The sequence below is a fragment of the Canis lupus genome, chromosome 6, assembly GCF_003254725.2.
Source record: "Canis lupus dingo isolate Sandy chromosome 6, ASM325472v2, whole genome shotgun sequence".
Taxonomy (NCBI): Eukaryota; Metazoa; Chordata; class Mammalia; order Carnivora; family Canidae; genus Canis; species Canis lupus.
The window spans coordinates 25,862,465-26,006,018 of NC_064248.1; the positions used below are offsets into that span (position 1 = coordinate 25,862,465).

General features: G+C 47.1%; 2 protein-coding genes across 5 annotated transcripts; both read left to right on the forward strand.

The window, feature by feature from the left end:
* The first annotated feature begins 11,826 nt into the window (after window positions 1-11,826).
* SYT17 (synaptotagmin 17) lies at window positions 11,827-87,349 on the forward strand. Of its 4 annotated transcripts, none has more exons than XM_025416401.3 (8): window positions 11,827-12,205; window positions 15,859-15,876; window positions 16,540-16,688; window positions 23,063-23,211; window positions 26,326-26,945; window positions 56,565-56,685; window positions 58,248-58,403; window positions 86,000-87,349. In XM_025416401.3, exons 1-8 carry the CDS (start codon window positions 12,191-12,193, stop codon window positions 86,194-86,196), a joined length of 1,425 nt encoding a protein of 474 aa, XP_025272186.1. In that variant the 5' UTR covers window positions 11,827-12,190; the 3' UTR covers window positions 86,197-87,349. The 4 variants fall into 4 exon arrangements, with proteins under 4 accessions (XP_025272186.1, XP_048966884.1, XP_048966885.1 ...); XM_049110927.1 differs by lacking the exons at window positions 11,827-12,205; window positions 86,000-87,349 and adding exons at window positions 15,388-15,676; window positions 84,139-85,982 and having other exon boundaries at window positions 15,854-15,876; XM_025416400.3 differs by lacking the exon at window positions 11,827-12,205 and adding an exon at window positions 15,391-15,676 and having other exon boundaries at window positions 15,854-15,876.
* Window positions 87,350-94,133: 6,784 nt separating this feature from the next.
* CLEC19A (C-type lectin domain containing 19A) lies at window positions 94,134-114,530 on the forward strand. The gene is made up of 5 exons (XM_025416402.3): window positions 94,134-94,302; window positions 103,621-103,786; window positions 110,015-110,108; window positions 112,859-112,991; window positions 114,215-114,530. Exons 1-5 carry the CDS (start codon window positions 94,215-94,217, stop codon window positions 114,292-114,294), a joined length of 561 nt encoding a protein of 186 aa, XP_025272187.1. The 5' UTR covers window positions 94,134-94,214; the 3' UTR covers window positions 114,295-114,530.
* Window positions 114,531-143,554: the final 29,024 nt, after the last annotated feature.

A 143,554-nucleotide genomic window follows, 5' to 3' on the forward strand; every position in this document is an offset into this window, starting at 1 on the left:
TATTTTAACACAGCCTCTTCTCCACTGCCCTAAAGCAATCTCCGACCTATCCTATCGCTGTAGGATGCTTTGTACTTATTTCTACTGATGGTGCACTTGATTTTTTTCTGCCAGATTGGCAGCTCAGGTTTCACCGATCTTATCTCTGAACCCAGAAATACCTAGAACAAGGGGTAGTCTAGTAGGGTTGGATATTGGTCCTCCCCCAAAGCACTGTGATTGATGTGGCTTTGATTTCTTTTCTTTTTTTTTCATGATAACCTTCCAAGTTGATCAGGTTTAATGGAATTAGAGCACAGTAAAAGGCATTAGTATCCTAAGATAATGCCCTCATTCGTCCCATGGTCAGTCTCTAGGATTCTGTGGGGTCAGAAATGGAATGATCAGGGGTTATTTGGTATAATAGAAAGAGCAAGAATTCTGCTCACTGGCAGGTCACTCAGATCCCAGCCCTACCACTTAGTAGCTCTCTCGCCTGAGACTATTTGCTAAATATCTCTTGGTTTCAATTTTCTCTTGAAAAGTGAGCACCACCTCTGTGTCTGGCTTACAGAGCTGTTGTGAGGATGGTAAGGAAGACAGGTACTCAAGTGTTTAGGGCAGTGCTTGGTCACAAGGTAAAGGCTCAATAAACAGAGTAGTTATTGAGTAACCCCCCCCTCCCCCCCAGTGGCAAAAGCCCTAGTGATTAGGATTCTGTTCAGAAAGATACCTGACATTTTCGATCCAAGGCCTGTGAAAGATACTGGGGCTATTTCTGGGCAAGGCTGAGAATAAACTTCATGAGACTCACTTTAAGGATAAAACTTTTTTTTTTTTTTTTAAAGAATAAAACTCCTAAAATAAAAATCCCTTTCTCTTCACAGAGCTCTCCAGCCTCAAGAGATATTTGGATTTAAGCTTGCAGGGGAAGGTGGTTTTTAGCTTTCAATACTAGGTAAGAGTAGAGGTGGGGGTGAAGGAGGAAGGGGTGTAGGAGTGACTCAGAGAAGGGGAGGAAGTACTGGAGTCCTCCTGGCGGGACAAGGGAAAAGAGATTTATGTCATGAGGACAGGGCTGGCTTTACTGGCAGTGGTCCAGATCCTGTGCTCAGAAAGATCGCGAGCCCGGCTTGAAGATCTGTTGTCATTATCATCTTGAAATTGTTAATAATTTGGAACAAGGGGCCCCACATTTTCATTTTGCACTGATCCTGAAAACTATGCACTTATGTGGTCCCATATAAGTGGAGGGATGAGGAGCAGAGGGGGCTCAGCAGATGCTGAGCTGCCTGCCCACGTGGACCATCCAGTGACCATCCTCTTTGGGTCATATGCTTTCCCAGAATCATTCGACACTTGTACATCCTCTTGAATGACGAGAGAGGATGCAGATGGGTATGCACTGTCTTTAAGAAGGGAAAATCTTAAAAAAAAAAAAAAAAGGAAGGGAAAATCTTGCTGCCCCCATCGGAGTGGATCTGAATATAACCAGGAAGGCTTTTCCCTATGAGCACCTGTGAGACCTGAGACCATCACCGAAATACTCTGAGGTCCACACTGGCTCATTGGACCATTGGACCATCTTGCCCTGTTAGGATTTTTCTGCACGAGGTGGGTAATCTTCTGGCTGTCTGGTGCTTCTGTCTTTCAACCATTCTCACTGCCTCTGTGAAAACTGCCCTTTACTTTTCCATGTGTTTCCAGTGGGTCTGCCACTGATGGTGTGCTGTCTCCCACCATTGGCCTGGGCACGTGACCCGGGCTAGGCCAGTCAGTGCTCCATCTTCCTCCCCCTCTGCGTTGGACCACTGGTGGCAGTAGAGGGGACACCAAAGCTGAAGCTACCTCTGTCCTCTAATGGTATTGAGATGGAAATGACCGGTCACCCGGAAACACTCATCAGAATATTTCACACGTCTTCCGTCCTCTATAATCACAATGTAAGATTTTACTTGTACTGTTCCTACTTCCTGCGTGAATGTGGGATTTATCCGGTGCTCCGATGGGCACAGATCCCTGGAGCTGGTGCAGTTTACTCAGTGACCAGGTCAGACAACCAAGGGTCTCTGAACACGACCAGAAAACCACTTCAAAATGCCAGAGTGTTATGAACCCTTTTGGGTCTTACTGAGGGCAGAAATGAGAACTATTTATAAACTTCATTTGTATTAACTGGGACACCAATGGGTGCATTCATTGGTCTTTCATAGAAACACATAACTAAAAAGTGAGGAAGCTTAATTCTCAAAGCGAATTTGAGAGGAGAGCCTTTAGACATAGAACAACAATAACAAAAAATAAAAATAACAGGGAAGATAGTAAAACAATAGTAAAAAATAGGAAAGATATAAGCTACGTCATCTTTTGGCAAGAGATTTCATTTTATTTTCTTTTTAAAAATAGCTTTGTTGACATGTAATTTACATACCATAAAGCTCACCCATTTTGAGTGTACAATTCAATGATTTCCAGTAATTCACAGTCATGCCACCATCACCACAAAACAGTTGTAGAACATTCTGCTCCCCTCCCCATATCCCCCCCCACCAAACTCTCTTGTGCCTATCTGTATTCATTCCACATCTCCACTCCCAGCCCCTGGCAACCACTAACCTCCTTTCTCTCTCTAAGGATTTGCCCTTTCTGGACATCTCATATGAATGTAGTCATATCATATGTGGTCTTTCTTATCTGGCTTCTTTGACTTAGAAAATGTTTTTGAGGTTACCCATGTTGTGGCATGTACCGATCGTTCATTTCTTCATTGCAGTAAAGTATTGTATGTCTGTACCACATTTTGTTTATGCATTCACCCATTGATGGGCATTTGGATTGTTTCCACTTTGGGAACAATTATGAATAATGCTCCTGTGAATGATGGCATACAAGTTTCCTTGCAGAGCAATGGCTCTTTCGATAATGTTAAATTCTTCTTCAGTAGAGAGAAACAAGCTCTTTCTTGAAAGAGTACATGGGACTTCGTGAACCTTGTTTTGAATAATGGATAAAGTGTTAAAATTCATCTGCTACCCTGGAGAAGGCAAAATCGTTATAGGGGATGTCAGAAAATCTCAGTCCCTGTACAGGAGATTTCCCCATGTCTCTCTTAATGAGGTGGGGCCCATTAATTCCTCCCTGGATTGATATACATATGGATGTCTGGGAAAAATCCATAGCCACGGGGGTGGCTATGCTGAGAAAATGTAAAGTTGGTGTCCACTAGTGCCACTTGTCCTCTACGTGGAAGGAGACTTAGCAAAATCCACTCATGCATTCAACAATACTATTGAATGCCTTCTATATGCAAGGCACTGTTCTAGGTATTAGGGATACAGGTGTGGGAGAAACAGAAACCAAAAACCCGCCCAAAACCCCTAAGCTCAAAGAGCTAGTTGGGGACACAGACCATAAAAAATAGGGAAGATATAAGCTACGTCAGTCACATGGTGATATGTATTAAATTAAGCAGGAAAGGCAAACAAGAGTTCCTGGGAGAGGGGAAAGGTTGATATTTTGTTTTTGTTTGTTTGTTTGTTTTTGTTTTTTAAAAATATTTTTTTATTTATTAATGAGAGACATACAGAGAGAGGCAGAGACACAAGCAGAGGGAGAAGCAGGTTCCATGCAGGAAGCCCGATGCGGGTCTCGATCCCGGGTCTCAGAGATCACACCCTAAGCCAAAGGCAGGCGCTAAACCACTGAGCCACCCAGGGATCCCCAAGGTTGCTATTTTGAAGAGGAAAGTTGGCGAAGATCAGATTGCAAAGGTGACATTTGAGCAAAACCTAAAGGAGGTTGTATTATCTAAAGCTATCTAATGAATTTCTACATGCTTAGCTACTTAAAATGACACGTATTTATCATCTCACAGTTTCTGTGGGTCAGGAGTCTGGGCATGGCTTATTTGGATCCTCTGCTTCAGGGTCTCTCTCAAGTCTTTAATCAAGGGGTCGGCGGGTTGGGGTCTCACCCGAAGGTTCAACCAAGGAAGGATCCACTTCTGAGCTCACATGGCTGTTGTCAGAATTTTAGCTCCTCTAGGGGTATTGGACTGGGATCTCAATTTCTAGCAGGGTACCCTCATCTCCTTGCCATGTGGATCTCTCCAACATGGGAACTTGGGTCATGGAGAAAGAGGCAGCTACCAAGGCAGAAATTACTGCTTTACATAACCTAACCACCGAAGTGACATCTCATCACTTGTGATAAGTTCTGCCAATACTCAACGGGAGGAGATGACGTGAGGGCGTCAACAGGAGGCAGAATCATTATGGGCCATCTCGTATGCTGCCTGTCATACAGGTGAAGGAGTGAGCCATGGGGGAGCTCAGAGGGAGGAGTGTAAGAGGCAGAAGAAATAAGTGCAGAAGCCCTGGAGTGTTCAGGAAACAGTGAGGAGGTGCGTGTGGAGTGGAATGTGCAAGGGGCAGGGGAGCAGAGATGGGGACAGCGGAGGAGGTAATGAGGGGCCAGGTTATGTGGGACATATTTGACTCTTACCTTAAGTGAGATGAGTCACTGGAGAGTTTCCGGCAAAGGGATGACATGAGCTGGCGTTTGTTCTAGACCCTCGATCCTCCAACTGTGGTCTGTGGATCACCCTTGAAACTTGTTAGAAATGCACAATCTCAGGACACCCCCCCCACCCCGCCCCGACCTAGCGCATCAGAGACTGCATTTAACAAGACCCCTAGGTGAATGGAATGCCCAGTAAAATTGGAACCTCGGTGGTTCTCACCCTGCAGCCAGCATCAGAATTACTCAGTGTTTGTTGACCCAGTTTGCCAGTCGCAATTCCCCAACCCCCAGAATTTTCTGATTCAGTAGGTTCAGGGGGAGGACTGAGATTCGCATTTCTAACAATGTCCCAGAGATGCTGCTGCTGCTGCTGCTGCTCAAGGGACCATGGTTTGAGAGACACTGGTTTACAGCGTGCCTGGTGCCAGGGTGCAGGGATGAGGAAGACAAAATCCTTCCCTTGAAGCTGTTCAGAGCATCAGACCCTGTTCTGGCCTCTGGGGGAACATGACACATCAGACCCAAAGCTCTTTCCTTGTCATAAGTCCTAGGAAGGTAGATTTTCTGTGCTGTCCCTTAAAACCACATCTGTGTGGTCACACTGGTGCCTACCCTGGCTCTCCGTTCTATTTGTGCAGTTAAATCTCATCTGTTTCTCCTAGCTGTGGCAGAGAGAGGGAACAGGTGGTCACCAGTGCCCCGCTAATAGCTCTTCAGATGTGTGCAGCCCATTATTAAATCGCCCTCAGATTTTCCTTCTTGACGACTAAATAATTAGCTACCCTTTTCTGAATCACAGAGTGGAGAAGGTTTGGCTGACTGTAGCTACCAGCCTCAGACAGGGGCAGATGTGGTGGAAATTCTTAAACCAGCAGGGAGGCTAGAGATAAGATTGGGTGGGAGCTTCAAAAGCTAGACCATGGGACTCCTTCATCTCAGCAAGATCCTTAGAAGTGATGCCAGCAGACAGCATGCAAGATGACATGTCTGGTGTCATGCAGAGATCAGCTGGAGGTGACATGTCACAGGTGAGCCAAACATCTTCAGGGATTATGGGCACCATTGGGTTCACTCCTGCCCCAGGGCAATCTCCCACCCTGACTCATTCCAGCCAATGGATCAAGACCAGTGGTGATGATCCTCCTGGGTAGGAAGTGTGTGGACATCACAAAGATGATGTCCTAGTATGCCAAGGTCAAGGTCAAACTTGGACCACCTGCATCAGCCTCTCTTGGGAAGCTTGTAAGGAAATGCAGACCTCCAGACCCCACCTTTATACTTATTGCATCGAAATCTCTGGATGAGGAGTCTGAGAATAGGGATTTTAACGAGATGGCATCCCCTCATTTCTGTGCACACTCCAGTTTGAGAATGACTGTGCTAGTGTGTGATATGGCTCTCTCTCTTCCTAAGGTTGGCCACCCACAAAAAAGAGAAACTGGTCAGGGTAGATAAAGCACTTACTATGGGTATTAGTAATAAAAGCAACTTTGGTCTGTTTCCATTTTGAAAATAAAAAATAATGATAGCATTTCTTGAGCAGCTCCTCAGTGGCAGGCACTGTGCCAAGGGATGAATATGATTGGCCTATGAAATCCTCACCTCCATGAAATAGTGGCTGCTAGCATCCCATTCAACGAAGAGGCAACTGAGGCAGAGAGATGTGTCTGAAGTCACATAGCTGCTAAGTGGCAGGCAGCAGGATTTAGATCCAGGCTTGGCTGATGCCCAAGGCCAGGATTTGAACCTCTACTTTGTCCCTTCCTCCTCCCTAACACATTTCCTTCCACCTATAGAATAGAATAAGAGGAGCCACGGCCCCAGATTCCGTGTCTGTTATGGGAGAAAGAAACAGAGAACCACTAATTGTGAACACCCACTAGAGTTTCACATGCATTGTTCTCACTTACCTAACTTCACCCCAGCCCTCAGAGGGAAGCATTATACCCATTCTGCTGGTGAGGAAACCTGAGGCTCCCGGGGATGAAGCAGCCTGCCTGAGGCCACAAAGCCATTCTGTAGGCAAGGCTGGACTGGAACCCAGATCTCTTGCTATCATCCAGCCACACTGCCCAGAGAAGAAAGGGGTCTGACTCCTATGTGGGTTTACTTATCACATCAGCCCTAGGGATCATACTTAACAGGTGGCTGCCCTTCTTATTGCCACACCAGCTATTTAATTAGCCCAGAGCCTTCTTACTTCCCCAGAGTTCAGAAACACTGCCTGTGGGTTATGGGCACAGCTAAAACAGGATCTGAATGGCATGTTCGGGAAGCTGTATAATTAAAACTGACTTAGGAGACAAGTGCCGTCAGCCTGTTTGGCAGAAATAGAAAGTCACCTAACCAGAATGTGTGTTGCCCATATGGTTGCCAGAGACAGCTTTTTGCTCTTCTGGCACTTTTAAATTATAATAGATATCCTGAGGTCTGTGGTTTGCCACTTCTAACTACCTTCTTAAGGATCCCGAAGAGAAAACCATTATTATGTGTCTGCCACCTGGGGTTGGAGGGGAGAAGGTGAGGGGCCAGGTTCCTTCGAGAAGCTGTGGACTGAGGTGAGCCTAGGAGGTGACTGAAGCCTTATCTCCTGATCAACTCTGTGCCCCATTCTGCATTAGGAGGGTCTGAACTCCCTTACCAACACGTCTGCCCATTGAACACCTCCACCTGATGTTCCACAGCCACATCACTGTGGGCATGTCATTTGGTTTCCAGAATGTCTTTCTTAGAGAACCCCATCCTCCCCCTCTCTACGTGGTCTTCATGGGATGGTGGCTCATGATCTCTGGTCACCTGGTCCAGGTGGACTCCAGCAGAGTGCTGGCTCCTCTGGACATGGTGCTTGGTCCAGAGGTAGGCACTTGAGCCAAGCAGGACCAATTAGAGTTTTTCCTTAAGATTTCATAAAAAGCCTCCCTTACTTTTGGAGCATTAACTATTAAAACATACACTCACGTTCACCACTGGCCGTGTTTCTGCCACGGGAAGCAAACCCCCTCCAGGAGAAAAACTTCACGTGTTCAGAGAAAAGCCGTGAAGAGGTGAGATATGGAGAGAGTGAGTCCTTAGGACTTCTTTTGCATCTCTAAATCCAGCCACGACTCTAGGATTTGCCCTCGGACTTCCCAGTCAGTGAGCCCACAAGTTCTTTTTCGCTCAAGCTGGATGGACATGAGTCTCTTCCAGGAACCTTACATAATATGTGTCTGAGATTCAACATATGCAAATAGAAAACCCCAACTCCTCCCCCAGCAAACCTGCCTTCATCTAGCCTCGGCTGCCTTCTACAGCCTCACTGCTCATTCAGTTACAGCCACTGATTCACCGCCGTGACCATCGTTCACGCTCGAAATCGCCTCATATCTGGATCACTACCATATCCTCCCCGCCTCCAGGCTTGTCTACTCCATGTCCACAGACAGACAGACACACAGACACACACACACCCCTGCCAAAATCCTTCTGGGCCTGACCCTTCCTGCTCTTCTGTGGAGTAACTTCCCAGGCTGCAGGGCATCTGGCCTCTCCTACCTGTTGAACCTCACCTGGCACCGTCCTCCCCTTGCTCTAGCCAGAAAATTATTTGGCAGTTCTCACTCTCACCCCTAGGCTAACGCACAATGCTACTTGCTGGGGCTCCTAATCCTTTCTGAGCCATGGACCCCCCAATAGTCTGCTGAAGCCTGTAGACCCCATCTCAGAATAATGCTTTTAAATCCTAGAGTGGGATACCTAGGATTATAATGAAATGATACTTCCATTGATAGACACTGATCAAACTATTAAAACCAATTTAAATATGGTAATGTATGTGCTTCTTCACTAAAGCATTAGATAGACCTAGTAGTTGTGATTTTCAAGCAGTAAAGAGTGCAAATAAAACTTCAAGTTATTCGCAACAACTGTAATGTGATACGAATGTACTTGATTTCTTTTTTTTTTTTAAAGGATTATTTGGTTTTCTTTTTTTTTTAATCTTTATTTATTTATGATAGTCACAGAGAGAGAGAGAGAGGCAGAGACACAGGCAGAGGGAGAAGCAGGCTCCATGCACCGGGAGCCCGACGTGGGATTTGATCCCGGGTCTCCAGGATCGCGCCCTGGGCCAAAGGCAGGCGCCAAACCGCTGCGCCACCCAGGGATCCCGAATGTACTTGATTTCAATTGACTTCTATTTCTTTTTTTTTTAAGATTTTACTTATTTATTTATTTACTCATTCATTCATTCATGAGAGAGAGAGAGAGAAAGGCAGAGACACAGGCAGAGGGAGAAGCAGGCTCCCTGCAGGACCCCAATGTGGGACTCAATCCCAGGTCTTCAGGATCACGCCCTGAGCCAATGGCAGGCGCCCAACCGCTGAGCCACCCAGGCATCCCCTGACTTCTATTTCTATTCTATTCTCTTTCTGTTTCTATTGGTCACAAACCCAGGTAAATGTTTCAATCTGTTGGGGTTTGTTGTCTGCGTCCCTAATGAAAGGAGGTACTGAATTTCATGTAGAGGCTAGTGACAATGGAGGTGTAACTCTTTTCCTTCCTAATTTCAGGAACCCTGCAGAATTCTGAAGTAGGGGCTTCTCTACGGAGAGCTGGGTGGGTGCCAGCTGCCTCGTCCAGACAGGCACAGCCTTGCTCTGAGTCCATATTACACCTCAAAGCCGGACTACAGGGGCTCCTGGGTGGCTCCGTGGTTGAACGTCTGCCTTTGGCTCAGAACGTGATCCCAGGGTCCTGGGATCAAGTCCCACATCGGGCTCCCTGCAGGGAGCCTGCTTCTCCCTCTGTCTGTGTCTCTGCCCCTCTGTCTCTCATGAATAAATAAAAATCTTAAAAAAAAAAAAAAAGAAAAGAAAGCCAGACTACACATCCCTGTGAAAGGCAGACAGAGGAAGTGGGGACCCTGAAAGCCAGGCTTCGAGTGACATCTGATGAATGACTTAGAACTGACTTCTTGTTCATTCTTTCTTTGGAGGCAGGATGGTGCAGCTCTGAGGAGCTAGGCTTCCAGAGTTAAACACATTTGTATTTTGGTCCTGTCCCTGTCACCCTTCACTTCTTTAACTACAGTGACTCACTTCCTCTCTTCAGAGCTTCAGCTTTTGCACCTGGAAAATGGGATGACGATAGTACCTACCTTGTGAATGCTCCGGTGAATGCATGTGAAATGCTCAGCTCTCGGTCATAATAATGACTCAAAGGTTGGCAGCATCCATATTAGCTATTGTTGCCATCCATTTACTCATTCAACAAGCACTTATTAAGCACCTATCGTGTGCCAGGTGCTTACACACCAGAAAGTATTTGATAACCTCAGAGGTAGGTTCTATTGGGCCATTTAAAATAACCTTCAAAAATAAAATAAAATAAAATAAAATAACCTTCACTGGGAGGGGTGCCCGGTTTTCTCAGTTTTAAGTCCTTAGGGATTAAGGTATTAAACTAACCCTAAGGATTCCCTCCCTTTTCCCCCAATACCCAGCACTGGGAGGCAGTGCAGTGCCCTGACTAGGGGAAGGATTTGGTGCAGGCTGTCTCGGTTTGAATCCCAACTGTTCCCCAATACCATCTACCCCCTGGGCAAGTTACTCCACCGCTTCATGCCTCCTCTTTTGTCATCTAGAGACTGGGATGGCAACAATGCCCACCTTACGTTTATCAGGGAAGTCAAAGCCGAATTTGGGCAAAAGGGTTAAAGCAGAGCCTGGCACACCATCTCCAAAAGGTTAGCTGTTCTTTTCTTTCTTTTCTTTTCTTTCTTTTTTCTTTCTTTCTTTCTTTCTTTCTTTCTTTCTTTCTTTCTTTCTTTCTTTCTTTCTTTCTTTTTTAAAGATTTTTATTTACTTATTTATTCATTCGAGACACAGAGAGGGAGAGAGAGGCAGAGACACAGGCAGAGGGAGAAGCAGGCTCCATGCAGGAGCCAGATGTGGGACTCAATCCTGGGTCCCCAGGATCAGGCCCTGGGCTGAAGGGGGCACTAAGCCACTGAGCCACCTGGGCTGCCCAGGTTAGCTGTTCTTAACACCTGGGAACACCTGGCTAACTCTTCCACCTCTCTCAAGTTCCCCCCAAAAGCGCCCAATCCCAGGGAGGCCCTCTCCCCACCCAGCACCTTTTCCATCAGTGTTGAAGAAACATCGGGGATAAATACCATTAAGTGGTTAGGAGGGTGCACTGTGCGGGTTGCAACGCCAGCTGTCATGCTTCTCTGAGGGGTCTCTACCTCCTGCACCCCAGTCTCATCTGTGAACTGGGGGGGGGGGGGCGCCTGCAGCGCCTCCCTCAAACAGGAGGAGCCCCCCCTGCAAGCACAAAAACATTTCTTGAGTGCCTCCTCGGGTCAGGCACCGTGCTGGCCATATCGTGAGCAGGGCAGGGGGACGAGGGCATGACTCCGTGCTGGTGGACAGTGGAGCACGTTGCCCGGCGGATTATGCGTGCTCGGCCTGTGTTGCACGCCGCGCGCTACGAATGAAATCTTCCGTGCTAACGAATGTGTGCCGGCTGGATTTTCACGCCAAATACCTACCCAGAGGCACGTTACGCCTTTTATTTATGACATCCACGCTCATTTGCTCACGTATCCCCACAAATCAGCCTTGGAGAGAAGGCAGGACGCAAGGACGGAGATTCTATGCCTTTTTTTTTTTTTTTTTTTTTAGTGCAGAAAAGACAGACGGGAGGCGCTGGGCGGCAGAGGCTGCATAACGTGCTCACGAGAGGACCGGCGGAGGGCAATGTTCCGCTTCTAACTCCCCCGCTCCCGAGGCCCGGGGCGCCCCGGCCACGCGCGCCGAGGGGACCCGCGGGACCCGTCCCGGGGCGCACTCGCTCTGGCCCCGGAGCCCGCCCGAGGCGGCGGACGCGCGCACATCGCGGGCGCGACGCTGGGTGGCGCTGCCGGGCCGCCCCGCCGCCGACCTGTTGCGCCCGGGGCGCAACTCGGGCAGGTTCGGGACCCGGGGGCGCTCGGTCTCGGCGCGCGCCCCCGCGGCCCCCCGAGCCCCCCGCCCCGCCTGAGCTTGGGGCTCCCAAGCCCCCGGCCCCTGCGATCCTCGCCGCAGCAGCTCCGGGCGCGTCGTGCACCGTTCGGGTGGGGCGGGAATAAAGTTTTTCCGACTGGGACCGCGACCGGGACCGGGGCCGGGAGAGGGCTGGATGGGGAGGCCCCTCCCGGCCCCGGCCTCCTCGGCGGGCAGGCCTGGGCGCCGCCGGCTGCAGGGCTGTGCCGGGGGCTGCGCTCTCGGGAGGGGCCGGCCCGAGCCGCGCGCCGCCCGCCCCCGCGCCCGCCCCCGCGCCCGCGCGCTCCGGCCCCGGCGCCTCCAGCCCCGCCCGCGGCCGCCCGGGGCTCCGCGCAGCCCGGCCCGCGCCTGGGGGGAGCGGCGGCCGGCGAGCGTGGCCGCGGCGGGGGCCCCGGGCGCCCCGAGCGCCCGCAACCTGGGAGGCGGCCCCGGCCCGGCCCCGGCCCCGGCCCCGGCCCCGGGAGCAGGAACGCGGGGAAGGGCAAGGACGGGGCGGCCGGCGGAGGGGCGGGCGCCGCTCATCAGCCACGCCGGTCACGTCTGGGGCCGCCCGGCTGCCTCCTGCTTCCTTCCCCCCTTGGCTGTGCCCCGCGGCCCCTGCGGGCGAGGGCAGAGCGGCCGTGGCGGCGCCATGCCCGGGCCGGAGTGAGCGCGCGAGGGCGAAGATGGCGTACATCCAGGTAGGGCTGAGGCCGGGGGGCCGGGGCCGCGGCGCCCCCTCGGCTGACGGCGCGCGGCCCGGCTCCCGCCAACTTGGCTCGACCGCAGCGGTGCCCCAGGGCGCGCCACCTGTGCGGCGGCGGCGGGGCGCGCCCCGGGGCAGGGGCTGGGGCTGGGGCTGGGGACCCCGCTGCGGACCCCGCCCCCCGCCCCCCGCCCCCCGGATGGAGGCCCCCCCGGCCACGCGCGCGCCCGGCCTCCCCGCAGCGCAGGGGGTGCGGCCGACTTCCCCGCAGCCCGGCCCCCCGCACCCCACCCCCGGGGAGGGGCCGCGCCGGGGCGCCCCGGGACGCGCCGGCCGCGGGGCCCGCCAGCTGCCGTTGCCGTGGTGACGGTCGGGCTAATTGGCCGGCGGAGCGGGCCCGAGGCAGCTGCTCCGGGCGGGAGGGACAAGGACGTCGCCTCTCCCGGGCACGGGGTGCCGAGGCCTGGGGGGCGGGGGGCGGGGGCCTTCGATCGTTTCCGGCCTTTGCCTTGGGGTCTGCGAGTTGTGAACCCCAACACCTGGAGGAAACTTCGCAAGAATCCTTGCGAAGGAAGGAAATAATTTCCGAGCATCCTTTTTTGGGGGGTGGGGGGCTGCTTGAGACCTTTCCCTTCAATACAAGGCGGGGAAGTGGCGACAGGTCAGCGCCAAGGTCATGCAGTCAGACCCGTTGAGCTGCCTGCTTTCCGGGGCTGGCTCCTCTCTCTGCCTAGCAGAGAAGCCTACAGGTTCCCCCCTTTAGGGTGCATCTGGACTCCCTTCTCTTACCCTCGGCTACAGCCCGCCAGGCGGGGGTGCTGGTCTCTTAGCTCCCCACTGACTCATATCCTGTCCTCGGACTTTTCAGCCTGGCAGGAACTCTGTGCCCTGTCACCGGTGGTGGTCTCTCCATCCCTCACCTGGCTTAGACTGGCTCCCTTGGCCTCTATGGAATGTCTAGGTCCTCAAGTTCAGTGAAGGTCACGTCACTGAGCTGTACCTTACTGCATGCTGAATGTTGTCGTGGGGCTATTGGGTAGTCACTCAACAAACACTTGAGTGACTACCTACTCTGTGTGGGCGCTGGGGATACAGTTGTGAAAACAGCAGTCTCTGCCCCTCAGGATGCACAACCCAGTGAGAAATGCACAACATTAGAACCCGCCTCTGTGGTTTTTTAATAACCACCTTTAGGACAGAGATGAGTGACTTGCCCAAGGTCACACAGCTGCTTAGGGGGTGTGGTGGGATCTAAAAGAGAGAGGATGGTGGGGATCAGTGGGGGATTTGTTTAGCTAAAATGAGACTGGCTCTGTGATACTGACTTTCCTTCTAGCACAAGGTATGAAACTTTTTCTATAAAGGTCCAGATAGTAAATTTATTTTCTTGGAGGGCTACGTGGTCCGTGTCACAAATAGTCAACTCTGACTGTGATGTCAAACAGCCATAGACAATAGTAAATGCATGGGCGTGGCTGTGTTCCAAGAAAACTATTTGTGGATACTGAAATTTGAATATCATCAACTTTGTACTAGTCGGGAAGTATTCATTTTCTTTTTTTTTCCAACCATTTAAAAAGGTACAAACCATCCTTAACTGGAGGACCATACAAAAACAGGTTGTGGGTTGGATTTAGCCTTGCAAGTCATAGCTTGACAACCCCTGTTCTAGAAGATCTGAATTCTCCTTGGTGTTTTTGGCTTAAATCAGTGATCCTCCATCCAAATACCTGAACCCAGTGGACCCAATGTAAGGAAAGACTTAGCATGCTGGAAACATAAAAACATCTTCTCTCCCCTTTTTCTCTTGGTTTCTCTTTGCTCCCTGACATTCGTCTTATACCTGGGGTTTGAGACAGCTGGATGATTGGGCCCTGTGGTAGCCTTGTCTCTGTTCTCATGGTTTTATGAACAGTGTCTTTTGATCACCACACACCCAGGAAATGCTTTCCTCTCCGAAAAGAATGGGCATGGACTGTAGTCTAAGGAAAAAGCCACACTTTATCCTTGCACTTTATTGTGTTTACAAAAAAGTCCTCAAGCACTTTCTCACATGTAAGTGCAGGCAGGCATAGCTTTTTGCTCCTTTTTCACTGCTGTATTGGCCAGGACAGTCTCTGGTGCCTAATAGGTTCCAGCTGGTCTTGACAAACCACCTCGTTCTCATAAAACCACGGAAAGAGTGCAGATATTCTGCAGCTGGGCAGCACAGGCAAGAATTTTCATAGAGTCCTAGCTTAGCCCTTCCACTAAAGAAAAGAGGTAACTGAGGTTCAGAGTAGCCCCCTGACCTACCCAAGTCACAGGACTGGCTGGTGGTGAAGCCAGCATCAACATTTACCCACTCAGCTCTGCGTGACCCCTAAGCATCTTCGGGTCTTGCTCTGCGTGTGGTTCGACTTTTGCATTTGGAAGAGTTTGTGATTAATGCCTGACACTTTCTTTCCTAAGCTGCAACCATTCCCTTATCATCACTTCAAGGATTTTGAATTTTTCATGAGCCGTGTACCACTTGTACTGTATTTACTTAATACTTTTTCCTATAAATGGACCATTTTTTTTCTTTACTTAAAATCATATGAAAAGGAAACTTTATGTCACTACGATAGTAGAAAACCATGGTCACTTGATATAAGCAGAAGGCAGCTGGAAAGATAAAACACAATGATAATAATGTCACATAATTACTTATGTCCAAGGCTCTGAGCTAGGGTCTGTTCTCTGTTTAAAAAGGAAGAAGGGATGGTGGTGGGGTGAGATGTGCAAGTGTTAGAAACACGTTAACATACAGTGGTACCAAACTGAGACCTTCATTTTGAGAGAGAACTGAAAAGGAGGATAACTTTTCATCTTGATTGAGTGTTCTGAGTTTGAGTTCATCTCCGGAATATATCCCAGGCTGAGATGCAGGTGGACTCCTGATCTCCGGGGTTTACATGGCCCATCCATTCCTAAACCACTGTGACTCTTCCCTGGAAGAGGGGGAGGGAGTCTGTGTGCCTTGGGAACCTGTGAGAAGTCCTGGTGGGGGGTGGGGCTACCTCCCTTTTCAGCCCCTCCCTCCCAGGACCAGATTATGGCTTCCTCTTCTGCTCCCTGTGTTTGTGGGTGGTCATATGAAACTCCCCACCATCATCATTGGAGCAGAATTATAAGGTAGGGCCTCTGGGAGGGTGGGGGAAGCCAAGTCACATCCACTCTGTGCCAGTCTGCATGTTTAGCTAATCATGTCCTTTTGGGTTGGCTTCATGGCTATTTCTGTATAGGAAGGTTTGCTCTTCTGAAGTGTGGCTGCATTGGATAGCATGACTATCTATCCACCCGCTCTGATTCATAACAGCATACGGTGCAAATCAAATCGAAATGCTAAAGTTTCCCATTTATTCGGTGTTGGTTAGCCAGGAGGCTACCAGCAGCCCCGCAGATAGCAGTACGTTGTTAGGGAGTCAGCTCCCTTCCCAGGATGGTAAGTGGAAAGATGCAGGGCTTTTTTTTTTTTTTTTTTTCCCTTTCTTTCTTTCTTTCTTTCTTTCTTTGTTTTTTCTTTTCTGAGTTGCTGGAATATTGCTAAACTGGTCTTGTCTCTCTTTTTGTAATCCTCTCACCCCCGACGCCCCTTGGCTTCTTCGTGGATCTCTAAAAGGGCAGTTGGAACCTTTAAACGAGGTGGGTTAATTTGATGATTCGTTTAGTCTTGTTTCTGATCAAGAGGTGCTTGCCTTTCATTTTGGAGTTTGATGTGGGGCTGTGGGGATGTTCAATGTTAAACGATAACTGGATGTTGAGAATGGCACAGTTTTGATGCCTTTCTATGGCAGGGAGGGAGAGCCCGATGGAGAGATGCTTGCAGACAGGATAGATTTCCCTCCCCGGCCCCCTCCTTACTCCGTTTGGTTACCTCTGTTTACTTTCATGTAACTGAGGTGATTTTTTTTTTAAACCTTTTTGCTTTGCTTTCAAGAAGACAGTAATATTCATTGTGTTTCGAGAACATACAGTATAGCCCTCATGATGTTGTATAAACCACCCACCTGTCGAGAAAGACGTTCACATAAGCCACCCAAGAAAATACCTGCAAATGTTTTGCTCACTATTAATGGCTCCAGCGAGTTGGTGTTTGCCATCTTTATGCCTGCAGTTGGTAAATAGAAATGGAAAACATTTTGTTCTAAGTGTTCAGCAGCAGAGACAGACCTCCCGAATGTCCTTATTTCTCAGCAGGGATCGGCTGCTTGTAATTTCGAGTGTTTTTCCTTCTCCTCCTCTCCACCCCTCCCATCCCCCACCCACTCCCCCTCTCCACTGCCCACCTCCCCCCGATGGCCTCAGGGTTTTCTTTCTAGAATCTCCGATCTGCTACTGTGCAGATGGACTTGCAGGCACTGCTGTCAGAAGTGCTATGAGTCCAGCTGTTGCCAGTCGAGTGAGGATGAAGTTGAAATTCTGGGACCTTTCCCTGCCCAGACTCCTCCCTGGCTGTAAGTAAAACTGCTCTGAACTTCCTCGAAGGCAATCTCAGGAGGTTTCTTTTCTCAGTTTGTGAGAGGGGGTGCGGGCAGGAGGGTTTGGGGTATGATCGAGGGAAAGGCTGAGTGGCTGTGGACCTCTTTGCTGCCCATGGGGACCTGCTCTGTGCCTCTCTCATTTTGTTTGGCAAGCTGCTGAAACCAGCTGGTGGCGGGCCTCAAGTTTAGCTAGTTTTACATCGGCTCTTCTGAGATGTGAACTGTACACTGCTAAGCATGTGGGCACTATTAATCACGTTGAGTGTCATTCCAAGTCAGAAAAGAGATCTGTGAGCATCTGTATTCTTCAAGGGATGTCGAAATTCTAAAGCTTTCTGTCCAAGTCAGTATGACGAATTGTCCTAGCATCTGACCCAGTGCATGGCACACAGTTGATGCTCAGTAGAAACTGCTGCAGGAGTGGTAGACCAAACGGACAAACAAGTGCCTTTTTGCTGGTCTGAACAAGAGCTTCGGAAACAGGGAAGCAGAAGAGCACCTCCAAGCTCCATCCTGTCCTCCAACGCTGTTTATGTTCTCTCTGGCATCTTTCATTTTATTTCCAATTCGTGCTCCTCCCGCGCCTGCATACAACATCTCCATCTGCCAGTCGCTCAGATATTTTGGGAATGCAATTTTGAAGCCTCTCAGCCACGTGTCCAGTCCACCTCTCCGTGGCTGAGAGAGGCACATGGCTAGAGAGTCTGGGTTGAGTCTAGAAAGGCCAGCGCTGAGAAGGTCCTGACCATCATCAAGTACAGCTTCTCCTGACACAGAGTGGGAGGCCCAGAGAGGGCAAGAGGCAGTGCAAAGGCCCATAGCCAGAGCCTCAATGCCGGTCCAGCTAAATCTTTGCTCTGAGGTTCTGGAAGTCCACGATGTCCCCTCTTTCCCTCCAAGTTGGAGGTCATGCCTCAATCTTCTCATTTGCCCTTCTTAGAGACAAGCATCAGATATTTCCATAGCAAAATGCCTCTATGTCAATCTCCGTGCATTCAGATCCTGTTTCTCCTACCTTTTTTTCTAGTTCCGTGACCTTGGGCAAGTCGTTAGATCTCTGTGCCTTGACTTCACATCTATAAAATGGGGAGGATCAAAATAATAGTATTTATCTCATATGGTTGTTGTGGTGACCGCACAAATTAGTACACAGAAAAACACTTAAGAATGGTTGACACCTGGTTGGCAGTCATAAATGTAAGTGGCTCATCTCACCCTGTTTGGTTTCAGTTTTTTTTTTTTTTAATTTAAGATTTTATTTATTTATTCATGAGAGACACAGAGCGAGAGAGAGAGAGAGAGAGAGAGAGGCAGAGACACAGGCAGAGGGAGAAGCAGGTTCCATGCAGGGAGCCTGATGTGGGACTCGATCCCGGGTCTCTAGGATCACGCCCTGGGCTGAAGGTGGCGCTAAACCCCTGAGCCACCCGGGCTGCCCTGGTCTCAGTTTCCACATCTGTGAAGTGAGAACAATAATAGAACCTATTTTATAGGGTTGTGATTAAGAGCAATGAGATGTGCACATAACATACTTTATAGAGTAGTATTTATTCATTTCTGAATTTGTACGTATTGATAGAGATGCTTTAAACGGTGTAAAGACAGTGTTAAGAAATGCTTTCGTTACTCATGGGTTGTAGCCTGAATCCTGCAGGTATGTGTAGAGTGAGATGTGTGGTGAAACCAATTCGTTGATCAGGAAATCATTCCCTCACTGCCTGGATAGCTCAGTCCCTTCAGTATCTGCCCTCAGCTCAGGTTGAGATCCTGGGGTCCTGGGATCAGGCTCCCTGCTCTGTGTGAAGCCTGCTTCTCCCTCTCCTTCCTGCTTGTGCTCTCTTGCTATGTCTCTCTCTTGCTCTCTTTCAAATAAATAAAATCTTTAAAAAGAGAGAGAGAGATCGTTCCCATTTTCTAGTGCCCTGTGTGGCAGAGATTGGCTCAGGCCACCTGGTATCTTGAAAGCCATGCTCAGAAGAATGCCAGCTCTGTGAGGGCAGGGTTTTTATCTGTGTCGTTCACTCCAAAAAATTATTTATTGACCAACTGACTGACCTGCAAGCAGAAATTGAATCTTGAAAGTGCCAGTCATCTGGTTGGAAACTTAATCTCAGTTTCTTTGGCAATTATTTCTTGACTGCTCTTTGTGCTAAGCACTGCAGGATGCAGAGGTTAATTAGAGTCCTATTACTGTGCTCAGGAGATTTTAAATATCATATAGCAGATAAGGCAGGTACATAGGTCTAGCTAGAGTTGTGCATTCACATCCTGTACTCCAATACGATAGTTCTGCATAGAGTCTCATTTTGGAAAAAATCCAAGGATAGTGGCTTCAGGCATAGCTGGATCCAGGGGTTCAAATGTTGTCATGGGCATGCATCTATACTCTCTCTCTCTCTCTCTGTTTCTTCAGTATTGGCCTCATTCTTCTTTTGAGGTAGGGAGGGGCAGGGAGAGAGGGAGAAGAATCTTAAGCAGCAATGTGGGGCTCAATCTCACAACCCTGAGATCATGACCTGAGCCAAAATCAAGCATTGGATGCTTAAGTGACTGAGCCATCCAGGCACCCCTATATTGGCCTCATTCTTTTTTTTTTTTTTTTTTTAAGACTCTATATATTTGAGAGAGAGAGAGAATATGAGAGGGGAGGGGGTCAGAGGGAGAAGCAGACTCCCTGCTGAGTGGGGACCACCCCCCTCCCCCGATGTGGGGCTGAGCCAAAGGCAGATGCTTAACTGACTGAGCCACCCAGGTGCCCCATGCCAATCTTTGTAATAGACAATTTGGGTGCTGTAACCAGAGAGGAGGGACTGGACCCAGAATGGGCAAACTCCACAACATTTAGGAAGAGTTGGGGGAATCATGGGAAATGAGCCTGCAAGCTCAGGTCATGTAGGGTCTCGAATGCCAAATTTTAAGGACTTTGAATTAGCTTCTGAACCAGTGGAGAATCCTGATGGACACTGAAAATCACAGTCAGGTACTGTTTGCCCTCAATACCCAAATGTTGAGTGTTACAGATGCATGCCCTAGGTCCTGGCACTGAGCCGGAGGATGGTTGTACTCTGGCTGTGGACCCATTGTGCAAGCGGAGGACTCTTTCTGGGGGCAAGGGGTTGGGAACCTCTGGCAAGACACTTTGGTCTTGCCACAAGCAGAAAAGAGGGCTGGAACCTTCCCAGTAGGGCTAACACACCACACAATTCTGGAAGACTCCATTGACCTCATGGTCATTATGAATGATACCACCTAGAGCTTTGCAGTCTAGAGCCTGAACAACGGTACACGACTCTCCATGCTTCTTGAGATGAATTTCTTGAATCCCAGGTAGCAACTTAGTATATTTTTGGCACTCAACATAATGCAAAACGTTAAGAGAAATCTGTAAAGGGGAGGCGGGTTAAATCATTCAAAAAGTGAATTTACAGCTTGTGCTTTCCCCAGATTTATTTACCAAGTGGGCATTGCATGTTATCAAACAGTCAGGGAGTAGAAATGTCAAGTGTGCAGGCTCTGCAGTGCTGTTCCTACTGTGACATTTGAGCTGAGAACCATAGGACATGCCTCTCTGTGGGGCAGCATGTGGCAAATGAGCTAGTCCTTTATGTGTGGGGTATTTTGGGGGACACCACCATTAATTGTCACATATTATCCTGTCATCTGGGTACCGCAGCTTTTTTTGGCTGGGCTGGGCCGGTGAAGGTCAGGAAAACTATATACAATCCGACTGGCTCCTTTTGGAGCGATGCCAGAAAGACCCTCATTGAAGGTTGAACTAAAGTCAAGTCACTTCTTTGTTTATCAGGCATGTGTTGACCTACTAGATGCATAGCTCTGACGGGTCTCACCAGGGATGCCCAGCTCAGTAGTTTAGAGCATGTAGTTCAAATTTGGTATTGCTGGACTTCATTGGGAGTTTAACAGTGGTGCAAAATAATGACCCATCCCATTCCCCACCCCACCAGCCTTCCATTCCCCAGTCTGGAAGGGGGGTGAGGTTATTAATAACAAGTAAACTCAGGGGTGCCTGGGTGGCTCAGTTAGTTAAGTGTATGCCTTCAGCTCAGGTCGTGATCTCAGGATCCTGGGATCAAGCACTGCATCGGGCTCCCTGAGGAGTGGGAAGTCTACTTCTTTCTTCCCCTCTGTCCCAATTTCCTGCTCTCTCTCTCTCTTTCTCTCTTGCTCATGTGCTCTCTCTCTTTTAAATAAATAAATAAATAAATAAAATCTTTCAAAGAAAAAAAGGATAGTGTCTGGCACATACGTGGTGCTAAGCAGCTGGTACCTTTGATCAAGATAAGAACAGATCGCCCCATTAAGAAGGGGCTGCTGTGGAGGGTGGTAAGATATGTACTCAGATCATCTTGAGATAAGATAAATCAGATAAGAATCACAAGAAGGGTGTATCCATTCATTGATTTACTGAGAAAATAAACGTGGAAGATGCTGTGCTAGGGTGAGGTCAGCCTTGGTGGTGGGTAGGAGACGTTGGCCTGCCCCCATGGAGCAAGGATTTAGTGTCAGATGCAGAAGATAAGCCACCACTAAAGGTAGTAGTTATGTGCATTGTTGAAGAGGTAAAGAAGGGCTGATGGGGGGAAGAGGTGATGGGGACAGGACAGAGCTTCTGAAGAGGTGCTGTTGAAGTTGAAACCTGACTGATGAGGAGGAACCAAACAGGAGATGGAGACTGGAAGAGCGTTCCAGGCAGAGGGAACAGCATGGCTTGGCTCGGTGTGTTGGAGGAAGGGCTGGGAAGCCTGGTGGGTGCAGAGGAGGCAGGAATGGTTCAGACGACTGAGAAGATTCAACTGAAGCTTCAGGGGGGCGACAGCGCTTAAGCTGAGCCTTGAAGACCGGATGGGACTTTACAGGTGGAGGTGGCTGCTGCACTGACGTATGGCAGGTGGGTAACAGGCATGCAGGCGGAGGTGCCTGAGGTGGTTCTACTACCTTGGGAAGATGCTACAGCTTTTGTTTAAGGGAGAGCCAAGGATGAATAATACAGTATGATTGCATTTCTGTGCCTTCCCCTGCCCTCCCCCTCCCCCCATTTCATCTACTACAGACCAAGAGCAGGAGGCAAGCGAGGACTGGGTATTCCCCTGCCCCCTGCCCCCCCATAACATGCCCTGTCTTGTCCTAGCTGTGACCCCTATATTGCTTTGGAAGAATATTAGATCGGTCTCATTTCATGCATAGGCTGCATCTAAAGACCTCCTAGAATTGGAAACTTGCATTTTTCAAGACTAGCTTCTGCACAGGCTTAAATGTCAAGTTGGGGGGAGAGGGGGATGCAATCTCAGAAGGTATCAGTCTATAGCCACGACAGCTTAGGGGCATGTCAATAGCAGCATCCATCTCCTGGCACTACTCTGCCAGCTTTTTTGCCCTCCTCTCTCCACCCGCCAGCATCCTTACCTAGCTTTATGGGGATTGGGGAATCTTAAAGATTGTAATAAATGCCAGCTAAAATGTGTTGAGCACATACCTACTACATATCAAGAACTATTCTAATAAGCATTTCATATGTGTTAACTCATTCAGTGTTGAGAGCAACCATATAAGGTGGGCACTAGTATTATTCCCATTTTACAGATGGGTAGATGGAGGCACAGAGAGAAGGGCCTTGCCCAAGGTCACCCAGCCAGGGTTCAGGCCAAGAGATTGTGCTCTTAATTACTACCCTGTATCTCCCCATCCCTTACCCAGTGCTTTTTCTTCTTTTAGTATCTTTCATCCTCATGGGGAGCACATTGAATCATGGCTGCTGCTCATTTTTAGCTGTTTCTTCACATTGAACTATTGGTCTCTTCATTGATTCTCAGGGCCATTTTGTGGCTATAGCCCTGCCACACAAAGAACTCTTGAGTGACACTGCTATACGATACGTTTAAAACATGTTAAAGTGTAGACACAGTGAGGGTTGAAACAGCAGAGCACTTCTCACCAAAAGCCACTTGCCCAATTTCAGATGGGTATGAACACCTCCTTGGTTCCTTCCCAGACTGAAGATCTGGGTCTGGGCTTGGCGTAGCCAAAGTGGCGCCCCCATGTGGCTATAGCCTGCATAAGCCTTCCCACAGTCTTAGCTTGGAATTATGCACATTCTTGACAGATTGTTCTAAATTGGAAAGTATTTATTCATATCATTTCACATTTTGTGCAAAAAGTCACTCATTATTAAGAGTTTAGGGCTGCCATGCTGATTCAGGTTTGTATTACCCCAAGTTGTCTAAACTGGATCTGAGAGCTATTTCATTGTGGGTCTGCCCTCCAAGGGATGGAGATGCCAGTCCCTGCAGATTTTTTGACAACCATTGATACCTCTTCCCTTCCTATAGGATGGCCAGCCGGAGCAGTGACAAGGACGGGGACTCTGTCCACACAGCCAGTGAAGTCCCTCTGACCCCACGGACCAACTCCCCAGATCGAAGATGCTCATCCTCAGACACATCTAAGTCTACGTACAGCCTGACCCGGAGGATTTCAAGTAAGCGTTTTTGCTGTGACTGTCTAGGGGTCATGGCTCATGCAATCCTGTGTTGTTGCACCTCCATTCAGGCCCATGAATTAAAATCCCATTAGCCGGGGTCCCAGGACAAAAGAAGAGAGCTGGCTTTCCCAGATACTCAGCAGCATCCCCAAGGAAAGATGTGAGGGCAGGGGTTGTCTGGGGAGGGGGCAGGGTGAGGTGACAGTCCAGAAGACAAGAGGATGGAGAAATAATGACAATGTGATAGGAGTGCATTACGCCTGATTTCTGCTGAGTTCAATCAGAAGTGATTATTTTTTTTTATTTTATTTTTTTTTTTAATTTTTTTTTAATTTTTTTTTATTTATTTATGATAGTCACAGAGAGAGAGAGAGAGAGAGGCAGAGACACAGGCAGAGGGAGAAGCAGGCTCCATGCACCGGGAGCCTGACGTGGGATTCCATCCCGGGTCTCCAGGATCGCGCCCTGGGCCAAAGGCAGGCACTAAACCACTGCGCCACCCAGGGATCCCCAGAAGTGATTATTTTGATTGATTTTTCTCTTTACTAATCACGAGTTTCATGGAATTGGCTCAACTGATTGACATGGCCAGCATATATATCATATCAGACCCCAAAAGGTGTGTGTTATTGTGTCATACAGGAGAACTTGCAAATTCAGGTCACTTCAGGGGCTGGGTGCGTTATGTTGGGGGATGAGTTGCAGAGGGTTGGACAGAGCTGAATGTCGTTCTGATGCAGTGACAAATGGCAGCTGACTTGGCCTCAGTTACTAGGGCAGGGTGGGGACTTGGGGAGCTGATGCCCCAGTCACAGGGGGCAGCGGCTACTCAACTCTCGCTGCAGGAGAGAGAGAAAGAGACTGTGGGCTCAGTACTGCCTGCCCTTTCTTTTTAAAAAGAGTTTATTTATTTATTCATGAGAGACACAGAGAGAGAGAGAGGCAGAAACATAGGCAGAGGGAGAAGCAGGCTCCCTTTGGGGAGTCTGACGCAGGACTTGATCCCAGGTCCCTGGGATCACGACCTGAGCCAAAGGCAGACACTCAACCACTGAGCCACCCAGGTGTTCCCTGCCTGTCCTTTCTAAAGAGAAACTGGCAATCTGGTTTTTATATAAAACTTTCTTAGCTTTAAACCCAAACAAAGCAGATTTCTGGGTCAAACTGGGTCCACAGGCCACCCAGTTTGTCCACTCTGATGTACAGCGTCTGTGTTTGACCCAATGGCATGATTTGGCTGGGGAGGAAAAAGGAGGATGAAACCAAAGAGTCCCAGCCTCCTCTTACATCCCGAAAGTATCTCTGCAGTCATTTCAGCTGTCTGCTATTCACTTAACAGAGGAGAAAAGCTTAAAATTCATGATATAGATCCACTCAGGTGGAAATATTGGTGTCTGATCTTTCCTGGGGGCAAATGTGGGGGGAAGGGGAAATAGAGAAAGTTCAAGGGCTTGATAGAGTGAAGCAGCAGACATGTGAGGCTTCTCTAGACCTCAGTCTTTCTGTCTGTAAAATGAGAGGCCTGTTCTTGACCTGCTCTGTCCAGTACAGTGGCCACTAGCCACATGTTGCTGGCGAGCATTTAAATGGGGCTGAGCCCAATCGAGACACGCCTCATGTGCTCTATACTCATGATTTTGAAGCCAGGAACTGAAAGAAAATTTAAACCGTCTATCACTAAAATGTTTTAATTTTGATTATATGTTGAAAATGTTAAAATTAATTTCACCTGTTACTTTGCACCTTTAAAAAAGGGGATCCTGGAAGATTTTATGTTCCCTACGTGGTTTGTATTTCTGAAACCCATGATGTTTCTCTTGAATGGCACCAGTCTAGATGAGTCCCAGGTCGCCCAGCTCTAGACACAGATGATTTTCATTTAGTCCATAGTTATCAGAGTACCAACCATGCACCAGACCAAAGTGTCATGATTTTAGCAGACACGACAGGTGTTCGGGCAATGTCATGAGAGAACAAATAGTATATAACCCTGCTTTAAATGAGGAATCTAATAGTCAAACTCCTAGGAGCAGAGAGTAAAGTGTGGTTGCCAGGGTGGGAGAACTGGGGAGGTGTTGGTTTCCACTATGCAAGATAAATAAGGTGTAGAGATCTACTGTACAGCACAGTGCATATGGTTAACAATATTTTACTACTTAAAATTTTACAGAGACTTGACCTTATATAAAGATTTTTATCACCAGAAAAATTAAATAAATAAGGCAGTAGAAAACTTTTGGAGATAATGGATATGTTGATAGCACAGAGTGTGGTGGTGGTTTCATGGATACATACTTACCTCCAAACTCATGCACAGCCTTTTGTATGCCATTTGTGCCTCAGTTAAATAGTTTTTTTTCTTCAGTTAAATAGTTTAAAAAAAAAAATTCCATGAGCTCACTGCTAGAATAGAGGAATGAGCAAAGATTCAAATGGTGGACTTGGGAGCCATGAACTCTGCTGGTTGATGGAGAAGGGTGAGGTGCCCCACAAGTGGTGAAGTTCAAATATGATCGTTGACAAAGTATAATAGTTACCATTTAGTGACCTCTTACCATGTGCACGTTCTATGCCGAGCCCTTTCCATGCATTGGCTCTGTGAATCACCACAGTCTTTGAAGTAGGGGCTATTACTGACTCCATTTTACAGATAGGGAAACTGAGTCCCAGAAATTCTGGCCTCAGGGTCCACTCTCTGAAAATGGAGGCAGTATAGGGTAATGGTTAGCATCAAGACTTTGGAGCCAGACAGGCTGGGCTTGACTCCTGGTTCTTCCTCTCACTACTTGGGTCACTTTTGGAGAATTATTTAAGGTTTCTGTTTCCTCATCTGTCAAATAGGGATAGTCGTTATCTAAAACCTTGTGAAGATGACTTGATATGTCAATGCATTTAGAACAGTGCCTGGCTGTGACAGAGGTGATAATGCCACCAAGCTACCTCTCATAGAATAAATAAGAGGATCTCAGGGTGTGGAGAGCAGATGGCACAGAGCATCATGAAACAGAGTGAACAATGTGAGAATCTGAGAAATGGTGCTAATTTCACAAAGTGGCCCAGGTTCGGTCCCATACATGGCGGTCTTAATTATTATTTCTGGTGACTGTTTAGGTCTCGAATCCAGACGACCCAGCTCCCCACTTATTGATATTAAACCCATCGAGTTTGGCGTTCTCAGTGCCAAAAAGGAGCCCATCCAGCCCTCGGTGCTCAGACGGACCTATACCCCAGACGACTACTTCAGAAAGTTCGAGCCCCAGCTGTACTCCCTTGACTCCAACAGCGACGATGTGGACTTCCTAACAGACGAGGAGATCTTGTCCAAGTACCAGCTGGGCATGCTGCACTTCAGCACCCAATATGACCTGCTGCACAACCACCTGACGGTACGGGTGATCGAGGCCAGGGACCTGCCACCGCCCATCTCCCATGACGGATCGCGCCAGGACATGGCTCACTCGAACCCCTATGTCAAGATCTGTCTCCTGCCAGACCAGAAGAACTCTAAGCAGACGGGGGTCAAACGCAAGACCCAGAAGCCTGTGTTTGAGGAGCGTTACACCTTCGAGATCCCCTTCCTCGAAGCTCAGAGGAGGACCCTGCTGCTAACTGTGGTGGATTTTGATAAGTTTTCCCGCCATTGTGTCATTGGGAAGGTGTCCGTGCCTTTGTGCGAGGTTGACCTGGTGAAAGGCGGGCATTGGTGGAAGGCGCTGGTCCCCAGCTCTCAGGTAAGGGGTGGTTTGGTGGTGTCTCCTGCTGGGATCTTTGCAAAAAAAAAAGATGATTATTTTTATTTTATTATTGAAATCGTCTTTGTATTTTAACAACTTTTCATTTTGAAATAATTTTCTACTTCCAAGAAGTTGCTGATGTAATATAGAGTGGTTGTGTTCTCTTCATCTAGCAACCCCAGTGAGAAATCTTACACAAGCAGAGTGCCTTAGCAATACCAGCAAATTGGCGTTGGCAATGGAGCTTCGGACCTTATAGAATTTTCACAGATTTTTACATGCACCATTGTGTGTGTGCGTGCGTGTGTGTGTGTGTGTGTGTGTGTGTGTTTGTAGTTCTAGGACATTTTGTCACATGTATAGATTCGTGTAACCACCACCACCCTGGGAGCTTTTTTGTCATTGATGCCGGGTTATTTAATAAGGAGAATGATTGTCCAGGGTATGAAGCTATCAGTTATTTTGACTTTCAGAAATTGATTTGGGAAAAATAAAATGAGGGCTGCAGAACAGGATGATATATGGATGTTTTTCAGGCAAATTGTGAGATTGGCTTCTTTCCCCCTACCAGCCCACAGACTTGCAATTGGCTGCTTGGGAAGCCACCCACGGACCAGGCTCTGTCCCCAGTGGGCTGATAGAGTCCCTCCCTTGGGCATTCTGTGGATGACAATGCACGAACTGTGCAGAGAAGGACGAGGTAGGAGCCCAAGGGAAGGAAAAGACCCAGCCAGCTGGAGGCCAGTCTAGTCCATTCAGGCTGACGGTGACAATCCTGTGTAATGCAGGCGGGATTATTTTATGTCAAACATGCCAAGGTGCTTTTCAAAGCTGAACTCTACTGGTCAGGGATTTGATGATCCAGCATCACACCTGGAGTATTAGGTTTTAAACATGGGGACTGGAGGGGTTGCTTGTGTTGTGTGTGTGTGTGTGTGTTTCCATTCAAAGATAGATTTATCCTTCTCTTCATTTGGATCCCCCTAGGAAGAAGAGAATCCTGAGCCAAGGGAAGTCATTTATTAGGGAGGTGACAGCAGAGGAAACACCAGGATGAGGGTGGGAAATTGACATAAAGTATGCATTATCCAGCTGGCCACCACTTTGGGGAGATCAGGCCCTAAACCTGCTGGGGAAATGGGAAGCCAGGATTAGACACATGTCTAGAGTCTTTTCACCTGAGTGATGGGGGAGTTGGGGTGTGCATATACCAACTCCTATCAGCCACTGAATGAAGGCTGTTGGCAGGGGTATGGAGACGTTCCTTCCCTGGCATTTCTGGCCTGTTAATACTGGTTGATAAAGAGACCTTTGACATCCACAGATGCAAAAAAAAGTGCAAGAGCTGGCAGCTACATGCAGACCTGTGTACACTGAAGTGATCAGGACCAGGAGGTGATGGTCAAAGTGTTAGCTGTGTTTGCTATAATCCCGTATCCTCCTTCCCATCACATGATCAGAATAGATTGGGCGCTTTCCATGTAGCCTCTTCAATATTTGATATCACTGGGTTTTCGACCATCAAGAGGGTTGAAAGAGGGAGACCCACCGGACAAGATCGACTCTGTATCGCCAGCTTGACTGCGCACATCAGAGAATTTGGACATCAACACACCTTGCCTCCTTTAGGTATTGGCTGAAATGTCACAACTTCAGCGAAGATTTTTCTGGCACATCTGCTGTAGTTTGATTCTCCTGAAATCTGAGGCCAAAGGCCAGGACCTGGGTGCAGGTAGATTCTTTAGGAGGCTATCCCGGGGAACAGGAATGAGGGGTAAGGAGGACACAGGGAAGGAGGGAACATCAGTAGTGGTTTTTCAGGTTGCCATTCTGGCCCTAGCATGCTCGTCAGGTGGGCCCCCACACCCTCACGGAAAGACTGGGAAGGAGAAAGAAAGGCCAGGACCAAGCCCGAGCAGAACTTCGGGACCGTCTGTAGCTGGGCCGGAGGTGGTGTCCACTGCATGTCTCTGCTGACACGGTAGCCAGCACCCAGGCACTCCCTGTCCCCTTCTCCTGCTTTTGCTTTTCTCCAGAGACTTTAACCATCATCCTGCAGACCATACATTCTGTGGTCTGTCTCCCCTGCTAGCATGGAAACCCCACGAGAACAGATTTCTGTTTTGTTCACTTCTGTGTGTCCTGCACCGATAACAGTGCCTGGTGTGTAGTAGTGCTCAATCGAGCACTATTTGTGGAATGAATGAAGGATTCCCCGGAATGAATTTCTTTCTCCCACCTGCCACCTTGCCCCCTGCTCTCCTCCTTCCTTTTCACTGGAAGAAAGGCTAGTGGAAAGGCCAGTTGTCTGAGGTTGGGTTCCCTGGCAGCAGAGCTTGAGATAAGGATTTGGGTGTAAATCTATTTGCTTGTAGGGCTGCTGTGACAAAACAAACATTAGAGGCTTAACACCACAGAAATTCATTGTCTCACAGTCTGGACATTAGGAGTCCAAGATCAAGGCCACGCTCCCTCTGAAACCTGTCAGAGAGAACTCTTCCTTGCCGCCTTCTGGCTTCTGGTGGTTGTTGGCAATCCTTGGCATTGCTCGGCTGACAGCTGTACCACTCCCACCTCTGCCTCCATCCATCACAGGACCTGTCTGTCCATGTCTGTGTCTTTTCTCTTCTTCTAAGGAAGAAGAGAACCAGTCCTAAGGTTCTAAGGAACCAGTTCTAAGGAACCAGTCCTGTTGAATGAAAGGGGCCACCCTATTTCATTATGTCCCCATTTTAAATAATTACATCTGCAATAACCGTATTTCCCCATAGGGTCACGTTCTAAGGTAGTGGGAGTGAGGATGATAACATATCTTTTGGTGGGGGGTTGTAGGAGAATGCCCTGCAGGGGAGAGAGAGAAGCAATCTAGGGGAAGAGTGACAGCCCATTGAGAGCATGGTCATAGCCTCAGCCTGATGGGTGGTTGGAGAGGGGACGATGGATCCCCACCCAGATGGTGGATGGTGGATGGAGCTGCAGTGTCCTTCCTCCTTCAGACCCAGAGCCAGCCTTTGACCTGCCACATCTGTCAGCCATTGGCTGGGTGGCCATGGGCCTACATATAGCTTCTGTCCTAAAGATAGGGGTTCTGAGCCAAGGACAGATTTGCTCTTGGGACACTTGGCAGGGCTGGGAAATGTGGGTTCAGCGAATTGAGTTCAAGGATGCTGCTAAGTACCTGCGATGCACGGAACAGCCCCCACCACAAAGGGTGCTCTAGCCAGAAGTGTCTGTGCCAGAGGGGGCGAGCCCACGATGAGAGAAGGGGATAACAGATTCAAGAATGGCAGCACGGTCTGCCACGCAGGCAGGATGAGGGCCAAGCTGGTCCCTGAAGGCTGGGGAGTTTTCTTAAGCAGAAACAGTTGCTGGGAAGCAGGGAAAGCCAGGGATGGAGGGTGTTAGGAGCAGATATCCAGGTAACGGTGTTGTTTTTCATGCCATCTGTGGAAAAGGAGACACTGGTTCTGAACAAAAATCCACATTGTGCAAAGTAGGCCTGTGTTAGAGACAGAAAACAAAATCCTCCTGTGATGCACTGAGGCCATGGGATGTCGATGCTGATTTTCAGAGCAGCCAAGGTCTACCTTCACCAAATCACGTGGAGGTCAGTTGAACAGGAGGGGAAGATGCAGCGGTGTCCGGGGGTGGAGGCAGAGCTCGACAGGTTCTTGTTTGCAGCCCACCTTTGCTAGTGTGGGATCCACATGACTCTTAGAGGTTAGCTCTCGGTTTCTGTGTGTTGGAGAACCCACGGGAATGTGGCTGGCAGGGCCACGCCTCCTCCTCTCCTGGCTCACGGTGGGATGTCCCAGCTATTTTGTGGCTTTGAGCATTGTGTCTTTGACCTTGGCCTTCAGAACACAACAGCTAATGGGGCTACTGTAAATTTTTTGGTCTCGTTGATAAGGTTTGGCTAGGAGATCATGAAAATGAAGACAGAGAAATATGAAGCCTCTGGAGTGATTAAACAGGTGCAAAGTTACTCTTGCCACTAAGAGAAATTCTGCTCATCCAAGTGGACTGCAGTGAATTGGCACTGTAGTCATTGAATGTGAAATCTATGTAGGCGCTACTCTTTTTTTTTTTTTTTTTTTGAAGATTGTATTTATTTATGTGAGAGAGAACAAGAGAGAACACGAGCAGGGAGGAGAGGGAGAAGCTGAACAGGGAGCCCCATGCAGGGCACAATCCTGGGACCCTGGGAACATGACCTGAGCCAAAGGCAGATGCTTAACCAACTGAGCCACCCGGGTGCCCATAGGCTCTACTTTCTTTCTTTTTTTTTTTTTTTAATTTATTTATGATAGTCACACAGAGAGAGAGAGAGAGAGGCAGAGACATAGGCAGAGGGAGAAGCAGGCTCCATGCACCGGGAGCCCGACGTGGGATTCGATCCCGGGTCTCCAGGATCACGCCCTGGGCCAAAGGCAGGCGCCAAACTGCTGCGCCACCCAGGGATCCCTAGGCTCTACTTTCTTAAAAAAAATTATTAGTTGCCTCTCTCTCTCTCTGTGTCTCTCATGAATAAATAAATAAAATCTTAAAAAAAAACTATTAGTAATTATGACAAAACACACCTAACAAAATGTACCAGGTTATCCATTTTTAAAAAATATTTATTTAAATTATAATTAACATACAGTGCAACAGCTTATCCCTTTTTAAGTGCACATTTCAGTGGTATTAAGTACATTCATAGCATTACAACCGTTACCACCATCTGTCTCCAGGACTCTTTTCATCTTGCAGAACTGAAACGTTATACCCATTAAACAATAGCTTCCATCTTTTGTTGCCCCCAGTGCCTGGCAATCACCATTCCTTGGGTCTCTATGAATCTGACTACTCTGGGTACCTCACATAAGTGGAGTCATACAGTATTTGTCTTTTTGTGACCAGCATGTTTCACTCAGCCTCATGCCCTCAACATTGAAAAGGTGCTTGACGTCATTAGCCATCAGAGAAGGGCAGATTGGAACCACAGCGAAATAGCACTATACACCCAGGTACTGGTATGTCTAAACGTTACAAAGACTGACAACACCAGTGTTGGTGAGGATGTGGAGCAACCAGAACTCTCGGGCAGTGGAGGGGTATAATGTGGTATAACCACTTAGGAAGAAGCTCTAGTAGTATTTTGTGAAACTGAACATTTATCTACTCCCATGAACCATAAATACCCATTCCTAGGTATTTGCCTAAGAGAGATGACAATGTTATGTCTGCACAAAAAATTGGACTCAGATATTCACAACAGCTTTACATGTCACAGGCTCCAGACTAGAAGCAGCCAGTTGTCCCATCAGCAGAATAAGGATAACAAGCTGTCGTATATTCATATAATGGAGCATTATTCAGAAGTAAGAGGGAACAAAGTACTGATGCACACAACAGCATGGATGAATGTCACAAACAAGCAGAACATTATGCTTTAACATTATATATATATATAATTTATAATTTGACATTTGTATATATATATGACTGCATTTATATATATAATGCATATACATATAATTATATATATATATATATATATATATATATATATATATATATATATATATATGACTGCATTTATATCATTTGAGAACCACCAAAACTAGTCTATGGTGAAAAACCAGAATAATAGTTGTGGGACGTGAACAGGAGGGAAGGGGATTGAGTGGAAGGGAGCAAGAAGGACATTTCTGAACTAACAGTGATGTTCTACATCTTGATGGGACAGGTGTGTGTGTTGTCAAACTCATCAGGTACGCTTAAGGATTATGCATCTTGTTGGATGTAAATGTTATTTGCGGGGGGGGGGGGCGGTGGGGGGGGAAGAGCCATAAACACACACTGAACTCTGGCTACTGACATGCCTGCTGAAGTGTTTCAGGGGGAAGTGTACTAATGCCTGTAACTTATTTTAAGATGCTTTCAAAAAAAGATCATGGTGGGGGGGTGCTGGGTGGCTTAGTCATTAAGCATTCGACTCTTGGTTTTGGCTCAGGTCACGATCTCAGCGTCATGAGATCAAGCCCCATGTCGGGCTCTGCGCTCAGTGGGAGTCTGCTTGAGATCCTCTCTCCCTCTCCCTCTGCCCCTCCCCCCCAAATAAATAAATAAATCTCAAAAGGAAAGATCAGTAGACATGCAATAAGGCAAGTATAGCATAATTTAAAAATATTAATGTAGAATTATTAATATTAGCTGCATTGCAGAAGCTAGGTGGTGTGTATAAAGGAGGTGACTGTACAGTTCTTCCAGCTTTTCTGTATGTATGCGACAGTTTTTATGATAAAATGTTGGAATGCAAAGAGAGAAGAAGACAGAGACCCTAGTAAGGAGCAATTTGCCATGGTTGTGTAGGCAGGATATGATCTCCTGGACCTGGATGTAAGGTGCAGGAACATGTGGGGCCAGCCGGAGAGACCATTTGAAGGTGCAGTGTTTCATGTCTGGGACCAACCCTTAGACATTCAACTCCAGCTTCAGGGGTGCTATAAACAAGGCTTCCTGACAGAGTAGGGGTTTTGCATCATGCTGGCTATTCTCTTATTTTCACAATCAGCCTCTCTGATTCCAAGGTCCCGCGTCTTAGATGAATCAATCACACTTTAGCAAATGTGCTGGGAGATTCTAATGCAGGTGAGCTGTGGTCCTCCAGCTGAGCAGCACTGGGTGACCATAGAAAGAAAGGGTTAGCTGTCTAGGCTGGACGTATGGGGCTGGAGCATGGCTCTGCCACTCACTGATTGGCTGTTGTGTTGGTTGAATGAGCTGAGTGCCCAACATAGGCTGCCATTAAGATTATGTGTTATGGAGCCATTTGGGAAGGAGTAGACTCAGGTTACCATGCTCTTAAAAGGTCTTGGGGGATAATTCTGAGTCACATGGGGTGTAGCATCTCTTATTACAAAGCCAGATTTTCCACCAAGGAGAAATGTTTGATTTGCACTCAGAAGAAGAAAATGTGTTTCGTCAAAAGTGATATTTGCACACTGCAATGCTGGATATTTATGTTTCTGAAAATTGCTTTAACCTGAGATTTGCTCTGACCAAAGGAACGCCTTTTAAATCTTCGATGCCTAGCATTCTGGGCCCTGTGGCTTAGGAAGCAAAGTCTGTGCATATTGCCTTTGCCAAGTAAGATTCGGGGATTCACATTTAGCAATAAATATGTTCTGGGACTCACACATACTAACTAGACCCTGGGCTGCATGCAATACTTACATTACCCTATCAGATGGATAGTAATGACACTTGCATTTCATAGATGGGGACCCTGAGGCTCAGAGAGGTTGAGGACCTTGCCCATGGTTGCACAGCTGGAATGGAGAATTGAACCTGAGACTAACTCTGAGCCCACACCCATAACCTCTATGAAATAATCAATTTAGGGACTGCCCTGGCCAGTGGCTTTGAAAGTTGATCTACACCATGTAACTCAAGTGTGATAAGACAGTATTTCCCATAAGTATAGCCACATTTTAATATGACTATGTACCTTGCTTCCTTCCCCCTTGGATTTATCCTCCTAGAAGGAGTTCTGTGTTTGTTCTGTGTTGTTTCAGCAAGCTTTCAGAGTCTGAGGGGCATGCTCATGGCTTTCCTCAGGAGCACCAAACTGACTGGATTTTTGAAAATGTCTGTGGGATAGTCTTATTTGATAACGAAGATAGGTGTCTGTGTAGCGATTGTCATTTGTGGGTTTTTTGTTTTTGTGAGGTTTTTTTTAGGAATAGAAAAAAAATGTATGACTCTGAGGTAAAGAGATTTACTTTCTTGGGTGGCCCCCCAAATGTCTTTTTTTTTTTTTCTTAGATTTTATTTATTCATGAGAGACAGAGAGGCAGAGACATAGGCAGAGGGAGAGGGAGAGGCAGGCTCCCTACAGGGAGCTCGATAAGGGACACGATCCCAAGACCTGACCTGAAGGCAGATGCTCAACCAGTGAGCCACCCAGGTGCCCCAAAATGTCTATTTTTATCAGGAATCTTGGTTAAAACTGACAGAACCCATCTTAAACTAGCTTTGGCCAAAGAGGAAGGTTTGTGGTAGTGTGGGCTCCCGGCATCCCTGTGGTAGTGTGGGCTCCTGGCATCCCTGTGGTAGTGTGGGCTCCCGGCATCCCTGGCTCTAGAGTTTCTCAGCTGGAATGTTCTTCAGCTCTGCCTTTCTCCATGGGTTTTCTTTTCAGAAGACGTTTCCCATGTGCAGGAGCAAAAGCAGCTACAAGTTACCCCAGGCCTACCTCCCACCAGCCAAGACATGCACTTGGGGAGACAGGTCCTCTCTTCTAAAAGTTCTAGAAGTCTGGGGCACCTGGGTGGCTCAGTTGATTAAGCATCTGCCTTCGGCTCAGGTCATGATCCTGGGGTCTTGGGATCGAGCCCCAGCGTTGGGCTCCCTGCTCAGTGGGGAGTCTGCTTCTCCTTCTCCCTCTGCCCCTACCTTTCTCTCTCAAAATAAATAAATAAAATCTTTTTAAAAAATCAAATAAAAGTTCCAGAAGTCCCAGGGAGGATTCTCAGGGGCCCATCCTCCTTGGGTCCTAACCTTGTCCATGTGGTGGGAGATTGTTTGTCACCACATCCCCAGCTGGTGGTCACCACTCAGGAGCCTTGCAATGGGAGGGAGCGTGGTTTAGGGGAAGGAAGAGTGAATATCTCCTTACTCAGTTGCCACAGTTGTGGTTGGGATTCTTTGTTGCTGCTTCCCTGACTAGCACTTCCCTGGCTAATGTCCCTGCTGAAGAACCTTGGCAGGCAGGGGTTCAAGAGCTGGCCCTGGTAGCAGGTGGATGCCAACTATTTGGAAGTTTCTGGAAGTAGAGGGGGCTGCCCGGGCCCTGGGACTATACCTCATGGCTTTTTACTGTTGGGCAGCAAAGCTGGGCAGCTTCTCCCTGGAGGAGGAGCTCTCAAGGATGGGTCCTAGTCAGATGGCCTGATCCTACCTTCTCTGGGGCTCAGTGGCCATGAGAAACTCATCTATGTCCTAGGCTGCACTCTCCTAGAAGCAGACCCTGAGACCAAGATTTGAGTGCAAGTATTTTATTTTGGGGTGATGCCAAGAAAAACCAGAAGGGAAGCAGGGGAATGAGACCTCCACTAAAAGACCTGTTATTGGGCAGGTTCCCACCACGGGCAACTGGGTCACGATCCTCCTGGGCACTCAGTGTAGGGGCAGTGGCAGCAACAGAGCATTTATTCACCATCTCCCTCCAGATAGAGGTTGAGGGCTGCTTCCAGAAACCCTTAATTTTTGAGGCTCCTCTATCCTGTTTCTTGGACATGGTGGCCAGAGAGACTCCTCAGATGGAGAGATGTGGGGCTGGCTATAGGAAGCTTGGTGGCCTCTGGCAGTGATGCTGGTCAGGCCTGGGGGCTGGAGCGGCCCCTTCTGCATCCCCACACTTACTCTTGCCACCCCGAGTGCAAGGTCTTCTGGGCTCTCCCTTCCCTCTGCTTGCCACTTCTCTCGATCCCTCCTCTCCTCTGGTCAGAAGGGTGAAAAGCAGGCGAGCAAGACCACTGGTGGAACAGATGCCCGTAGAGAAGAAGGTGCCTCCCCTTCCTAGAGGGGCATGCGATCTCTGAGAGTGTTTCTCTTGGCAGCCATCTCTCTCAGCTTTGGGGTGGATGGACTGGGACAGTCCTCAGCTTTCCCCACTCAGCCAGCATCTCCTCTCTGCCCATCGAGGCAGGGAACGTCAATGGTTTTGAATAATGCGGGATCCCATCTCTGCCTCTTACAAATCCCAGCGGGAGGTGCTGAGCACCTGTTGTTCCTAGCACCTTGGTACCTGTCCCCTGTCCCCAGCTTTGGGCCCAGGCTGCCAGTTCTGGGGCCAGCAGGGAAGGCGCCCCTCTGCATCCTATTGAGGTACAACTAAAGGCTTGGCCAGACTCTCCATAACATCAGCTTCTGCTTCTATTTATTCTTGGTATTTTTGGCACAAAGAAGGAACTCATTAGATGTTTTTTGAATTGAAAAATATTGTTGTGTAAAGAATATTAGCTTTAGAGTTAAACTGACCTGGTAAAGGTCCCAGCTTCACCTTGTACCAGCTGTGTGAATTTGAGTCCAACTCATCATGGGGAGTTGGCAGTGTTGTGAGGATAATATAATGACAAAGAGGACTGACTCTGACATAGTACTTACTGTGTGTGAGGCGTGGTGCTAGGCATATCTATTGTATTTATTATCATCCCACTTTATAGATAGGGAAACTGAGGCATACCTTAAGTAACATGCCCACGGCCACACACCTGGGATTTGCACCCAGGCTGTCCAGCTCCAGAGGCTGTGCTGATAGCCATTCTGCTTCACTTCATTCCATCTTGATAAACCAAGATCAGGGAGGCAAAGCACCTGACATATAGTATATGCTGAGCAAGTACTGACTCGGGGCTCATGCACTGGGAAGAAGGACAGAGGGAACCAGAACCAGAAAGAGGAAGGAGACATTGGGAAGCAAGTGAGATCAAAGCCATGAGGAACTGGCCAGGGGATCTGATTTGGGTTTCAGTACATGCTACTTTGACCTTACCATGTCCCGGGCAGACAGAGATAGAAAGATAGAAAGAATTTCATCTTTTAGATAAAAAATTTTCATTTTTTGGAAGGAAAAATAGGTAATGATTTGAGGCACCCAGAGTTCTGTGTTGATTGGGCCAAGCACCTGGAAACTGCCAGAAGTGATACACGCCCCCAGCCTCTCCTGCCCGCATATTGTGTTTTTGAGATCGCTCCCCATGTGATCCCATAACAGGCAAGGCCCTCGACAAGGCAAGTGTCAGTTTTTTAATGAGCATTCCTCTTTAACTCATCCTGAGCTGCTGTCAGCCTTGCCCCTTTCAGTAGGATGCTGGCCTCTGTGTGTGTTAAAAGGGTTTCCTGCCCAGGTTTTGGTGAGCAGAGTGTTTTGGCAACACTGTGCAGCCAGGGCCCAGCCCAGGCCAGAGCCTTAGAAGGCAACATTAACTAGAAGTCTCTTTTCATGTGGTCCTTCTTGTTTTCCTCCTTCTGATGTAGAAATGGAGTTTACATTTCAGACCTCAACCCAAGCTTTTGGTTCCTGGTTATAGTATGAACTAGAAGGGAAACCAGAGATGATTTGGACCAAGCCTGTTTTCTAGATGAGAAGACTACAGCACAGAGCAGTTGAGTGACTTGTCCAAGGTCACACAGCTTTCAGTGATAGCTTTCAGAGACTGGTTAGGTTGCCTGACTTCCAGGCAGGAGGTCTTGCCACTGTGCCACACTGTTTTACCTCACACAGGAAGGGGTCTGTGGTGGCTGAGAATATACAGACCTGGGTTCAAGTTCTGGCTTTTATACCCTCTAGAGGTGTGGGCCCCGGAGAGTTACCTTATCATCTCTAAGCCTCGGTTTCTTTGTGTATAAAATGAGGATTATATAGCATGCCGGAGCTAGCTTGCATTGGCTCGCAGAGCTCATTTTAAATTTTCAAGCATTTCACCAGCTGATTGACTTCACGTTGGAGCCAGCCATTGTGAATGAAATAGACAAATACTACAAATCAGAGCCCTTTCCTCTCCTGCAGAGTTAAATATCCGCATATCACTGATCATAGTGGTATTTACTTCAGGGTGTTTTTGTGGGCCACCAGTTGGCTTGGTTCTGAAAGCACAGAACCTTGATGTATGTATACAGTGGTGCCATATCAAGAGGACAGGCCTATAGTCCCACGATCCTCAGGCTGGCATTAGCCCCGCTCCTTCCAGCGGTGCGACCTTGGGCAGTTACTCGCTGTTGCTGATGATAATTGCTGGCTCTTCCTGAGTGTGTCCCATAGACCAGCTGTTGTTTCAGGGCTTTCTATATCAATTTGAAAATCAAGCAGGGACTATCATTATCTTCAGTTTTCATTTTAAAAAGCTGAAGCTCAGGGGCATCTGGCTGGCTTAGTCGGTAGAAGGTGCAACTCTTGATCTTGGGGTTGTGAGTTTGAGCCCCACTATGGGGGTAGAGATTACTTTAAAAAATGAAATGAAATGAAATGAAATGAAATGAAATGAAATGAAATGAAATGAAATTAAAAAACGGAGGCATGGAAAGTCTGAGGAACTTGCCCAAGGCTATGTAGTTAATGAATGGGGGAGTCTGCATTCAGAGTCTGGCAACTGCTCCTGGCCTACCCCCTCCCCGCATCTTGTTGAGGCTTGGCTTCCTTCTGTGGAAAATAAGAAAAGCAAATTCAACCTCAAACGTGGCAATGAGGGTGGCATCTGATAATGCCTATGGTGCTCATGGGCTCAGCCCATCGCAAGGCCTCTGTTAATGGGTGCTTCCTGCTGGCAAGCCCTAAGTAAACGTTGCTGTCAGTCATTACCACGATAATTGCCCTAAAAGCTTCTTAGCCAAGGGACTGTGACTCAGTTTGACCAAGGAGATTAAAACATTTGCCAGCAAGTAATTCATCTACCTCAACTGGAGTTGAGAAGATGAGGCTTTAGCTCTTGAGTGGCTGGTGGGTTGGGGGGCTCTGGAGGCATACAGTAAGCTTCAGGCATACATAGCTCCTCTCCAGGGGCTTGTGGTGCAGATTAAATGAGAAAATAAAGGATTTGTGGGGGCTCTGCTCAGAGGAAAGTTTGAAGACTTCAGTGGGCTGTTGCCATTGACTGAGCCTGTACCGATGGCAGGGGCTACAAACCAGAGACCCAGGCCCCTCCTTCAAGACTCTCAGTATAACAAATACTGAGTATTTGTCAATGTTCTGTGTTTCTTGATGCCATGGAAAGCATTTTCTGTGCATAAACCCGTTGAATCCTACAAGCCTTTGAGGTACAGTGATCATCCCCATTTTACACATGAGAAAACAGAGGTGCCAGTCAGTGAATGACTTGCTTTGCATGTTCAAGGAATCAGTGGCAGAGCCAGGGTTTGAACTTAGGTGACTCTGGCCCTCAGTATTTCCTCCTTTCCTGGCATGGCCTCTGAGAAGCAGTCATGGCCATCAAAAATTAGGAGAAATTAGTGGGGCCCTGAAAGAAGGGTCTTCAGTTCAAGCAGCAGCAGAAATGAATCTGGCCAGCTAAGGGAAGTGATAAATAAAATGATAACAGATTCACTTACTAAGTGCTGGACTCTAAGCTCTGCCCATATATTAACCCATTTAATTCTTTCATCAACTCTGCCTCATGGGTGTTCTTGTATCCCATTCCGCAGGTGAGAACACGAAGGTTGGGGAGTTGGGGAAGCTGGTCACACAGTAAATGGTGGACCCGGGATTCAAACCAGGCTTTCTGGGAGCGAAAGAGGGCAGTCCAGAAAGGGTAGTGGAGTAAAGGAAGCAAGGAAAGGAAAGAATACAAGCAAAGGAAGAGTTGAACCACGAGGCATCTGGGCAGCTCTGGGACTTTCTTGAGCAGAGCTCCATGGACTTCTAGGGGGCGGGGGTCAGATGCCCAGGCTTAGCCCCACCCAGACCACAGCCAAAGAGGTTCTAATACCAGAATAAGTGGGGACAGATGCTGAATAGACAGCAACAACATATACTGCCTATAGGACCCCCAAAACCTGAGACTGAGAGAAACTGTGAGTTTTTTTTTTTTTTAAGATTATATTTATTTGAGAGAGAGAGCATGAGCTGGGAGGAGGGGAGAAGGAGAAGCAGACATCCCATGGAGCAGGGAGCCGGATGGGGAGCTACCTCCCAGGAATCCCAGGACGGAGCTACCCAGAAGCCCCAAAAGTGCATTTTTTTGGTAATAGGGCTTCTGCGGGCAGCTGACATAAGAAAGGAAAGTAGCAGGGTTCCTGGGCGACTCAGTCAGTTAAGCATCTGCCTTTGGCTCAGGTCATGATCCTAGGGTCCTGGGATGGAGCTCCACATCAGTCTCCCCACTCCACAGGGAGCTTGCTTCTCCCTCTCCCTCCCCCCCTTCCCTGGAAAAAGGAAAGTAGCTACAAGAGATGTCTGTGTTTTTCTACTTTTTCTAAAATCAATCAGTAGGTATTTTAGACTCTTGCCATGTGCCAGGTCTTGGACTAGGTAAGAGGATGGGCTTTGAAGTTTGACAGACCTGAGTTCAAATTCTGACTTGACCACATACCCCTCTATCCATTCAGTAAGTTTTTACTGAGTCCTGGGGCAGGGCACTCGTCACAGGGGACATTCACTGTGTGACCTTGGGAAAGTTACTTGACTCCTCTGAGCCTCAGTTTTCAGTGGGAGAAAATGGGGATAAAAAGCCCAAGAGCACAGTTGTCAAGAATGCACAATCTGGAGTCAGCCTCCTTAGGCTCATACCCTGTAAGCTGCTTTTAGTCCATAACACTTCTGACATTAAAGGTATGGGAGGGGGGGATTTCTCCACACAGTAAATTCTCCATATGTGCAAGCACCAACCGAGTGTCCTACAACTTAGCTCAGTACTGACACTGCCTGCAATCAGCTCAGACCCCTGACCCAGGTGAAGGGTTCAGTCTCATGGACCGCTCCCATTTCAGATCCAATCACAAGTCCCAGGGCATCCCCATACTTCTGACTGACCCAGCTGTAAATCAGGGGTTCTTTTTGACCTCTGCCTCGGCTTCCATAATTTGCTAGAATTGCTCACAAAACTCAGGGAAACACTTCATTTATTTTAGAGGATAGAATTCAGGAGCAGCCAAATGGAAGTGATGCGTAAAGCAAGGTATTGGGGGGAGGGGCACAGAGCTTCCATTCCCTCTCGGGGTCCAGCACCCTCCTAGCACCTTGATGTGTTTACTAACTCAGAAGCTCTTTAAACCCTGTTAGTTAAGAGGGGTTTTTTTGTTTGTTTGTTTGTTTGTTTGTTTTAATGGAAGTTTCATTATGTAGGCATGATTGATTAAATCATTGACCATTGGTGATTGAACTCAGCCTCTACTCTGTCCTCCCCAGAGGCTGGAGTTTGAGGCCAAGAATTCCAACCCTCTAGTTGTGCCTTTGTCTTTCTGGCAACCAGCCTTCTTCCCAAAGCTATCTGAGAACCCCCAGCTCTTAGTCATCTCATTAGCATACAAAAGACACTCTTATCTCTCCCAGAGATTCCAAGGGTTTTAGGAGCTGTGCGCCAGAAGCTAGGTCCAAAAACCAAGTATGTATTATTGTGTCACCTGCAACCCTGCCATCTGCTCACTGTGTGGTGTCAGGCACCCACCTTTGGCCATCCATCGTCTCAGGTTACTCATATGTACAATGAGGATAATGATAGCTCCTCTCCAGGGGCTTGTGGTGCAGATTAAATGAGAAAATAAAGGGTAGCACTCAGAATCCCATGCCTGGCACAAAATTGCCCAGAAACACTGGATAATGTAAGAAGAAGAGGCAACCAGGAGTTGCATTCTGGGGAAAACTGCATTTAAGAGCAAAAGTAAGGGAATGAGAACAATGAAGACCAAGACTTGAAAGCTAGGAGGTTAGAGGGAAGCTGGAAGGGAGCATAGTCATGCCAACGAACAGAAGGATTTCCAGAAGAGCTCTTCCCCACTAGAATTTCACGGAGTGTATATTATATCCCTCATTTTCCCCAGGAGGATAGGAAATGAGGCCCAGAGAGGTTCAGCAACAAGTCCAAGGCCCATACAGTGAGTACATGCTAGAGATGGCATTGGATTATAGGTGTGTGACCTCAGTCCTTTGCCTAATCACTCACCGTGTTAGCTTCCTGGGGCTCCCATCACAAGTTCCCATAAATTGGATGGCGTGCCACTGCGGGAATTCATTCTTTCACGATTCTGGAGTCTAGAAGTTCAAAATCAGGGTGTTGGCAGCGGTTGGTTCCTTCTTGGAGGCACTGAGGGAGATCCTGTTCCATGCCCTTCTAGCTTCTTGCGGTATCACAGTCCTTCATGTTCCTTGGCTTTAGACGTATCACCTGGATCTCTGCTTCCATCATCCCGTGGTGTTCTTTTCTATCTGTGTCTGTCTGCTTCTAAGGACACCAGTTAGACCTAGGGGTCACCCTAATCCAATATGGTCTTGTCTTAACTTGATTACAGATGACCAGATCCCCATGTCCCAATAAGGTCATATTCATCCTTGTCAGGGGTTAGGGTTTCAACATATCTTTTGAGGGAAACAATCCAATGCATGACAACTACCCCAACTCCAAATGGTAGGGCAGAAAAGAGGGGTGCATGAAAACACAGACTATGGAGTCCCTCCCCACAGAAATTACAGTATATGAAAAGTCCAATAGCCCCATAAAAGAGTTTGCTCTGACAGGTACCGGAGAAGCAGATAAGTACAATGTGAGTGGAAGAGGGAGTCAGAAGGAGAGATGGTTTGGTTTTTTTTTTGTTGTTGTTGTTTTTTAAGATTTTATTTATTCATGAGAGATACAGAGAGAGAGGCAGAGACATAGACAGAGGGAGAAGCATTTTCCCTGCGGGGATCCCAGTGTGGGACTCGATCCCAGGATCCTGGGATCACAACCTGTGCCAAAGGCAGATGCTCAACCACTGAGCCATCCAGGCATCCCGAGAGATGGCTTGAACCATCAGAAGAGGAATGAGGTATAGCCAGAGAAGTCCTTTTATTGTATCTTTTATTTTTTATTATTTTGTTAAGATTTTATTTATTTATTTGAGAGAGAGAGAATGAGTGGTGGGGAGGGGCAGAGGGAGAAAGAGAGAGAGAAGCAGACTTCCTGCTGAGCAGGGAGCCTAAAGTTGGGCTTGATCCCAGGACCCCAGGATCATGATCTGAGCTACCCATGCATTCCCAGAGACATCCTTTTAAAACATTATGTCTAATTAGGTAACTTTCTGCCTAAAGCCTTCTGTGGCTCCCTGTTCCTCAAATAAGTCCATACTCCTTACCTGGCAGCCTCAGGTCTGCACCCGACCCTGCTCCAGCCCCCTGACCCCCTTTACTTGTCCGTATTGGTCATTGTGGTTATCGTGTGTAACCTATTCCTTGGCCCTCCAACCCCTGTTCCTACTTCTGCAGGGGAGTCTTAGGAAGGTCAGTTCCCATAACACTCCATTACTCTTCATAGCACATACCACTGTACTAATCAAATAATCTAGTATTAATTAGTTATGCATATTAATTAATGCTTACTATCAGGAACTGCATTACAGAGATCATAACTGTCTTGCTCACTGCTGTGTCCTTTGTGTCTAGCACAGTCAGGATACTCATTGAGCACCTACTATATGCCAGCCCTATGCCCTACATGTAGTAGATAGTCTATAAATAACTAGTGACAGAATGCTTGGGCTGGATCTGAGGTTGGGTAGGTGTTGGTGAGACACAGAGAAGCAGAGGGAGGACATTTGACACAGAAATGGAATGAGCAGATGGGAGAAGAATCTGGGGGCTGGGCCCTGCTGACTCAAAAGCTGTCCCTTTGCTTACAGAACGTCTCCCAGCCATGTCTCCATAGGTGCTGTGGCTCATCCTGGCTGCTGCTGCTTCTACTTGAGCGGGACTCTCTCTAACATAATTTGTGTCCACTGTTAGTCCTTTGTTACAGACACTTGGTAGCTGGGGAGACAGGGAGGGCTTCCTGCTGTCATTTCAGGTTCGGGTTGATAGTGTTGCATGTTCTGAGGCAATCTCTGTTAGAACAAACAGCTTTGCTATAAGATGTTCACTGGGAGCTCAATTTACAATAGAGTCAGTATCTCACTCTTGAGATGCTTGAGTGGATCTGAAGTACGTTGACTGAATTTAGATGGCCACTGAGCGCTAGACAGAAACTCTTCCATATGAAAAGATTGAGCTTCTTTCCTATCTTCTCTGGAAGGTTTAGCTTCATTTGCAGGATATAAACAAATGTTTCTCTGCATCAGCATTCATCAAGAGTCTGTCCTGTAGGAGACATATAAAATCACTAGCCTTAATGAGGTCATTGTCTCATGCAGCAGAAAGACAGCAGGAAAGATGGTTACTACCTCAAAAATGAGAACGGAGCCTTACCTCACACCGTACACCAGACCAAGTCCAGATGGCCCAAGGACTTAGATTTATTTGAAAAGCCTATCCTTTTAGAAGGAAAAAAAAAAGAATGTCTTTATAACCTGAGTGTAGCAAAGCATTTCTGAAAAGGTCATAAAGTGCAAACTGTGGAAGAAGAAGCCGGGTACAGTCTACCACATTAAAATTATGCACTCTGTTCATCAGAAAATACGGTACAAAAAAAAAGACAAGCCATAAACTGGGAAAATATATTTGTTATACACATGTACTTGTTTGCTGGGGCTGTTGTAACAAAGTACTAAAAACTGTCTTAAACAACAGAAATTTATGATCTCATAGTTTTAGAGGCGAGTATTTCAAGATCCAGTTGTCAGCAGGGCCATGCTCACTCCGAAAGTTCTAAGAAGGATCTGTTGCTGTCCTTTCTCCTGGTTTCTGATGGTTCCACTGCTTATGGAAGCATAACTTCAGTCTTCACATTGCTCTCTCTCTAATATGCATGTCTGTGTCCAAATTTCTCTTTTATAAAGACACTGGTCATATTGAATTAGAGGCACATCCTATTCCCATATGACTTCATCTTAAGTAATCCTATATGTAAGGATGCGATTTCCAAATAAAATCATGTTCTGGGATCCTGGGGGGTTGGGACTTAAAACATGAATCTGGGGGTGGAGGGAGGGGAACACAATTCAACCCATAACAACACATAACAGATGGGTAATTGACTATCCATAATATTTAAAGGCCTTTTTGTAAATGAATAAGAGAAGACAAGTACTCAGTAGAAAAAATGGGTACAGGGACACCTGGGTGGCTCAGCGGTTTAGCGCCTCCTTTGACCCAGGGTGTGATCCTCGAGTTCTGGATCGAATCCCTCATCAGGCTCCCTGCATGGAGCCTGCTTCTCCCTCTGCCTGTGTCTCTGCCTCTCTCTCTCTCTGTCTCTCATGAATGAATGAATGAATGAATGAATGAATGAATAAATAAATAAATAAATAAATAAATAAATAACAAATCTGAAAGGAAGGAAGGGAGGGATGGAGGGAGGGAAAAATGAGTACAAAGAATTGAACAGGGTTTTCATAACAGAGAAAGTATAAAGAGCCAATGAACATGAAAACAGCCAGGGAAATAACAAACTAAATCCAAAATAAGATATCCAGTGGACAGGAATAATTAGAAAACCTGACAGTAACTGGCAGATACAGTCCAGCCTAAAATGTATATTGTCAGTCGTGCCACAGACATATAGAAGGGCATTAAACTCACCCAGAAAAACAGAATGTCAACATTTCCGTGCAAGCAAGGAAATGCAGTTAAATTGATACATGACTAGATATTCATTCAAAGAAATACAAGCGAAAAATATTTTAGCAGCCCCACTGATCCCATGCCTATGTGTCAAAATGTTAATATTCAGTCCTAGTGACTTTGCAGGGAGACTTGTGTCCTTCCTATCCTTCTGCTGCTTGCCATCAAGCTAGTGCAGCTCTTTTGGCTGGTCTGGCAGTTCACGTTCAGCAGCAGAAAAATATCCGATGTTTTTGATATATTTTGATCTAGTCTTTGACCCAGTAATCCCACCAGTGGGTTTTATTAAAAGGAATCTAAAGTAATCTAAAAGAAGAAAAATGTCAAAATGCCCAACTTTAGGTCATTAAACATAACCTAAGTACCTAGCAATAGAAAAATGCTTAAAATAAATTACAGTGTTTCAGCCTAATGGAATATTCTGTGTGGACATTAAAAATGAAACTTATGGGGCACCAGGCAGGCTCAGTCTGTAAAGCATGCCACTCTTGATCTCAGGGTCGTGAGTTCAAACTCCATGTTGGACATAGAACCTAGGCAAGAATGAATGAATGAATGAATGAATGAATGAATGAATAAGTCACTCGTGATGTCTAGGTGATAATGTGAGAAATGCACATGTCTATTTATTTAAGTTTGGGAAGTGGTTCAGAATTTGCCTGTGTTGTCGATGCAGTTATACAAATACTGTTTTTGTGTATTGACAGGGACTGGAGAAGAATCCCAAAGGATGACAGGGTGAGGGCAGTGGAGAATAGAAAGCCTTTGATGCAATGTGTAAAAAATACTGGGATTATCGTTGGATTTTGCTTTTTAAAAAAAATCCCTTCCTATTTCAATGTTGTTTGTGCAGTAAATTAAGAGACAAAAGGCTTCTCCCAGCCCATGAGAACAAAGACAGGCAAGCACAGAGCAGCCTTCTTTGGGCCTCGTTAAAAGTTGCACACATCTGAAACCCTCTACCAGGTGAGTGAGAGCCGGAGTGCTGTTTCGAAGCACCTTTATCAAAGGACGTGTATCGGGAGGAGAGCCAGGCTGTTGTTTTCCTCAGAAAGTGTCTTTTGTCCCAAATGGTTTTCTCTGACTTCCTTTTTATTGATTAGAACTTAGCTGTTTTCAAAGGCTGCAGGGAGAGAGAATTTTTGTCTGGGTAGAGAGCAGAGCAGCATTTGTACAAGCCGGCTGCTGGGGGCTTGCAGGGTTGTTTCTGGATGCATTTGAGTAATTTACAGATGGTCTATTTCGGTTCTCCCAAGCCCACCCCACGTGGTTCAACCAAATTAAGCTCATCAGGCTCTTAAAAAAGGAAACCGGGCCTGTTTGTTTGTGACATTGCGTTAAAAAGGGAAAAGGTAGAAATGGCACCTGTTACCTAGTTTTTTTTCTCCCAACACGGCTTCAGTTCTCTCGAGGTTGGATGAGGCAGGCCACAGACACAGGGGTGACCCCTCTCCGGACCATTCTGTAGTGGCGGCAAGCCTCCATGTAGGGGCTGCATAGCCTGTTCTCGTGGTCATTAGGATTGCAGTTGCTTCACATGCTGTGAACATAGTGGTGGAAAGATGGATACTGTCCTTGCCTTCGTGGAGAGCTAGCAAACATCACATAAGGACAAAGTGCCTTGAAAGAAATAAAATAGGTGATAAAGACAAGCAATCAAAAGTGAGGTAGGCAAGGGTCTATTTTCAGTTGGGTAGTCTTGGAAAGCATAGCTGAGGAGGTGACGTTTGAGTTGACATTCCCAGGCTGAGGGAATAGCAGATGCAAGCCCCCGCAGCAGGGATGGTCTTGTGTTTCCAAGGAATAGAAAGAAGGCAGATGGGGCTGGTGGACGAGGTCGGAGATGGAGGCTGAGGTCAAATTATTTAGATCCTGGTAAACCAGTGGTTGTCAGTAGGGGGGTGTTGCCCTCAGAGGACATTTGGCAAAGTATAGAGACATTCTTGGCTGTCACAATGGGGGATGGTATGCTACTGGCATCGAGAGGGTAGAGACCAGGGATGCCATTAACCATCCTAGGGCGTGCAGGACTGCACCCATAACACAGAATGATCTAGCTCCAAATAGTGCCAAGGCTGATAAATCTTGTAGATGAGACTGAGGACTTTTTTTTTTTTTTTTTAGTTTATTTATTTAAGTAATCTCTACATTTAATTTGGGGCTTCAACTCTCAACCGCAAGATCAAGAGCCACACATGCTCTTCTGACTGAGCCAGCCAGACACCTCTAGATGAGGATGTTGGATTTCGTTCTAAGAATGGTGGATGGAGAGTGTTACATAGGGAAGTGAGAGAATGTCCTGGTTCAGTTTTCTTTTATAAACCTAGAGTGTGGGACCAAATTATTCTTGCTCTGACATGCCAACCTTATCTGACTAAATTTGGGCGGGAGAAGGGAGACTTCATAGAGTTGGAGACTCTCCCAGAATAAGCAATCCATTCTTTCTAGGGAGGCTGAGTCCACTTCCTGGGAGGGGTTTTGTATCGGGTGCTCCGGGGTTTCTGCCTGCAGCCAACAAGAAAGACCTGGGAGGAAGCGAGAGGATGGAGTTGTAGCTTGCTCTTTGGCCTCTTTTGGTCAGTGGAAGATCCAAGACAAGCTCAGCTGAGCTAGTGAATGGACTTTCCCTCATATCTGTTGGAGCAAAATTCGAAGTCTTTGGTTGCTATCAACATTTGTTCGGGCTAAAATCATGGATAAGAAAAGAATCTCAGTTGAGATTTCTCAGCCTCAGTGCAACTGATATTTTGGGCCAGATCATTCTGTTGAGCGGGTGGGAGCATTGTGCACTTTGTAGGATTTTTAACAGCATCCCTGGCCTCCACCCACTAGGTGTCATGTCAGCAGCAACCCCCTCCCCGCTTGTGACAACAAAAAAATGTCTCCAGCCATTCCCAAGTGTCCCTGGAGGTGTGGGCAAGGGAAAAATTGCCCCAGGGTGATAAGGGGCCAATACTTAATGAGTGTCCACAAAGATCACCATAAATTCCATGATTCTTTTGAGGGAGGAAGTACAGGTTGGAGAGCTACTGAACTAGATGGTCTTACTTTTTCTGTTCCCATAATCTAAGCTCCTTAACCATCTGGCCTCTGGTCAGCTCTTAAATTTAGCATCAGCTGTTTCTAGGGACGAAGGACAAAGAAGATGCCATATTCAGGAATCCTCCAGGGACATGTTTGCCCTCAGATTAGAGCAGTTTCGATGTCTGAGTGGATGTTGTTGTTTAGATGTGTCACACCTTCTGGGACAAAGGCCCTGAGTTTAGTGACAACCTTCCACTTTCTCCTAGGCTGGGTTAAGATATGATCTTGAGATCCTAAGCCTGAAAATTAGGGAAACTCTCGTCATATGTCATTCAGGATGACTATAGTGGCTTAACTTCTCCACAGTGATGACTTCACTGCTACTTCTAAATATCAAATACTAAATTCTTGCCCAAAAATGTATCCCTCTCTCTCTTTTTATGATTTTATTTATTTATTCATGAGAGAGACAGAAAAAGAGGCAGAGACATAGGCAGAGGGAGAAGCACGGTCCCTGCAGAGAGCCTGATGTGGAACTCGGATCCCAGGACTCTGGGATCATGCCCTAAGCCGAATTCAAACGCTCAGCCACTGAGCCACTCAGGCATGTCTCTCTCTCTCTCTCTCTCTCTCTTTTAAATATTTTATTTATTTATTTGACAGAAAGAGAGAATGCATGCATGAGCACGAGGTGGGGAGGAACAGAGGGAGAAGCAGACTCTTGCTGGCAGCAAGCCCATCTCAGGGCTGGATCCCAGGACCCTGAGACCATGACCTGAGCCAAAGGCAGACGCTTAATCAACTGAGCCACCCAGGAGGCCCCTATTTCTCTTTTTTAATTTGAAACAGGTTGAGGGCATCCAGAACGCACACCTGTTCTGCCTAAGGGTGAACTAGCATTCTTTTTCCCATTTAAAAAACAAAGGAACTTACAAAAACCAAGACTGCAAATGAGTGAGGGTAATGCTATTTGTAAGGAGGAGCTCACTGTCTTATTTTAGAAATCCAAATTATTAACTGCCTTTGCTTGCTTACTTGGGACTTTATGTTATGAAATCAAGAACCTCAGGACCAGAACAGCAAAGGGTAATGGGACTGTGGTAAAGGTTCTCTCATTCTGTTCCATCTACATAGAGTGTCCTTCCCTAAAATATGTGCTGGACAAAATCCTACATATCTTTTTTTCCCCTAGTTTTATTGAGATATAGTTGACTTATAATATGATGTAGGTTGCAAGTATACAACGTCATAATTTCATACACATATATATTTTGAAGTGATTACCACGATATGATTAGTTAACACATCCTACTTCTCTTTAAAGACTTAAATGCCTCCTCCGTGAAGCCTTCCCTGACCATGCCCCTCCTGAGAACGGGTTGTGCTTCACTCTGTCTTGCACTAGGTCAGGTTTGTGTGGCTCATTAATACCCAGGGCCCATAATTTGCTTTATTGGAGACAAAATTCACATCATGTCAATGTAACCATTTTAGAGCATACAGTTAGTTCAGTGGCATTTAGTACATCCTCGATGTTGTGTAAATATCCTTCTCTCTCTCTAGTTCTAGAATATTTTTATCACTCCAAAAGAGACCCCGTGGCCACTAAACAGTCACCCCCCATATCTGCCCCCCACCCCCCAGCCAAGCTCCTACCAGATCCTGACAACCACTGATCTGTTTTCTATCTTTATGGATTGGCCTGTTCTGGATAGCTCAGAAGTAGAATCATAGTGTATATGATTTTGCGTCTGGCTTCTTTCTCCTACTATAACGTTAACGAGGTTCAGCTACACATACTGTAGCGTGTACCAGTACATCATTCCTTTCCATAACATTCCATTGTATGGATAGGCTCCATCTCGTTCATCCGTTCATCCATCGGTGGCTGTCGGCCCATTTCCACCTTCCGGCTGTTGTGAACAGTTACAACTGTGAACATTCACCTACACGTTTTTCTCTTCTCTTGGGAGAACAGACATATCAAGGAGAGGAATCACTGGGTCCACATGGTAACTCTAGGGTGAACCTTTTGAGGAACAGCCATCAGACCGCATAGCACAGTGGTGGGGCCATCTTACATCCCCACCATCAGGGCACAGTCTTCAGCCTTCTCCACAAGGCACCTGTTATTTTGTTTGTTGTTGTGTTTTTATAGTTGAACTTATGAGTATGAGACCACTGGGGATTTGATTTACATATATATATATATATCTTCCCTGCTCCCCACCAAACGACTGAATTGTTGGTGTCATGGTGCTTTTGTTACTGGCGACATGGTATAAGAGTTAAAGCATGGGCTGCACTTGCCACCTGTCCTTTCTTAGAATGTGATCTTCAGGGGCATCTGGGTGGCTCAGTGGTTGAGCATCTGCCTTCAGCCCAGGTCGTGATCCTGGGGTCCTGGGATCAAGGTCTGCATCGGGCTTTCCCCAGGGAGCCTGCTTCTCCCTCTGCCTATGTCTCTTTCTTTGTGTCTCTCGTGGATAAATAATATCTTTTAAAAAAAGAAAAAAGAATGTGATCTCCAGCTGTCACTTGGCTTCTCTGAGCCTGAATTCTTTCATCTGTAAAATGGGGAACCTCTAGAGCTCTTGAGGGGAAGAAATGAGATTCAGCCTTATATGCCCGAGTCAATACCCAGCCTAGGGTGATTTTGAGATAAAAGTCTTCCATAATTATTATGATCATGATGTCCTGGTGCCTAGGACTGAGTAACAGTAGAATAAATGTTTGTTGAATAAATCAGCAAACCCTTGCATGTTGCTCGGTTAGCCCTCTTTTTTGTTTCTACCAACTGTCCCCTGAATTCCAGACAGCTGTCTTACAAACTGATCACCCCCAAGGCCAGGCAGAGAGAAAGAATGGCTGGGTCGGTGGGATGACCTCTCTTGGAAAAATACTTCCTGAAAACCTTGTTAGGCTTGTCTTGGGGGTGAGGCAGGGCTGGAGAGAGCAGCAGCTTGTATCCTTCAAAAGGAAGAAAGAATAAAAGAGCTTTCCCTTTTTTGAGATGAAAAACAATCTTCTTAGAAAGGGGAAGATAGAAGATGACACCAGGCAGCGGCCTTGGTGAAGCTTGGTCAATGCCCCCCTCCCCTGGGTGGGAGGAATAGAGCTGCTCTCTCCACTCTGAACAGGAGCTTGAGGGCTCCCTTAGGCAATGAGAGCCTGGTAGCCAGCCTTACTCCTTTTACCATTTCCTATAAAGCTGGGAGTGGGCATGCTCCCACAGGTCTGTCCCTCTCGGTAGCTTTCTCTAGCTCTCATGGACCTTTCCAGAACCCACCTCTTAGCACATTCCAGCCATACTGCCTCACTGTGTTCCTGGATTTCTCCCTCTTCCCACCCCCATGTTCGTGTGTCCCCCTGCCCATCTCACTTCCTTCAGCCCTTCTTCCAACCTCACCTCTGAGTCCTTGCCTGACCACCGTGGCTGACCTGGTGGCCCCCACGTGCGCCTCATCAGTCCCCATTCTGTTATCCTGCCTGGGTTGTCATGCTTGCTTTTTAAATATTTATTTTATGTTTTTAAATGAAGCATTTCCAACATAAAATAGTAAACACCCAGGTACACATCTCCCAGATCTGACAAGTGCTGATAAATATTCTGTCCTATTTGGTTTACTTTGGATCCTCCCCAATTTAATCAACTTTATCAAGGTGTAATTTGCATACAATAAATATGTACATTTTAAATAGTTGATTTTTGGCAAATGCACCCATGTCATCACCACCATAATCAAGATACAGAGTATTTCCCTCACCCCAGAAGGGCCCTTCATCTCCGTATCCTGCTGGATTTTTCTCCCTAGTACTCAGCATGATCTGAAATCACCTCACTTGTGTCTCCTTTAGTCTGTTTACTCTCTGTCTCCGACCCCCTCACCCAAAGTATATGTTCCATGAAGGCAGGAACTATCTTTCTCCCCACTCCTTACATATCATGGCCCACAGTCAATCTGTCAAGGTCACGATAGTGCATTTGTCCTTGTGCATGCATGGTGACGCATAGTGAGGTACGTCAGTGGAGTAAGTTCCTAGAAATGGAAATATTGAGTCAACGGATATGTACTTTTTTTGCTATTGTAAAAGAAACATCTGTCCTCCTTCCTCTCTTCTGTCCCATGTCTCTCAATCTGAGCGCTGTTGCCATTTTGGGCTGGATCATCCTTTGTTTGGGGGGCTGAGGAGCTGTCTTGTGCATTGCAGGGTGTTGAACAGCATCCCTGGCCTCTACACAGTAGATCCCAGGAGCATCCCTCACCTCAGGAGTGACAATCCAGAATGTCTTTAGACATCGGTGCTGGTGGTGGTGGCAAAACTGTCCCCATTTGAGAACCACTGGTCTATAGGCTAATTTCCTACCATACTGTTTTGTTCCTCAGTTGCAACCCTCTCTCCCTCTCTAAATGAACCACCCATGATGACACTAGATTTGAATCCATATTTCACCAACTCAGCAGACTAAATTACAAGTTATGATCCTTACCTATAAAGCTATGTCATGAGTTGAGCAGCTGGTTACTTGTAAAAGCAGGGAAGGCTTCGCTCTAAGTCCATAGGGATATGAATGGCTTCTCCTTGGCCTGGGAGCCAGCAGAATTCTCAGCATTTGTTGTCTCAGGATAAATATGTCTACAGGATCAGGTCCTGAGGACTACATCTTCCAGGCCTTTAAGAACAAGAGGGAGGGGTGCTTGGGTGGCTCAGTCAGTTAAGCATCTGCCTCTGTCTCAGGTCCTGGGATTGAGCCCTGCATTGGGCTTCTTGCTCAGTGGGGAGCCTGCTTCTCCCTCTTCCCACTCATGCACACATGATTGCGCTCTCTGTCTCTCTCTCAAATATAAATAAAATCTTAAAAAATAAGGAGAGGGGACTCCTAGCCACTGTGTACAGGGGCTCTGAAATTCCTTGATTACTCAGGATACTGAGTTGACCATTCTGTCTTGACAAACCTACAAACTCATATGTAAAGCAGTGAAGGATGGGGACCTCATGAAATGGAGGCAGGTCCCATCTAGGGGGACACCACACTGTGGCCACATGTTGCCAGGTGGGAATGTGGGTCCAGCCTTGCTAGACCTTCTAATTTTTTAAGAAAGGCAGGAAATCCAGATTTTTTTTTGAAAGTGTGAGGTATCTTGATTCTTGAATTTTATCATAATTATCAATTAGTTATGTTTAAGCTTGATGTAGGCCAAATAAAACACATCTACAGGCTGACAAGTTGCAACCTCTGAGTTAATGTGTAAGATTGTTTCTTGTCTAAGGACTTGTCACTTAGTACAGAAATCTTTTGGTTTGACTAGGAGTCCAATCAACACGTGTTTATTGAGTATCTCCCATGTGCCAAGCTATGTTCTAGAGCTGCCACTTGGCATAAATTTGCTAGAATCACTGATAACGAAAAGGGATGGACAGAGATTATGGGTGAATAGATAGATGGATGGATGGATGGATGGATGGATGGATGGATGAATGGATAGATGAATGGGTAGATGGATAATGGATGGATGGTGGAAGGAAGGATCAATGAATGGATGGTGGATGGGTGGTTGGAGAATGAATAGCTGGTGGATGGTTAGATGGATAAAGAGATCAATCATATTTTTAGAGATATATACTAAAATATTGAGAAATAATATGATATCTGGGAATTACTTCAGAATGATATGAGGCATTGAATGAGGGTATAGGTAAATCAAGATTGGCTATGAGACGATAATTGTTGAATCTGAGTAGTGGTGGATATGAGGAGTTTCCTTGTACTTTTCTGCCTTCTTTTGAATGATCAGAAATTTCCCATACTAAAAATATTTGTTTTAATGTCCTTATCTTTTAGAGATACTCTCTGAAGGATATACAGGTAAAGTGACATCATGTCTGGGATGTGGTTTAAATATTCAGCCAAAATTTTTTGCAAGTCAATGTATAGATGTGCTGTGATCTGAATGTTTGTGTCTCCTCCAAAGTTTACACGTTGGAGTCCTAACTTCCAATGTGATGGTGTTGCAAGATAGGGCCTTTGGGAGGTGATTGGGTCATGAAGCTGGAATCCCCATGAATGGGGTTAGTGCCTTACATACAAGGCCCTACAGCACTCTCTAGTCCCTTCCACTAAGCAAGGACACACGAGAAGTGTGTGACCACACCTAACCATGCTAGTGCCCTGATCTTGGACTCTCAGCCTCGAGAAGTGTGAGAAAGAAATTTCTGTTTATAAGCTACTAGTCTATGGTATTTTATTATATGGACCAAGATAAGTACAGAGTAAGACGCAATGAAACATCCTTTAGCAAAGGAAGTATTCTGATCATGTTACTATTAGGTGGTGGGTCTATGGAGATTCCTTATGCTGGCCCGTGTAACTTGTATATGGTTGCAAGTTTTTACAATAAACATTTTTGAAAAAGTGGGACAGAGAAGTGGAGGCCTCCTCTTTTCTAGGTACTTTTGGAAGTGTGGAAGGCACCATGCTCTGGATGAATTTCCCACCAGTGTGGTAGTGTCGACATCAAGGGATTGCATGTTTTTTTAACAAGCAATGTCATAGGCTGAGTGTTGCAGCAGTGAGACTAGAAGCATGGGGTCTACTGTGGACTGCAGGTTGAGAACAGATTTCTCACCCACATACTTGCTCTGTAGGGTATCCTGCTCCCAGTGATCCTGGTGGGAGGCAAAATAGCATCGCAGTCAGATTATCTGGAATCAGCCTCCCTGGGTCTAAATGCCGGTGCTACCACTTTCTGTGTGGTCTTGGATATGTCATTTCATTGTTCTGATCCTCACTTTCTCCTATTAAATAAAAGTAATACTAACATCTTACAGATTCATTATGAAGATTGAACTGGTTATCACGTATAAAGTGCTTAGCTTGGAACTTGACATTTAGCATTTATTATTATTGATACCTTGTTGTTAGTATGTTGTTGCTGCTGTTTAGCATCCTAAGAACAGAAAGAATTTTCTTTTTTTTTTAAGATTTTATTTATTCATTAGAGAGAGAGAGAGAGCACAAGCAGGGGGGGGGCAGAGGAGAGGGAGAACCTGGAGCAGACTCCCCGTTGAATGCAGAGCCTGACGTGGGGCTCGATCTCACGACCCTGAGGTCATGATGACCTGAGGTAAAATCCAGAGTTGGACGCTTAACTGATTGAGCCACTCAGGTGCTACAAGAACTTTCTGGGATAGATGGAATAATTGGGGACAGAGGCTAAAAGAAGTCAAAGGAAGAGTCACTCACTGTCAACTGATCCACCCACAGAAGCCCATTTGTGAGCTGCAAGAATCACTTTACTGCATGATAGGTACAAAAAGGAATACAAGAAAAAAGCAACTTTCTGATCATTTCTTTGCAGAATGAAGTGGAGCTGGGGGAGCTGCTTCTGTCACTGAATTATCTCCCAAGTGCTGGGAGACTGAATGTGGATGTCATTCGAGCCAAGCAACTTCTTCAGACCGATGTGAGCCAAGGTTCAGGTACAGTGTAACCCCTTCTCTCCCCATTTCCTTAACGAGGCATCTATGTTTGTTTGATACAGAGCCTCGATTTTTTTTCCCCTGAATTCCAGATACTATTCATAAAACCCTGTGAGGGTAAACAAAGAGCATTTAGAACTAGGATGTTAGATCAAGAGGGAAAATAAACACTCAGATGTCTCTTAAGATGAGGCAGGTAAATGATGCTCTCTCCATAACCCCATTCGAACTGGGGATTTGACCGAGACTTCGTGGGATAACTACTGACCTGGATCCTCTATGCACACACAGCCCCGAGGAAGTCACCTGCCTTTCCAGATGCTCCATCGCAGGATGGAGATGCCATGCTCCTGGTGGCAGGAGCGGCAGGCACCGACCACGCATTCTGATCTGACGGAGTTTTGGGCACGCCCTGAGGGTTTTTTTGCCAGCTCATTTCAAATGCACCTTGAATCTTTATAAATCAGCTCTGGAAAGACTGTTATATTTAAAGTGTCTACTTTATAGCAAACCAATTCAAACATGACTTTTCATGAAATGGAACAGATTACATTCCATCTCTATGTAGCTTCTCCCATGACAGCAAAAGATATTATCGTGAAAGTAGCCAGGATCTCTGAGACCTCTTCAGCTCAGTGGAGAAACTGCTGTCTCCTCTAAGTACAGTAGCTAAAATAAATTACTTTTGCTATCAAGTGACAGCTGCATTTAGAAGACAACTTACATTCTCAAAAACCACATTATAAAAATAGAGGTTTTGAAGGGGCCAGTGGAGGGAATGATGTTGAGGCTGGAGAGTTTCAGACTTAGCACAACAGGAGAGACAGTTTGATAAAATGATTGAGGGTTCTGGAGTCAAACTGCCTGGAAACTAGTTCTCATTCTACTGCTTACAAATGACATGGCCTTGGGGAAGATACTTAACCTCCATAAGCCTCAATTTCTCCATCTGAAAAATAGATAGCACTGGGTTGTTTAAATAAATATTAAGTTGGATAATGTACATGAATCTCTTTGTAAACTGTAAAGGGATCTAAGAATGATAGTCATTAGTCAGCCATCTCCGTACTCCTGTGTGTGGAGCCGTGGGCTCACTGACATGATAATGGGTTTCTAGGGACAAAAAACCAGGGCAGGCTCTGGGTCTGGCTCTTCTTCCACTAGTCTGATCTTAAGCAGACCATTTCCTATCTTGAGTCTTTAATTTCTTCATCTGTACAATGAATACAATGCCTGACATGTGGGAAGAGCTCAATACATTTTGGATGGCTGAAAGAGGAGAGAAAGGGATGAACCAGACAAGCAGCTGGATGGGAAAAAAGAAAGGGTGGATAATGGATGGATGGGAGAATGGATGAATGAAAGGAGGGTTGGATACCTGGACTGGGGGATGGAAAGACAGACGGACTGATGCGATAAAAGAGATGAAAGGATGGGTCGGTAGTTGGATTTTCAGATGGAAGGGAAGATGGATGGATGGATGGATGGATGGATGGATGGATGGATGGATGGATTGAGTTTCATGAGCTCCAACATTCTATTATGCTGTGTCCGGTTCTCAGACCCCTTTGTGAAAATCCAGCTGGTACATGGACTCAAGCTTGTGAAAACAAAGAAGACATCCTTCTTAAGAGGCACAATCGATCCTTTTTACAATGAATCCTTCAGCTTCAAAGTTCCCCAAGAAGAACTTGAAAATGCCAGCTTAGTGTTTACAGGTAGGCAGTGGTTCAGACCCTGATGAACTCCAGGTGAGACATCTTCCACTTCTTGTCCTAGAGATAGAAGGGGTTTAGACAGGGTAATGTCTGGTATTCAGCTACCTGGGTTTGAATCCATTTACCACTTGTGACCTTGGGTGAGATTCATAGAACCATAAAGCATATTTACTACAAATGTAAACTTTGGAGCCAGATTCCTTGACACTTCCACATAATTGCTGAAGCCTTGGACATGTTACTTGACCCCTCTGAGCCTCAGTTTCTTCATCTGTAAAATGTGGGCAATCCTAGTACCTGCTTCAGAGGTTTGTGAGATTAAGTGACTTACAACTTTGAAATAATAATAAGTGCTCACTCTGTTACTTTTGATGATGTGGTGATTCAAGGAGCTTATAGTCCAACAGGGAAATAATGAGAAATATGTCACCTAACTTGGAGAGGAGGATTTTGAAAGCTTCCTAGAGAACATAATTTTTAAGTAGAGGCTTCATGTGCCACTCTGGTTGAATGTAATCTGCTGTTTTCAATGCGTATTAGTTGTCTATTACTGCATAATAAACTGAGTGACTTAGAAACATTTATTAAGCTCATAGTTCCTGTGGGTCAAGAACCCAGACGTAGGTTTGCTGCATGCTTCTGACTGAGGTTCTCTGACAACGCTGCAGTCAGGGTATTGGCTGGGGCTGCAGTCTCATCTCAAGGCTCATCTGTGGGGGAGGATCTGTTCTCAAGCTTACTCACATTGATAGTGGTTGGCAGGATTCAGTTCCTCACAGTGGAGATGCATTGGATCGGAGGCTTCCTTTCCTTCCTGGATGTTGGCCAGAGACCTTCCTCCATTTCTCACTATGTGGACTTCTCCGTAGGGCAACTCCCAATGTGGCGGATGGTTTCCGTCAAAGTGGGCAAGTGAGGGAGCAAGAGAGAGTGAGCAAGATGGAAGCCGGAGTCTTATCATAACCTAATCTTAGGAATGACATCCTCTCACTTTTGCCATATTCTATTCATTAGAAACAACCCACTAGGTTCATCACAATCCAGGGGAGGGGGTTATAGAGTGGCATAAATCCTGAGAGTTAGTGATCATTGGGAGCCATTTTAGAAGCTGGCTCCCACAACATCGAGTTAATGGAAGTAATGGTTATTATTTCCTGTGTCCTGATCACAGCAGGGGCTTCACATACTTTATTGCTAATATTCATCATAATTCACGCTGTCCAATCAGCATAATCCTCATCAGCTTACAGGGCTGGAGACTGAGGCCTCAAACCCAAGTAATCCACGTGGTCTCAGACTGGTACAGTCAAGATTCCAGCTCTGGTCTTACTAGCTCTGAAGACCAAGCGGTCTACATTTCCCCAAACATCCAGGTAGTGCTGGCATTGGGGACCTGACATCACAGTGAGGAGTCGTGCTCCAGAGTAATTAGTAAAGCCTAATCTGTTTAGATCTAGTCTAAAACCCTTATCCGCAGGTCCCCCAAGAAAGAAGGCTATGGCTTAAAAAACCCTTGTATGCAAGGCTTCCTCTGCACAGGCTTAACTGCTTCTCATCACTAAGATTGCAAATGCTCTGTGCTCCAAGACTCCTCTGAAGCAGGTTGGTTCTGGGTTTTCTTAGGGCCTGTCACCCAGAGAGTCTGCATCCAATCAGGAGCTGCCTGCCCTAAGCAGGTATGACAGTCCTATCTGCAGCCGGTGATGGCTGCTGTCCACAGGTCCCACTGTCCCCAAGGTTTCGGGTCAAGCAGAAGACAATGATTGCACTGAATCTTTAAATGGTAGGGAGCAGGCAGTGGGAACTAAATTGAACCAAGGTAAGACCCAGGCATGGAATATTGATTTCCAAGTCCCTACTGAGAATAAATGACTGAGTGTTGCACATTTAGATTGGGAGGGGACCCCAGGGGGCATTGAGTGCCCAGAAGGGAAGCCCTGACACTTTTATATTTTACTGAAGATTTTATGACAAAAGTATTACATGCTTGTCACAGTGAATGACACAACCAAAAGGTTTGTTTGGACGGAGAATCAGAAGAGTAGAGGGGTTAAATGTGGGGGCTGTAGGGCCAGGGCCTTGGTCTGGGCTCTGTAGCCTTGAGCAAGATCTGTATGCTTACATTTTCTCATCTGTAAAATGGGTATAACCACACAAGGACGTCTTGAAGAATTGTTATTTGGATAAGATGAAAAGAAGACAATCTGTGTTGGGCACTGTGCCTAGTATACAGCAAGCACTTAGTAACTGTGAACTATTATTAAAAGGCAGTGTTAGTCTCTTCTTCATCCCCCCTCCATTCCCTTCTCCCTGAACTCACCACCTCAATGTCTTGGTATGCATCATTTCACACTTTTTTTTCAAGATTTTATTTATTTATTCATGAGAGACACACAGAAAGAGGCAGAGACACAGGCAGAGGTAAAAGCAGGCTCCCCATGAGGAGCCTGATGCAGGACTCGATCCCAGGACCCCAGGATCACGACCTGAGCCAAAGGTAGACGCTCAACCGTTGAGCATCTGATTTCACACTTCTTTCCTCATTTCACACACACTGCTAATTTCACACTTCCTCATTCCCACAAACATCATCCACATACAGAAGATTCAGCTCTTTTAAGAAGTTATTCATTAATTCAGGAAGTGCGTATGAAGCACTTTCTGTTTCCAGGTGCTCGGAATATAGCAGTGAACAAATCAGACCTCCAGTTTGGGGAGCTTTTCAGACCATTCTGTGGACCCCACTCTCAAACTTACTTTTGTTTCATTAACAAATGAATGTGTCCAGTCCCTCCAGGGTGATGCAGATGTGAATGGACCTAGCTCTTTAATAGTTGCTCTATATACCATCCCCTGGTGATGTGATACCGTGATAAAGGCAGAGGTTACACATGGTGGGGGTAGGGGAGGGTGCGGGGAGGTAAGGGGTATGTGATGGAGCTTAAGATAATGTGATAAGAACTCTGGAGCACCTTCCGAGAGAAATACCCTAAACAATAAGAAGTTTTGCCTTCCATTGAGAGGTTGTTTAGAACCCCTTGAATCCCATATGTGAACCCCATCAGGCCAAAGCCTCAAACTGGGGCAGTATCCCTGCCCCCCATACATCTCTCATTCAACCCACTACGTTTCAGGTAGCAGTCTTCACCAGGCAAGGCCCCTGCTCTCCATTTGTGGAACGCAAGCTTCTCTTGTTTAACTGTTGGGGTTTTGTGCCCCTAGCTCAGGGGTGCCTCTTGTCAGGTTAAAGCCCATTGAAAATATACATTTTGTTTATTTATTTGGGAGAAAGAAGATAAGTGGGAAGCGGTGGAAGGAGAGGGAGAAGCAGGTTCCCTGCTGAGCAGGGAGCTCCATATGGGGCTTGATCCAGGGACACCAGGATCAGGACCTGAGCCCAAGGCAGACGCTGAACTAATTGAGCCACCCAGGCGCCCCCGTGTATATGTATTTTTGCATCCTAGATATTTCTAGTGCTCAGTCAGGGTTCAGAACCATAGCTATGAGTGGAAATCCCAGCTGGGATGACATTTTACATGAAGGGTCCTGCCTGCAGTTACAAAAGAAGTGCGGTTTGAGCTGGTGTCTCTCTAGGCGAAGCTGCAATGGTGCCGAATTAGAATCCATGATGTTCTAACTTGCTTTATTTATCAGCTAGGGGAAAGAGCTGTCGCCTCCAAGCTAAGGATCTGAAACCTAGCCTATTAGCTTGTTTCCAAACACTTCATAACAGAAGTAAGGTTGAGCTGCACTTGGAGCGTTTGCCGAGAATCCTGGTAAAAGCCTGTAATTAGCTGGCGGGCCGGGCTTTCTGAGCAGTTCCGTTCCTGTGTGGGATGAGGGTTCTTCTGCAATTTTCAATCAGGTGGTTTTCTGCAGCTGAAGTTGAAAAAAAGAGGGAAAATTGCTTCTCAACTTGTGAGAGTGACATGCGGCCCAGAGGCCTTCCAGAAAAGTAATGTGGAATTGGCCACTGAGGTTAGTGGGCTATTATTAGAAGTGGGGGAAGAAAAAAAAGAAAGAAATACAGCTTGATGATGGCTTTTCAAGAAAATTAAAAAAAGAATCACCATGTGATCCAGCAATTCCCCTTCTGGGTATATCCCCAGTGGAATGGAAAGCGGGACTCAAACAGACATCCGTGCACCCGTGCTCGTAAGTGGCACTATTCCCAGTAGCAAAAAAGGTGGAAGTAGCCCAGCGTCCATTGATAGAAGAATAAATGGATAAAGAAAATGTGATCTATTCATTCAGTGCACTGTTACACAGCCTTCAGGAGAGGGAAATGGTCACATGCTACCACATGGATGAACCTTGAATATATTCTGTGAGGTGACATAAACCAGATATAAAAGGTCAAATACTGTGGAATTCCATTTATTTATTTAAAAAAAATTTTAAGATTTTATTTATTCATTTGAGAGAGAGTGAGTACGAGCGAGTGGGGAAGAGCAGCAGGGAGGACAGGGAGAAAGAATCAGAAGTGCATTCTGCATTGGGCGGGGAGCCTGATGCGGGGCTCGATCCCATGACCCTGAGATCACGCCAGGGCTGAAACTAAGAGTCGGCCGCTCAACTGACTGTGCCCCCCAGGTATATGGGGTATCTCGCGTAGACAAATTGATGGAGACAGAACAGAGGCAGCCTCTGATGGCAGGGGCGGGAGCAGGTAAGGGTCAGCTCCCTGAGGCGGGAGCTGACCAAACATCAGTCTCCATGGATTGAATTTTTTTTTTCAAGCACCCACTATGTGCTGTGTATTCAATAGAGATCCAGACATTCATGACCCGTGTTCTCATGGCATTTACATCTAGCAGGAGGACAGTTGGACATTAGACTAAATGCCACACCAATCATGATGCAACTGTGAATTGGTCTGAGGATTATGAAGGAGCAAAGCGAGGTATGTTGCAAGTGCCCGACCCTGTCTGGAAAGCGAGAAGGTGATACGTGAGCTGGGCGCAGAGGCCTGGAGGGAGTGAGGAGAGACCGGGCAGGCCTCCAGCCCAGAAGGGAAGCTAAGGTTGGGGAGAGAAATTGAGGCCAACCCCCTACTTCACCCTGGGAGCTAACGAGCTAACAGGGGTCAGCATGGAGGACCCATGCTCGGCCATCCCGCTGTCCTGTTAGAATTTCTCAAGGCAGCTGCTGCAGGAATTGCCCTGGGCACGGGCTCAGTGATAACCAGCCTCTGGCAGCCTCCCAGCACCCAAGAAGAGAAACCAGGGCAATGACCAGTGACTGACATTCCTAGCTTTTTGCCAACCCTTAATGCGTCTAGCTAGGGCTAGAGAGCGTGGCACCTTCATCCTTAACATCTCCCAGGGATTTGTTAAAATGCAGATTCTGATTCAGTTGGTCTGGGCTGTGGCTTAGGATTGTCTTTCTGATGGCACCCCAGTGAGGCCAGTGCTGTGGGTCTACAGACCACGCTTTGGGGAGCAGATACACAGAAGCCCCTGGACATGCGTCTGGGGGAGTGATAGTGCATGCACATCAGAAGGAATCAGACTCGAGCAGTGATCCTTCCCCCTGCATATCAATTAGACTTCTAACCCCATCAGTCATTGGTGTGATGTTGGGACTTTAAAAAAAAAAAATCCCGATTCCCAGGCCCCAGGCCAGAGCAGCTGAATCAGCCAGGGCATCTGCATTTGGGGACAGGGGTGTGTTTTTCACAGCTCTCCAGTTGGCTCTCTCGCACAGCCTGGGTTGGCAGCATTTGCCCACACTGTTCTGCCTCCCTCCCCACTCCGATGTCTGCTTGGAGGCCTCCCAGGCCTCTCTGTTGAGAGTGAGTTCCAAGGCACCTGGTCTGCTTCCATAATTGCTTGGCTTTCTGCAGCTACAGCATCAAATTGGTTAATTGAATCTGCTGGTGAGATGAGGCGGGTGGGGAGGCGTGGCACAGGAGGAGAGGGGAGGATGGAGCAGCGCTGCCACCCACTTGCCTGGGGAGGCCTCAGGGCCGAATGGGCACCAGAGGACACGCTGTGAAAGCGTTGGGGTTCAGGAAGCAGGACAGTGGAGACGCTGAGGGTTTCCAGCAGAGGAGAGATGAGGAAGCCAGTCTGAGAGGGGCATAGCCATTCTGCAAGAGCCAGAAAGTCCCTTGAGATGGATGGAGAGATGCTGTGGGTTTGCACTGTTCCCCAGCATCTGGCCTCACATCCTCCCTGTAGCCTGCCCACAGCCTCTGTCTTCTCTCCTGCCCGACTTATGGGGGCCCCAGGCCCAGCTCTGCCTGCTAGAGAAATGGTTGCATGGCTACTCAGAGCATGGGTTGGAGCGAGATACAGTTTTTGGTTCACATGTCACCTTTACTGCTCAGCAAGCATGTGTGATCGTGAGCAAACAACTTCTCTTTCCTGTAGCTCAATTTCCTCCTCTTCCAACCTTCCAACCTCAGGACATAATATAAAGAGCTTTAGACAGCGCCTTGTACATAGTTAGTGCTCAGTAAATACCAAATGTGATGATGATGGTGATGATGTTGTTGTTGATGGACCTTGCCACAGAAGAGCAGACCCTGGAATTATTCACACTTGAGTTTGAATCTTGGCCCTGCTGTTAGCTCCTTGGCCCTGCTGTGTGACTCCAAGCAGATGGCTCTACCTCTCTGGGTCCTGGACTTTGTCTAGTGTGAAATGCAGCAAATCATTCCTATTATGAGCATTAAAGGCAAATCAACACATGGACCTGTCCATCCTAGAGCTAGCCACTCGGAAAATCATGCCTGTTGTTTTTAAGAGTTATGCTGGCACTTTTGAGGTGACGAACTCGGCCCAGCTGCCTCTGGTCGCCTCCCGACCAGGGCCCTCACCTAATCGTCATCACCCCAAAGCTGCCAGCTGGTGCAGTGTCCAGGAGGCAGGGATTGACACTAAAGCTGTGCCAGCTCAGCCACAGAACCAGACCGATTTGCGTTCCCCACAGTGCCCTGGGGTTGGTGGTGCATGGGAGGAGCTGGCAATAGGTGCTTGGCTCCAGATCCAGACTCGGTCACAGGAAGTAAGTGGCAGAGGGAGGAGATGAACGCCTCCACTTTCTAGGCAGAAAGTAATCAGAAAGTGGGCCCCTGGGAGCCAGAGCATAGGGAATATTGCAGAGAGAGAACAGTGCCCAGAAGGAAGCCCGTCAACTTATATGTGAACTGGGCTCACCCCTGAGCTACACACAAGTGGGTATGACCCTAACCAGTATACAAGAGACTTTGAGAACTGAACTGTGGTGTAGACTACGGCCCAGGTCTGTAGCGGGCTCCCGAAGACACAAATGAGGAACAGATATGAAGAGCACTGCAGAGACTTTAGAGATGAACTGACTTTGGCATAACAGCACACGGAAGGCAGCTCAGAACATGTGGGCTGAACCGAACCTGGTCAGTTGCTCAGCACAGCTAAAAAAAAAATCAATATAATTAGTAGGATTCAAACAAGACCTAGAGTCTCATGACATAATATTCAAAACGTCCTGGATACAACCCAGAATAACCTGATTCACAAAGAACCAGCAAAGCCTGGCAAATTCTCAGAGGAAATATAATCAGCAGACACCAACCACAGGATGACCCAGATGTTGGGGTGATCACACAAAGACTTTAAAGCAGTTGCTATGAACCATGCTCCAAGAAGGAAGGGTGAATCCTCTTGAAAAGAATGGTAAGACAGAGAATATTGCAGATTAGTAGAGAAACAGAAGATAGAAGATAGAACCAGGTGAAAAACTTCGAACAGAAAAGTACAGTAACAAATCAGATGGACTGGATGGACTCTCTAGCAGAATGTAGATGATCGAGGAAAGAGTGAACGAACCCATAGATGAAGAGCATTTATGTACTGCAAACGACAGAATAAAAAGATTGGGGGAAAGGAGAACAGAAGGGGGAAAAAGAGAACAATGGAGCCTAATATTGATGCCACATGAATCCCAAAGAGAGGAGAGAAGAGAAGCAGTAGATAGCATTAGGATGGCAGTGGGGGGGGTGGGGGGGTGGGAATCCCTGGGTGGCTCAGTGGTTTAGCGTCTGCCTTTGGCCCAGGGCGTGATCCTGGAGTCCCTGGATCGAGTCCCATGTCGGGCTCCCGGCATGGAGCCTGCTTCTCCCTCCTCCTGTGTCTCTGCCTCTCTCTCTCTCTATGTCTAGCATAAATAAATAAAAATCTTAAAAAAAAAAAAAAAAAAAAGGATGGCAGTGGTGACTTCCCTCCAGGGGTCCCATGAGTTCCTTACCAGGTTCCCCGAACACCGGCTCAGCTGAACCATGACTGTCCTCCCCTTTGTGGAAAGCGTTAACCCGTCTCGAGGAGGCGGTATCGCACTGTGGGTCAAGTCAGCCAGACCTAGCTTCAGACTCTGACTGTGGGCTTGTGGCTTTGCCTCCATGAGCCCCAGTTTCCTTGACTGAACTGTGGGGACATTGCACTTACATTTATCTGAACCCCCTGTGTGTTCGTTAATTGCATTTCATCTTTCACTTAACATATAAGGTGTGATCTGCTCTATGGCCATTTTTCATGGGGAGAAATGCTAGGGAGACCGAAGTTCAAAGAAGGGAATGGCAGTGAGTGAAGCCAGTTGCAAAATCTGAGGGACTGGTCCCCACAGGGCTGCCCTCACTTCGGACCAGCTGGCGAGAAATTCACAGTCCCTGTGACCTTGCAGGTTCAGTAATTAATGAGAATCACTCATAGGATTCAGGAAGGTGCTACTTATATAAGCACAGTTTTGTGATGGCAAAACACATTTTATTTTACAAAATAAAATCAGCCCAGGGATGAGACACACGGGGCAGAGTCCAGAAGAGGTCCAGATGCAGGGCTTCCAGTCATTTTGTACCCATGGAGTCATGGACGGTGTTGCCTCTTCCCAGTCACTAAGTGTGCAGTATGCACAGAGTATTGCCAATGAGGGGAGCTTACTGATGTTTGGCGTCCAGAGCTTTTACTGGGGCTCGATCCTGTACTCTCTGGTAGGTAACTCCAGTCTCCAGTGTCTCCTGGAGGTCCAGCTAATACCTCTAAGGAACCCCAAAGCTCTCACCGTAAGTCACACCATCTGTGGCCAGAGCTCTTAGGCAAGCAAAGACACCTGCAGGATAGTCCAGAAGCGTAGAGATGACCTCCCAGGAGCCAAGAGCGTAGACCAAGATCTCTCTTTGGAGAAGAGGAATTCTTCACTACACAGGAAGTAACTCGTCACTTGTGCCAAGTCCTCCAGCTGGTGAGCAGCCAGGCCAGGCTTCCAACCCAAGTTGTTTGGTTCCGGAGTCTCCCTCACTCTTAGCCACTACACTTCAATGAGCATATGAATCTCCTGGGGATCTTGTTAAAGTGTGGATTATTCTGAGTCAGTAAGTCTGAGAGAGACCCAGGCATCTGTATTTCCAGTAAGTTCTGGTAACACTGATGCTGGTCTGAAGACCATACTTTGAATAACAAGAAGACACTTCATCACTTCATCTGTTCTCCCATGTTACCCCTGTATGTCCAGAGCACAGAAGGCAGAGTGAGTTTGGAACAGCAGCAGGGCAGGCCCAGTAAAACCTGCAGGATTAGAAGCTCATGTTTGTTTGTTTGTTTGAGTGCATTGAGAAGCCTTTGGAGGGTTTTGACCAGGGAAGTGCTATGGTGATGTTTTATTATTATTATTATTATTATTTTATTATTATTGTATTATTCTAGGGGCACCTGGGTGGCTCAGTGGTTGAGCGTCTGCCTTCGGCTCAGGGCAGTGAGCCCAGAGTCCTGGGATCTAGTCCCACATAGGGCTCCTGCATGGAGCCTGCTTCGCCTCCCTCTGCCTATGTCTCTGCCTCTCTCTCTGTGTCTCTTGTGAATAAAAAATAAATAAATAAAAAATCTTAAAAAAAAAAAGAAGTTTCACTCCATCTGTTGAATGGAGAATAGGATCGTCAGAAGACAAGAGGGCGAGCCAGGAGACCATGTGGGAGGCTACAGTGCTGGTCTGCAGGAAAGGAGATGGTGACTTGGACCAGGGAGGTGGTGGAAGGGTTTCAAAGAAGTAAACTCAGTGGGATGTAATGTAAGAGGCAGAGTCAACAGAAAGTGCTCATGGATTAGATGTAAAGGACAATTGTCTATCTTGGCAAGCAGCCTAACTCTCCTGAATGAAGTTTTCCTTGCCTGTAGGTTTCAGGCCCCCAACTCTTAGGATGTTGTGGGGATAAAAGGAAATGGTGTATGTAATGTGCTTAGCCCAGCGCTCAGCCCTTAGTGAGGGCTCAGTGGATTGAGGCATTGAGCCCCAGTGTGGGCGGAGGTGGTGCTCCAGCCAAGCAGTCAGGAGATGGAAGCAGACACCTGCCACCCTGGGGCTCTCCTGGCAGAGCACAGAGGCCGCAATGGCACCCCCAACCTCTCCTTTCCTCCAGAGAGCTCCTTGAAGCTGCCAAAGTCCATCCACCCAGGCGGGAAAACTTGGCTGGATCTTAAACATTCATTTTGGGTTCCGGTGGCAGCCTTTAAAGACCAAGCCAGCTGCCAGGACTCCTGGGGAGTTTTACTCCATTTGCATGGCTGTCTCATGATTTGGTGCCTTTGGATGGAGCCTCATTCCAGGCAAATCCCCACGGGGGAAACCATCAGGGTGCCGGGAATTTATCCAACCAAAGTGTCCCTGCAGAGCCCCTGGCTAGGAGTGGGAAAGGGGAGCTGGTGAAGGCTAGGTTCAGTTTGCCTGTGCTTTCCTACTGGCGAGAAGCAGCCCAGGCCACCACCTGGTAGCTGCGAGATGAGGCCTGGCAAGGAGGATAAATCAGAAACCGAGAATATCCTTTCCGGACAGCCCTTCTGTCCCTTGCCCCAACCCCGAGCTGCCAGTCAGCAGGAGAAGGCTTAACCTTTAAAAGCCCAGGGACTGCGGAGCACAGGCTGAGTGTCACTCCTCTCCCTGCATCTCAGGGAAACATTGTGAAAATAGCTTTGGCTTAGACGTCAGAGAGCCAGGTCCGAAGAGCTTGGTTGCTGAAGCATCTCAAGCAGGACCTTTGCGTCTCGTTGAGCCTCCATTTTCTGTCGGATGCATTTAAGGTCTACCTTGAGGGGACCCATTCTGTTTTGGACAGAGACAGTAGACAAATACACAGCACTCCCTCTAAGCCAGGGGCTGCTCCGTGTGTATTGTGTGAATTAACTCATTTAGCTTTCATAGCAGCACTGTGATGTAGGAATTACCATCATTTTGTGAACAGGGAAACTGAGGCCATGCTAGCAGAAGTAGTGTGCCCAAGGTCCTGGGGTCAGGATTCAAAGTCAGGTCATCTGGGTCTAGAATCTGGGCTCTCGGTCATGGAGTTACACAGGTTCAAATATTTATCAAGCCCCTACTATGTTGAGGTGTTGTGCCTGGTTGCTGGAGAAATAGCAGAAAGGCAGAAATAATTAATCCTTCCCTGACGCTAGTATGCTAGTTGGGGCAAGACAAATCAACACCTAAAAAATAATAGAATATGGGGACAGGGGCTGGAGCATCACTTTAAACTGGGTAATACAAGCTGAGAAAGGGCCGGCTGTGCAAAGATGGAGGAGAGGAGCATCTAGGCAGAGGAATGGGCAAGTGCAAAGGCCCTGGGGCCAGAATGAGCAAGGAGGCACAAGTGGCCAGAGCCTAGTTAATGCTGTAAATGAAACACACATGAGGTCAGAGCAACAAGTAGGGGTCACGGTAAGCTCAGATGACAAGTCTTTATTGAACACCTACTGTGTGCCTGAGACTGTTAGGCAGCGGGGAAACCAGTGAACACAACAGATGTGGCTTCTGCCTTCACGAAGGAGTGAGATGACATGCGTGCAGGGATACTTAGCACATAGCAGATGCTCAGTGGGTGTGATTTTCTCTTTCCCTGTGTGTAAGTTGATGTGAAAATGCTCCCCTGGGTTTCTGCCTAACTCCCAACCCCCCACATTAAAGTAGGATGTAGTTGGCTTATAATGGCAATCATTTCTAGAGACGGGCTGGGCAAGGGCATTATTCGCCCACGAACAGGTGGGTGAAGGATGAGCAGAGTGAGCTGAAGGGGTCGGCCTTCCCTCTCTGTCCGGGAGCTAATGCCAGGCAAGGTAGGGTCTTTGGGGCTTGACTCACAGCCACTCTCTTTGTGATCCTCAGTCCCGGAGTGGGCCTGGGAAGAGTGTCCACTGGCTCAGTGTCAAAGTTCTCATGATGTGATTGCTTTTAGGTCTTACTCTGTTTAATTTGATCAGGGCTGGAGAAGCAGAGGAGAGGCAGCCTATGGGTGATTCATGGGTGGGATCCTCTTCCATTCCTGTTCAGGCCTCTCAGTAATGTCTTTGGTAAGGAGGGGCCAGGACACTTAGAAGATGCATGGACAACCGTGTGATAACGTGAGGGTCCCCATCCTTACTACAGGAAGTTTCCCTAAAGCCCAGTGTGGCACTAAGGCGTTTGAGGACTACGGCAAATCATTCTTTCCCAGGTTATTGAGCATGACTCAGAAAAGAAGGCACAAGAGGCAAAAAGAGAAGGGCAGAAATTCAATGGTCACTCTTTCCACTTTAGTAAGAGGCAGGCTTCATTAAGGCTTATTAGTAAGTCCCAGGCACATTCCCAGGACTCTCTCAGTTGATCCTCAACAACTAAACAAGGGAGGTAGTAGGGTTATGCCCATTTTACAGAGGAGGAAACCGAAGCTCAGGGAGCTCAGGTGACTTGCTAAAAGTTACTGTATTAGCTAAGGTCAGGTAAGGCTGTGGTAGTAGGTCAGCCACACTGGTTTGTGGTTTGCCACAGAAGAAGCTTATCTCTTGCTTGCACACTGGTGTTTGTGGGTCCTTTCATGAGCTGCCTTCCATGCAAGGATTCAGCGATCCAGGCCCCTTCCGTTTTGTGGCTCTGCTACCTTCTCAGGCCTTGGAGGGTTTCACCTCCAGCTGGTGGTTAGGGGAGGGGAAGAGAGAGAGAGATGAGGATTGTGTGGGAAGCTTTAATAGACCAGGTCTGGAAGTTCTACCTGTCCCTTCCACTTCGACTCAGACCGTATTGGCTACAGCTCCCTCTACAGGGGAGGCCAGGATTGTAGTCCAGCTGCTTGTCCAGGAAGAAGAGGCTTTGGTGACCTCACAGCCATCTCGGCCACAGACACCCAAGGGTGCAAATGAAAGCCAGCCTGGGCCATGGACAAGCTTGCTGTGCTGCCTTCCTAAGCACCTGTTGCCTCTGAGTTCACCGTGAGCGTCCGCACTGGGGAATCCCACCTCACTGAACGCCAGGCTCGAGGAATTCAAGCTAACGAGAGTGGTCCTCGTAGTGATTTCGCCACACTCCTTTTGGCTGGCAAGCACAGTGTACCTGCTGATGTAGAAGAATAGTTAGACCGGCGGTTTTCAGCTGGGCTGATTTTGTCCCCCAGCAGATGGTTGGCAGTGTCTGGAAGCGTTTTTGGTTGACACAACTCCAGGGGTGCTGTCGGCATCCAGTGGGTGGAGGTCAGGGATGCTGCTCACACCCCACAGTGCATGGACAGCGCCCCCCTGGGATGGTGACACCCTGAGCTAGAGCAAGGAGGTCTGCTGGTCTTGGAGTTTGCGGGGTGGGGGTAGTGAACTCTGTGAAGGGCAGGTTGGCGCCAGCTCAGAGCCAGTCTGCTCCAGTTATGCGCCTATTTGAGGCATGTTTATTCTCCTTATGGCATTTTAACCTCTCTTCATTTCTAGTGGTTTTTCTTTGGCTGCCTGAGTGTGAAGAATTCAGGAGCAGAAACTTGAGTCAATTTGTGCTCATCTGTACAGATTTTTCAAATGGCTTCCCTGCTTCCACCCATAAAAATTTGGGCAGACAGAAGCATCCTGCTCAGCAAACAAGCCCCTTTCCCAGGTGATGTGACCTGCACAGATGGGGCGCAGCCTGGCTCCACAGGAGAGAAGCAGAATATTTTAAAATCTGGGCTCTATTCCTCCCTACCTTGTGGTTTATGGGTGCATGTCACCTGCATGTGGTGACACAAAGGGTTTATAAGGGTAAAGGAATTCTCATGGCTTTTCAGTGTTGTTATTAGAAAGGATATATATACACACATACACATATATACATATATATGTGTATATATAGTACAACCATATAGGAGAGAGTAGAATGAAAAAGTAAAAGTCCCTAATTCTCCCTACTTAAAGGTAATTTACTTTTAACAAGGCTTCTTTCTAGGAATATATGCACGGATGTGTATGTAAGTGTGTGCATGTACGTATGTGTATACATGGTAGGTGTACACGAATGTGTGTGTGTATCTCCATCCGCTACCTCTAGTATCCAGAATATATATACTTTCCTGTAACTTGCTCTTTTCACATAATACATCTTGGACATCTTTTCATACTGGCATATTTTATATGTGTATATGAGAGCCAGGCACTGTGGATACAATAATGAACAAATTAGACCACAATTCTGGTTTCATCAGATGACGACTTGAACGTGGGAAGACAGGTAGTAAACAAAGCGAGTAACTGTATGATGCCATGTAGAGATGATGTTCAGTGCTAAGGAGTAAACAGAATGAAGGAAGGAGAACAGGGAGGAGTAGGGTGAGGATTGCGGTTTTTTCCAAGGTGGCCAGGAAGGGCCTCACGGAGAAGGTGACATTTGAGCCGAGTTGTGAAGGAGATTGGAGGTGTGCCATGTGGACGTGGATGTAGGAAGAGCATTGTAGCCAAAAAGAATACCAAGTGCAAAAGCCCTTACACGGAGAAATAGCAAGGAGATCAGTGTGGCTAATGTGGAGTGCAGATTCCCCCTAATTGGTTTTTTTTTTTTAAGATTTTATTTACTTATTCATGAGAGACACAGAGAGAGAGGTAGAAACATAGGCAGAGGGAGAAGTAGGCTCCATGCAGGGAGCCTGACGCGGGACTCGATCTCAGGACTCCAGGATCACGTCCTGGGCCAAAGGCGGATGCTAAACCACTGAGCCACCCAGGCGTCCCATCCCTCTAATTATTTTTAATGACCACATGATGTTTCATTAACTCCAGGAGTTGAAGAATTTACTTAATTAGTCCCCTGTTGGTAACATTGGGATTCATTCCAGGGTTTTTTGCAGTTAGGAACATTATTGGAGTGGTCACCCTCAACATGTCTCCCTGGATGTGTCCAGATGTACTATGAGCTGAAAACCCAGCAGTGGGTTTGCTCAGTCAAAGCATATGTGTTTGTCCATTTGGATAGCTATTGTCAAAATTTACAGTCCAGGGATGCCAGGGTGGCTCAGTCAGTTAAGCATCCAACTCTTGATTTTGGCTCAGGCCACGATTCCTGGGGTCCTGGGATCGAGCCCCACATTGGGCCCCCTGCTCAACAGAGAGTCTGCTTCTCCCTTTGCCCCTCCGCCTGCTCATGCTCACACTCTATTTCTCTCTCTCTCTCAATCTCAAATAAAAAAATAAAATCTTAAAAAAAAGAACTCCAGAAACTTAGTAATAAGACAAACACTCCACAATCCAATAAAAAGTGGGCAAAGATTTGAACAGACGCACTTCATGAAAAGACACAGCAATGACAAAGAAGCGCCTGAAAAGATTCTGTGCTTCATTAGTCATCAGAAATGCAAAGTAAAACCACAGTAAGATCCACTGCACGCCCACTGGTATAACTAAGTTTATTTATTTATTCTAAAGATTTTATTTATTTATTCATGAGACGCACAGATTGAGAGGAAGAGACACAGGCAGAGGGAGAAGCAGGCTCCCTGCAGGGAGCCCCATGCAGGACTTGATCCCAGGACCCCAGGATCACGACGTTAGCCAAAGGCAGATGCTTGACCAGCTGAGCCACTCAGGTGCCCCTTGATTTGAATATTTTGTTTGCTGTTGTGATTAGAGAGCATCAGGGTGCCAGACCCTTCTGTTCAGGCCCAGGCCAGTGTTTCTGGCCACGTGTCATCTGGTTATTGTGGTCATTGGGATAACCTGGCCGGAGGACCCACCAGGAGGTCCTCGATATCTCTCCAGATAGGGCAGCCTGGTTCACTCCTGTGTCCCCCACGATTTACCAGGCTCCCTTCTGCTCTGGGATCCAACAACCCTGTGGCCAGCCTGTGAACAGGGTAGCCACACAGACCTAGAAGCTGATATTTCTGTGGCATAAAAAAAAAAAAACAGATTAATGAGGGCACCTGGCTGGCCCAGTCAGAAGAGCAAGTGACTCTTGATCTCAGGGTGGTGAGTTCAAGCCCCACGTTGGGCATGGAGCCTGCTTTTTAAAAAAGAGGAAGAAGCAAGTTAACAGCTATGAAAGTAAAACAGTTGAATTTGTGTGTTTATTTTTTATTATCTCGACATTTCATTGAAAACCTTTAAAAAAAATATTGGAAGAATTATCCAGTCAACACCCCTATTCCCAACCATCTAGATTTTACAATGAATATTTTGCTGTTTGCTTTATCACACATCTACCCATCTCTCCATATTTCAGTTTATATTTTTTTCATGTATTTCGAGATCAGTTGCAAACAGCAACCCCATTCGTTTGTTTTTTAAAGTTGACTTTTTGTTGAAGTTTAACATACAGAAAAGCATTACATGGGCTTGATACATAGGTTGGGGGGTTGGGATGGGCTGAAAGGTCCAGCCCTTAAATCCTGCCCTGGTCTTTCTGGCAACCCACCCCCACCCTGAAACTATCTGGAAACTACCTCATGAGTATACAAGAAGACACTCATCGATTGAAGATTCCATGGGTCTTAGAAGTTCTTGTGTCATGAACCAGGGACTAGGACCAAATATTATAACAAAAGTTGCTCCCATCACCCCTATCACATAGGAAATTACAAGGGTTTTAGGAGCTTTGTGTCAGGAAGTAGGGGCAGAGACCCAATATATATATTTTTATTATGTCACTTTCATGGCCATCCATTTACATGTTGTCTGTGGCTGCTTTCTGCTACAATGGCAGAGGAGTTGGGACAGAGACTAGAGATGGCCCTTGAAGCCTAAAATATTTACTGTCTGGCTCTTTATGGTTAAAGTCCACCTACCTTTGCACTAAAGTAACACCTCTGGGCTCTCTTATATTCATTTTATTATTTGATTTATTCTCTGTTGTCTTGTATTTACTCCTCCCAGGGAAGAATTGACTTACCTGTCTGGGAACCTGGTGAGTTTTCATGTGGAGGTCCACGGTCCTCTGCTGGATAGGATTAAGGTAGTAGAGATCTCCCAGCCCTCCTCTCCTGTGTGGGACCTTCCTGCCCACAACGGGTAGCATTCTCTGTAGCTCCTTCAGTGAGCCTGCTGATCATGCTTGACCCTGCCGCGACAAGGCCTGCTCTGTGTTTGGGTCAGAGAAGTTTATTTATTTATTTATTTTTAAATGTTATTTAAATTCATTTATTAACATATAGTGTATCATTAGTTTCAGAGGTAGAGGTCAGTAATTCATCAGTCTTATATAACACCCAGTGCCCATTCCATCAAATGCCCTCCTTAATGCCTATCACCCAGTTACCGGGTCTCCCTACCCCTACCCCTCCAGCAACCCTCAGCTTGCTTCCTGTAATTAAGAGTCTCTTATGGTTGGTCTCCCTCTCTGATTTCATCTTGTTTTATTTTTTCTTCTCTTTTTCTATGATCCTCTGTTTTGTTTCTTAAATCCACGTATGAGTGAGATCATATGATAATGGTCTTTCTCTGAATGACTTATGTCACTTAGCATAACACCCTGTAGTTCCATCCATGTCATTGCAAATGGCAAGATTTCAATTTGTTGATGGCTGGGTAGTATTCCATTGTGTGTGTGTGTGTGTGTGTGTGTGTGTGTGTGTGTGTACCACATCTTCTTTATCCATTCATCTGTTGATGAATATCTGGGCTCTTTCTGTAGTTTGGTTCTTGTGGACATTGCTGCTATAAACATTGGGGTACATAGGCCCCTTTGGATCACTACATTTGTATTTTGGGGGTGAATCCCTAGTAGTACAATTGCTGGGTCATATGGTAGCTCTATTTTCAACTTTCTGAGGAACTTCCATACTGTTTTCCAGTAGTCAGATAAGTTTAATTCCAGAAGAACAAATAGTGGGGTCAGGCCACTTTCTACAATCCAGCCAAGATACCAATCCAACTGATACTTTGTTCTACATCTAACACAGTATATCTAACCTGACCCCATGAGAAGCACCTGGGAAGCATTTGAAAAACACTGGCATCCAGTCCCCTACCCCAAACCAGTCAACAGAATCTCTTGGGCTGAGGTCTGGGCACTGGTATTTTTTAAAAGCCTTGCGAGTGATTCACATGTTTGTGGTATTTCTCCTTTATTTTCTCAATTATTTCTCGATTGTTTTAGAAGATGGAGAAGGGAAGATTTGATTAATTGTCCCCCTGAAGCTTCAACAGGTGTCTTGCAAGTAGCTCTGAAGCCAGTTTGTAGCGAACATTTCCCCCAGAGCAATGCCAGCATCTCAGAGACAAGTGTACAAGGATGATCCTCTTTCAGATATATAAATTTTGGTTGTTCATGTAAAAACAAGCACATTACGTTACCGTCACACTTTTAAATGCTTCCTCCTAGACGGTGTGATTCAGCTCTGAAAGTGATTCTTCAATCCATATGTCATCTTTATAAACGCAGGCTCCACATGGCTCAGTTTCCACACAGAAGAGTAAAGAAATGGTCCAGCAGTGGTCCAAATGAATTTCAAAAGGAACTTTGATTTTTTTTTAAGATTTATTTTTTTTTTTCTTAGAGAGAGAGAGAGAGAGAGAGGATGAGAGGGGCAGAGGGAGAGGGAGAGAGTCTCTAGCAGACTCCACACTGAGCATGGAGCCCGACTTGGAGCTTGATCCCATGACTCTGAGATCACAACCTGAGCCAAAGACTCTTGGCTATACCAAGCCGGTCTTTGACCAGCTATACCACCCAGGCACCCCAAAAGGAATTTCAATCTTGACTCCTGTGTCTTGAGGAAGCAGGAAGAGACCTAATCTAAAGCCACAGTGACAGGTCTCAGAGGCCTCTTTCTCTACTCTCCAATTTGTGCAGTGGATTAATGAGGGAAAACCCCAGGTCACATGCTTTCCCTTTAAGTCAGGGTTCCTGAGCCTCAGTCCACGTGGACAGTTTGAGCCAGGAGATTCTTGGTTGTGAGGCTATCCCAAGTATGGTAGGAAGTTTAGCCACATCCACTCCCTAGTGGTGACAATTCAGACATCTCCTGACATTGGCATATTTGGGGAGCAAAATGGGCCCAGCTGAGAACCCCTGCATTAAAGAAATTGAACAACTCCCATTAAACCAGTATTTCCTGTAGACCTGGCCAAAAGGGGCCTCTGCCTGGGGCCTTATGCTTTCAGTGGGGCGAGAGGTGTGGAGGCAAGTGCAAGGAGTCGAGGTCACATGCCCACCACATGCCCAGGGCTCTCTCTAGGCATCTTCAGGAAAGCGAGCCATGATGGTAGTATGTGACCTCTAGCCCCAAGAGGTAATAATAGGCTGATCTTGTAAATCAACACGTGGATAAAATCATTTAGTGCAATCAAGAATCCATATAATGAGGGCTGACACATTAATAAGTACTATATAAGTTTTAGATGCTAGTATTATATTTTTCAGATCAGTCCCCTGTACACGTAAGACAGCTTCCTTGTCCACTGTCCACCTGAAGGAGCGTCCATTCTCATGTTGGAAGCAAACCTGACCCTGCTGGACTCTAGGGGGATGATGGGAAGGTCTCCCACATGGCACTTTTGTGAGGGGTTTTTGAGGCACGTTGTGACTCTTGATGCTTCTTGCCTTACAGGCCAGCTTGAGGACCTAACTCAAATGCGTACGTGCACTGTATTTCTACTCCGAGTCTTGTTTTTGTCATATAGCAGAGTCAGTGGAATGGGGAATGGGTGAGACTTTCTGAGGCAAGAGAAGGAAAAATGTTGCTGGACTGAGTGTCCATCCCAACTGTGCCACATGCCAGCTCTATGACCTTGGGCGCTCAGCCTCCTAACCCCTGTGAGTGAGCCTCTAATTCTCCATCTGCAAAAGGATATAAGTAGTACTTTCCCTAATAGGGCTGTGGTGTGGATTGAGTAAAAAAATATATATGAACTACTTTTCTCAGTGCCTAGTGTAGGGGACACAGGATTTGGTATTGCTGAGTTTTCATTTTATTTTTTTAAAGAGTGAGAGCGTGTGCATGTGCACATGAGCAAGGGGGGATGGTGGGGGAGGGGCAGAGGGAAAGGGAAAGAGAATCGTAAGCCGATTCCATGCCCACCACGGAGCCTGATCCCATAACCCTGAACTCATGACCTGAGCTTAAATCAAGAGTCGGACCCTTAACCAACTGAGCCACCCAGGTGCGCCCTGGTTTTGCTGATTTTTAATTATAATACTGTTATCTAAACTGCCATTTTGACCATTGGAAGAAGGAACATGGAAAAAAACATTCTGTCCGAGCAGCTGCTGTGAATCACAAAGTGAAACCTCACTCTTCTGTCATGGATGAAACTTCTTAGAACCAAAGAAATATCATAGTTGAAAAGAGTCTTAAAACCTACATTTACCCATCCATTGTATAAATGGAAAAACTGAGGCCCAGGTAAAGGATATAATTTACTTTGTTTGGAAGAAGCACCTGAAACAGCTTCTAGCTTTCAGAGAGGAAAAAAAAAAGAGCGAGAGCTATAGGTTGAGGAAGTTTTGCAAAAGCTGATGAGAGAGTGGGTACCATTGTTGGGGTGTGTCAGAGCTGATGTATGGGGACGCCTGGGTGGCTCAGCAGTGGAGCTCCTGCCTTTGGCTCAGGGCATGATACCAGAGTCCCGGGATCGAGTCCTACATCGTACTCTACATGGAGCCTGCTTCTCCCTTGCCTGTGTCTCTGCCTCTCTCTCTCTCTCTTTCATAAATAAATAAAATCTTTTTTAAAAAAAGCTCATGTATGGAGAGGAGGGGACAGGAGGGAAAGAGGACAAGGAGCTTGCTTTGGGGGCTCCTCTGAAGGTTGAGAGATGACTCCTGAACATCCAAAGTGTGGGGATCCCTCCACACTGAGGAATTAGGGAGGACTGGCAAACAGCCCAGGGTGGGTTTTGCTGGCTTCATGCATTGTTGTTTTTTTGTTTGTTTGTTTGTTTGTTTAGGGGATATTTGTTTGTTTTTTCAGAAATGGGGGAACAGCTTAACTCAGCACCCAAGAAGGTAGACTGTGGGGCCTCTGATGAGGTGGGGTTCTGACCATGACCTGGGGCACCCCTGCACTGTGTTGTCACCCTCAAAGTTGCATATGAGGGTATCACCTTGTGAACCAAACTTGCAGAAATGGGTTGCTGTCGAGATTTTTTTTTCCTTTTAATTTGCAGTGTTTATGACACCCACATGCTAAGTCATCCAGCTTCCCTTCCAGACCGGCTGCCTCTGCGAACTAAATTAGCAACCAAAAGAGTTTAGCTCTTGCGGGGAAGAACAGATTCATTTTCACAGCAAATATCAACATGTGAAAGCCTCAGACTGCCCCTGACTCACTCAGGGCACCTAGATTTTGACTGGAGCAGTGAGCAATTCCACCACACCCCCCCCCCCCCCCCCCCAGGCCTCCGAACCTCCCTGGGCCTCGGTCCCCCACCCCCGGCTATAAAGTGGGCCAGTGATAGCAAGTGCCTGAGAGCGTGGTTCTCCATGGAAAAGAGTTAGGTGATGCTGCTAGGGGATGTATGGCGATGCCTGGCAGTAACTTTGGGTTGTCACAACTGGAGAGAGGACTGCTAGTGGCGTCTGGTGTATCTAAATATCCTGTAGGGCTCCGAACAGCCCTACAACACAGAATGAACAGGCCCCACATGTCAGTAGTGCTAAAGGGGAGAAAGCTTATTCTAGAGGGTTGATACATAGATTTAGCAAGTTAATCCACGTGATATGCTTAGCCCTGGGCCATACATCATCTAGTAGGCACTTAATAAAGCAGTGTTAACTCTCCATGCTCCTCCAAAGCCCTGTCCCTGAGCCCAGTGGGTACCCCTCATCATGCTTTGTTTTGCCAAAGGGATTTCCCTCACCTAAATTGCCATGGTGATTGGTGCCACAGAAGCAGACAAATATGTTGGTAATTCTTTAGAGATAAGGTGAGCTTAAAATTCCAGAAAGTGGCATATGCTAGGTGTACCCGTGCCTCCCATTTGGCAGTGGAACTGGACTTTGGTGGCTTGCCTGTCTGCACAGAGGGCCATCCTCTGAGTCCATAGCATGGGCGCTTGAGATTTGTCGAGGCTAGGGAGATAACACAGTGTGACAGGTGAGAGAACACAGGGCAAGGTGGTGGCTCTGCTCCATGTGGGGGTAGGGGGCACCAAAGGGGTTTTGTGTAAGTGTATCTTCCACTGAATGAATCCCCTTCCCTTCAATGTTAAAAATCACTTTAAATTTTTAACTGTTTGGTGAGCTATTCACACTTACTTTGACCCATTAACCAAAGCACTGAGCTTTCTGACTGATTCAGTTACAACTATAAAAAATAAATGATCACACGGTGACTATACCTTAGCTCTTGTTTGCCCCTTCGCCAAATGGCCCCATTCTACTGGACTTCTTAAAGTTCTTGGGGTGCCTGGGTGGCTCAGTCGGCTAAGTGTCTGACTTGATTTTGGCTCAGGTCATGATCTCAGGATCAAGAGATCGAGCTGGGACAGGTTCCGCTCTCAGCGTAGATCTGCTTAAAATGGTCTCTCACTTTCCTCTGCCCATCCACCCACTTGCATACTATCTCTTGCTCCCTAAATAAATAAATAAGTAAAATCTTAAAAAAAAAAAAAAATAAAGTTCTTGTATCTGCTGGTAGTTAAAATCCGCTAAATTAAATTACTGCAGATGGGGGTGCCTGGATGGCTCCATCAGTTAAACATCTGACTTCGGCTCAGGTCATGATCTCAGGCTCCTGGAATCGAGCCCCACATTGGGCTCCCTTGCTCAGTGGGGAGTCTGCTCCTCCCTCTCCCACTGCCCCTCCCCCTGCTCATGATCTCTCTCTCTCTCTCTCAAATAAATAAATAAAATCTTGAAAAAAATTTTAAAATGAATTACTACAGATGGGGAACTCAGATGGCCAAGTTTATTGAGTATGTCTAAATCCATGAAGAGTGAATAGGTTCTTAGAGAAAATGTGAGGAGTTCTCTCCATGGGTTTTGTGCATGGACTCTGAATCTATTCTGACTGTTGTGATGCCTTTGTGCTATTCTAGATTGTATAGGTCATTGGGAAATTGCTTCCAGATAACTAGGGCACATAGTCCAGTAATATACTGGGGACTGCAGTAGAATGAGTCCCCCATAACAACCAGCAGTGATATTTGGGGATGCCTTACAACAAAATTTCTGATTGGGATTGTTTCTAAAGAGAGAGAAAGTAGGGATCTAGTTATGAAGAATTGACTTCCTTCACAGGATATTTGCTGCAAATACTTCAAGTTTTATCATCAACTAGCTCAGTGACTTGATTTCCTTAGCTGTAAAATGGAGGGGTCGGGGTATCTGGCCCCTATCTGGATTCTGTAGGTATTCAGTCCTAATTCCCTGTTTCTCTAACAACACACTCCCTAGAATTTACAGTGATAGCAAATCTTGATATTCTCTGAGGCAACTTTTATAATAGAAGTCATTAGTTTTATTCAGCTTTGGCTTATTATAATTTGCATTTTAAATGTTCGATTTTTAAAAGACTGTCAAGATTGCCATAACTTTACCAAGTGATTTGCAAGTGCCAAAGCCTGCCAATTAACTCAGATGGTCACAGCAGCAACTGCTTCCCATCAGAAAGGCTGAATCATTTAGGAGCTCCTACCTTTCGAGGGCCAAGTGATTCACCAAGCCAAGTAACTTTGCAAATTGGGATAAGGAGCGTAGGATATTAGACTTCCTTTTAGTCTTCTTTCCCTTCTGGCGATTTAGATGTGGATTCTCTAATGGCAACTTGTTTTTTTTTCTTTTGTTTTCTTTCCAAAACAATATGTACTTACAAGAAGTGCAAACTATACTTATATAATACAGAAAGCAGAAAGTTCCCTGTTTCCGCTCCCTGGAGAGAGCCACTCTTAACAGTTTGGTGAAATTCCTCCAGATTGTTTTCTATTCTATATATTAACATTTTTTTTTAAACAAAAAGAGATTATGTTTACATATACTATTTTGCAACTTGCTTTTGTCTCCTAGCAATATGTCTTGGAGATTTTTCTATTTCATATATATAGGTCTATCCCATTTTACAGCGACATTGGTTTCCATGGCATTATTACATCAGAAATGATTTAATTAGTCTCTGCCAGTCTGTCTGGATCCTTCCCAAAGCTGATCCTAAGACAATGACTTGGGTTCAAGTAGGCTACTAAGGAGATGACCCTTACTAAGAAAGGGAAGCAAGCCAGTCGGGGACATTTGATGAATCCAGTAACTGCAGCTTGGAAGGTCCCCAAGACCATCAGTGTCAGTGATTCCCTGGAAGGACTCACAGACTTACCAAAGCCATTATACTCATGGTTATAGTTTATTACAGAAAAAGGAAACGGACCACAATCAGCAAAGGAAAGAAGCACAGAGGGCAAAGTCCAGGAGAGACCAGACACGAATTTCTGGTTGCCCTCTCCCCAGTAGAGTTGTATGTCCCAAGAAGGATGTATGGAGACACACTTGAAGGGTAACCAGTCAGGGAAGTTCACACAAGCCTTGGTGTCTGGGATATTGATCAGGGGATCAGTCCCATAGGCATCCAAGTGGCTGACGCTAGTCTCCAGCCCCTGCAGAGGTCAAGCTGCTATTGAGTGGCCCAAGGATTCCACCATAAGTCATAGTTAGCATAGACTGGTGTGGCCCCAGCCAAGGGCTCTGGGTGCTCAGGAGCTGTGGGCAGCCTCTAGGATGGGCTAAGGGAGTAAACAGGGCACTCCAGCCTCAGATATACTTCTTCATGGACATTTTTTGTTATTTACATTTTTTATTCTCCCAATGTTCTAGAGCAGAAGTCAGCAAGCTTTTCCATAAGGGGCCAGATAGGAAATACTTTCAGCTTTATGGGCTGCGCAGTCTCTCTTAAAGCTACTCAACTCTGCTGCTGTAGTGTAATAGCAGCTGTAGACATTGTGTAAACAAATGGGTTTGAGAAGGTTCCAATAAAACTTTATTTACAAAAAAAACAGCAGGCAAGATTTGGCAGGCTCTAATACCCAGATATTATCCAATATCTAATATCCAGAGAGCATTCTTGAAGTATATCTTTGTCCATTTGTGCAGATAATTCTGTGGGATAAATTCTTAGAAATAGAATTGCTAGATCACAAGTTATTTCAAGTAGATACTGTGAAACTTTCCCCAAAATTGAACCAGCTTCCTCTTTCACCAACAATACCTGAGAATGTTTGAGATTTCCTTTCTTAAAAACCTTTTCCCAGGGAAAACCTACAGTCATTTACTTGGATGTTTTTTTTTTAATTCTTGAGCTTTGGAGAGGCAGCGGAAGATAGAGTATTTTGCCCTCAAGGAAGAAACCCAAATAAAGCCTGAAATGGCCTCCTGATAGTGTCTTGCTTTATCAAGGCCCACATAGAAGGAGACTCTGGTAATTTGCTTTTGTTTGGTGAGATAAAACCTTACACTGCCTACTAGGCGTGGTTAGTGGTGGTTCGGGTGTGGTTCCTAAGTGTTACCATTTCAAAAAAAAACTTCAAATACTCCTTAGTAATGTCCTTTATTAAGCAAAGATTCCTGTCCTAATTTTTCCCTTCAGGGACGCCTGGGTGGCTTAGCAGTGGAGCACCTCCCTTCGGCCCAGGGCATGATCCTGGAGTCCCTGATCAAGTCCCACATCGGGCTCCCTGCATGGAACCTGCTTCTCCCTCTGCCTGTGTCTCTGCCTCTCTCTCTGTGTCTCTCATAAATAAATAGATAAAATCTTTAAAAAAATTAATTTTTCCCTTCAGCAAGGGATCTTCACAAGGTCTCCCTGTGCATACTGAGCCCTTTAGCAAGTTACAAAAAATATACATGGTCCAATTTTTGTCCACATTGCTGACAGGTGCTGGACCCTTGAGTGGTACTGGACTCAATTGGAACGGGCTAGCCTTGTTCACCCTGAGTTTTTTGGTATTAAGGCAATGGATGGAGTTTTGTTTTTGTTTTTCTACTTTTCTTTCTTTCTTCTCATTCCCCGCCCCTCCCCCAATTTTTATCATTTAGAATTCTTGATGTGAACCCCACAGGGGAGAACAGAGGCTCATTAGCATTCGAGCTCTGTTTTTGGCTGCATATTTTAGCTGGTTTACTTGATAATCGGCATCCCTCCTGGGATCCAGCCCGCTTTTGCTCTGCTCCTGCTGGGTGAATCTGTGATATTTCCCATTCTGCAGTCCTTCATTTATAACACAGACACAGCCTGCCTTCCCGTTAGCGAGATGGCATGCCCGGACTACCCACACGCAGATAAAGAATTAGGCAGAACTTGGCTGGGAAGATAAATCAAGCTAACCATCTCATTAGGCTTGAAAGACACAAATTAAGCTTTGCATTGGAATTAACAGAGAAGCCTTCCAAAGAGACACGCAGTACACCAAGGGGTAGAAGAAATTGCCGTGGCCGCTTCTCGCAGGAAGCTTGCCTCCTCCAGAACGGAGGAGACATAAAGCCTCTTTTATAAAAGGTCCACAGACAGAAATTTGGGGTCAAAATAGCAATATAACCTTCAACGAGGGCTTCTCTAGGTACAGTGTGTTGAGACATTACATACAGTATCTCACCAAAACCTCACAGTGACATATGAGGTAAAGTGCTGTCAAGAGTCCTATTTAACCTGGAAGGAAACTGAGTCTCAGAGAGATGCCTTCCCTTGTCTCAGGCTCCCAGAGCTAGCCTAATGGTCACCGAGGACATCTGGCCCCATGGCCCACGGCCCTTATCCAGTGTGAACTGGCCCTGCAGGGGACATTGGGTTCTGTCTGGAGACATTTTGAATTGTGACAGCTGATGGGGGTGGTGCTGTTGGCATGCACTGCATGGAGGCGTGAGGTGCTGCTCAACATCGTGCAGTGCACGGGATGGCGCCCACAACAAAGAATGTCAGCAGTGCCTCAATTGGGAACCCCCAAGTTACCCCCGGGTTAACTACTCAACCAGACTCCAGTGATGGTTGACTGTCCCCCTAGAACTACCCAACTACAGGGCCCTGTAGACAGCGTGGGAGGGCGATGGCTGTGAGCTTAATGTTGCATGTTGTAGAGGACGCAGCTCTCCGGCAGAAGGAACAGCCAGTGCAAAGGCCGGGCGGCAGGAACAGGCCTGGCGTGGTGAGGAACAGGAGGCCACCCAGTGCACCTGGAGTGAGGGGACTCGCGGGAGGATGAGATGAGGGGAAGTGGGAGTTCTTACCATTAAAAGAAACAGATGAAAAAAAATTTTTTTTAATAAATAAAAATTTAAAAAATAAAAAAATAAAAGAAATAAAAGAAACAGATTATGTCCTAAAAGCAAAGAGCCCACGCCTGCAGTTGAGGACTTTGTAAACTAACGACCTCTGTCTTGTTCCTGCCTCCCTGTTCTGTTTCTCTCCTTCTTCTTAACTCCTCCCTGCTGCCCTCGCCCCTCTGGCTCCCTAGTGTTTGGCCACAACATGAAAAGCAGCAATGACTTCATCGGAAGAATTGTCATCGGCCAGTACTCCTCGGGCCCCTCTGAATCCAACCACTGGCGGCGGATGCTCAACACTCACCGCACCGCCGTGGAGCAGTGGCACAGCCTGAGGTCCCGGGCTGAGTGTGACCGCGTGTCTCCCGCCTCGCTGGAGGTGACCTGAGGGCTGCAGGGAAAGCAGCTTTCATTTGTTGGGAAAAAAAAAAAAAAAGGAAGAAAATTTAAGACAGAAAATGTGTCACATGCCTATTATATCCACAACGCAAACACACACACACACACCCTAAATCCTCTCAGAACTGAGAGGAAGCTGACTATTGAACACAAAATGGTTGCTCTCAATGAGCAAAGCCTGAGAACTCTCTGGAAACCCCATCTATATGTCACAAGCAGAGTGGACTCTGCTGTGAGACTTACTGGCAGTACTTGCTCCTGTTGATACTCCTACCCCCAAATGCACTTTTAACCCTCAGGCCAGAGAAAGGCCTCCCCAAGGGTGCCAGCCTCCATTGAGATGAAATTCTCCAAGAGCTTGGCCAGTATGTGGGAGGCCCGACCCCACACCCAGAATGCACAGCTGCTGCCTGGGTGGCTTCTGAACAGGCTGCTGTTCCCTGGGGTTCTTCAAACCTGCTACCTTTCCCCAAAAATGTAAGTACTTTGTCTTCTCTTTAGTGGACGTGATAGATTAGACTCTGAAGAAACCAAGTGGCATCCAGAAATATGCCGGTGTAAGAAACTTCCCTGGCTTAACTGAACTTGTCCTCATGTTAGCCTACTCCTAAGGACCCCCTGTGGGTATGTATGTGAACGTTCTCATGTGTGTGCCCTCCCAGGTGAACACGTGTGTGTCCCTGTGTGTCCTCCTGGTGAGCAAGGCGCTCGGCGGGACTTCAGTCCTCAGCCCTCCCTTCTCTCTGCCTCTCCCAGCAAAATCTCACCCAGTGTCCTCCTGTTTGTCAAGACCCCACCTTCAGTAACAGCATGTGTGTATGTCAAGTAAATAGAATATGATAGAGCAAAAGTAACATTATTTGACCGATTTGTGGTGATTGTGGCACCCAGAAGACCTACAAAGGACAGCTACATGGATGAAAATGGCCACCACACTCCCATCCAAGACTCCTTCCTTTGTCATACTCTGAGCATCTCTGTGTTTGTGTGTGACCCAAAGTCATTTTTCTCATGCTAAGGAATTAGTGTAGTTAGAATAGATCTCTCCCTGTTGGATGCTTCTGTATCATTCCCACAGCCTATTGTCTGGCATAATGGGGAGCTATTTATTGAAATTAAAGATTATTTATTTGTGCCATGCATTTGAGTTCTCTTTTTCTTCATGAACACGGGGCACAAAGAGTGCGAGGTGTTTCAGTCACTACTGCTGTGTAACAAACCATCCCAATGACTCAGAGCACTAATAGGGCATAGAGGTCAAGGTGGAAGGCGGGAGGGCTAGGTTCAGTGAAGTTTCTCAGGAGAAAAAAAAAGAGAAGACATTTCCCTTTTCTTAAAATGACTTATCATGGTTGTACAGAAGAGGATAAAAGCATGAGAGAACAAACAGAATGAGGAAGATGGGAGCATAGCAGGCGTTTGGCACTAGAGGTGAGGGAATAGCAGCGATTGGGCCCATGGGCTTTCGAGCCAAAGAAGCCGTGGTTCAAATCGTGGGCTCACCTCTCCCTAACCGTGTATCCTTGCACAAGCCTTATAACTTCTCTGAGCTACAGTCTTCTCAGTACCTTGGTTAGGGTCCCTACCTAGCAGACCCTGAGGCTAGGACTTGGGTGCAGCTTGCTTACTGGGGAGGTGACTCTAGGAAGCATAAATGGAAGAAAAAGAGGAAGGAGAAAAGCAGATGAAAGCTGCATTGACTCGAACTGTGGGTCACTGGGGCTTAGGCACACTGGGGACCCCGTAGGGTACACTTGAAAATGATCAAGATAGGGGCACCTGGGTGGCTCAGTGATTGAGCGTCTGCCTTCGGCTCAGATCATGATCCGGGGGTCCTGAGATCAAGTCCCGCATCGGGCTCCCCGCAGGGAGCCTACTTCTCCCTCTGCCTATGTCTCTGCCTCTCTCTGTGTCTCAAATAAATAAATAAATAAATAAATTCTTTTTAAAAAAAGTGATTGTAATGGGGAACCTGAGGTATATAGCTCCCAACGCCTATTCCTCAGGATCTGAGGTCCACCCCTGGAGATGTGAAATGTTTGGCACACGAGGACTGTCCTATTGGGCTGCATGCCCAGCCAGCCTGCAGCAGCCACAAGGAAGATCAGATGGCCTGAGAGCTCACTCTTGAGGTGGAGCATCCCCGGCATCGGCCTCCCTCATCAGTAATAACAAGAGGGCTGAGCCCAATGTGAAGTGCCAAACATGTTGTCCTCACGCGGAAACCCACACTGGAGATGTCATGACTCCCCTTTTACAAAAGAGGAAGCCAGGGTTTAATGAGATGAAGTGGCCAGTAAATGATAGTAGAATACCAGTTCGGGCCTGTCTGACTCTAGAGGCTGTTATGGGCTGAATTGTGGCCTCCTCAAAAACATGGTGTCCTGACCCCCAGGCCCTCAGTGTGTGACCTTTTTGGAGACAGTCTTCACAGAGGTAGTCAAGTTGAAGTGAAGCCATTGACTGGGCCCTAATCCAGTATAACTGGTGTCCTTATTAAAAAAAAAAAGGTTGGGGGTGCGTCTGGGTGGCTAAGTGGCTGCATGTCTGCCTTTGGCTCAGGTCATGGTCCCAGGGTCCTGGGATCGAGTGCCACATAGGGCTCCTGCTTCACAGGAAGACTGCTTCTCCCTCTGCCTCTCTCTCTCTCACGAATAAATAAAATCTTTTTTTAAAAAAAGAGGCAGGGGCAGAGATTAGGACCCAGAGACAGATACGCACAGAAGGAAGATGATGGGCAGAGACACAGGAGAAGATGACCACCTACTAGACAGTGGGAGAGGCCTGGGCAGATCCGGCCCTCACAGCCCTCAGAAGGAACCAACCTTGCAGACACACCTTGCTTTTGGACTTCTGGGCCTCCAGAACTGTGAGACCATGAATCCCTGGTGTTTAAGCCACCCTGTCTGTGGCACTTTGCTTCAGCAGGCCTGGAGACGAATGCAGAGCTGGTGTGACCAACTACGCTTGCTGGACTATCCTGTCTGAAAATAGGGGGACTCTTCTTACTCCATATGGTTAATATGAGGATTATCCTGGATGATGCCCGCACCCATGCGGTATTTGCTGGCTATTCCTACGAAGCACATGTCAGGCGATGTTTGCTGGTTGACCAGAGGGGACAGTTGTAGGATGGATGTCAGAGCCGTCCATGTCTCCAAGGAGAGTCTGCCAGGAGACGAGGGAAACGTGTTGAAGGTGAAGGAACGACTTGGTTTCTATAGAAACTTGGGTCCAGGGATCCCTGGGTGGCGCAGCGGTTTGGCGCCTGCCTTTGGCCCAGGGCGCGATCCTGGAGACCCGGGATCGAATCCCACGTCGGGCTCCCGGTGCATGGAGCCTGCTTCTCCCTCTGCCTGTGTCTCTGCCTCTCTCTCTCTCTCTGTGACTATAATAAATAAATAAAAATTAAAAAAAAAAAAAAAAAGAAACTTGGGTCCAAGGTGCCCTGTTATGGGCTAATGTTTTCGTTAGCATCCTCCTCCTCTTCCTCAGCTAGAAGATGGGAAAGGAGATTCATGGGCCATCTGCACACACCCTCTTGGGACGTGAGGACCCAAGTTCAAAGGGAGGAGGTAGGATGGGAGCCACGGGATGACCTTTGAAAGCCAAGTCTGTTTTCCCACAGCCAATCCTTGAGGCTCTTGTCTCTTGTCTCTCCACTCTTGAGAGTTGACAGAAACTGTGACCTTTGCCAGCCCAGCTCAGACATGCTGAGTCTCAGGGCACCGGGAACAGCTGTTTGGTGCACTGATATTTCCCTTCTGGAATGCTGGGAATCACAGCAGGGGAAGAAAGGACTCCTTTCCCTTCTGGATGGCCAATCTTCCACCGCCAGTGAGCTACGTGCTCTTTCTTATATTCAAAAAGACCAGTGAAAATAACTCAGGGATTGGAGCGCCCGGCTGGCTCAGGTGTGGAGCATGGGACTCTTGATCTCAGGGTTGTGAGTTTGAGCCCTGTGTTGGATGTAGTAGTTACTTAAAAAAATAAAATCTTAGGGGGGCCTGGGTGGCTCATTCGGTTAGGTGTCCAACTCTTGATTTCAGCTCAGGTCATGCTCCTGAGGTGGTGAGATCTAACCCTGCATCAGGCTCCATGCTCAGGGGGGAGTCAGCTCGAAGATTCTCTCCCCCTACCTCTCCCCCATGCCAGGGCACGCACACGAGATCTCTCAAATAAATAATTTTTTTAAAAAATAAAGGGGTGCCTGGATGGCTCAGATGGTTAAGCTCTGCCTTCAGGTCAGGTCATGATCTCAGGGCCCTGGGATCGAGCCCCACATCAGGCTCCCAGCTCTGTGGGTAGTCAGCTTCTCCCTCTCCCTCTGCCTTTCCCCACTGCTCGTGCTCATTTTCTCTAATAAATAAATTCTTAAAAACATAAAAAGTAAAATCTAAAAAAAAAAAAAAAAAAAAACTCAGGAATGATCACTGCTATGTAAAAACTAAAGATTAAATGCCTAGGGAAAAAACGACGGCATTTCCATCAAGGCTGGCAGGAGTTATCCATTGGGAGGTGGTTTTACCACTCAACCACATACCTTCCCCTCTAGTATTTTCGAAAGTTGCATAGTGATCTAATGGTAGCTAACGTGTATTAAGTGCTTATCATGTCAAGCACTGCTCTAAGCACTTTTATGAGGCCAGCATTGATTTGTTCCCATTTTGCAGATAAGGAAACTGAGGCTTATGGGTTTACATAATCAGTATGTACTTACATAATGGGTACTGCAGTGGGTGCCGGAAAGGAAAGCCATGAAATGAACCAGCCTCTTACTGTCCCTTTTATAATGGTGGTAAGGGGACAGGAGACTTGGTTTTGTTGATAAACAGAATTTTTTAAAAGCTAAGAAACTAAAAGAGGTGATGATAGATAGATAGATAGATAGATAGATAGATAGATAGATAGATAGATAGATGATAGATAATAAATAGATGATAAATGCTAGATAGATGATAGATGATAAGATGATAGAGAGCAGAGAAGGTGGGGGGACAATCATCACTGAATCCCCAGACCACCATGAGCACAGTGTGTGTGGATGTGTGTATGGGGGCAGGAGGGTGGGACATGCCATCACACAATGAATAAAGGCTTTAGGAAGACAGAAAAATCTATACACTATGTTACAAAGAGACTTCCACAACCTCCAAATGACAGCAGAGATTGTATTTGTTAAGTGCTTTCTGGTCAGTAAACTTGGGGTCTAAAGCAAAGGTTGGCAAACTATGGCCCATAGACCAAATCCAGCTCGCTGCTTGTTTTTGTAAATGAAGTTGTATTGGAACTCAGCCAGGCCCATTCCTATAGTCTTTGGCAGAGTTGAGTAGTTGTGACCGAGTCCATGTGGCCTGCAAAGCCTGAAATACTTGCTATCTGGCTCTTTATGGAAGTTTAAATTACAGTAATGTGAGATGGATGAGTCTAGAGAGCTAATGTACGGCATGAGGAATATGGCATACTCATGAGTATCATGAATATGATGAGTATGAGTACAAAATATACATCAATATATAAAATATACAAATAAATTTGCTGAGAGAGTAGATTTCTGGTACTCTCCTCACCAAAAAGACGGTAACCATGTGAGATGATATATTAATTAGTTTGACTACAGGATCATTTCACTGTGCGTGTGTCTATCAAATCATCATGTTGCACACCTTAGATATATACAATTTTTATTTAAAAATAGAATTTATTTATTTATTTTTGAAGATCTTATTTATTCATGAGAGGCACAGGGAGAGAGGCAGAGATACAGGCAGAGGGAGAAGCAGGCTCCTTCTGGGGAGCCTGATGAGGGACTCGATCCCAGGACCCCAGAATCATGACCTGAGCCAGAGGCAGATACTCAACCACTGAGTCACCCAGGTGCCCCTAAGAAACAGAATCAAAAAGAAAAAGCTTGCCTACCCCTGTCTAGAGCAATGCTGCACAAACTTTAACATACACAGAGCCCCTTGATTCTGATTCGGTGGGTCTGACCTGGGACCTGAAATTCTGCATTCTGAACAAACTCCCAGGAGACACCAGTGCTGCTGGTCGACAGACCATGCATGGGATTGAGCATATAACAAACACTTTGCTTGTTTCCATCCAGAGAGGGGGCATGAACCCATATACCAAAACCTTCACCCATCACCTGCCAACACATTATCGACACACATCATTTAGTTTATTTGCCAAATCACAGGATCCTCCACTTTCCCAAAGGATTTCCGAAGGCCTCTGTCCGACCACCCTCCTCCCCTACCTGGTGAGTTCACACTCAGAGGGTGCTTGATTTCTGTGACAGCAGGAGCCCCTGAAATGCAGTGCCCCAGATGATGGAGCGTGGGGAGAAAAGCTCCAAACTTATTTATGTTTTGTACCAACCTTTAAAAAAATTGTCAGTTTGGGGGGAGGGGAACTTTATTATAACAGACCTGCTAGTACCGTAGGTAATCCATGCACATCGCTTATATAATAAATGTATGTCATTCCTAAATAAATACACGTGCGTGCTCTGGGGGTGTGCACCAGCACAAAGTTTTGAGGCAACTGGTAGACATGAGGCAGGAGGAGGAAACTGAGCCTGAGCTGTGCTTGTAGCCTGAGTCAGGCCTTGGCAGGCTTTCCAGCCAGTGCCAGCAGGGCAACGCATGCTGCGTGGGCACGAGTTAAGTTATGCCTCACAGGCACAGCAGCGGGTGTTCCAGAGATAAAACGAGTGGCTGGGACAGGTTCAAGTCCTCCCTGCGGGTGCCAGCCACACACAGTGTCAGAGCACCTGATGGAGCATTTCAGGAGAGGAAGGGGAGGGGGGGTGTAGGGTGGAGAGTATGCAGGGTCTTCTGCTAGGAAAGGCTTACTCTGGATCAGTGGTACGATAGCGAAATTTGCTATCACTTATTGAACACCTACTACTTGCCAGCATCTGTGCTAAGTTTTACAAACAGGTGATTTCATTTCATCTTTGCTAGGTAGGGACTGCTGTTACCCGCTATTGTCTTAAGGAGGCAACTGCAGCCTCAGGAAGGCAAAGTGACTCCCTGACAACACATGAAGTGGGAGAGAGTAAAGCTCCGATGTTTAGAGATATTAATTCATAAATGCAGTGACACTCCCCATGAAACACCAGTGGATTTGAAAACATTTATTTTGGGACTCCTGGGTGGCTCAGTGGTTGAGCATCTGCCTTTGGGTCAGGTCGTGATCCCGGGGTCCCGGGATTGAGTCCTGCATCAGGCTCCCCACAGGGACTCTGCTTCTCCCTCTGCCTGTGTCTCTGCCTCTCTCCCTGTGTCTCTCATGAATAAATAAATAAGATCTTTTTTTAACAAAAGAAAACAGTTATTCGAAGTCTGAGCAAACCACACATGAGACTTCTGCACAAATGATAATATGTGCTTCTCTTGGTAGGACGCTTATTCTGGATCAGGAACCTTCTGCTGGCCCCTCCTTTAACCCCTTCTTAAGAAACCCTGAAAAGGGAAGGGGAAGAGAGGAGGGTAAACCACCTAGGCCTTCCTTGCCACAACCTAGGCAAGCAGTGTTCAAACATTTGCCTTCAGGGCCAGTGTGAGGTGGGGACGAGCTGAGCCCAAGCACGCAGGCCCCTCCGACCTCTCTTTTTACCTTCTGCTATGTATTTCCTCCGAGGGAGCCCCAGATGCTTTATCTCCTGTGACAGACAGGATGCAAGCTCTGTTACTCTCCCATCTCACAGAGGAGAAAACTGAGTCTCAGAGAAGCGAACCCACGCCCAAAGCCACGCAGCGGCTCCGAGGCAGGGGGGTAGTTTCTCTTGGCCGAGCAGGGCAGCTCTCAGGCTGTCCCTCTGAGCCTGAGCGTCTCCAGCGGTGCAGAGAGGAGGGAGGAGAGATGGGAGGGGAGGAGGAGGAGACTGGGGTCTAGCCCAGTGGCCTGAGCTCAGCAATTCTCGCCTGCTCCCAAGAGAGCTCCTGTGACAGGGCCCGTCTCCTCCACTCAGGCCTGAAGGTGGCTTCCTCGGGGCTCAGGATGCAAAGGTGGGGGTCATGGGCCGCGGCCTCCCTGGCCCTCCTGTGTGCACAGGCCTTTCCACAGACGGACATCAGTATCAGCCCAGGTGAGCACGGGGCCAGGCCTGAGCAGGTGGAGAGGGCACCTCACGGACACCTGATTCTGTCGGTGAGGCCTGGCTGGCTCTGCAGGCCCGCTGGGCAGAGGGGAGTGGTGGGAGCACCCCCGGCTCCCCGTCCCCCACTCGGGGGGCTTTGTCCCAGGCTCAGACATGGAGTCTTGATTTAATTTATTTTTTAAAAAATATTTTATGTATTTATTTGAGAGAAAGAGAGTGCACAGCAGGGGGAAGGGCAGAGGGAGAGGGAGAAGCATATTCCCTGCGGAGTAGGGAGCCCCACATGGAGCTCCATCCCAGGACCCCGGGATCATGACCGAGGTGAAGGCAGACGCTTAACCGATTGAGCCACCCAGGCGCCCCGAGAGTCCTGATTTTAAATCCTAGTTTTGCATCTTAAAAACTGTGTGACTTCACCCAAATGTCTTAACCTCTCTGAGCTCAGCTTCCTTGGGAAAATGGAGGTCAGAGTGGCACCCTTTGGGGCTACTCTGCACAGGGAGGGAGATAAAGTGGGGAAGTGCTTCAGGCTTGGAGCTTGGCACCACAGGAAGGTCTGAAAAGGGTATTTTGGGTAGGGATTTGGATATGGGTACCCCCCACCCCCACCCTGGCTGTGACAGCTGTTCCCAGGGACCTTTCAAACCTGCTGCTGTGCCACCACAGGCTGGGCATGCAAGGGGACACAGCTGTCCCTCTCATGGCCTCCCTGGAGGTCACTGCTCCGTGGCCCACTTCTGTGGGTTTTCTGTGTCCCCTGCAAATAGGACTTGTCAGCCTCTGGCATGTGCCCCCCCTCTGCCCCCCATGGTCCCACTTGAAAGACTCAGGGCTTCAAATGAGTTCACTTTCTTCCTCTTTGCCATGTGGAGACCCGGGTGCTCACTCTGAGGGACCTGTCTGGGTGGGAAGATTCGTGAATCCTTCAGTCTGCTCTGGACTGAGGATCTTGCTTGTCACCTCCACCCTGTGGGTTCTTCCCAAACATTGTTTAAAATATCTAAAATAATAAGAATACCTATAACCAATTGGGATTTACATAGCCCTCACTAGGTGCCAGGCATTGTTTTAAGCACTTTTGGTATATGGATTTGTTTTTTGGTTTTTGTTTTTAAAGATTTTATTTATTTACTCATGAGAGACACACAGACAGAGAGAGAGAGGCAGAGACACAGGCAGAGGGAGAAGCAGGCTCCATGCAGGGAGTCCGATGCGGGACTCGATCTTGGGACCCCAGGATCATACCCTGGGCTGAAGGTGGTGCTAAACTGCTAAGCCACCCAGGGATCTCCTTGTATATGGATTTGATTTATTTAACCTCCACAATAAGTCTATGACAGGGATACTATTTGGATCCCTATTAAAGCGCATCTAATAATGAAATATTCATAAGATTCCCATAAGACCCCACTCCTGGGCTGTTACTGAGCTGGGGTGAATTTAAACAGTGGGGTGATAGAGGTGTCAGATAAAATACCTGATGCCCGGGTACATCTGAATTTCAGATAAACAATCATCTTTTAGTATAAGCATGTCTCAAATATTGCCGGGGACATAAGCTTAAAATGATCTGTTGTCTGAAATTCAGATGTACCTGGGCTCCTTCCCTGATGGTGGCAGATGAGTGGCAGTCTTTGTTCATTTGGGCAAGCGTTAGGGACTCAGCTTCTGTCATAAACTCTCTGAGTGTCTGTCTTCGCTCGGGCTGCCATCACTAAGTCCACAGACTGGGTGGCTTTGACAACAGGAAATCATTTCTCACAGTTCAGAGGCTGGGGAGTCGAGGTGCTGCTTGATTCTGTGCCCTGGTGAGGGCTCTCTTGCTCGTTTGCTGATGGCCACCTTCCTTGTGTCCTCACATGGCAGAGAGAGAAAGGGCACGTGCACACTCAGGCCTCTCTTCCTCTTCCTATAAGGACACTAATCCCATCATGGCGGCCTCCCCATGACCTCATCTAACCCTAATTACCCGCCAAAGACCCCCCCTTCCAAACACCATCACATGGGGGGTTAACACTCTAGCATATGAAGTAGGTAGGAGGAGACACAGAAATTCAGTCCCTCACAGTAACTCTGCATCCTTGCTGTTGGGCCTCAGTCTCCTCATCCATGCAATGGGCAAGCAGGGGAGAAGGTGGACAAAATATCCTTGAGGTCTGCCTCATACATCCCACAGCCTTGCCTTTCCGTCCGGGGTGTGTGGGAAGGGCCAGAGGCTGAGTCTGCAAGTGGAACAGGTGGGAAGTCTCTCTCACTAGCCTGTTCCTGTGACACCTCTTTCTGAGCATCAGGTTTCCTCGCCTGGAAACTGGGGATCATAATGGCGCCTACTAAATGTTTTGGGGATCTTCAGTGAGATCCTGCAGAGGAAGTGCTTAGCACATGAGTTATTACTGCCAGCTCTTCTGCTGCTCCAGCTGTTGGTGATGTGATAGAAATGGTCAGGAGACACAGCTTGGAATTCCGGTCAGCCCACCCCTCCCATGTAACAGTTGTAGAAACTGAGGCCTGTGGAGGCCAGTGACCCTGCCAAGGTCATCCTCCGTCCAAGTGGTGGTTCTCTTGCTCTCCAGGTTCCCAGCCCAGCAGAAAGCCTAGTTGGAGCCGGAGCAACAGATCTTCTAGATGAAAGTGACTTCAACCCAGAAGGGAGTGTGTGAGTGTAAGCATGTGTGTGTGTGTGTGTGTGAGAGAGAGAGAGAGAGAGAGAGAGAGTGAGCAAGAGTGTGCACGTTGATGTGGACCAGGGAGGGCTTCCCTAGGGTCATGGTGGGCCTTGCCAACCACAAAGGTGAGTGCACAGCCAGGAGCCCTCCTTACAGAGAATGGGCCCAGTCGTCTTCCTCCCCGGATCTCAGCCTTTCTGTGCAAAGCAGGACAGAGCATCAGTCATTTCATCACTCATCCCACGGCTCCCGACTTTCCATGAACATGCAAATACATGCACCTAGTGCGACTCAGCCATACTTCTGGATTTGCTTTGGAAAGAAATCCCTTTAGATGCTTCTGAGAGACTTGGGAGGGTTTAGCCGGACTACAGCCTTTTCCCAAACCCTTTCCTCCAAACCTGGCTTCGATCACATTGTTCAAGTGGATTAATGAGTGTAGAGCTCTTTAGAAGAGAGCCTGGCACGTTGTAAAAGCGGCATAAATATTTGCTATTAGGGCTCTTCAACCATTACCGTCAAGTTTCCGTGCCTGGCTCGGCAAGGCGCGTTTGAAGCCAGGGTGGGGGGGGATGTGGGGGTGCTGCTTCTGCAGGGCTTCGGGGGTAGGCGAGGCATCAGGCCTGTCCTTCCCTCCAGGAACCTGGCATTGCACTCCCTGCTGTGGGCAGGTTCCGGGGCCCAGGCTGTCTCTGCTCTAGTAATATCCAGTGCTTTCTGGAATGCCCACTACGAGCCGGGCCGTGGCTGCCCTGTGAAGTAGGCGTCATCATCGTGTCCATTTTAGAGATGAGAAAACAGAGGCACGGAGAGCTGAGTGTCCAACGGGGGCCGCTGGACTCGAGAGTCCAAGCTGGAGCATAGAGGTCTGAGCAACCTGATGTCCCCACTTTCTAGAATACACCCTGGGGCCTGGATCATAGATCCAGAACCCAGAGTGCCCCGCGGACACTGACCCACTCCCCAGGCCTCCTCTATGGGCACAAGGAGTCTTCATATCGCTGGAACGCGCCTTAGGGTAGCATGACTCGTGGCCTTGCCCCTGGTTCCTCTCCCCAGACGGTGAGACTGTGAGGGCACAGACCCCAAAGCTGAATAGGAACCCAGGAGACATTGAATTATTTGCTTGATTAACTTTTTTGGTCTTAGTCGGCTCAGGCTGCTATAATGTATAGTGAAAATACCATAGACTGGGAGGCCTGAACAGTAGGAATTTATCTCTCACAGTTCTGGAGCCTGGGAGGTCCAAAATGAAGATCCTGAGCAACTTGGCTCCTGGTGAGTACTCGGCCCTCGGATGGCCACCGTGCTGTGTCCTCACCTGGCAGAGAGAGAGGTGGTGGTGGCAGGGCGGGGGTGCATGGAGGTGCAGGGGGTACTCTGGTCTCTCTCCTTTCTCTTCTTTTTTAAAAAAATTGTATTTATTTGAGAGAGAGAGAGCAGGGGGAGGGGCAGAGGGAGAAGCTGGCTCCCCACGGAGCAGGGAGCCAGACCTGGAACTCAGGCACTCGACCCTGGGACTTGAACCTGGGACTCAACCCTGGGACTCTGGGATCATGACCTGAGCCGAAGGCCGACGCTCAACCAACTGAGCCACCCAGGGGCCCCTCTTTCTCTTCTTATAGGAGCACCTGTCCTATCATGAGTGCCCCCCCATGACCCCATCTAACTCGACTGGCCTCCCAAACGCCCCACTTCCAAAGACATGGGATTAGAGCTTCAACATATGAATTTGAAGAGGGAGAGACACAAGCATTCAGTCCATGACACTGTTAAATTTGGTGTTTAATATATCTGTCTTGCAAATGAGAAAACCAAGGGCAGAAAAAAGATGTTTTCTGGAAGTGCTTAGGGATTTCTTTCTCTTTTTTTTTAAGATTTATTTATTTATTAGAGAGAGAGCAAGAGGAGGGGGAGATGGGAGGGGAGAGGAGGAGGAGGAGCAGACTTCCTGCTGAGCAGGGAGCTGGATGCAGAGCCTCGATCCCAGAACCCTGGGATCCTGACCTGAGCCAAAGGCAGACTCTTAACTGACTGAGCCACCCAGGCGCCCTTTGTTTAAGGATTTCTGAGCTCACCCTGATAGCACCACTTGCCAGCTGTGGGAGTAAGTAACTTAACCTCTCTGAGACTCAGTTTCCTCAGCTGTGAAATGGGGATACTGGTGCCCTCCTAGGCTGGTCTCAGCAGTTACAAACTCACCACCGAATGAATGGCCACTCTTTGGACAATACAAGAAGTCACCCAGTGCTTTTTCCCTCTGTATCATGTGGCCACAAGGGTGACCCAGAGAAGGGAAAGCAAAGCTTAGGCATGAGAGGCCCAGGACCCCCGGTTCTGACAACCAGAGCCAAGCCTCACGGGTGAAGAGGACGGCCTGATAGTGGGACATGTAGTCAGGGAGGCAGCAGGAAGCAAAGGCGGTGAGGGCAACAGAGCCCTCCCAGGGGCCACCTTCTAGGAAGGTTAAGCACTTCCTCCTGCCTCCTGGAATCTGGGCCCCTGTCGTGGGAGTGGGGTGGGGGCTGGGATGTGGACCCCAGAGCCTTCCTCACCTCCTCTCCTGGCCGGCTCTCAAGGCTGATCTGGGCAGGAGGCGGCAGGGTAGTGCATTTGTAGGCGGCTGGATTGGGGCCAGGGGAGCGAGCAGCCAGATTGAGTGGGAAGGTGACAATTTATTCTTTTAAAAAGAGAGAGAGGGGGGAAAAATGAGCCCTGAACTCCACTGGTGTGTGCTTTTTTCTTCATAAGCTCAGAGCTCCTAAAGACTTTGACTCCCACCCCAGCTGAGAGACCTTGGTGGCCTTTAGTGCTGCTAATTGAAGTAAAAGACCTTGCAGTTTGGCCTCCTGGTTTCCAGAGCAACAAGCTCCTTTGTGCATCTCTTCCCCTCTCTATCCCTCCACCCTCCCTCTGTCACCTCTGGCCTCATCTCTTGCCTTCCCACCCTCCTCAGATTCCCAGCAAGGCTGAGCCATTTGCAAATGTTCTCCAAAGGTTCCATTCTCTCATACCTCCGAGCCTTTGCACCTCCTGTGTCCGAGCACCTGAAACATTTTCTCTGACTCCTATCTTTCAGGTCTCAGATGACACATCATCCCCTCCAGGAGGACTCCCAGATCTCCAAATCCGTCTATGCCCCTTTTAGGTGCTCCTGTGACAACACCCTGAAATTCCCCCATCTGGAAAGGGGACTCTGTCGTAATCACCCACAGGCTCCTTGAAGAGAGGGATGTGGCGGCCCCCAGTTCAACTAGGGAGGAAAAGGGGGCAAACAAACAACCAGCTTCCACAATAATTAGGGGGCTGCTCCCTCAAGTTTTTGCTCGCAGGACACACATCCACAAATAACATATTAATGACATTTTATATCTGTACTTCTTTTTCTTTTTGTTTTTTTTTTAAGATTTTATTTATTTATTTGACGGAGACAGAGACAGAGAGAGGACAAGCAGGGGGAGCAGCAGGCAGAAGGAAAGGAAGAAGCAGACTCCCTGCTGAGCAGGGAGCCCAACATGACATGGGGCTCGATCCCAGGACCCCAAGATCATGACCTGAGCCGAAGGCAGACACTTAACCAACGAGCTACCCAGACAGCCCTGTGCTAATTTTTCTTAAAGTCAATCTCCATTAGACTGTAAGACCCAAGAGTTCAGAAGCCACCATATCTCCAGCATGTAGCCAACTAGCTGCCTGAGCCCAGGTAGGTGCTCAACAGGAATTGTTGAATGAAAAAGAGAATGAATGAATGAAGGACCAGACCATCAAGATTGAGACAAAAGGAAATGGGCTTAAATGCAGCAGGAAACCCGGGCACCTGGGTGACTCAGTCGGTTAGGCATCTGCCTTCTGCCTTCTGCTCAGGTTATCATCCCTCTACCCTTCTCCCCTCCTCCTGCTCATGCTCTCTCTCTCTTTCAAATAAATAAATAAATAAAATCTTTTTTAAAAGAAGAAAAAATGGAGCAGGAATCCCTAAATTAGATCTGGAGCCACACAGCCTGGCTTTAAAAACCACCTCTGCCCCTTAGGAGCTGTGTGATCAAAAAAAAAAAAAAAAAAGGAGCTGTGTGATCTTGGGCAAGTTATTCAATCTCTCTGTCGTTTGGTTTCTTCCTCTGTAAAGTGGGAGTGATTGTGGTACCTACCTTGTAGGATGTGTGGGCACTACATGAATCAATGGGTACAAAGAGCTTGACACAATGTGTGAGTCAGAAGAAAGCTGGGCAGTGTTGGTCCTGTTTATCACATTGCCATCCTTATCTGTAAAAGCCATAAACGTAGAGAGATCCCTTCAGGAGGGAGACCCAGATTAGTGCAGGCTACTTTGGGGTTCAGGCTGATGAGAGACCTCTGGGATCCTTCTGTTCTCCGTTTCACAAATCCCAGAGGCAAAGGGGGTGCAGGGATACCAGGCAGGGTGGAGTTCCTTATCGTCCCAGGGCAAACTCATGCCTGTTTGCCTACCAGACTCTGCTAATTAAAGGCCTTTGCCTGCCCAGTGGAAAGGGAGTAATTGAGTAGTGACCTGTCACAGCCCCATTTTCTGGTGTGCTTCACTCCAGGCATCCATAACCACCGTTTGTTCAGTGGAAAAAGTCAAAGGAACTAGCAGTGTGGAGGAGGGAGCTTGTTTTCCCCTGGAGAGACTTGATTAAAAATATCCACCAGATTTTAGGGCCCAGGAGAAGCCCTTGGGCCTCAGGGAGAGGGGAGCTCGGGCCTTTGTCTCCTCCTTTCCCCTTCCAGCCCCTTTCATTTGATTATTGCTGTCTCTCTACTAGATAAAAGGTTAGTGCCACAAAGTCCCCACAAAGAGCTCAGCAACACCCAGCACTGTAAGGGGACGTAGCCAGGACTGACACAGCTGCCTGGGATGGGGGACAGGCCGGTTCTGGTCAAATGAGAAAGGCCTGTGGCTCTGGTGGTGATGGGAAGCACTTAGCATAGCCCCCTTGATTAAAACCACTGACTCTTTCTTTCCCCCAAATAAATGCACAGAGGTAGAAGCATGAGCACATGCGCACACGCGCACTTTTGATTTTGCATTTAATTTCAGGGGATTCAGGAAGCCCCATTAACCCTGGTTGTGAAACCTGAGCTTATCATTAATAATCATACTATCACAGGGCAATCCATATATGCCATGCATTCTGCGAATTTATCTGGCTACCTCATGAAGTAGATGCTAAAAGACTGTCAACCATTCTCAGCCCTGTTAATTGCCCATGGTGAAGCATCCTGCGGACTTTCAGATCAAGACTTTGGTGTCAGGAGGCTGAGTTCAAATCCCTATCTGCAGGATGACCTTGGGCAAGTCACTTAACCTAAGCCTCAGTTTCCCTGTATGTGTTTGGCACATCACAAATGCTCCATAATTGTTGTCCACTACTTAATTATTCAGGAGCTCAGCCAGCTGTTACAGTGGCTTGAAAGGCGAAGACCCCACATCCTTAGGTGACCGCAAAAAGGGACCCCAAAGACCAGCCAGTTTGACAGCTGAGAAGGGAGGAAATGTGCCATTGTCACAAGACATGTCAGGCAGAGCTGGTGGCTGGGACTCGGGCCCCCAGATCCCAGTCCAACAGATTTCACCATTGCCCACTGCCATGGGTGAGCCACCTCACTTTGTTCAAGGAAGGTTCTAGGCATGCCCTCCAACCCCTAACGAGTCATCTTGAGTTGTGGTTTCCAAAAAGAGTATCTCCTAAGAGGCCTTCAAGGGAGGCCAACACTTGGGAAAACTTTATTGCCCCAATCATGGGTTTTCCCTTGTGTGCTTTTTTCAGAATTAGGAACACATCTTGAACTCCAGTGGTTTGATGGGCTCCAGATAGAAATAGTTTGATGAGCTGTCGTTTGTCAGTAAACACCTGGAAAAATCTCCGCCGTCACCAGAGAGCCCGGAATTGCAAATTGAAACAAGATAGTATTTTTTGCTTATAAAATTTGCAAAGATTGCCATGAAAGTGATAACATGGAGTGCTGGCAAGGGCCCTGTGAGGTGGGCACTCTCAGGCATTACTGGGGAGTATAAATTGCTTTCAGGAGGCAATTTAGCAAATTGTATCAAAGCCTTAAAAATCCCTCCTCAGAAAATCACCAGAAATGCTGAAAAAGCTTGATGCACAAGGGCTGTTCTTCTCAGCATTCGGTGTAATTGTTTTTAAAGAGGGGAACCAGTCTGATTATCCACAAATTAAGGGGATGATTAAATAAACTCGGGGGGGGGGCATTCAGTGGAGTATTCAAGAGCTATTTAAAAACAATGTTTACAAAAAAAATTTATATAATGACATGGGGGAAATATATTCTCACTTTTGGGATTCAGAATATTGACAGGTATGTAGAGTACAATATAATAATTGAATTTTTACAAATCACTGCATTCAAGCAGGACATGAAGAAAAATACACTAGAGCAGTAACATTTTCCAGGTGTTCTATCATGAGCATATATTACTTTTGTCATTTGGTAAATTTGGGGTATGCTTGTGTTCTTTGGACCTCAGGCATGGAATTTGACTTATCATAATGGGCCATGTTTTATTTTCATTCTTGAAAAGGTGTCAGAAGCTGTTTGCAAACCTTGTTTGCACACTGCCAACCCTCCCGCCAGTCTGTGTTCTTTCTGCCCACAGCCATGCCGGAGCTGCCCCGGGCTTCCCTCTGCCCCCTGTTCTGGATGGAGTTCAAAGGCCACTGCTACAGATTTTTCCCTCTCAATAAGACTTGGGCTGAGGCTGACTTCTACTGTTCTGAGTTCTCCATCGGCAGGAAGTCCGCCAAACTGGCCTCCATCCACAGGTGAGTGGACATCTGTCCCCCACAGCCCGACTGAGCACCCCCTTTGGAAAGGGGAGTGAGAAATGCATTTCTCACTGGTGTTTCTCTTTGGTAATTCTAGCTAATTTGATCTAGCCTGAATTCTCATTGGAACAGTAGAAGGCAAAGCATTTAGCTTGGGTAGCAAATGGCATGCTGTAGGATCCATCTTCATAAGTGCTGATTTTGTGCTGTGGCCCACACTACGGCACAAGGGGGCTTGACCCTGTGAAAAACTCACATAAATACATGCAAAGAATATGATATAAGGAATGATAACTGACACTTATTTGTTGGGTGTTTATAGACATCATCATGTTGAAGCTCTCTCTCAAACCATATTAGGTAGGGATCTTCATTGTACAGACACGGAATGTGATCCTCCAAGACGGTGACTTGCTCAAAGTTACCTACCTATAAAGTGGTGGAGCTGGGATTTGAACCCAAACAGCCAAATTCCATAGCCCACCCACCGAGGCCTCCTTCCACATTCGTCTGTGTCTCCCTTATAAGTCCCAGCCACACTGACCATCTCCAAGTTCTCCAGTCTGGTCCAGCCCTTTTACTCTTCCATACTTTTGCATATTCTGTTCCCTCTGCTGGGAATTGCCATTCCCCAGTAAATACCTCCTCAGCCTTCAAGGCTCATCTCTTCACCGAAGTCACCCCAACTCTGGCATCCTAATTGCACTCATTGCCTGCCTCTCCCAGAGCATTTTCTTTCATCACCCCATTATGACCTGTTTTCACATCAGACGTCCTCGCCGACCTGTGGGTTCCTTGAAGCCAAGAGTGCTACGTTCCAATGGTACCCCAACCACAGCTTCACAACCCTGCTTCTGTTTCTCAAGAATCTCAGAAAGACAGTTGGTGCTTTATGCTTTAGAGTCACCGAATTTTGTTAAAAACAGAGAAGGGGTCAGGTATCTTAATTTTTAAGCAAATCCTCCATGGTTTCATCCAACAGATATGGAGAGCTCCCCCTGTAATCTCAGGGGTGCTCAAGAATATAGGGAGGCAGTCAGATCTTCAGGAGAAGAGGAACCACTACAAATATGAAAAACAGAGAATTTAACACGCATAAGTGATGGAATCTAAGAACTGAAAGAGGCAGCAGTGAGGCAGACCAGAGATTCACAACGGCAGGAAGGAGGGAAGCCAATCCCACCTCTAAGGGGAAGGCAAACTAGTCTTTTTTCTTCTTCTTTTTTTTTTTTTTTAGATTGTATTTATTTATTTGAGAGAGTCAGAGAGAGAGAGAGAGAGAGAGAGCAGGAGCAGGGGGGAGAGGGAGAAGCAGGCTCCCTGCTGAGCTGGGAGACCAAGGTGGGACTCAATCCCAAGACCCCAAGATCATGACCTGAGCTGAAGGCACACATGCTTAACTGATTGAGCCACCCAGGTGCCCCAGGGCAAACTAGTCTTAGGGGAGCTGGAGCCACCCAGGTGAGGCAGCCCCTGCCAGCGACTCCCAAGGCAGAGAGGGAGACACATACCCTGGTTTCTCTCTCCCTCCCATCCTTATCCATGCCTCCAACTACTTGCCGGGCAGCTGACAAGAAAACCTGGGAAAAGTGGTCTTCAGGGCAAATCCTCTGTGATATAGAACAGAGCACAGGACTGGCACTTACAAGGATGAGTCAAAGAAACTCTCAAAAATTTCGAGCCTGGGGGTGCCTCAGGGACTCAGTCAGTTGAGCACCTGCCTTCAGCTCAGGTCAGGATCCCGGGGTCCTGGGATCCAGCCCCGCATTGGGCTCCCTACTCAATGGGGTGTCTGCTTCTCCCACTCCTCCCCCCATGCTCTATCTCTTTCTCTCAGATAAATAAATAAAATCTTTTTTAAAAAAATTACGAGACTATGGAGGAAAATGAAATACATGTGATAAAAAGTAAATTCTAAAACGATTTCAGGGGCACCTGGGTGGCTCAGTCGGTTAAGTGTCCAACTCTTGATTTCAGCTCAGGTCTTGATCTCAGGGTCATGGATTCAAGTCCCATGTCAGCATGGAGCCTGCTTGAGATTCTGTGTCTCCCTCTTCCTCCGCCCCTCCACCCCAGAGCACTCTCTTTCTTAAAAAAACAAACAAACCAAAAACCCAAATGAAGGTTTCCCTCTAGCCAGCCCACAGGAAGGGCAGCTCACCTTGCTCATGGTGCTTATAACCTTAACCTTGGTTAGCCAGGCACCAGAAAGGGTTCCAGGCAAATCTGGATGCTTCTGGCAACCCCCGACCCAATTCCTGCTCTTTTCTGCCTCTACTTACCTTCTTCCTGTCTTCTCAACTGCCAGTGCCCCTCCTTGCCTTTCTCATACTAACATTCTCTCCCTTCCTTCTCCTTTACAGGTTGTTTTCCATTTGGCCATATAAAACTTTCTTGCAAACACGTAGGAAAGTTAAACCTGAACAATTCATTCAGCTATTATACATGGAATTCAGTTTGCAGAAAGCCAGACACCATTGTAAAATCCCTAATTATATCTTGTCTCTGAGACACAACCCGATTCTGTATTTCTGGTGTTTTCTCCATGGTTTTTAAATTTTTTTTCTTTCATAATTAAACACACAATCAGCTTATGTCCGTGGAGCATCTGATTGAAGCTTCAGACCCTCATACTTTCTGCTTACCTAATAATTTCCATCTTTGTTCGATTGAATTAAGTTCATCTAATCCGTGCTCCTGGATACTTATGGTAGCAACTTGGGCTTCTCTCTGTTCCAGTTATTTTGACCAGATATGGGGGAAATGCAATAAAATATCGAAATAGTTTCCCAAGCAGGTGTTGTTGAACAAAGAGGGCAAAAATCACTAAAAGTGACTGGACAGCCACTCCACCAGATGACTCCTCAAAACGTATGTTTGGCCGTCAGTGTAGCCACACGGTGAATGAGGGAGGCATTTGGGGATTCCAGCACTTGCCCAGCTGGGTAGGACCAAGGTCAAAGACCCATTGAGCTGAAAATCACTTTGTCCCCAGAAATTGGATCATTCACATGTCAGAACACACACTCTTGGAACATTGATATTGAATGGAGCCTGCTGATGGCATGAGAGGAAATGTCAAATAGATGTAAGACTTGCTATTGGTCTGTGTGGTCCTTGTGGCCCATTTGGAGAGACCAGACCATGAGAAATAGAGAACTAAACCAACCAGCCTGCCCCTGGAAGGTCAGAAACGTGTGCTCCGGGTGGTCCAGGAGCGGTTATGGGGGCTCACTGGAGACTTCCTGGAAGAGCTGGTCCTGGATCCAGGACCTTGAAGAATTTAGGAAGCTTAAGGAATGGGAACATCAGATGTTCCAGTTGGAGAAGCCCATGGGAGGAGATGTTATATGCACTAAGGGCACTAGAGTCAGACAGTCCTGGACTAGTCCTAGCTCCGCCTCGTCCTCCTCACACCATCTGACCAAGGAGACCAAGCATGTGAAGCTCTCCCACAGTTAGCTCGACTGAGTGCTCAATAGTAGGAGCTGTTAATGATTTCATTTGTTAGAATCCTAGACATCTCAGGGCGTCAGTTCTTACTTAGCGGTCCCATGTCAGCTCATCTTTGCGAGGGCATGCAAGCCCTGCCTCGCTCACCCTCTTTTCCCTCCCTTTCCTCCAATTCGGGCTGCTGTTACAACAATACTACAGACAGGGGGGCTGATAAACAACAGAAATTTATTTCTCCCAGTTCCAGGGGCTGGAAGTTTAAAATCAGGGTGCCAGCACAGCTGAGTTCTTGGTGAGAGCTCGCTCTGAGGTTCACAAATGGGCCATCTTCATGCTGCATCCTCACAGGGTGGAAGGGGTGACAGCGCTCTCTGGCATCTCTTTCTTCAGGCCCCTCATCTCACTCCTGAGGGCTCCACCCTCACGATCCAATCACCTCTCAAAGTCCCCACGTCCTAATACCATCACATCGGGGGTTAGGTTTCAACATATGAATTTGAGAGGGACCCTAAGATTTAGTTTATAACAGTATTTGCTAAGCAACTCCCTGAACGTGACTGCCTGGAGAACCATGTCAGGAAAGATGCTGAGGGCCAGGGGTCTAAGTGCTTCTGGAATGGAGTAGTAATTTCTTCCACAAACACAAAATTAAGGAGAATAAACATGGGTGCTTTGATTTGCTACCAATGGCTCAAGACAAAGGCGATCCAATAGTGGGCATTTTCGACAAGATGGCAGCCTTTGGAGGGTGGCCATTCCAATGAAGCCAATGAGAGCAGATATACTTTGTGGCAACATAGAGGGTCCATCCACATAGTCCTGTTTTGAAGTGAGTTGTTCGCTAGGTGTTAGGTCCGAGGCTGATAATTACTACCTTATAATAACTTCCTCATCACACCAAACTTTACCTTTTAATGCCAGGTGGAAGCCAAAACTAGGAATCCCCTGTCCAGTGGGATCTGTGCCTCTGGGTCTGGGAACCCTGTGAGTGCGGTGTGGCTTTTGTTCAGCCATGTGCTTTCACTTGCTTTGTCCAACCTCCTGACCTTGGCCAATGGCATCTCCCAGGCTCGCTGACGTCAGAGCACTGGGTAAGCCTTCATCGCCCCCCACGGTCTTCCTGCAGCAACCCCATGTACCATGTGCCCACATGACTACAACCCAAGAAGGAAAGGCAGTGGTGGAAGCTGGGCCCTTTCCAGATGCCTGTGTCTGTTTATCAGGAAGGAGAGTATGTCCAAAGTGTCCCTTACAAACTTCCCCTCACATCCAATCGGCCAAACTGGGTTTTATGGCCAGCGTTAGCTCTAAAGGAGGCTGGAAAGTGAAATCTAGCTTGCCTAACTTCTGCAGGCAACAGGCAAAGGGATTAGACATGGCTGTGGAGTAAGCAACCAGTAGTATAATTTCTGTGCCCGAGTGCCAGTTTGATGCGAGGATTCACTGAGTTCATGGGTGCAAAACAAGCACAGTGCGCAGAAAACATTTTAATGATCAAATGAAAATCTCTATGTCTATCTCTCCATCCATCCATCTCTATTTCTTTGTTATTTTTGGCAGCAGACTGCCTTCAGTGTCCTCCACTGATTTCTTTTGTTAGGTGAATTATTTTATAAGCTCTTTGCAATAGGAGGTAAGAATCTCCCAAAAGATCCCAATGCCTTCTGCTATGGTTTGAATATTTGTGCCCCCCCCCCCCCCCCCCGCCAGGTTCGCATGTTGAAATCCTAACACCCAGTGTGATCATATTAAGAGGTGGGGCCTTTGGGAGGTGCTTATGCCATGAGAGTGAAGCCCTCATGAATGGGATTAGTGACCTCATGCAAGAGACCCCACAGAGCTCCCCTAACCCCTTCCTCCATGTGAGGATACAGTGAGAAGTCTGTGACCCAGAAGACGGCCCTCACCTGACCATGCTGACACCCTGACCTTGGATTTTTGCCCCCAGAACTGTTCTGGAGAAATAGAGTTCTGTTGTTGGAAAGCCATCTAGTCGATGGCATTTAGATATAGCAGCCTGAAAAGACACTTTGTAAGGAGAGTGGACTGTTAACTGAAGAACTTTGGTTTTGCTGAGTGGGCTCTGCTAAGTTCAAGCCCAGGGCTGAATTTTCCAGGAAAGCAAAAGATTTTGGAGATGGAATGTGAGAAAAAAAAAATTAGTATGATAAGTAAAGACTTGCTGCATAAGGAGGGCTTTTGAGAGAAAACAAAAATGTCTAGTGGAGATTTGTCTTAAATTATTTCATGTGCATAATGTAGTATATTTTCTTTGTCTCTTCACGATATTGTCAATATGTTCCAGCTTGTTCACTTGTGTTTTGGAGGCAGATTTAAATTTTTAAGATGAATCGCAGTGCTAAGATCTGCTTTGAACCAGGATGAATCCAATCCAGGGGTGCCTATGAAAGACAGTCACGCAGCCTGGGTGGCTCAGCAGTTTAGCGCCACCTTCAGCCCAGGGTGTGATCCTGGAGACCCGGGATCGAGTCCTGCGTTGGGCTCCCTGCGTGGAGCCTGCTTCTCCCTCTGCCTGTGTCTCTGCCTCTCTCTCTCTCTCTCATGAATAAATAAATAAAATCTTAAAAAAAAAAAGAAGAAGAAGAAAAGACAGTCACATCTGGGTGATGTAATTAAAGAAAGAGCAGGATTGCATCATACCGTCAATTGATGTTGGTCCAGGAAGGTTAACAAGGATTGCTTTCAATTTTCAACTCTGTCCTATGAAAAGAGGCAAGGAGTAACATGCAATGGCGTTGCTCACATTTGCAGCTGGGAAGAGAATGTCTTTGTATATGACCTGGTGAACAGCTGTGTGCCTGGGATCCCAGCTGACATCTGGACAGGGCTTCATGATCATAGACAGGTAAGAAAGCAATAGCCATCAGGCCCTCTTGGAAGCTCCAGCCAAGACGCCACTTCAATTTAGCCAATCTTTCGCATGGCATCTAAATGCCAGGTGACTGCTACGTGCCCCACACACAGAGAGAAATCAGACACCAAGACGTCCCAGTTAGAATATAGTGGTGCAAAAGAGCATATGATGGGAACACAGTATGGTCAGAGAAGCCTCCGTTTGGGTTTGAGTTCCCAAGAAGTCATACACAAACGTGTAATTACATGTGCAAGAGATTTCTGTGGGGAAAGATCTTGGAGGATAAAAAAAAAAAAAAAAAGGAGGCAGGGAAGGTGTCCAGGCAGACAGAAATGTGGGTCTGAGACCTGTGAGGGGAGCAGGGGAAGGAAGGCCGGAGAGGAAGAGCCTCTGATCACAGCATATGATCTGAGAAAGATTTGGTTAGGCCAGTGGGGAGTTGCCTGAGTTGTCTCTCGGGCAAGAAGGCCATTAGAGGAGTGCTGCACCCGGCAGGAATGAGCCATCGCACCCTCGAGTATTTGCTGAGACAGGGCCTGGGCACAGCCTGGAGGAAGCCAGGTCTCTCTGTGAAGGCAGGGATGGACCCAAGGGGGCAGGCGAGTTCAGGCCGTCAGTCAGCTATGTTCCCTGTAGCCGGTCCTCCTAAAGGAGCTCTCAGCAGTGTCCTTCCATGGCCACCCCGGCCCCCTAGTTGAGAGACGTTTAAGCTGGTGTCTAATGGATACATAGGAGTCAGCTAGAGGAAGAAGCAGGTAGAGGGAATAGCATGGGCCAAAGGCCTGAAGTGTGAGCGCTCGTGACCCATTCAAGGACCTTAAAGACAAGCGAGTCTGGGATGCAGAGTGGGGCAGGGGTCGATGGGTTAATGGTGAGGCGTTGGGCCAAAAAGGATAGCCAGCGCCAGACCTTATAGCTGGTGATATCCCTGCAGACTCCACGGGGACACTGTGTCCCCATACTTGCCCTGGGTGAGCTGAATACTGTCTCTCTTCTGCACCTGTGCTGCCAGCCTCACCCCAGAGTACTGTGGGGCACAGGTCTCCAGTTCCAGCTCCTGTCCTGTCACTTACTGGTGGCCAGTAAGATGACTTGGGGCAAATTTTTTTTTTTTTTTTTTTTTTTACCTCTCTGGGCTTCAGTTTCCTCAGATACAAAACTGGGACAATGATAATAATGCCTTGATGTAAAAACGTAATAGAGCTTAGCCTGATGCTTGGCACACTATCACAGCTCATTAGGCTGGTGAGAGCTGCTGTCAAAGGAGCAAAAGTAACCATAGTGGCCAAACTCAATAGAGATCTATCTTTTAAATCCATAGAGTTCATCTGGCAAGAACCTATATAGAAGTTGTAATTTAAAAAAAAAAAACAACCCACATTTCTATTTGTAATAGTAACTTTAAAATAGGACTATGTGGGTTGGGGGGGTGTTGGGCAGCTCAGTCGGTTAAGCATCTGACTCTTGGTTTCGAATCAGGTCCTGATCTCAGGGTCGTGAGATCGAGACCCAGGTTGGGCTCCCTGCTCATCGAGGGGTCTACTTGAAGATTCTCTTTCTCCCTCTGCCCCTCTCCCCACTTGTGTGTGTATGCTCACATGCGTGCTCTCTCTCTCTCTCTCTCTCTCTGTCTCTCAAATAAATAAATGTTAAAATAAAGTGGGATTATAAGGGTGCCTGGCTGGCTCGGTCAGAAGAGCGTGCAACTCTTGATCTTGAGGTCATGAGTTCAAGCCCCACATTGGGCATAGAGAGTGCTTAAGTAAATAAATAAACCTTTAAAAATATATATATGAAATGAAATGGGATGATGAAGACACTCAACTGGGCTTAAGGAACTTGTATTACAACATTTAAGAATGATAGGACAGTAAAGGGGCTTGTTTTTTTAAATTTTCTTTTCGGGGCTGGGGCACCAGGAACCGGGTACCAGCTAAGTCCTCCATGGGCTTTACCCCATCAGTCCCCCAGGACCTTTCTGGGGGCAGACATCAGCCCCATGGTAACGGTGCGGAAACTGACACGGAGAGGTAAGGTCCCTTGTCCAGATTGCAGTGAAGAGGTGGGTAGAGCTGCAGGGACAAGCTCTGACCTCTCTGGGAGGCGCATGCCATGCCCGTGATCGCCCCCTCCACAATCATCAGTGCTCCGGGGGAGACTTTTCTAAGAACTTGAATAAATGCAGAAACGGCTTGTGTTCCAGAACATTGCAAAGATGTAGTCCTCTCCACAGTTAATTTGCACATTTATTTTAACACCAATCAAATTCCCGACAGGCGTTCTCTTGTAATTGGACAGAGCGGTCCCACGTCGGGCAAGAAAAATACACCCTCTGTGGACAAAAGGAAAGAAATGAAGGGTGACCCCTGTCTGCTGGTAAATTAAAAAAAAAAAAAAGTGTAGTAGGTAAGGTCTTGGGTTCAAATCCCAGCACTAATGCTTTATGAAGCTGTACGACTTTGGCTGGCTAGACCACTCCGATCTCGGTTTCCTCACCTGTGAAATGGGGATGAGGGTGCCCACCTTGAGGACAGCGAGGTGAAAGCACCTGGCGTGGCCTCTGATAAGGCTTCACTGAGCAGCAGCTGGCAGTGGTGGCACAACACTATCTCACAGCCACCAAGGACCTCTGTCCTGCTCCATAGGGAGGTGTTGGGTGTCATTCCCCAGCTGGGGCTGGCTCTCATGCCAGATCTTTCTCTCGTGGGCTTGCTTCCTCCACTCGGGATGGGACCGCCCAGGAAGGCCAGTTTGAGTGGACGGACGGCTCCTCCTATGACTACAGCTACTGGGACGGGAGCCAGCCAGATGACGGCGTCCACGCGGACCCCGAAGAGGAGGATTGTGTGCAGATATGGTACCGGCCCAGCAGCGGTGGGTGCCCCAGGGAGCAGGGCTCCTGCAGGGGTGCTGGGGAGGTGCCATGGGCAGCCAATTAGGTTGCTGGGGGCGCCAGGGGCCTTCTCCACGGTGGATGCAGTTTAAACGGTACGTGGCGGTGCGTGGTTGACATGCAGGCTGCAATCTGCGATCCGAATGAAAAGGTATTAGTGGTAGGGGCGGGGCCAGGGTGGGGAGCACTTGTACAAGGAGCAAAGGACAGGATGGTGCTTCTGTGTCAGCTGGCCAGGGCACCCACGTGCAACCCTAGCCCAGGCTCCCGAGGACTGGAACCGAGGCCTGGCTGCAGAAGCACGCAGGTATAAGTGGTGAAAAGAATACACACCAGGGTTCAAGCCCCAGCCCTGCTGCTCTCCAGCTCTGTGTCCTTGCAGGGAATTACGTGTGCTCTCGGACATCCCGTGTGCCCTTCTGTAAAATGGGTTTAGTAAGCGTTCCTACCCACAGGGCAGATCTGGGGGTTATAGGAGATACAGCTGGGCTGGCCTGGAACCCCGGCTCCACCCCTTATTAATCTCGGGGGCCCAAAGTGAACGCCTTCACCTCTTGGTGCCTGGATGTCTTCATCTGCAAAATGAGATAATGCTACTTAACTTGCAGGGTTGCTGTGAAGAAGAAAGAAGCTAATGCACATAAGGTGGCCACTATGGCTTGCATGCAGTATTAGCAATCGCCGCCATCAGGATTAAGGGTATCATTACTCCTCACACCAACCCTGAGAAGTAAAAACTATCAATATTCTCATTTGGCAGATGAAGAAACGGAAGCTCAGAGAAGTTCAGTGATTTGCTCATGGTCACACAGCAAGTAGTGAAGCGGTTTCAAACAAAGATCTACTGAAGTCCAGATTCAAGCACTCAACTGCTACTCCCTGGGTGCTCTTTTTCTTTTCCTGGTCAGGAGAGGCAGGTATGGAACAGGGACTTGCTACCCTAGAGGCCAGGCTGGAGCCTGGGAGCCAGAGCTGGGCCAAGTATCAGGGTGAAGTTTGTCTTGCCCTATCCACAGTGGCAAGTCAGGACTAGCCTTATGAGAGAGAAAGGCTGGACAGCAGCCTCATCAAGCATCAGCAAGAAAGGGGTGCCAATGCAGATGTGAGGCCACTGGAGAGGGCTTTTACTCCAGTGGGGTGGTGAGGTGACTTTTACTGTGGTAGGTGGACCCTCACCCAGATTCTCTGCTTCTTTCCATCACAGCTCTGAGGTCCTGGAATGATAACACCTGCAACCACAAGTTCCCCTTTGTCTGCAAGATCGCCTCTCTGACCATTCACTGATCCAGTCTTGGCCCCTCACAGTGAGCCCAGCTCCAACACCATCTTGTAGCTGTACGTAACGTAGATGAAACAATAATGTGAAACACAGATGAGATAGAGTTCCCAGGCAGAGATTTGAAGCAAGCAAGCTTTAATGATACAGAGTGGTTACTTGGTCATAAGTGACAGGATACACAAGATAAACTGGCTTGATAAATAAAAAGGGGTGGCAGGTTTGTTGCCCCAACTAAACAGAAGTCCGAGGTTGTTCTAGATTCAGACTTGAATTTCATTGGCCTGGCTCAGCGCATTCCACTTTGGTGTATGTTGGTTGGCTAGGCCCTGCCTAGATGCACATCTCTGGGCAGGAAGGGATGGGAGTCAATACCATCTGAACCACGTGGGCCTAAAGAGGTTGGTGGTTCCCCAAAGAAAAACAAAAATATTAACAAATCTATACATTGCCAGTGGGAGAATAAAACGGTGAAGCCATCCTGGAAAACAACATGGTGGTTCCTCAAAAAGTTGAACATAGAATTACCATATGACCCAGCAATTCCAATGCTGGGTATATACCCAATGGTATTGAAGACAGGTATTCGAAGGTGAAGGGTCATAGTAGCATTATTCACAATGGCCCCCAAAGTGGAAACATCTTTGGGGGTACCACCCAGATGACCTCATCCCATGGGTCAGGGTCCCAACTAGGGCCCTTGACCATAGTCAAGCCTTGACCATAGCCTTGCTTAGGAGCTTAACTGCCTTTGAAGTTCGATCCCTCTCAGTCCTGGGCTTGGTCTGCCCTCCTGCCAGCTTCTTTGTCTGCAACCAAAGAAGTTTCTTGGCTTTCACTTCTAGAGCAAGGGTCTGTTACTTGTCCTTGGCTGATGAGTATCCTTCTGTAGAGCATCAAAGCCTTGTAGCAACAGCCATCCAACCTAGTTATGCTCAGGGGTACTGTATTCTCTGTTCATCGACTGCCTGATACATGGCCTCTCCTACAGCATTCCCTGCCCCCCAGTACATCCTCCCAGTTCAGTCCATCGAGTTACAACCACCTTGTGCCAGGGCCTGTCTGGGTTCTACCCACCACTACCAATTGCCAGCATAGAGGGAAGCCATCCTGCCCCTAAGCTCTGCCTTGTTGCCTGCTTCTTCAGACCACTCCCAGTATCAGTGGTTCTAGACTGGGTTTTCTGGTAGCAGTTGCTGAAACAGAGTTTGGCATAGAGGTCATTTATTAGGAACCAATACCTGTGAGAGGAAAGCAGAGGAACAAGTGGACCTGAGATGTGACCTGGTGAATTATCAGCCAGCCTGGCAGGGAGATCCAGGAGAAATATTGACATCGGAGCAGACCACATGGGGCTGAGATGGCCAGGCCATTCAGTCAGTGACACAGGTTTCCCCAGAAAGGATGTTACTTCTCCGGGGCTGATGCTGACCCTGAAGGAGCTAACAGCTAAGAGCTCTTTGCCCTCTTCCCCCGGAGGGGGATCTGAGTGGGGCAGCTCCATGTTACCACAACTGGAATCACAAAGACATAAGTTCAAAGCACCTGGGTGGCTCAGTCTGTTAAGCATCCAACTCTTGATTTCAGCTCAGGTCATGATATCAGGGTCATGGGATCGAGCCCTAAGTTGGGCTCTGTGCTGAGCGTGGAGCCTACTTAGGATTCTCTCTCTCTCTCTCTTCTCCCTTAGCCCCTCCTCCCTTCTTTCAAATAATAAATAAAATATATCTTTAAAAAAAAGACATAGATTCAAATCCCACCATTTCCACTTACCATGTGACCCCATTTAAGTGACTTAACCTCTCTGAGTGTCAGTTTTCTCCTTGGAAAAATGGAGATGCATTCCCCTCCAGCTCTGACTGTGATTTATCAGGAAGCTCTGGGTAACGAGGAGCTCTCCATAGGTGACTTTTCCTGAAAACTAAAACTCATTCCCCAAGCATCACAACTAACTCTTTTTTTTTCCTACTTTGAATAGGAATCTTCTAAACAGTGTTATACATTTCCCTGCTTCCCTAAACAGATGATATTCAACAAGATTAGTCTTTTCTTGATGATTCAGGGTCATGTGCGCTTCATCTACTTCAGGTATTTTTGTCGCCTGTCATCATATCTGGGTGTCAGTGTGCCAGTCTCTGACAGCCCACAGAATCTCCCATCTTTTCTAGACTGTTGCTGCTGAGATGCTGTGGGCAGGGAAGCCAGGCAACCAAGCCTGAGAATAACCCATGAGAGAGAAAGTGAGAGAGAGAGGGTGGGGGGAAAGCAGGGGAGATAGATAAGTGATGGATGCATGGATGGATGGATGGGCAGATGGGTGGGTGGATGGATGGATGGATAGATGGGCAGATGGATGAATGGATGGACGGGTGGATAGGTGGAAGGATGGGTGGATGCATGCATGAATGCATGCATGGATGGAATGGATGGGTAGATGGATGGGTGGATAGATGGGCAGATAGATGAATGGATGGATGGGTAGATGGGTGGATGCATGCATGAATGCATGGATGGATGGATGGATGGGTAGATGGATGGGTAGATAGACGGGCAGATAGATGGATGGATGCATGCATGCATGGAAGAAAGGGTGGAAACAATCAAGAGATATTTTTAGAGAGACCTAGACGTGGATAGATGGGGAGACAGGCAGGGAGGCTGGCGCTCAAGATAATAAATATATATCACCCATAGGATCGTTGTAAGTGAAGCATACAGTCCCAGCATGCGGACATATCAAAATGTATTTAACATTCCTTCTATTGTTAATCTTTTAGCTGCATCTAATTTTTCCCTATTACAGATAACACAGTGATAAGCATCTCTGTATATACATCCTCAATTATTTTCCTGGGGATATATTCTTAGAAGTGGAATTACCAGTTCAAAGTGTATGCACATTTAAGAAATAGGATTACTTTTTATTACAAAAATGTGCATGCAGACTGCAAAAACATATGCAGCGTGCCTCATGTGTATCTCCCATAATCCCACCAGCCAGAGTTAGCCACTATTGACCTTTTGATAGTGTTTTCTGGGCATATGTACTGTGAGCACCATGAGAATTCACCTTGAGGGCCTCCTACTCCCAGGGAAATAATTGACTGAGGGCCCTGGCTTTTGTGGCTGAAATCCATGTTTTGTTTTCCCCGAGGCTTTACTTCCTATAGGCTGCTCCCAGGCAATGACTGAGCAGCCCTGTTCCTGGGGAGGGAGGGGGCAGCATTCCTTTGTTGGTGGACTTTGGCTCAGGGACGCCAGATGGCCTTGCTGAACTTGCCTTAGACCACAGGCCAGTCTAGGACACCTCTACCCTCTGTCCTTCCCTGGGGGGCCAGACTTGCATCACAGGCTGACACCTCTCCCAGCCTTCCCTGGCTCTCTTCGTATTTTGTTTCACAAAGTCATTTCCTCCAATAAAATCCTTGCACAGTTAATCCATCCTGGTGCCTGCTTCTCAGAGGACCCAGATTAACACATACACCTCAAATACAATGAGACACCCCCCCGCCAAAAGTCCATTCTAATTTATATTCATACCTGCAGTGTATAGAGTCCCTCTTTACCTGCACTTTTGCCAACACATTGGCCCACCTTCAGACTGAGCCCCCAGTTAGCAGATGGATGCTCCTTTTGCTCCCTTGCCAGTCCTCAGAGGCAAGTGCATCACTGAGACTGTTTTGATTGTTGGTGACAGAAAACCCAACCCAAATGGCATTAAACACAAGAAGACTTTGATTTACTCATTAAGCTGAAAAGCCCAGAGTATCTAGCTTCAGTCGCAGCTCGATCCAGGGGCTTAAATGATATTGTCAAAGATATTTGTCTCCCTGTTCTGCCGCCATGGTGTTGGCTTGATCCTGAAGCTCCAGTCTCTCCACTTGGGAAAACAAAAATGGCCAGTTTAATTCTACAGCTCATATCCTTCAAGAGAAGGAGGGGTGTCTCTCAGAAGCCCTGGCAACCATCTCTTATCATATCATTGGCTGTACCTGGGTTGTTTGGCCAATTCAACCCATCATCATGGCCAGGAGGAGAAAAGATTGATTGCTTAAGTCAATCAGTCTTGCAGGATCCATGCAATCAAGCCTGAGAGTTGAAGACATGTGGCTTTCCAAAAGGAATTGGAGGTATGTTTTGTCAAAAAAGAGCTGATGGAAGCCATATTGAAAACAACAACAACAAAAATATCTCTAGTACCAGAAGGCAGTGAGGAACCAACTCTAAATTTCAAACTGGTGGGCAGCCCAGGTGGCTCAGTGGTTTAGCACTGCCTTCAGCCCAGGGCCTGATCCTGGAGACCCGGGATGGAGTCCCACATCCGGCTTCCTGTGTGGAGCCTGTTTCTCCCTCTGCCTGTGTCTCTGCCTCTCTCCCTCTGTGTCTCTCACGAATAAATACATAAAATCTTTTAAAAAAATAAAAAAATAAAAAATATTTCAAATTGGGAAGGAAGATGAGAACACAGAAAGCTAACTGCAGCCTCAGGGCAGTCTTCCCAGAGAAGGACAAGACCACATCTCACACCCGTGAAAAGTCTTTGGAGGGAGTGTTTTTTCTTCCTATTCTCAGCTCGTAACAAGTAGCATATTCTCTGTAGGGCTGCAAAAGAGAATCAGGAGCTGTTATTAGCTGTCAAAATAAACACAAGGGGCATAGTTAAGTGGTTTACCCAATTCAAAGGATAACAATAATATATTAAAAAAAAAAAAAAAAACAACAACAACAGAGAAATCAAACCTGTTATTTTGAAGTGAATTTCAGAGCCAACAGCCAGGCATCCATCCTTTTAAGGAGGCTCGGACCAGCTGGGGAATTCTCTTGAGGAAGCCAGTCCTCACAAATATGCCATGTTAGAAGAATCCAGGGCTTTCTTTTCTATCCAGGTTAGGCTGCAACAGCACTTCTTCCCAAAATCTACTGACTGAAAAAACAAAAAACAAAAAAACAAAATCTACTGACTGTCAGGGACCTTAGCCATGGAAGCTGCTGCAGTCCTCTCAACAAGCCCACTACAGGGGCTCTGCTGAGCCTCAAGGTGAGGATCGTGAGCTTGGAGTCAGAGTCGTGGCTGAGATCCCAGCCGCTGCACTTGCAAGGTCTAACCCGGGGCAAGCTGCTTCACCTCGCCAGGCTTCCACTTGGAAATGCAAATGGGAATGAGGCTGTGAGGACAGAGTGAGATGCTCAATGAAAAGTGCTTACACAGTGGCTGGCACATAGTAGACACTCAGTAAACATCTCCTGTCATTATGCTGATTGGTACTCCCATGCCCACTTCATCAGCTAGGCCAAGGACAGGACACCGCCCATTTAGTATTGAACCAGGATGACTCGGCACCTGTTGCGTGTACTTAAGAATGTCCTCGTTGCCACAGATCCTTCTTTCTGTGACACTTCAATATCCCTGGGTGATGTTCATTCCAGTTTATCTCCTCAAAGGAAGAAACCTTTCAACCCACGTGGGCAGCACCCAGGTCCTGGTCCTCTTGGCTCGTGTACTGCCGCAACACAAGCAATCCTGAGTCATCCTCCTTCCCCACTGCCAGACCACCGGTGGGGACGCAGGTGCACACCTCTGCTGAAACCTGGCATCAGGATAGCAGTCTGCTCACCTGAGACAGAGCCCCCTGTGCAGGCACTTGGTGCAGTGAATGACACGGAGCACTTTGCCCACGTGGGGCCCACTCAGTCATGCCTGAGTTACTGCAGCTCTGCATTTCAACTTGGGACACGTGCCAAAGTGGTTGGATCCTAACAGGTTCATCAGTCTTGGCCACCTCCTGTGCCCAGATCACCCCTTCTCCTCTCCCTTGATGTACAGACATCAAAAGCAGAATTATGCCTCATTCCCTCCTCCTATGGCTTCCAGGAGCTAGGATGGGCCACTGGAAAAGCTGTTTTTTCCTCTATACTGAGAGAGCCTACAGTCTTACATTCGAATAACCAAGTGGCCTGTTATGTAAGGAAGCATTCAGTTTCATGGTGGGAGGAGAGGTTTTTCTCCCTTTCCAACTAACTGGGACTAAGGAAGCATATGGAGACCAGTTGTGAGGTGTCCCAAAGTATTTGATAGTCATAATAATTAAAAGGGAAGGTGTGACAGGGATTTACTCATTTTTTAAGACTGAGTTCAAGATTATACCCCAGTTCTAGCCACACTCACCCTTGGCTTTCATTCCAATATGCATTCTTCAAAATGGAAAGGAAGAGACAGAGTGAGGGCAGAGGTTCCCAGGCTATTACATATTACTGTGCATTTCTGGAACAATGTGTTATAAATGTGAACATTTTCCATTATCTATGGCATGGGAGATGGGGGATAAACAGGGTTGAGAATTATTGCCCTAAAAGAAATCATCAGTTAAATAAACTATGGCACATGTCAGTGGAACATTGTGCAGCCTCTGTGTACAGACACAAAATATGTGTAAGGCATATTGTTGGGTGCTAAAAGCAAGTTGTAGAAATATGGATGAAATATATAATTTAGGGGTTCCTGGGTGGCACAATAGGTTAAGCATCTGACTCTTGGTTTCTGCTCAGGTCGTGATTCCAGCCACACATCAGGTTCTGCGCTGGGTGTGGAGCCTGCTTAAGATTCTCTTTCTCCCTCTTCCTCTGCCCATCCCTGACACTCATTCTCTCTCCCTCAAATAAGTAAATCTTTTAAAAAATATATATAGCTACTTTAATTTTTTTTATTTTTGTAAGATTTTATTTATTTATTCATGAAAGGCAGAAAGAGAGAGAGAGAGAGAGAGATTGGCAGAGGGAGAAGCAGGCTCCATGCAGGGAGCCTGATGTGGGACTCGATCCAGGGACTCCAGGATCACACCCTGGGCTGAAGGTGGCGCTAAACCGCTGAGCCACCCAGGGATCCCTATATAGCTACTTTTAAAATATGATGAATTCAGCCCATTCTCTCTCATAACCCCTAAGGCTAGGTTCGACTTGGCCAAGCACCCAGGACCAACCGCAGTGACCAGGACAAAATGCTAATATGTTTAATATATTTATTGCCAAATCCTTTCAAGAAGGGAATACCAATTTCCACCCTAATCTATGCAAAGATGACAAAAATAACATTCATTGCTGGTACTGATTTTAAACAATAATTGGGCTTTTTAAAGATTTTATTTATCTGACAGAGAGAGAGAGCACAAGCAGGGGGAGCGGTAGGCAGAGGTAGAGGAAGAAACAGGCTCTGCACAGAGCAGGGAGCCTGATGTGGGGCTCGATCCCAGGACCCTGGGATCATGACCTGAGCTGAAAGCAGACACTTAACCAACTGAGCCACTCGGATGCCCCCAAACAATAATTCTTTGGTTACCACTGAGGATGAGCATTTATTTATAGTGGTCTTGGCCATCTTGAATTGGGAGGAGAACTGCCAGTTTCTAGAGTCTTCCTCAGCTGGGAGATGTCCCCTCCCAGCACCCAGGGACTATTTAATTAACACCTACCCCCTATGGAACCAAATAACAACCAAGCTTCCAGTGAACTTGCCCTCAGCAGGAGTCATGCTGCTCCCCACACCCACTGGAGTCAATGCTATTTGTCTTACAATAGAAAGTCTCCAGTGGTAACACTGGGCTGTCAGAGCCAAGTCATCTAGGGAGCTCTGGTTCCTACTATAATGATACCACAGGAATGAGTCCCCAGCTGTGCCATAAGCATGGGTGCAAGGGGTAGATGGGGGAGATGCGGGCGAAGCCCTGAAGGAGCCCTCAGAGGCTCTACACGCCCTGCTGGCCTCCACGTGGGCCCTGGCAGCTTGACGTTCACTGGTCGCTCATTGCCAAGCCCCGCTGTGCATTTGCCACTATCAGTATCATTAACTCATTATCTCTCATCCATGCAGGCCAGCCCATTGCCAGCCCCAGCCATTGGCTCCTTGAAGGAGGGCGTGGTTGCAAAAAGGGCCTCATAGTAATAATAGAGGGATGGGGGAAAATTGTAGGCATCAGAATTTCTTGTAGGGACAGACTTGACTTTTTTTAGAAAAATATCTTGATAAAGTACTCGGAGAAGAGAGGAGCCCAGCTAACAAAAGAGATAACCCAACTATTCCACATTCGAAATGAATTGGAAATACATGGTGAACATGTGTCAAAGATGTATTTAAGGGCACCTGGGTGCCTCAGTGGTTGAGCGTCTGCCTTTGGCTTGGGTCATGATCCCGGGGTTCTGGGATCGAGTCTCTCATCAGGCTTCCTGTAGGGAACCTGCTTCTCCTTCTGCCTATGTCTCTGCCTCTCTCTGTGTGCCTCTCATGAATAAATAAATAAATACATCTTTAAAAACAAAAAACAAAAAAACAAAGATGTATTTAATTCATTAATGAAGGAACCAGCTAGATGGCAAAAATGGTTCAGAGGATAGAAGAAACTAATATATACGCACTGCCACCGCATATACACCCACAATACAGTTTGTAGGAAAAAGGAATGCCAGGTGAAACGTGTGACTCTTGATCTCAGAGTTGTGAGTTTGAGCCCCACACTGGGTGTAGGGATTACTTAAAAAAATAAAATCTTAAAAAAAAAAAGAATGTTGAAATATATTTCTAAGTTAAATAGGAAACTAGTTAATGACCAGCAGCACAATAAAACCTTTAGGCCAAGAGTTAGCAAACTATGACCTGGTGAGCAAACCCACCACCTTTATTTGTATGTTTTTTTACATTTTTACACAGCTGGAAAAAGAAAGAACAATATTCCGTAACATGAAAATGACATACAATTCAAATTTCCAGGTTCATAAATAAAGTTTTATTGGAATGCAGCCGTGCTTGTTCACAGCAGTCCATGGAGGCTTTCACGCCCCAATGGCAGACTGGAATAGTTGCAACAGAGGATATATGGCCTGCAAAGCCTGAAATATTTCTCTCCTGACCCTTTACGGAAGAAGTTTGCTGACCCCTGCTATAAGATAATAACTTGTCAATAATCTTTGAGATTACCATCTCTACTGGGCAAAAATCAGTTGCATCTCCACGGGACAAAAATCATTTGCAACTTGTCAATTTTCTACCAGTTAACACCTTTATAGAATTGGAGCCCAATCAATAACAGAGTCAGTTACATCCCCTCAAAAATCAGATAACCTTTAAGAAGATGGTGTCAAATTTAATTTTTAAAAGTTATACAGCGGTCTTTTTACTTTTCTTCCAAATGTGTGGATAATTGTTCTTAACACTTGGAACCAAAAGATCATTAATAATAGGGACTCGGTGATTTATAATGATCAACAACTCACTTCCTTCTCAGGAGTTCTCAGAATTGAAGATCTGAAAGCCCTTTCACAAAGCCCAGGGAATGAGGAGGTCCCTCTGAGCAGAGAGCAGACAACCACCAGAAGATAGGAGGAACTGGGAGAAAGCTGGCCTGCTGGTCTACCTTGTAGGTTGCTGTATGTCAGCCTAGATGGAACAGGGTGTGGGAGGGGGCCGGGGGGGTAGATAGGGGCAAAGCCCAAAGTAGCAGCCAAGATGGCTTGGGACTATGTTGGAAATTCGGTGGCATTTTGATTATTGTTGGTAAAAGTGACTTCCCTAGACTTAGGAGCCATTCTCCAATAGATTGAGGACACATTGTGCTCCTCATCATTTACTCCTGGCTGTGAACCCCACACACTCAAGGGTATGGGACCCACACTGCACACCAGCACTGCTGCCACCACTGGAGTGTGCCAGAAATAAACCTGGGTGGCTTTCTTCTTCAAAAAGCTTTCTGAGATACAATTCACATTCTGTCTTAGTTTCTGTTGCTGTAACAGAGTAGCATAGGCCAGGTAGTGTATAAACAAAAGCAGTTTCTTTCTCATACCCCTGGAGGTGAAATCTAAGATCAAGGCACCAGCAGACTTAGTGTCTGGTGAGAACCTGCTTCCCGGTCCACAGATGGCCAGCTTCCCATGATGTCTTTACATGATGGAAAGGGCGAGAAAACTCTCAGGGGTCTCTGTTATGTGTACTAATTCCATTCATGAGAGTTCCACCTCATGACCTTATCACCTCCCAAAGACCCCACCTCCAAATACCATTACACTGGAGATAAATTTCAACATATGAGTTGGGGGTGAGGGTGGAGACAAAACATTCAGTCTGTAGCACACAGCATAAAATTCATTCATTTAAAGTGTGTAGTGGCTTTTAGAACATTCACAGATTTGTACACTCATCATCATAATCACTTTAAGAATATTTTAATTACTCCCAAAAGGAAACACATACTCCTTAGCCATCACCCCCAAGCCCCTATCCCTAGGCAAGTGGACTGTTGTTGTTTTTTTAACTGTGGGTAAGTCAGGGACTTAAACGTATCAATATACACAGACAGGGATCCCTGGGTGGCGCAGGGGTTTAGCGCCTGCCTTTGGCCCAGGGCGCGATCCTGGAGACCCAGGATCGAGTCCCACGTCGGGCTCCCGGTGCATGGAGCCTGCTTCTCCCTCTGCCTGTGTCTCTGCCTCTCTCTCTCTCTCTCTGTGTGACTATCATAAATAAATAAAAAATTAAAAAAAAATTAAGGGGATCCTGGGTGGCTCAGAAGTTTAGCACCTGCCTTTGGCCTAGGGCGCAATCCTGGAGTCCTGGGATCTAGTCCCACATCAGGCTCCCGGCATGGAGCCTGCTTCTCCCTCCTCCTGTGTCTCTGCCTCTCTCTATCATAAATAAATAAATAAATAAATAAATAAATAAATAAATAAATAAATCTTAATAAAAACTTTTTTAAAAACCCCAAAAACTAAGGATACTCTTACTATACATTACCCAAAAGGTTTGAAAACTTATGTCCACACAAAAACCTCACATGGATGTTTGTAACAACTTTATTCATAGTTGGAAGCAACTGAGAGGTTAAGTAACTTGCCCAAGGTCACACAGTCAGTAAATAGGAAAACTGGGATTAGGATCCATCTTTGTCTGATTCCAGAACCTGCACACAGAATTGCTGAGGGTGGCCAGCTTGACCAAGTTAGACTGTGACTCTCAGGAAGAAATACCTTTGACATAGTGACCCAGTACATACCCATGTGCCCACACATGCACATCTGAGAAAAAATAAGATCTCACAAAATAAAACTTACCCTTATTATATGGGATGCACTTTGATATTTTCTATTCTCTTCTATTTTAATTTTTTTTAATTTATTTGTTAAGTAATCTCTATGCCCACCATGGGGCTCGAACTCACAAACCTGAGATCAAGACTTCCATGCTCTACTGACTGAGCCAACCAGGCACCCCCTAATTATTTTTCTAAATAGTTAAAACCCACTAAATTTATTTCCCCACCTACTAATGGATTGCAAACTGCACTTTGAAAACTCACCGTACTAAGCTGTGTTAAGTCTTTGGCACTTAAAAACTTACTGAGCATGACTACAAGCCAGGTGCTAGACTTGACTAGAGACCTCAAGAGAAATGAGACATGGCCCCTCTCTTCAAAGATTTTGCATTCTAGGGCAGAAGGGACAGAGAAAGAAATGACTCATGTTATTGAACATCTGTAATATATCAAGCTGTTTGCCAGGCACGTACACACCGGATATCACTGATTTTCAGGCCAAGTATATGAACTAGGCCAGTGCTTCTCAAATTCAAAGGTGCATATGAATCACCTGGGGGGCTTGTTCCCATGCATATCCTGTTTCAGTAGATCTGGAGCAGGGCCCCGAGATGCTGTATTTCTTTCTTTCTTTTTTTTTTTTTTAAGATTTTATCCATTTATTCATAGACAGAGAGAGAGGCAGAGACACCGGCAGAGGGAGAAGTAGGCTCCATGCAGGGAGCCCGATGTGGGACTCGATCCCGGGTCTCCAGGATCACACCCCAGGCTGCAGGCAGCGCCAAACCGCTGTGCCACCAGGGCTGCCCTTGAGATGCTGTATTTCTAAGAGGCTCCAAGGCAATGCCTTTGCCACGGATCCAGGGACCATACTCTGAGTGGTAAGGAATCATTTATTTTTAAGCTAATGATTGAGTTCTTCTTACACCCCCGGCATCGTGCTCAGCACTCAGGATATGATGGTGAAACCAGTGCTTGAATGCAGAGGTCTCTGATTTCAAACTTTGTGCTCAGAGCCAAGGAATTGGAGACACTTGTGCTCAAGATGCAGGGAATGGAAACAACAGTAGATGGGACTGGATGGAGGAGAGGGTGGAAAGGAAGGAGGGACCAGACTCCAGGGCCCGTTTCCAGGGCCAGAGGGCCAGGCTCAGGGACAAGTGGGCAATCTTATGGGCTGTTTGGCTGTTGCAAAGGGCATGACGTGGAGGCTGGTGATCAGGGGAGGCTCATGTTGGTCCCTCTGGATTCCTTGCAGCCAAGAAGCCTCTGACTCACAGGGCAGGTCACATCCAACACACTCCCCCCCGGAGGCAGCGCTTCCTGCAGTAGCCTTGGACTATTCACTGTGTAGCTTCCAAATGAATCTTTGGGGACAGACTTGCCAAATAGCACAGCGGGTCTAGCCCACAAAGGGCTCCACAGCCTGTGATCTGTCAATCTCCATACCTGCCCCTCAGCAAGACTCTCAGCTTAACAATCAAAGCCACCATAGCTCTGAAATGCTCAAATATTTATTCTACTCACTCTCTACAATTTGTTCTTGTATGATTTCTTGAGCTGGAGGGTTTCTAACCCCAGGGAACAGCTTAGTTAGACCATTGCCGACTGCAAAAAGATTCAGTGCCCTTCAACAGTCACACATGAATGCCAGCCTTGTCCCATATCCTGTGGTAGGCTTTGGGAGCACAGAGATTTGAAAACATGGAAAAGGGGTCCCAGTGTGGTCATCCGAGCTACATGTCCCCCACTGCTGAAAGGTGTCTCATAGAAAACCACATGTCCAGTAACCGTATGAAATAATGCAGACTCCATCATAAAGAGAACCAAAACAGCAGCAAAATGCCACGTTTCATCCTTCAGATAGGCAAAAAGCTAAAAAACAGGAAAGATTCAATGTCGGGGATGTTATGGTGAAATGGACACCCTCACACACTGTTGGGTAGTTTAGACTGTAATGCTTTGGTGCAGGCAATTTGGCAGTTTCTGTCGAGAGTTGGGATGTTGTTCAATGGCTTTTGATCCAGTCATTTCCTTCCAAGAGCCCATCACTAAAGAAAGAGGCAAATGGAGGAAGGGGCATAAAAATCCAGAGGTCTGTGTTCTGAGCACACGCGCCTTGGGCCTCCCAGTACAAGTCATGAAGGAGTTGATAATCTGGATCTTCTATAGCACGAGATGGGACAGATCTTGAGAAATGTTGTTTGCTGTTTTATCACCCTCCTCTTGTCCCTGCCAGGTATGCCTCAGAAAACACTGGAATCTACCCAGCCTCCACCTTTCATACTGGACTTATCAACCAGTATGAAAGACAAGTGCTTACCCAAAAATAAGGGACTCGCAGCAGAGTGGGACACATACTGTAATAGGGGGATGACACCAGGAGCCAGTGTTTATTGAGGTCGCACTGCGTGCCCAGCATTCCGTTTGCATGATCTCAGCTAAGCCTTCTAAGAATAACTCAGGGGGTTAAGTGATATTATTCCCATCCTACTGATATGAAAACTGAGCTATGAAGAACTTAAGTAGCTCGGTCAGAGTCTCATGACTCGTGTTTGGCCGAGTCAAGATTCTGGTCACACGTTGGCTGCCTCCCAAACCAGCCCCCTTCCCATGATAACATCGCTGTTCTCAGGGGCTTTCTCACCAAGGTGCGCAAATTCTGAGAACTTCCTGAGAGCAACCCCGAGAAGCCACCATCTGGAGGCAGAGCCCTCCCTATTTTATGTGTTTGTACATCACTCAAAATGCAAAGGCATCCTACGGAGAGCAAGCACACGAGGAATCCCTGTTTATTTATTCCTTCCTTCAGAATGATGGAAAGGGAGATGACGTGGTGGTTAAGCATATAGGCTCCAGGGCCAGCCTGCCAGGGTTTGAATCTCAGCTCCCATTTACTAGCTGGGAGACCTTGGGCATGTTACTTAACCTCTCTGTGCCTTAGTTACCAAGAAATAGCAAGTTTTGGCGAACTAAATGAGTTAATGTTTGTGAAGCACTTAGAATGGTGTCTGGCATGGTGGCGGGGGATGGGGCTCTTTGTTAAAGCCTCAGGAGCTGGTGGGAAATTTCATCTTTATTTTCCTGTATTTATATTGGAAAGAGATTCATTTTGATAAAATTTGACTATATTTAGGTAAAACACAGTGATGTTTTGGGAGGAGACCACACCACGCCCTTTCCTCAAAGGTCATGATCAAATAATGAGACATGCCCCACTAAGGTACCTTTCAAAGCGAGGGGTCTTATCCACCAAGGAGCCTCTGTTTTGTTTTAAGATTTTATTTATTTATTCATGAGAGACACAGAGAGAGAGAGAGGCAGAGACACAGGGAGAGGGAGAAGCAGGCTCCATCCAGGGAGCCTGATGTGGGACTCGATCCCGGGTCTCCAGGATTACACCCTGGGCCAAAGGCTGGCGTACAACCACTGAGCCACACAGGGATCCCCTCTCTGTTCTGTTTAGTCATCATGGATATTTGATTCTACTGCCTTGACCTCTGCGCCCTCCCAACAAAGTGGCTACAGGATCCAGAGCTCCAGATACCCTTACCCATCCCCAAGGCCACAGGCATCCACACCCCTGAGAACTGCCCAGCTGAGCTCAAGTTGATGGGTCATGTGTACCCAGGAAGAGCTACACCTGGCCAAGAGTCCTCCCATGCAGTTAGCCTCTCCAGTAGCCAAGAGCCAAAAGGGCAGAGCCTCAGAGTGAGAAGTCAGCTTCTGCACTGACCTGTGTCTCCTCAACCTAGACCCAGGAGCCCCCGGGAATGGTACCTCCTCTCAGAATTTGACTCAGCAATGATTTCTCTCTCCTTTTTCTCTTTTTCTCTCACTCTTCCCTATCACCCTCTCCTTTGGCCACTCACAGATTCCCATCTTGGAAAGTGAGGCAGAAACTTCTAGCTGCCTACGCAACATCAATTCACCCCTTTTTCCTTCCAAAAGAACTCTGATAATGCCAGGAGAGCCACTATGCCTGGCTACAAAACTATATTTCCCAGATTCCCTTTCAGGGAGAATTCTGGCCAATGAGATGGAAGTAGAAGTAGAAGTTGCCAGATAAGGTTTCTGGTAAAGCTCTCTGAAAAGAGGCTGGCTCAGGTGAAAGTCTTGCTTCTGCTCCAATCTCTTCCTTCCTACCACTTGGCATGTGGGTGGGAGAGCAGTTGACCAGTCGTAACCATGAGATGACCTTGAGATTGAAAGGCATCTGCTGATGAGGGTGGGGCACAAAGCCAGAGGAACCTGGATCTCTGCTGAAAATGCCAAGTTGTCTTTCCAACTCGGGACACCTGCCTCCAGATTTTTTTCATGGGAGAGACCATGCTTTATCTTTATAAAGCACTATTAGTTGGATTCTCAAGCAGGGACAGTTTGGTCTCCAAGGGGACTTTGGGTAATGTCTGGACATATAATATTTGGGTCATCACAACGTGGAGGAGGAGGACTACTGGCATCTAGTGGGTAGAGCCCAGGAACATTGCTAACCACCCTATAACATAGAGGCTAGCCGCCCCAAGCCGCCCCACTTGGCCCAAGTGTCAATGGCCCAAGCATCAATGGCACCAAGGCTGGGGAACCAAGCTCTACAGGTACACTGTCCCAATTTTTAGCTGGACATAGGGCTGCCTGGAATAATGACCACGTGTGACCAAGTTCTGGCCAATGTACTATGAGGGACTTCTGCATCATGCCCTTAAAGGAAGAAGTATGCCCTCCTCTTCCTCTTCCCCCCACTCCCTGATGTCTGGAATTTGGACATGGTGGTGGCTATCTTGGAACTGAGAGATGGGATAGCATCTGGAGGAAGGCAGGCCAATGGGATGGGAGGCCCCTGCACCCCCTATGATGTCACAGACTGAGCCACCACACTAGCTGGGACTTTCACCTGAGAGGGAAAGACAAACCTTCATCTTGTTAGAGCCATGATTATTTTGACTTTGGGTTACAGCTGTCAAACCCTCGTACTAGCCAACACAACGTAATACCTCCCTCTCTCTTCCGCATTCAGAGAACTTCTGGTTCTGGTCGAGTATCAGCTTTGTTTTAGTAGCAGACTCCGAAGGTCGGGAAAGCGCTTTTGTTTTTTTTTTGTTTTTTTTTTTTTGTTTTTTCAATTTTTATTTATTTATGATAGTCACAGAGAGAGAGAGAGAGAGGCAGAGACACAGGCAGAGGGAGAAGCAGGCTCCATGCACCGGGAGCCCGACGTGGGATTCGATCCCGGGTCTCCAGGATCACGCCCTGGGCCAAAGGCAGGCGCCAAACCGCTGCGCCACCCAGGGATCCCGGGAAAGCGCTTTTGAACTGCAGTGTCATCACCACCCAATGGCATTTGCTCAGTTAGTTTATGCCCACAAGTCCTCTCTATCCGAGGACGTCAGTTCATCACATTCCCAGACTTTGACTCAGCTCCATTAAGTCTTTGCTTACAGGGCCTCAAGTGGTCTCTCTATGCACAAAAACAATCTCTGGAATACAGAACAGGTGCACATTTCTGGAATTTTGATCTGTCATCCTGGGGGGCCCTGAAATGCAGGGGTAGATGCCCAGCCTCTGCTGCTGGGTTTGCTGTCCTTGCTGAGCACATCTCCCGTCAAGCCGCGTTGCAAGGCTGTGGCCGATCACCCAGATGTCCTCATGATCTCCACGGAGTTAGGTCACCCACACTGTGTCTCGCAGTCCAGGGGCCACATGGCATGTGTCTGGGACACATTGAACACATTCAGAGGTGCAGTGGAGAAAAAAAAGCCTGGCCTGGATATTGAGATGCTTGGTTTCTTAGTCCCTAACCTGCATTCAACTAGCTGTGTGATTCTGTTTGCAAGTGACAACACTTCAACTGGCTTCGGCAAAAGAATAGGGAATGTATTGGCTCTTGTGACAAAGTCCAAATCAAGACATGGCTGGAGCCAGGGACTAGATTCACTGTGTTTCTGTATCTCGTAAATTTGTTGCTTTACCGTCTGTCTGCACTGCATTGCTGGACACACCTTGTTCTAGACAATCGGATAATAGGCCTCAGCTCTGAGTCACCTTGCCTTGGCCTCCTGCCTCTTTGGTCACCCTCACTCCTCAGGAGAACTCCTCCAGATTGCCTTGCAGGTACAAACCACCCTAATACCTCCCTTATCAGGCTCTCACACCCGGGGGCCACCATAAACCTACTCTGATCACTCCATGGCCACGTAACAGAGAGAGGCCCAGTGGCCCAGCGTCCATTGCAGTTATTCGAACCTGCTTACCCTGCCTCACCTGTTCCTTCCTGCAGAAACCACAATAAGGCTTTTATCCACAGACCCTCTCCCAGCCCTGCCTGGTGACTGACCCTGGTGCTTCCCCATCCAGGGTGTCCCCCATCATGTGACATGTACTCTCAAGATCTGTGAGCATAACAAGTTATCTTTTTAATGGCACTCATCTCATCTGCGGACCTTGCCACATCCAAATAATACTAAAGTCTATAAAACAGGGATGCAGGGAATACCTGGGTGGCTCAGTGGTTTGCTGCCTGCCTTTGACAGGGTGCGGTCCTGGGGTCCTGGGATCGAGTCACGTGTCGGGCTCCCAGCATGGAGCCTGCTTCTCCCTCCTCCTGTGTCTCTGCCTCTCTCTCTCTCTCTCTCTATGTCTATCATGAATAAATAAATAAATAAATAAATAAATAAATAAATCTAAAAAAAAAGAACAGGGATGCAGTCAGTGTCATCAGAAAGTCTCTCTCTCTCCTCTCTCTCTTTCCTTGGTGCTGGCTTCATTCATAGACAAGAAAAGGTGACAGAGGTCTGCTGGCAGCCCCACTGCTCTCTTCGTAGAGTTCAATGACCCCCATGGAAGGAGGGCTTCTCTTGCCACCAGTAGTAGTCTTCTACTGATTTCTATTAGCCTAGCTTTGAGTGACACGCTAAGATTCTATCACCAGCCACAGTTCTGGTCAATTCTGACACCGTCTACCTGGAGACAGCATCACCTCTCACCGGTTAAGGGCTCAGTCATTCAAGACTGACCCTCCACCTCCTCACCTGACTGCAGATGCCAATTGCAAATCCAGGTTCTCACCTGTACTTCTAACCAATCAGCTCTAAATTGCAGGTTTCCGTGACTCCCTTTGCAGGTTTGATGAACTTGCTAGAGAGGCTCACTGAATTCAGGAAAACATGTGTTAGATCACTGGTTTATTATAAAAGCTCCTCCTTCCACCAGGAGCAACCAGATGGAAGAGATGCCTAGGGCAAGGTAGGTAGGAAGGGGAGTGGAGTTTCCATGCTCTCTGAGCACCCCACTCTCCCCAAATCGCCACATGTTCACCAACCTGGGAGCTCTCTGAACCCCATCCTTTGGGGTTTGTTCGGAGGCTTCATTACATAGGCACGATTGATGAAATCATTGGCCTTGGTCATTGAGCTCAGTCTCCAGCCTCGCTCTCCCCTCCCCAGAGACAGGGTGAGACTTCAATGGGGGAATCACTGAAAATTTAAACTCTCTATTCCCAAGGTGGCTCCACTGGCAGCCTGCCTCCATCCTTAGGTGCTTGCCAAAGTCCCTCATTAGCATAACAATCGATCCCATCACAGGAAAGTCCAAGGGTTTTAGCAGCTGTGAGCTGGGAACCTGTGGATGAAGAACATATTTATTTCTTATTATAAATCACAATATCAAATATGCCCAGCCTTGAACCAATCACTGTAGTCAGACAGACGGGGTATTCTGACTGTGTGATATATGAGGCTTCCAATCCTCAGAGCTGGGGAGTGGGATCTATCCCATCCAAGCCATGGAGTGGGAGCAGATGGCTGCTTCCTGGAACAGAAAGAAGGTATAGGATGAGAGAACCCCCTAAGTGGTCCCTACCTTATTTTGGGTTCTCTAGAAGCATATCCCAGAAACAAGAATTTGATGCAAGTAGTTTATGTGAGAGGTGACCCCAGGAAGCACCAGCAAGGCATGGGAAGTGAGACAGGGAAGGGGAGGAAGCCAGTACAGGGTGCATTCATGAGTGGGTTACTGCTTAGAACAATTGGGACCCAATCCAGCGGGGGACTTCTGAGCGACTGTGTAAAACTCACCGAAGGTGTGAGGGAGTTGGGGCATTTATCCACCAGCCTCTGTCACTGCCGGAAGCTGCTTGGCTGGAGTGATTAGAGAACAGATTCTTGAGGCCACAGAGTGGCCCAGACAGAAAGTCACTTCGCAGTAAGAAGCCGTGAGTCTGTACAGGGTGCTGAGAGCCCAGGGCCACACCAGCATCTGTTATAATCGGAGGCAGGGTATTTCCTCATGCAGCACCTCCTAAGGTATTCTCATTTGTGAAATGAGATAATTAGACTATAGAGTCTCTCTCATTTCCCTCTTCATGGGGAATCCTAAAGCTTCCTCTCTGGGTTAAGGCAATGTCAGGTGGTGGCTGAGTGTTCAAGTTCTGAGGCTGGATTACCTGGTGTCTCAGCCAGAAAAGCATATGGCACATGCTACAGTGTTTACTTTAAAAAGAATTTAAAGACTCAGTGGTACAGCAGGCAGGACTAGCAGACACAGGGAGCTGTACCCACCTCCATCTGTACAAGAAGAGAGGATGTGTCACCAGAGCCAGAGGAGAGCCAGGATCGGGGAAGAAGAGCCACTTGACAGAGCCATGGCCGTGGTTGTACAGAACAGCAGCCAGGGTGGGGGGTGGGGGGGCAGGAAGGCGAGAAACAGCCAGATCTCTTCCTGTCCCCCAAACTTCCCACTGGCTCAGCCCAACTGGAAACCAGAGAACAGGGAAACCGGTCATGGAGGTCAGAGTCCGGGAGCACAGAGTAAAGCAAGGAAGGCAGCCATTGGATGGAACGAGACAAATGGAGAAAAATCTGCCCTCCTGGATTCAACACCCAGCTCCTCTATTTACTAGCTGTGCAACTTTGGGTGCGTTGCTTAGCCTGTCTGTGCTTCAGTTTCCTCATCTATAATTTGATATCAGTATTAGCATCTACCTCCTAGGGTTGTTGTGAAGATTAACACCCTTTGGGGCACCTGGGTGGCTCAGTTGGTTACATCCTATTCTTGGTTTCGGCTCAGGTCACGATCTCAGGGTCCTGAGATTGAGCCCAGCGTCGGGCTCCACGCTCAGTGAGGAGTCTGTTTGGGGATTCTCTCCCTCTTCCCCTCCCTCCACTGGCACCCAAGCATCTGCTCTCTCTCTCTCTCATTTCTCTTTCAAATAAATAAATCTTTAAAAAAAAAAAAAGCAATATTCATACCCATAAAAGCACTTAAAACAGTGCCAGGCATTTTGTAAATGATCAACAAATATTAGCCATTATTAATATTGTCACTTATATCACTTATCACAAATATTATCCAGCCAGCTATTAGCATGTCATAGCTCTGCGCTAAGTGCTAAATCGCTGTGAAGTTAAAATGGGGTAGGATGTGAAGAGATCTGAAAATTCGAGTGTTTTCCCAGATGCTAAAAGAGTATTATTATTTGGCCTAAGAAGACTTAAAGAAAGAAAGAGAGTACAGACAGAGAGAAAAGAGAAGAAGACAAAGTGATCGGGGATGGGCATTCCTTCCCCCTCCTGCGAAAAACCATCTCCTGCCTGCACTCCGCCAAGGGCAGATGTTAAAGGAGCATAATTTGCTCTTCATTGTAGCTAAGTCTAGATAGATCTTTCCAGATGAATAGATAGTTATATCTGGGAAGTGGCTGAGAGGAGTCTGGCTCTCATGAAGTTCTGCCGAAAGCTTTTAAGACCGTGGGATCCCTTCCATGTTATTGTGGAGACAGCAAGGGGGCATGACAAGCACACCAGACTCGGCGGGCGGGGGTGGGGTGGGTGCGGATCGGAACCCCTTCCCTGATTGCTTGCGGAGGGGCTGGCACTGCTGCGCACATACAAGTATTAGCTCATTAATCCTTCCTGCAAGGTGTTACTAGATCCCCCATTTTACAGATAAGGAAACTGAGGCTCAGAGGGCTTATAGGAATTTCCCCAGATTGTGTGCAGCTAGCGCATGGTTGGAACCTATGTCCTCCAAACTCCAAAGCTCATGCTCTTTCCAGGACACCTAGATCTCATGCCCGCTCAACCATGAACTTACGCTGTACGTGTATTCCTCTGTGATCTCAGGGAAGGCACCTCCCCACTCTGTGCAAACACGACAGGGGTGGAGCCGGTCTAGGTGCTAATCTCTCCTTCCAGCTCCATGTTCACGGCAGGGGCCACAGTGTAAGTTCAGCTGAAGCTCCTACCCAAGTAGAACCAAACCATAACATGAACACCGTGTGGCGGGCTATCTCAGGGCAGCCTCCTTTATGTCAGCAATAAATATAAAAAAACATTTATATATTTAAAAATATATATGTGGGACGTCTGGGTGGCTCAGTGGTTGAGCATCTGCCGTTGGCTCAGGTCGTGATCCCAAGATCCTGGGATCGAGTCCCACATCAGGGTCCCCGCAGGGAGCCTGCTTCTCCCTCTGTCATGTCTCTGCGTCTCTCTCTGTCTCTCATAGATAAATAAATAAAATCTTTTTTAAAAAAAGAATCTCTTTAAAATATATATATATATCTGCATATATATTTTAAAGTTTGCAAAGTAGATGTGTCAGCTGGAACTGAAAATGATGCAAATGTCTATCAACGGTAGAATGGGTAAATATCTTAATTCCATAACGGTTCGGGGTCTCACCTGGCCGAGGCCAAGGTGCCAACTGGGGCCGAGGTCTCCCCTGAGGCTGGGGTCCTCTTCCAGGCCTCACTGGCTGTTGACAGAGGTCAGAGCCTCCTAGCTTTGCGCCCAGCCCCGTGGTCCTCTCCACACACACACACACACACACACACACACACACACACACACACGGCTGTTTGCTTCTTCGAGGCCACCTGGAGAGCATCGCCCAGGCTTTGCATTTCCTCATTTCTTCTGTCTCTGACCTCTAGACCCAGATTCCAAGAGTTCCTGTGATTAAATCAGGCTCACTCAGGATAATCTCTTTTGGTAAACTGAACTTATTAGAGACCTTAATTACATCTGCAACATCCTTTCACTTTGCCGAATAATGTAACCTAATCAGCAAGCAGAGTGATGCCTCACCGTCTGCCCAGGTCCAGGCCACACTCCAGGGAAGGGGAGGGGGGGTGCACACCGGGGTGCCACCTGGAGTCCTGCCCACAACTCACTGAGTGCTTCCTATGTACCAGGCTCTCTCCTAACTGCTTTCTATGGATGCATTTAATTTCCACACACCCAGGACACCTGGGTGGCTCAGTGGTTGAGAGGCTGCCTTCGGCCCAGGGCCCCGGGATCGAGTCCCACATCAGGCTCCCGCATGGAGCCTGCTTCTCCCTCTGCCTGTGACTGTGCCTCTCTCTCTCTCTCTCTCTCTCTCTGTCTCTGTCTCTCATGAATAAATAAAATCTTAAAAAAAAATTTTCCACACACTCCTACAAAGGAGGCGCCAGGGCTGTCCCTGTTGTACTGATGAGCAGGGTGAGGCACCAAGGTGTTGAGTGAATATGGTCACACAGCTAGTGAGTGGCAGAGCCAGACTTTGGTCCCCTCCCCCATTTCTCTTTCTTCGTGTGTGTGTGTGTGTGTGTGTGTGTGTGTGTATGTCCATGTGTGTGTGTCTAGCTCTCTCTTTTTCCTTTCCTCTCTCTCTTACACATATTCACACACATATGCACACTCACTCACAACACCTCCCCCAGCCCTTTCCTTCTCTATCCTTTTGGTGAATGTTTGCCTTCAGAGAGTCCATTTTGAAGGGTCCAAAGGGATGGGAATGTTTGAAGAAAAAAAGAGACAGGGAAGAGATCCCTGGGTGGCTCAGAGGTTTAGCACCTGCCTTCAGCCCAGGGCGTGATCCTGGAGGCCCGGGATCGAGTCCCACGTCGGGCTCCCTGCATGGAGCCTGCTTCTGCCTCTGCCTGTGTCTCTGCCTCTCTCTCTCTCTGTGTCTCTCGTCTCTCATGAATAAATAAAATCTTTTTAAAAAATAATAAAATAAAAAAAGAAACAGACAAGGAATATATAAAGCCCAACCTTAGTGATGGGTGTGATGACTGAGCATTTACCGTGTGCTGTGCTAAAGCTATGCTCTTTACATCCATGATCTCACTCATCCTCCCAGCAACCCCAGTTGCTATTATTATACCTGCCTGACTGACAAGGAGCTGGGGGCTCAGAAAGGTTAAGTCACTTACCAAGGTCACACAGTAAGGAACCAGGATGGGGGCCCACTCACATTAGTCCAACCAACTGCTAGCTTTCCTCTGTACCCCAATGCCTCTTCTCAGGGAGAGCAGGGCCCTGTGGTTTCTCTGCCATCGTAGTGAGCTGCCAAGACAGCCCTGCTGCCGGAAACCTCAGCTCACCTAGAAGGGGATCAAGAAGCAAACAGAAAGCCCTGGCTCTCCCTGCCTCCCAGCAACCTCACCCTGCTTTGCATTCACGACAACATCAATCTTGTTCAAACCCTAGAGCCCACGAGCCCCACCACGCTGGCAGCCTCTGAGTCACCGCACACCGGCAGACGGTACTAAACTAATTTCCCAGCATCTTTGGGAAGGATTTGGTTTCTGTCTCCCCAGCTAAGGGCCATGCAGACAGTGGCAGGAGGCCGGCAGGACCCAGGGGCTCCCTTCCTGGTCTGGGAGAGCCCAGACTGAGATGTGATAAGATCCTGATTAGCAAAGTGGCTGGGGCTTGGAGAGGGTCCAGAGGGTCCAAACTGAATTAAGGGATGGGACAGTAGGTGCCAAATCATGGTGCTAATACATCCCTGGAAATTTAACCAGAGAGAGAAAATTGTCATTATCTTTTAGAATGACTCACAGGGCTCTTACATGTATACAGATGACTTCATTACAACCCTACGAGGCAGGTGCAATTTATTGTTGCTGTCATACAGATGGGAAAACTGAGGCACAGAGCTCCAAAGTAACTTGCTCAAGGTCACAAACCTGGTAGGTGATGGGGCCAGATTTTTAAGCCTGACCACCTGACTCAACAGGACACCACATCATTTTCCCATTCAGGTGCTCACACGTCTTGGTCAGTCCAACCCTGGTGATAGCATCCACAGAAGGAAAAAAAAAAAAAAAAAACAGTAAGTCAGTTTACATCTTTTCCTCTCTGGAATCAGATTTGAATTGGTCCCCAAGTAGGTAGTGATGCTGGGCTTCAAACCAGGTCCACCCATCTTCCTGGTTCCCTTAGAGGGCTCCAGGTGCTTCTTTCCACTTGCTAATTCCATCAACAGAGGCAGCATAGAGTAACAGAAAAAGCCAGAGCAGAGGAGCCAAGTTCAAATACTGACTTTGCCAATGCCTATGATCTTGGGCACTTCTCTCTCTCTCTCTCTTTTTTAAATTTTGTTTATTTATTCATGAGAGACACACAGAGAGAGGCAGAGACACAGGCAGAGGGAGAAGCAGGGTCCCTGTGGGGAGCCTGATGTGGGACTCGATCCCAGGACCCCAGGATCGCACCCTGAGCCGAAGGCAGATGCTTAACCACTGAGCCACCCAGGTGGGTGACCAACCCCCCTCTCTACACACACACACACACACACACACACACACCATATATATTAAGGCACACAGTCAGGGGCACCTGGGTGGCTCAATCAGCTAAGCATCTGCCTCATGGGATGCCTGGGTGGCTCAGTGGTTAAGCGTCTGCCTTTGGCTCAGGGCATGATCCTAGAGCCCCGGGATGAAGTCCCACATCAGGCTCCTTGCGTGGAGCCTGCTTCTGTCTCTGCCTCTCTCTCTGTGTGTCTCTCATGAATAGATAAATAAAATCTTAAAAAAAAAAAATCTGCCTCTTGGTTTTGACTCAGATCATGATCTCAGGATCATGAGATCGAGCCCTGCTGCTCAGTGGGGAGTCTGCTGGAGATTCCCTCTCCCTCTGTCCCTCCTCACTTGCTCTAATTAATTAATTAATTAATTAAAAGGCACACAGTCAATCCTCAATCAATGACACTGCCAGAAGTGACACAGCAGTAATTGCTGCCAATTTTGCCTACGGGTTAAGCACCCAGACTCTAGAGCCTGTCTGGGTTTAAGGCTGTATAGTCCTTCAGATTTGTTAGTTAACCTCTGAGATCTCATCTCTGTAAAGGGGGATACTGATAATACCCACATTTTAATTTGTTAACATATATAAAGGTTTATATATGCACACTAAATACTCATAATATTTAAAATTGTAATAACAGAGAGGCTGCATGTCCATTTCGACCTTCACCTTGGCTTGGGTAGCTGGAAATTAAGATTCTGCTAAATGAATTACTTTTAACCAAATCCTATGCTACAGAGCAATTGGTAATACAGTGGATATTTTGAGTATAATTCAGTGGCATTGAGTATAAAATGGCAAATTCTATGTTGCATGATTTACCACAATAAAAAAAAAAAGTATCCATTTGTTCATCCTAACAGTGGCACGAAGTCTGAACTATTTTGGACAGATGAGAAGTGATCTGTGAGTCCCGTATTATTATTTTATTCAAAGGCTATTGCTGTCCATAGAGAGGTTTTTGAACAAGCAAAGAAGAGAGCAGTTGTCTCAGGCCGCACTCTGGTGAAATTGCCCTATTAGCCTGACATCGGAGCCGTAAGGAAATACAGCCAGGGAGAGCTCAGCTCTGCTCAGAACCAGAGCAAACCAAAAACGGTGCGACTGTTCACAACCCCCACCCAAGCACCATCAACGACCTGTGTCAGCAGCCGTGGGAGTGGCCCTTTAGAAGCCGCCTGAATACATTTTTGAAATGATTTCTCCATGGTTCATGATGCATCATAAATTTATAAAGTTAGACACGCCTCCTCCAAAATGTCAGGCTGGAAAGAATATGACAGGCACCAGCATTTTAACACCCAGTTATCCAAAATGACCAAAATAAAGGCTTTGGAAGAATGCCACTTGTCCCATGTGCTTTCTCTCCAGGTTAAGAGCTGCCGTATGGCTTTTGGAACTGAAAACCTCAAGGCCTCTGGTATTAGAAAGGTGGCCGCTGAGACTAAAAGCCAAGTGCCCTCTGCTCATCTTACTTGGCATCATTATATTTTGGCAAGGCTTCTGCGTGACTGCTCGGAAAGGCACTGGCAGTCCATGGGTCTAGGCATTCAGGTGGTAGCAGGTGGGGACCAAACGTGCCCACTGGCACCACCTGACATTCCCCAAGCCCTTGCTGAAGCACATATGGCTTGCAGGTGCTTTGAATGTGATGCTGGGTTTCAGTGTAAAAGCTAGAGTCAAGATCCATGCAGGAAAATCTTAACATTTATCTAAATTAAAAAAAAAAAAAAAAGAAGCTTACAGATAGCAAAGAACTGCGTCTGTGATTGCCTGAGATTTTGTTTAGTTTTTATTTTCAGAACCAACCAAAGATTTTATTCCTTCCATGTGGAGAAGGCCAAATCCCAGCTGAGCCCTATTGATCCCTATCTTGCTCTTGGATCACATCCTCTTTGGATAATTGGCATCAGTGAGCTCAAATTCCAGCCTTCCTCCTAGGAGAGTGGAATATGTAGCCGTAATAGTACTTTCTTGATTCTGTGGGGAATGCAGCCAGGCTTCTCCCTGAGACACAGATCTTGGCCTTACCAGGTCACCCCATTTCAAATCCAGTTCTCAGCATCACTGGGAACAGCAGGGCTCCCCAGGAGCAAAGAAGCTATATTTTCAAATGGAACCCAACTGATCTGCAGTTTGAAGTAACTTGAGTTATTATTATTTTAACCATATCACTGGTACCTCCAATCTATAATACAACCAAGTCTTCTGGGCTCATTCTTTCCTTTATTTTTTTAAAGGATTTTTAGGGATCCCTGGGTGGCTCAGAGGTTGACCATCTGCCTTTGGCTCAGGGTGTGATCCCAGGGTCCTGGGATCGAGTCCCACATCAGGTTTCCTGCATGAGGCCTGCTTCTCCCCCTGCCTGTGTCTCTGCCTCTCTCTGTGTGTCTCTCATGAATAAATAAATAAAATCTTTAAAAAAAAATAAAGGATTTTAAAATTTATTCATTTGAGAGAGAGAAAGAGAGAACACAAGAAGGGGGAGAGGCAGAAGGAAAGGGAGAAGCAGACTCCCTACTAAGTTGGGAGGCCAACGTGGGGCTTGAGGCGGCCCTCAATATTTCCTTTAATAATAGTGTTAGCTACAGTGCTTTCAGCTGGAAGCATCAAAGCTTGCAGAAAACCCAATTTAACTAGGTTAAGCAATGATAAAGGTGTAATCTCATATAACAGGATGAAATCCTAAACAAGGCAAGAATGCTTATTCTCACTTCTTTTCAACATTGTACTAGCAGTTCTTGACACTGCAGTAAGACAAGAAAAATAAATAAAAGAATAAAGATCAAAAGGGAGGGGCACCTGCTTGGCTCAGTCGGTTAGGCATATGTTTTGGCTCAGGTCATGATCCTAGAGTCCTGGGATAGAGTCCCAAATCAGGCTCTCTGCTCAGCAGGGAGTCTGCATCTCCCTTTCCCTCTGCTCCTTCCCCTGCTCATGCTCTCTCTCTGTCTCTCTCTCTCCCTCAAATAAATAAAATCTTAAAAAGAGAGAGAGAGAGACCAGAAGAGAAGTAAAACAATCTCTCTTTGTAGATGACATAATTATTTACCCAGAAGAGCCTAAAGCATCCACACAACAACTACTAGAACAAATGAGTTTAACGAGGTTGCAGAATAGGATCAATATACAAAATAATCCTGTAACAAGATGCCTGAAGAGGGGAGATGTCCCTAATTGTTCAACAATATCATCAAATACCTAAGTTCTTGAGAGCTTTCCACATTGCCAAATACAGCATTGTCTCTTATGGATGCACAATGACTGACACAGGTCCAGAAATCACATCTCCACAAGGCAACATCCGAAGGACAGAGAAAGAAAAGAGGACATACCTCCTCCTTGTGTCCACTGATAAGATGTGGAAACTTTCACAAAGTCCCACCCCCTCCCCAAGTCTTTCCTTCATTGGCCAGAATGGTGTCACATGTGCATTTATGAACCATCACTGGCCAAGGGAGAGAATTACTATGATTGCCTTGAAATATTCAGGATTTACTCTCCCCATTCAATGGGACTGGGGAGGTGACCAGCATTCCTTAAAGCTCATGACTGCAGAATATCTGAACAAAACCAGAATATGGTTTATAAGAAGGGAAATTGTCTCCCAGGTAAGTAGCTAAGAGTATCTACCATGATATCCTACACACAATTTCCAGTATCAGGCCATTGGGAGACTCCAAGCTGGTCATGAATAAGATCTTAGCTCCTGTCAACATGGATGTCTGCTGCCTCTGGGTGGCCCCAGGACCCTGGCTTTCAACGTAACCAGCAAAATCCATTCAGCTCTTTATTTATATATTCTTGAATGATTTAAAATTTTAAAAAAAAGATCTGTTTTTTAAGCACATTTTAATCTTTTTTTAAGATTTTATTGATTTATTTATTCATGAAATACACAGAGAGAGGGAGAGAAAGAGAGAGAGAGGCAGAGATACAGACAGAGGGAGAAGCAGGCTCCATGCAGGGAGCTGGACGCAGGACTCGATCCCGGGCCTCCAGGATCATGCCCTGGGCTGAAGGTGATGCTAAACCACTGAGCCACCCAGAGATACCAGTACTTTTTTAACGTTCAAGGCAATTTCCCATCCTTTGTTTTTTTTTTTAATTTTTTTTTTAAATTTATGATAGTCACACAGAGAGAGAGAGAGGCAGAGACACAGGCAGAGGGAGAAGCAGGCTCCTTGCACCGGGAGGCTGACGTGGGATTCCATCCTGGGTCTCCAGGATCGCGCCCCAGGCCAAAGGCAGGCGCCAAACCGCTGCGCCACCCAGGGATCCCCAATTTCCCATCCTTTGTATCAATCTCTCCACACAACCAAATCCAGAAGCCCCAAGAGATTAAATGATGTCACTAGAGTCACCAGGAACAGACAAACCATGGTGTATTGATGACCTCCTATGCCCCAGAATCTGTACTAGGTGTTTTACATGCATCGTCTCATCTAATTCTCACTACATCTCAATAAGGTAGATTTTATTACTATTCCCATTTTAGTGAAGAAGTACTGAGGCCCAGAGAAGTTGAGTAACTTGCCACACAGCTAGTGAATAGAAGATCCAGGAGAGACCTCAGGTCTATCTGAACCCCTAGTGCTGTGCTTTTTAACCCCCAA

Excerpts from the sequence above, each read along its gene's own strand:
- SYT17 (XM_025416400.3), top strand. The coding sequence starts at position 15,574 with ATGCTAAAGTTTCCCATTTATTCGGTGTTGGTTAGCCAGGAGGCTACC. Across the intron at positions 16,689-23,062 it reads GCCCAGACTCCTCCCTGGCT|GATGGCCAGCCGGAGCAGTG; the intron begins GTAAGTAAAACT and ends CCCTTCCTATAG. Across the intron at positions 58,404-85,999 it reads TGCCAGCTTAGTGTTTACAG|TGTTTGGCCACAACATGAAA; the intron begins GTAGGCAGTGGT and ends CTGGCTCCCTAG.
- CLEC19A (XM_025416402.3), top strand. The coding sequence starts at position 94,215 with ATGCAAAGGTGGGGGTCATGGGCCGCGGCCTCCCTGGCCCTCCTGTGT. Across the intron at positions 94,303-103,620 it reads GGACATCAGTATCAGCCCAG|CCATGCCGGAGCTGCCCCGG; the intron begins GTGAGCACGGGG and ends TTCTGCCCACAG. Across the intron at positions 110,109-112,858 it reads GGCTTCATGATCATAGACAG|GAAGGCCAGTTTGAGTGGAC; the intron begins GTAAGAAAGCAA and ends GGGACCGCCCAG.